At 40.2% G+C, this 143721-nt stretch overlaps 4 protein-coding genes across 8 annotated transcripts; 2 read left to right on the top strand and 2 right to left on the bottom strand.

Moving 5' to 3' along the window:
• Window positions 1-3992: 3992 nt before the first annotated feature.
• Window positions 3993-7577, bottom strand: FGF6 (fibroblast growth factor 6). Its single transcript, XM_009503236.2, has 3 exons — window positions 7238-7577; window positions 6245-6348; window positions 3993-4178 (listed from the first exon to the last, which is right to left on the bottom strand). The coding sequence occupies exons 1-3, from the start codon at window positions 7575-7577 to the stop codon at window positions 4002-4004; spliced, it is 621 nt and encodes a 206-aa protein (XP_009501531.1). The 3' UTR covers window positions 3993-4001.
• Window positions 7578-32968: 25391 nt separating this feature from the next.
• On the bottom strand, window positions 32969-55363 carry FERRY3 (FERRY endosomal RAB5 effector complex subunit 3). 5 transcript variants are annotated; one of them, XM_064462391.1, is made up of 15 exons: window positions 55137-55272; window positions 54413-54519; window positions 53622-53816; window positions 53199-53344; window positions 51640-51821; window positions 49921-50020; window positions 49705-49826; window positions 47724-47830; window positions 46793-46990; window positions 43245-43373; window positions 42069-42137; window positions 40295-40497; window positions 35359-35416; window positions 34201-34268; window positions 32969-33216 (listed from the first exon to the last, which is right to left on the bottom strand). In XM_064462391.1, the coding sequence occupies exons 3-15, from the start codon at window positions 53797-53799 to the stop codon at window positions 33124-33126; spliced, it is 1653 nt and encodes a 550-aa protein (XP_064318461.1). In that variant the 5' UTR covers window positions 53800-53816; window positions 54413-54519; window positions 55137-55272; the 3' UTR covers window positions 32969-33123. The 5 variants fall into 5 exon arrangements, 3 of the variants coding, with proteins under 3 accessions (XP_064318461.1, XP_064318478.1, XP_064318471.1); XM_064462408.1 differs by lacking the exon at window positions 54413-54519 and having other exon boundaries at window positions 55137-55363; XM_064462401.1 differs by lacking the exon at window positions 54413-54519 and having other exon boundaries at window positions 43266-43373; window positions 55137-55281.
• Window positions 55320-63992, top strand: RAD51AP1 (RAD51 associated protein 1). Its single transcript, XM_064462430.1, has 9 exons — window positions 55320-55478; window positions 56320-56369; window positions 57764-57905; window positions 58711-58820; window positions 59133-59207; window positions 59969-60121; window positions 61246-61404; window positions 62301-62447; window positions 63280-63992. Exons 1-9 carry the CDS (start codon window positions 55459-55461, stop codon window positions 63405-63407), a joined length of 984 nt encoding a protein of 327 aa, XP_064318500.1. The 5' UTR covers window positions 55320-55458; the 3' UTR covers window positions 63408-63992.
• Window positions 63993-64100: 108 nt separating this feature from the next.
• Window positions 64101-113535, top strand: DYRK4 (dual specificity tyrosine phosphorylation regulated kinase 4). The gene is made up of 15 exons (XM_064462379.1): window positions 64101-67871; window positions 69056-69139; window positions 87972-88055; window positions 89028-89177; window positions 94213-94348; window positions 95446-95609; window positions 95992-96128; window positions 97055-97195; window positions 101090-101228; window positions 103385-103466; window positions 105286-105458; window positions 106575-106635; window positions 107178-107307; window positions 110908-111062; window positions 111505-113535. Exons 1-15 carry the CDS (start codon window positions 67824-67826, stop codon window positions 111738-111740), a joined length of 1920 nt encoding a protein of 639 aa, XP_064318449.1. The 5' UTR covers window positions 64101-67823; the 3' UTR covers window positions 111741-113535.
• Window positions 113536-143721: the final 30186 nt, after the last annotated feature.

Raw genomic sequence — 143721 nt, forward strand, 5'->3', positions numbered from 1 at the left:
CTGAAGCAAGGAAAAAGACAAATGTTAAGAGGGATTTTGAGTCAAACACTACCAAAAATGTATAAAAGTTTATTTTATGAATACATTAAACTATTGTGCGCAGCACATACATATAAAAATAGAAGCAATTTCACAAACAATTGATTGGACAGTTTTGTGTTTCTTGCAAATTTACAGCCTCAACTGTGAGTCCATATTGCGTCAGAATATGAGGTATATTTTAGTGAAACAAAAATAATGTGAGAACTTTGGCACCATTTTACTGTGCAAAATAAAATCTTGGAATTCAAATAGTTAGTGAGGTATACAAAAACTTCTCTGCTTTTCCACTGTATGTGTATCTACATCTCTGCATGTTTGGGGAAAATTTGATTATTTAAGAACATGACTCACTTCCAGTCAAGACTTTTTTCTAATGGAGGTGGATTAGGTCTTAAATTATGGGATTTGCCTGTGGAAGAAGGAACCTTGAAAATAGGTATCAACTCCACATGAGAATCCCATGTACAAAATATGGGCAAGACAGGCTGGTGTGGGGCACTCACAGCAATGATTTCAAAGCTTGTAGCCCATTTTGTGACTTATGTTAATGCTCACTGAAATGAAATACGTTTTGAAAGGGACCACCACAAGAACTGTCAATAATAAGTTCCTAGTTTGGTCCTGATTTGGGAAACTCCTTTACTTTCATAAGTTTTCTTTACAAAGTCATATATCCATGGAACAATTTTGAAGAAAGTTTTGCTTGAGAGTTTGCCAGACTATGCCCATATTCTCTCCATAGGCTCTGTATCATGTACATTCATCTTACAAATGGTTTGGATTTATCCTGAGGTGTGTAAAATTAGTGGCAGTCTTCCTAAATCCTCCTTCTCCCATGCAGGCGATAAGTGCCTGCTGAGGAGTAGGTGGAATTCAGCTAATCAAGCATGAGGCAGAACAGGACCGGCCATTTTCCAGGCAAGTTGCATAACCTCTTGAACACTGCCACAATGCATTCTGCTACCATGAGCTGTCCCTAGACTGCTTGTACATCCACAGCAAAGTGTCAACATGTGCCTTAACTACTCTCTTGAAAGTAGCCATGCATTCACTTAGGAAGCACCTCTGTCCAAGTTTTCTATCCAACTAGTCTAAGACTCCATAATGCTTCAGTACTGCACTATTTGTGCTGGAGGGGTTTTCTGCCACAGGTTCTCACTCCTGACAATGGTATCTTTCATTGTCACTTCTGACAATGATGTCACTCTCATATTAGTCAGGATTCCTGGCACTGGAGGACCTTATTTGATTTCAATGTTGACTTCAGTGTTGATCTGGCTGGCATTGATAGGGGAAAAACAGTGGTGTAAAGAGTAACTCAGCAGAGTGACTGGTGGGGCTTTCTAAATGCCCACCAAAACTGCATCCACAAAGGCCTGCAGTTCTTAAGAACAGTCTCGACCCAGCAGGCTGCATCCAGAGAGACTTCTTGTGACCTGGTCTATGGTTCACTCTCACTGTTGACAAGTATGTGCAAAATGGGGTCAGTGAGTCTGATTCTCACCTTTTATGACAGCTATCCCATGATTTATCAGTACTGGCAACAATAAATTACTCAAGACTGCACTGGTTTAAGAGGGAACAGACTTCACCCTATCCTAAGGATACTGGTTTAAGCTGTAATCGGAAACAAACTTGTGTGTCATCATTTGAACTATCGTTTCTTCTATCTCCATCTACTTGTCCATCCTTCTTCAAACTTAATTTCAAAGACAATTAGGAATATAACACAAGGATACAGATTGCCAGCTAATGTATTTCAGCACAGCTGTAGTCTTCCCATCTGCACCTCAAGGTCAATGTAACTGTCTGATATCCTCCAAACTTTTATCTGACCCACTCTCCCCACTCACAACATCCTACATTTTCTTTCAAAATGCACATTTTCCCAAAGCAAACTGCTGCACACATTGTGGATGAACAACCTGTGCCAACTTGGCTTCTCTTTACATACTTCAAGACCAGAAAATGAAGAGCAACTCCTTTCCTTCGCCATATCCAAAGCTTCCCATTCATGTACTGTAAGCAGTAGTCCATTCTTTTTTCTCTTCATTTACACTGTGATCACCACTTACATTTACGCAAAATAAATTCAAGTATAAATCACACAAAAGTAGCTGGAAAACTGTATCTTGTTCACAAAGCAATTTTCTTGACAGTTTTTCAGAAAGCATGGCTGTAGATACATCCTTGTAGGTGTGCTCTTTGGGCCAAATCTTCTGCAGCTATAAACTGATAGTTTTACTAAGCTGGTTTACTCCAGCTGAGGATCTGGCCCTGACAGTGTTTTTCATGCATGTCAGAAGGCTCAAATTCATCATGAATAGACACCCCCTGCAAATAGAATGGTATGTCAAGGCTGGACATAGCCACATTTTGGCTGGACGTGGGAGATTATCTTGCACTCAGATGTTCACTTCTGCAGCAGCATGGTCCATCTATGCTGAAAATTCTCATGCTCTGACATTGCATTGAATCTAGTTTCAAATTTAGGAGCATGCCATCAATGCAGGAATCCCAAGGCTTCTGGTAACTGACATTTATAGTGACTATTGACTTAGGGCCTCTTAAAATACTCTTTCAAAGGCACAGAGAATGTAGCTTCAGTGATGATCTGAAAAAAGGTTGTCAAAATAGTAAGGCAATGTTATATGCCATTTTTATGGCTTCTAGGAGAGATTTGGAGAGTATTTCATACAGTTTGTTGTGTTGTCTTTGAAACTGATGCTTTGCAAGTGCCAGAAATTGGAATTATGGCACAAATTCCTCCATCCCAACCTAGGAAGGCATGCTTGTACAATCTTCTTCCTCTGTCCTTCATACCTCAGTGAGGTATGATAGAGAAGAAACGAATACACTTAAAGGAGTAAATAGAAGAGAATTCAAAACAGAAAAGTTTTCTAAGATAACCCTTTGCTGGAAGCTTTCATGAATTTCATACACTTTATAAAATGCATCCTGCAGACCAGTTCTAGTTCTTAGAGATTAACAAGCTTCAGCCTAAATGGAATTAAGTGCCTTTATATATTTATGTCCTTTTATATGTGTGCACATAAAAAGGCACCGGGGCATCTAGAGAGTGGAACGACTGATTCATTAAAAGTATGTAGTTACAGAGATACACACTCACACATCCCATGTCTATATATATACACATGTATTTATATTAAAGACGTACACATCTATATTTGAGGTGCATCAAAACTAAGCTCACAAATTGCCAAGGGGGCAGGATTCACAATCCTCAGCACCAAATATATTTTGCATTTGGGACCCATCTGTGATTTATCCTGTGGCCCTTCCTAAGAGAAATTGATTGAGGTCTTCATTTTGCTAACAAGTCCATGTGAGGAGACCCTGGAGCATCCCTTCAGAGACAGAGGTGCTCTGGGGGTAGACAGTTTGCTTTTGTGGAAATGGTTGTGGAATTGGCACACTAACGATCAAAATAGGTTGAGGACTTTATGAGATAGAACACAGTGTGTAGAAGGGGAGGTGCAGGCAGATATTCAGATGGAGCGAACCACTTGAAGCTCTGGTGAAGCAAAGTCATCTGATGATTTGGCCCATGATATGTAAACAGCTCACTAAGAAAGGTTAATATCTGAGGTAATTATTATTAATTAATAAATAACCTATGATTGGTTAGATTATTATCCACAGCCATTCTATATCTTCCAAACACTTTTTTTCTTTTGCACTCCAGCTTGCATTTTCCTCTGTTCAGCACCAAAGGAGGCACACAGCCATGTAAAATTTGTACAGAGTAGAAGAGAAGCAGCATCATATTACATATGCTATGTGATGATTCTAGTACAAATGTTTTTATCCAAATATACACATATATATATAGATTTCTTTTTTTCAGTGAACAGTATAAATACTTTACCTGGGAGATTATTCCCATGTGCAAAATGAATCAGTTTTTCCTGGGATTTAGTCTTCGGCTTTGCTCATGTTCATATTCTCGGTAAAAAGTGGGTCACTGTCATAGCAGGAGAAACCTTGTTTCCTCTCTTCACTCTGCCATGTTTGCTGAGTGCTATGTAAGCACCAGGGTAAGCATTTGACTCATATGCATTGTAGTTATTGGGTAGCAATGTTTCTTTGAATTTGCACTCATCTTGGAAACCAGGCTAAAGAATAGGAAGGGCGGGGGGGGAAGAACAAAGGTGGTACAATAAATATTTCACAGAGACTCAAGTCATTTTTCTTACTAGCATTTTTACAGAAGAACTTGTCGCAGTGTGCAACAGGTGGTGCCGCAGTGACTGCATCCAACAATAAATCTCCCTCCTCAGTGCTAATTTGGTGTCAGATGAACTCAGATGCCACCTGTCCAGATAATGGACTGTGTACTTCCTGTGACAGATCAAGTTAAGTCATCATAAATCATGGTTTTCTTAATTTTATTTGCAAGCAATAATTTCTGTCAGCATCATGCCCTTTTGCCCAAGTGATGTAGCTTTATCTCACACCTCCCCTCTGCAAGAGATCCTGTAATTTATAAGGGAATGATATGCTGGTTATCAAAACATTCCATTCTCTTAAAACCAGCAATGCCCAGGGAGAATTATTTGCTTGAATTGTTTATTTGAATAAGACTGTAGTTTAGTTCTAAATCTTTTCTTTTGTGAAACCATTAGTGATATTGTGTTTAACAGTTAGTGAGATATGCAGCAGGTTCAAAGCTGGGAAAAGAATTTTATTTTTCTTCATCACATAAATCCAAGGAGAAGGAGTTATCTGGGAGAGGAGGTGCAAGGAGAAGCAGGAGACAAATGCAGAGCACCAAGGAAATTAAAAAAGAAAGCAGAATAATTCTCTGACATCAGATGTCTGGCACATGAGACCCTACCAGTGCCGTTCTATTTGGACATCTTTGTAATAACACCATTCAAAGTTTGTAAGAGTTTAACTTAGGGCATTTCATTGTGCAAGGGAAAATGCACATCTCTTACAGCTTTTAAAAATGTCTGTGACAAAAAGCAAGACTAGATTGAAACCAGAAGAGAAAAAAAAAAAATCAAAGGCACCTCTGAAGCCAGACCCTGCATTTCTTTAGAAAGACCTAGTCAAGCAAAGCAATTGGAATTGTGGCACTTTCTAGGTGCTTGAAATCAGACACGAACCTTAAAACATCCCACACATTATCTGTGTGAGAAGGAATCAGTCAGATTAGTAGTGGCTATGCATCCTTCACAACGTTTGGTATTTTATTAAGCAACTGAAATGCTTTGTTGAAAATACAGCTGTTTCAAAGGACATTACTTCGTTGTGTCTTCACAAAAAAGATTAATGCAATCAGTGCCATTCATTACTTTGAGACAGACTGCTTTTGCCTATTGCCCAGAGCCAGCCTCTGAAACATGCTTCCTAGCAAGCGTTTTTTCTGCTGAATGTTGAGACTGGAGATGCCTTGCTCAGGCCTCAGGGGTTAAATTGCATTTGGATGGCATAGCTAGCACTTTCTAGATGAGGATGATGGTGATGATGTCTCAGTATGACTTGCATGCCATTGTTAATAGCTATTATTGTTTTCTCTCCCTTTGGAACTGATCTCACAAAACTGGTACTGAAAATAGCCCCAGGCACATATGTAGACTTTGCAGGGTAGACTTCCTATTTATTCTTCATGGTGTGGTTGGGTTTGGTAGGGGGAGGTGTGTGGTCATGATTTTACTAATGGTAGCTAGTACAGACAGCTCTAATTGTACCTCTCCTACACACACCTGTATGCGCACAGATACACATGCAATCAGATACACATACACTCATGGACATACACACATGCTTTACCTCCTGGGGTTTTTGCAGGGCACATCCTTTTGCTTTACATACAGTGCAACGCAACAGGGAATCAACAGGGTTCAGTCTTACTAGAATACGTTTGCGGTGTTGAGCTGTTAGAAGCAGTCATCTAATTAATCCATACTATTTGCAGAATACATTCATTTTCCTAAGGTGCCCCTGTACAATCTTATAGGAAAACTTTAAAATAACACACATCTAACAGCCATGCTGTTTGTTGCACTAAGTAACACTGGTGACACCGGGCTGGGCAGGGTCCCTGTAATTGAAAGGCTATTTTCTCTGCCTATAATCAGATTTCCAGGTTTCCCTCCTGGAAAAAACCAAAACCCAACCAAAACCTTTGCAGCCTTTGTTTAAGCCTTGAAAAACTGTTTGTGTTTGTACTCACCGTTCCATATAGCTTCCCCTTGTTGTTCATTGCAATGAAGAGAGCACTTTTCACACCAAACAGGCTAACAACACCTCTCTCTACAGTGGATATTTCAAAGAGACCTAAAAAATAAGTAGTTTGATAGAAGTGTTATCATAGGATTTATGGTAATCAAGGGCAATTCAGATATAACTGATTTATTTTAAAACCCTAAATGAACATGTAATATTTTCGTTATTAGAATTACCTCTCTAGTCCAGAACAATAGAAACACACAGAGATCTTGGGTTTTTCCTACATGCCATAGGATTTTAAAATAATTCTGGAATCATAGTCACATGCTGTGTAATCCTTTTGCTCTATCAAATTCTTTTGATGTGTCAAACTCTTGGGCTTTCTAATAAGTAAATTAATTTTATCTAATATGCTATAATTACAAAGTGTTTATTATTGAGCTTTAGAGAAGTGTGTCTCGCATTTTGAAGTCCCCCATGATATCTTAGCTGCAAAAGATTTTAGCAACTGCCCTCTACAGGAAATTCAAATCCATAGGGGTAATACTTTTCTTTTAAACTTACGGTTACAGAACAGCACCCATAAGAACAAGCAAACCAGGAACAGCAAGCACCTTCCATGACTGGTCAGCTAGGATTCAAAAATCATGCTTTGGCACTCTGAGCTCAGCAACAACCTTCTGAATTCAAAAGGTGAATGAGAAGGTGAGGAGTGAGCAAATGCAGCAGAGACAGTTTTCAACCTGGTTTGCCTTTTCTCGTCTGTGCAGTAAAGCAGAGTAAAAATAAATTGGATCTAAATTTGTCTCAGCATTTGTGACATGTTTGAGCCTGGAGGGTTCTAATGTTTATTGATCCCACAGACTTATAAAAGGCAACAGATGTAGCACAGATTAATAATATCAAGAAATAACATTTGCATTCTATGAAGGGTAATTACTAGAGTTCACAGCAATTAAGTGACATCTATTCTATTTCATTTCTGGATGCAACTCACTGTATTGGTTTTCATTGTGAACTCCGCTTATCCTTCCGTCTGGGAGGATTTGAAGGTGAAACCCGATGCCCACGTTGCAGTAAAGCCTCCGCTGCCTCTTGATTCCTAGCAAATAGTCACTCTCCCAGTTCACATCTGACTTCTCCCCTGACATCCCAGCAATGGACCTGGACAACAGAGATTGCCATCCTCTTTCCAGCAATGTGCCATTAGTTCTGCTTACAACTGGATGTGTTGAAGCAATCCCAGCCAGAAAACCCAGGAGAACGAAAGCAGGCAACGTCCGGTGAATGCTGGCTTCGCAGGACATAGTGATGAGAAGTCTTTGTGCAGTGGCCATCCGGTTCACCTCCTGGGCACGTGGTCAGAATTAATGGCCCTAAAAATACCGCCCTTCTTGTTTTTCTCCCTTCAGCATGGTGGCACAGGCTTATTTTTGGAAAGCAAATAGAGATTGCTGACATGAAACTAAAGCCTGATAGCAGTAGGGTTAGAAGCAGAGACAGGCCAGCAGGACTCAAACTGGTGGGGACCATGTTTTGTAGATCCTGCTCTCTGGTGGGCAGCCTCAGTTATATTTGATTGACCCATCTTTATAGTGCAGAGGCTGTCCCTCCCCACATCATCACTCTGACATCAACAGCTTGCCAAAGGTAAGTCTGCCATGGCTGTAACACTAACCTGCTCTCCTCCCAAGCTGGCAGCGGTCTGATGAATGCTGTCACCCAAGACTGGAGGCAGGAGTGGGGTTTCATTGGCTGTTGAAAGCAAAGGAGTCAAATTGGTCAGGCAGTCAGAGGCCTCACAGGTGGCTTCCTTATTTAGAGAAGAAGGTGTAAAAACAGTTATGGACCTCATCAGCAAGCAATGAAAACTTTGCAGTCACTTCCTTGGTGGCACGATCACTGGGTGTACGTCAGGCCAGCTCAATCTTTGGGGAGAATTGGCTTGAAGTGGCCATTGCTCTTTTTGTACATACCCAGCAAATCCAAGGCACCACTTACTATAGTGGCCCACGCTCTAACAGCTTCACCGAACCTCTAAAAGGACTGCTCCTGGCTGGTTAACAGAGAGGTAAGACATGTTAAGGGGAGGGGAAGCCCTGGGGCTTGCTCTTACTGTTTTTATACAAGCACATCTCTGCTGCTTGCAATGACAGTTCTGCTGAGTAGGGTGTGCAGGCTGGAGCATTGGTCTCGCAGTTACAGGTAGCTGGGGACATTGATACATTCTTAAGCGCTCATGGTTTTCACTGAGGTGACTTCCAAATGATCACATTTATTTGGGGAGGGTGTATTCCCCTGAAGGGGTGCAATTGTATTTGTGTTTGGAAGACAGGGGCTTAGGTAATGTGTCAAAGAAGAGGAAAAAGGGAGGTCACCGCACCTCCCTACTGTTTCACTGTCTCTTTTCCTCAAACCAAAATACTCTCTTTTTTTGTAATAGCGTATGAGCGTCTTAACTTTCCTCTCCTTCCATTTGCTCAGACTGCGTTACTTGTTTCCCTTCATTCTGCACTGATGTTGTTTCAGCTTTTTTGGAGCTGGACAGATTAGACTTTTATCTTAATTAGCTTCATAGGACTTATTAACATATTAGTGGGAGGAAAGTGGCTGAGATTTACGCAAGTATTTTTGCCAATATGTCTGTCAGCTTTTCACAGCACTGAACTTGCATCATCTATGTCATCTGAGATGCCAGAACATTAATAAGGAGAGTACCTGGAAGTGTAATTGAACTGACCACACCCAGCATGACATACAGTTTCACATTAAGAGGGGTGTAACATGAGGCCTTGGATACTGCAGCCACTCAAGAAGGAGCACTGTGAGCGAAGGGAGGCAATGGCAGCCCTAGGACAGGTGAGCAGTTAGATTCAGTGACATATGAAATAATACTGACTATTCTCTTGAGAGAGGCTCAGCTATAAAAAGATTGTGAACCACTGGACTAGACCCTGGCTTGTACCGGGTGGCCTTTCAAAGCCTCTCTGCCTTTGTCAAAGCAGCACTTGGAATACCTTCTGCCTTTTGCTCACAATGAAAATTTTCAGACTCTTTTCTCTCCTGCCTTCTAATTAATCTCATGATTTTTCAGCTATGCAAAGTGCATATATAATTTTTAGCAAACAATAATACTAGTATTTTACACCCCCTCAGCACAGCTGCAGTCTTTATGAGAGGCCAGTGTCAGTGGGAAACAAAGCCCAGGGTCACTGTTATAGGGACGGAGCATTGTTTCCTAGATTCTCTTATGCTACAGTCTGAAGACCTGCCCATTCCCAATACATGTGAATCCTAGAAACATTGCCTAATCTCAGAGCCATCACTGTCTGTAAAATATGCATTGTAATATTTTATTTCCAATTGATTTTTTTTTACCCTAGAGAAGGTTTCAAGTGTAACTTTGCAGTTGCTCATGATCAGTGTCCTACGAGGGAAATCAGAATACAGCTGCCAATCAGCAGGCAAAAGAGCATTTGCTGGTTTCACAGCTTGAGGGAGGAGGGTGCAGAGCTAGAGTTGCATTATTGGCCTTTGATCACCTTTGCATCTTTGTGTCTCCTCTGTCAGGTTTCTCATAGCAAAGCCAAGGCATGGGCTTGAACAGCTTCTTGTGCTGGCACATCTGCCACTGCAGATTCCCAACAAGCTATTGTGATGGCCCAAGTAAAAGGACACTTTGTGGGATGCACTGCAGTGGTCTCAATCCTAGAACGAATACTAGATGTTCTGCTCTGCGCTGGTGCAACCTCACCTCGAGTACTGTGTGCAGTTTTGGGTGCCACAGCACATTAAGGATATAAAGCTACAGGAGAGTGTCCAGAGGAGGGTCACTAAGTTGGTGAAGGGTTTAGAGGGGAAGCCGTATGAGAAGTGGCTAAAGTCACCTGGTTTGTTCAGCCTGGAGAAGAGGGGACTGAGGGGCAACCTCATCATTGTCTACACCTTCCTCACAAGGGGAGGAGGAGGGGCAGGCACTGATCTCTTCTCTCCGGTGACCAATGATAGGACCCAAGGGAATGGCAGGAAGACGTGGCAGGGGAGGCTTAGGTTGGATGTTAGGAAAAGGTTCTTCACTCAGAGGGTGGTGGAGCCCTGGAACAGGCTCCCCAGGGAGGCAGTCACAGCGCCAAGCCTGATGATATTCAAGAAGCACTTGGACAACGCCCTCAGACACATGGTGTGAATTTTGGGGCTGTCCTATGCAGGGACAGGAATTGGACTTTATGATCCTTGTGGGCCCCTTCCAACTCAGGACGTTCTATGATTCTGTGATGATTTTATGAGAAAACAAAAAACTGGGATAAATTCTGCCAAGTCTGTGGGATGCATGTCTTTGGCTTTTAGTCAGCCCAGCTGAGATGTAACAGCGGAGAGATGTTGTGGGCCAGGGTAGCTAGACCAGGGGACAGCCTCCCACCTGCAGTTTCTTGCTGAGCAAGTAGAGCTGACAGCATACTGTATGGAAAGGGTGGCCAGGCTGCTTGCTTGCAAAAATCAGGACTTCTCTTGCTTGATCTGGAAACCAAAGCAAATAGCTAAAATTGTGATTTCGCTGGGACATCTGGCCCTCATAAGACCAGTGGTCTTGGTATCTGGCCTAAGATACCAAGTGTATGGTGTGTGGCTGGGAGATGAATTGTGTACTGTAGTCTTGTACTGTCCAGCAACTCTGCATTGGAGCTGAAATGAGTCTTGAACCATTCTGTAGTCTGATCTGTGGCCAACAGCTTGCTGAGTTTCTGTGTATTAGCAAAGTGGTATGAAGACAAACTGCCATTTAAATGCTGGAGCTTCTGATTCAATTAGGCAAGCCTTTTCTCCTCTAAAAGATGTCTCATTCTGGTTAAACTTGTCCTTTTGGCCCATGAAGTAACTGTTCCCATACAACATACTGTAACCTTTTGATTTTCAGATAGCTTGCTCTCCTGGCTTCATAAGCCCAGTGAAATTCGGAAGGCATCAAGGGAGACACCAATAGCATTTGCAGTGAAATAAATCCATTTAATTCCAAAATGGTAAAAAATTTACTTCAGCAACTTCAACTTCTGCTTACTCAAAATCTTAAGACCCAGGATGACAGTACTTACCACCTAATTAAAGTAACAAGTTTTCATTGTCAGTATTTTAGTACAATATTAAAATAACCCCCTTTGGAACACAGCAGTACAGATCTACTTTCAGATAGGCTTGGAAAAGCCACACAGCTGAGCAGTAACATGATATGGATGCAGAGCACGTCTTTCAAAAATGCGTGATGACTTAGTGTCCTAAGTTCCATTTTCAAATCTCTTAAAAGTCTCTCCCTATTTTAAGGCCTGGAAAGACCAATCCCCCATTCAAACACAGGACAGACTAAAATTGTTCACCTTGCCAGGCTGGTGGTGGAACAGAGGAGAAGGGAGATTTCTAGAAAACAAATCTGACTGTTGTGGCAGGGCAAGTATTGCAGGCTCTGGATAATTTGCATAAAACTCTCTTAGCCCAGGTATGACCATGGAGCCCCATAAGGCTAAAGTTGTTTAGGCTAATGGAGTTTGTTGGCCAGCATGTAGAGATTTGTAACACAAATGCTAGGACTATTATGAATGAAATACAAATTACTGTATAAAAGCAGCAGAAAAAAATAATAGAGCAAGGGTTGCAGGGATGACCTGTATTAATATCCAAGGACCCAACTGGTAGCCATAAAACTGGTAAACACTGAGAAATGTGTTGTTGACATCAAGACTAGTTTGGATTAGGGCCACAGCATAGATGATTAATCAGCAGAAGATCTGAGTTCTGGTAGCAGGAGGATAACAAAAACAGTTATAGCACACTGCATTTATTATTCCCCTTCCTATTATCCAAAAGAGAGGCAGATTTGTAGCCATATAGATACCCAAAATGAATAAAGACAATGGACAGCAACCTTGCCTAAGACTCTTGGAGGCTGAAGCAAGCAAGCTTTTGAAACACAAATATCACCTCAATACAACTGCTGATTCCTAAAGCATATAAAAGACCTGTTCAAAGCCAGTTTGTTATCACCAGTCAAAATGAACCTAAGATACATAGTGGAGAGTTAACAGGAGGCCTCCCTCATCCTACATGTCCACACAGGCCACTTGGGCACATGTGTATTGGCGCATGTGCATACATGGGTAGGAGAGTGGGTAAGTTAAACAACTCAGAAAGTAATTTAAGGTCATTATCTTCCCATTCTACCACAAGGGCTGTCACTGAGTTTTCACATGCTGATATCCTGCAGACGGACACGAATGACAGAACATATTCCTGCTAATTTTTTGGAGGGAAGAGGAAAAAAATAACTAGCTTACTTGGAAAAAAATCTTGGTTTAATGCTATTCGTGCTAAATTCAAATTCCAAAGAGGCTATGTCAAGCACAGATATATCGTACATACCCATCTTTTTCTCCTGAGGAGTTACCACAGAAGCTAGTTCATAGAAACCGAGAATAACTTTGCTGTGTTTGCACACAGACAGGGTTATGAGCGAATCTTTCTTTTAATGACACAATCACAAATTCCTTCTTGCAGCAGAGCTGTTCTCAATGTATCATGATGTAACAGAACAGAACTTGCATTCTTTCTCTTTACAGTTTTCTGCACAAGACATGTCCTAGGCTTATGCTTGTTTAAAGCTTGCCATAGAAATGCAGAGGTAGGAAGCCCTCAGGGAGAGGAAATTGTGTTTCAACTTCTCTTCTATTCTAGGGTCTGGGATAAGAAGATAGCCCACATAGCCTGCAAAAGCAATTGGCATTGTGTTGGAAGGGGAACAGCCAAAGCTTCTGGTGATTGCACTGACTCCCCTTTGGCGCTCTTGCCAGTGCAGGTTGAAGGAAACTTGGAGATTTAGAGCTCTCTGGAAGTGCAGAAAAATCCTGTGGTGCAAAGCTGTCAGTAAGATGTATTGTAGTGCAGCTGACTTTCTGGCCCCTGTCCATTCATGGCACAATAAGATCTCACCAAGAACTGTTCTGAGGTGGCCATATCTGCCTCCAAATATCTTATAGAGGTTGAAATGGCTGTCATAAGACAGAGTGGTGACTCCACAGCGAACCTGTTGGTTCCCAAGCTGGCATTCTTCACACCAGCCCACACTGCCTCTCTCATCACCTCCTCAGCTGTTGCCACTCTGCAAGGACAGGCAGTCCAAGGGCAAAATGCTGAGCTTAAAAAAAAGAAGTGACACAGCGCCCACAGAGATCTCTTTGGTGTTATTTATTAGAAGAGTAGAATGACATGGAGCATGTTTAATTTGGTTTTTTAACTTGGTTTGTTACATGTATGGTTTTCTTATTGCAGCAGGAACAGAGACGCTTCAGGAACAGTGATACCCCACTTAGGTACCATTATTAATAGGAAAGCAAAAATAACTTGTTTTTGTTGTTGGTGATGATGAAGTTTTGTCCAGGAGGCCAACTGGCCGGATCTCTGTGTGATTCCTGACAGTGGAAGCCATTCAGATTATTTGCTGTAATCGGGAATAGAAGATTAAAGGCCATTTCTGCCATTTGCCAAGTAACTGTATATTCATTGTGTTGTGTACCATTAGCTCAGTTGAGGACTTTCTCTTGCATGTCAGTTCTTCATCTGTTGGTCTGGATCCCTCCTCAAATTTCAGAGAAGTCTGAAACCTGGGCCTTTTGTGCAGTCATCTGAACTCTTTCCTGGTTCTGCCAAGTTTTTTTCCTGAAGGGTGGGCAAAACTGAGTGTTTGAAGCATGTAAACCACCTTTGGTAGCCATCATTATTTGTTGTTTAATTTCCATAGAAAGGATCCTGAGTTTGACATCATCTCCTGTCCTTTTTCCCCACCCTCTTCCTATTCCCCTTGTTGTGTTGGTGGGGGAAGAGAAGGTAGGAAGATGCTGTGTGGATAGGTACTGCATCTCTGAGTCCTGACCACAGCTACCTGAGGGGTAGAAGTGAAAGTCCTCAGATCCTTGGTACTTAGGGAGTATGGTTTAGTCTTTAAATGGAATACAAGACTTGAACCAGAGCATAACAGATGTTTCTAGCACACAACTGGATTGCCCGCTGGTGCCCAGGAGATGAGGGAAAGCAACACTACTTCATGTTTTGGCTGCACTCACCACATCTGAGGTCTTCAAAATCCCGTAAGGCAGACAGGTCTGTAACCCTTGTCATGTTGCTCTTCCATAGAGTACGGCTGAATGAGTTACTGCAGAGTGAACAGAAGGGGTCAATATGCAGGGCCTGCCAGCATGACAGGAGAGTAGAGCAGAGCCTGGTTCTAGGATAAGAGTCCTTAGGCCACTTGGGGTGGGAAACTGCTTTGTATTCCAACACCAGTGTGAAGGCGCCTACATTTCAGTGAGGCCATGTGCATTGAGGGTCTAGGTTTTCAGTACAGTCAGTAGGGATGTAGTTAATACAGTCAAGGAGCCCAGTAACTGACATGGCTCACCACCCAGTAACTCACCACAGCTCACAGGTGTCTTCAGGGTGAGCTGAAACACTCTTGGGACTCTACTGCCTTCATGGACAAGGTCTGTGCTTCACAGGAGCCAAGACCCATGGAGACACCTAATTGGAAGTCTTTTACTCTGGAGATGAATCCCTTCCCCAGCACCCAGCAGCCTACCTGGCAATGGAGCACCAGACTGCAGATAAAGGTGTGTGAACTGGTGATGGATCCAGCATCACCTGCAGTGACAGTGTCTGCTTGGAAACCTCTTGCACTTCTCTCCCAAAGGCACAGACACATTTCTCAATCAAAGTCTGAAAAGCAATCTCAAGTCCATAATCTGAAGCCCTGCAGACTCTTCACACATACTTGCATCAGGATGGTGTCTCATTATCCTGACTGCAGTATCCTGGATGTTTTCAGGGATGGGTGGTGTTTCAAAGACCTTGTTCCTTTGTTTTGTGCTTGAGCATTTGCACATTCTCAGTTACATAAGGGCACGTGAAGAGTGGCTGCACAGTGTGCCTCATCTTCACCCTACTTGCATCCAGGTCTGCACTTGGGAGAACTTTTTAAAGGGCATCAGAACTCCAGACTGAGCTAAGTGACCCATGCAAGATTTTGGAAACACCTGGTTTCTGTCATCAGCTGCATGTGCTTTCCATGTAATTAAGTCCCCTAGGGCTACCTAGCTAGCAGGAATTCAGAGACACAAGTCTCACCAGTCACCTCCCAAAAGCTGGGTCATGGTCTGAATACTTTGTGGAACCAGAGCAAGAAAAACAAGGTTTTCCAAATCCTTTATGTTTCTGAAATTAAGTTGCAGGAGTAATTCAGGTTTTGTTCCTATAGCTCCTTTCCTGAATAGGATAAAGAGAATAGGGTAATTTTTAGGGCCTCAACAACAGGGTGAGTAATACAGCAAAGGGGGCTCAAGCTATGTCACAGAGTATTAGGGAGCTCTGGCTTTGTATGGACCTCACAAGGGACTGGGAATACAAGACAGGTGAACTGTTAAAGGTAATATAACTGATGAGACTTAGTTCTGCAAAAAAAGATTAAGGGAAAAGTCTGACCAGGAAATGGAGGAAAAAAGAGAAAAATAGCAAAACCACATAATTCTGAGACAGAAAGGTGATGATGTGGTATTCAAAGATACCAAAAGAGACTGGAAGGAATTTTGCAGGCATATGTGCGGGAATTTATCTTGGAAATTGTGAAAAGCATATCAGATCTGCATGGTCATACAGGAAGAAAATAAGCATGATTGAAGTACAGAGCAAACACTAAAAAATATACGGAGAATAGGCAGCTAGTAAGTATTATGGCTTACATCATCAAGGACCAAAGAAACGTTGCAGGTGGTGGGGATCAACCAGTACCTAACTTTTAGCAAGCTGAACCTTTGGAGTCTATGGTCATTGGCTCCTGTGGAACCTAGGACTGTTCACACACTCAAAATTAGGCACGTGTTGCTGCAGATTGCTGAACTGGCCTGACTTACAGCAGTAAAGATAGGCACATGCAGAAGTAGTTTTAAGATTAGAGCATTAAGGGGCAGAGGGTGTAAAATAAGCAGAGTTAGTGAACCTCTTTTTGGTATCTATTGGTATCTGTATTTTATATTTGGTATCTAATATTTTTGGTATTAGAGAAGAGGGGAAGGACTCAAGACAGCTTATATCTCTGTGCAATAACAGGATTAGTAAAGAGATTATAACAAGGAACATGGAAAAGATAAAACATGGAATTAAAAAAGAGGAAATAAACCCTAATATGAGCTCTGGCCATTCTGTAAGACTTGTTCAGTTCCTGCGAAAAGCTGTTAAAGTTGATCTCTGCTGGCATCTTCTGTGCTTGAAGAAGGGATACATTTATGACATACCTGCGGCATTCAAATGTTGTGAATTCTCCACAGAAGGATAACAGAATAATTTCCCTGATGATATCCAGGAACTTATTTGAAAGGCATCTTTTTAGGGAGAAAATAAAGTACTTTTTCTTTGCTAGGAGGCTAAAGCTCTAGAATGCTACAAACAGCTTGGCAATACCTTGATCCTTGGGAAGTTGCTGAGACCACCTTCAGCCTTTCCTTGCACATCTTCAATATCCTTCAGCCCCTTGCACATCCTAGTGACTCTCTCTGATTTGTTCACCTCTCTCTTGTTCTGGGATGCCCAAAACTGGACGTAACACACCAGATGTGGCCTCATCAGTGCTAGCTACAGGGAAATAATTTCTTCCCTTAATCTTCAACCTCCTGGCTACATTCTTGCTAATGCAGCCCAGTATGTGGTTGGCCTTCCTCACCACAACTACTGGTTTAGATTCAGCTTGCTCTCCACCAGGATCCCTCACCTCTTCCAAAAGCAAAACTGCTCCCCCACCAGTCAGTACTATTGCCAGGAAAGTCTTCCCAGGGCCAGGGCTTTGCATTTGTTAACGCCAGACTGCATGAAAGTCCTGTCAACCCATTACTCCAGCTTTTCAGGGTCCAGCTGGATGCCAGCTGGACTGTACCCTCACTGTACCAGCTTTTCCTACAATCTGTTGTTGCCAACTGCAGACTTGGTGAGTCAGTGAAAATAAACTAATCTGGTGCTAGTGATGGATTCTTCCTCAAATGCCTACTACATTTATGCAGCATGTGGTTTCCACTCTCCAATTTATTATTCATTATGATTTTGTACTATGTGGTCATCCCACATAGTACTGATAGTAAAAAATAATATAATAAAAGGGGTTGGTTTTTCACCAGAAAAGACCACGTATATTTAACACCCTCTTTTTAATCTGTGTATGATTCTAGATGTTTTGCTACTAATCCATGACTGTAGAGTATAGTTAAACTGACTGAAGCTTCCCCTCAATACACAACCCAAAGACATGGTGACATCACTAAACCCAGTTTTAATCTGTTTGATTACAGTGGTTATTGGGTAATATTTTTAAAGCCTGCAATTCCCTTTTTCAGAAGGGAACCCACCTCTCTGTGTTAAAATATCCTCTGCTCCCAGGGCATCAAGGGGTCCTCAATACTAGTGCCATTTTTCACACTGGAGTCTGGGAGCTGTTGAAGAACTGGCTGCGAGTAATTAGAACATCAGTGCCCTCTCTTCAAATATCATGCAGGTTTGCAAGTTTCACTGGTTCAAGACTGCCTCCTTCCTTGCCTTGAAATGATAATTTCTGATACTTACTCTGATATAAAAGTAGCAAATCCGAGCACAAAATAAATGCTTTGTATTTAAGGCTGCAGCCACCTCATTATTTCTTTGTCAGGAACCACAATGTAAGGTATTTGTTGTGATGGGTTTTAACATATGGAAGATCAAGACCAGATTCCTAAAATATTCTGAAAACCAGTTATAGCTTTAACAGTGACTGATGTTAAATATAAAACCTAAGTAATTTGTTCTATTAAAAAGTCAGTGTCTTATTTTTACCAAGTGATGTTATGAGGGCATGTTCTAAATCAGCCAAAAGCTCTTGTAGCAGTAAGAGCTTAATTTCTGCAATTTTTAACAGCCCAGTTAAGTTCATGTGGCTTCTTCATGCATTTTGTTAGCACAGAATTATTCCTCTGCCACTGACCAGATCAGGCGGACTCTAGAAAGATTAAATATTTGAAGAAGACACACACAAGGAAAATGCAAGACCTGAATAATAATATTATTTTTCGCCTGCAAAGATGAGCCTCATTTGGACAGGGTCAGGTTGTGATGGGCACACAGGACTAAAGTAAAACCACACATTTCATGCATTCATATAACACTTCTCCTCTTGACATCGCTCCCCATACTATCGTGCACTTCTTCATATGCATGGGCCCAGTTTAAGATTACGCTGCTAATGATGATACGCAACTATTCCAAGCATCCTTTAACCAGAATGTGTATTCCACGCAGGATTAAAGAATAGTTTGTCTGATGCACACTAGACAGGCGGTATGGAGCAGGGTCAAGGCAAGCATGTCGCAGAGCTCTGAAATTTCCTTTTTGATGAAGCAAGTAGTGAGCATATGTTCGCAGCTGGAATGTGTGCTCAACTTACTTTAGTGGAGTTTCAGCACTGACCTTTTGCTGCATTCCTCCAGCAGCAGTAAAATGGTTCTGCTTAAGTAAACTGACATATACCACATGCAAACCCAGCTGTCTTCTCCAGCCCACCATTTCTCCTACTGTTACAGAAAGCCTGAAGGCAAGGGAATGCTGTAATTTAATGTGTAATAACCTCTCATGAAAATAATGTTGTGAAAAATAATAGTGCTCAGGGCACAATAAAATCCACCTTGAGAAACTGGTTTAAGAACTGGCCACAGGAGTGCATGTTAATGGGTCCTGGATTGTTGTACTTTATTACTGTCTGGCTGACAAAAACACAGGAGGTTAAAGCCTCTTACACCATCTCCTGCTGAATCCTGTTGCCATCTCCAGCTTGACCCACCCTTACCTCTCTTTGGTTGCTTTGTGTTTACCACCTTTGTTCGTGTTCTGCTTTAAGTGTCCGGCAGGTCTGGCCTGTATATGACTCCACTGTAAAAATTAACGTGGTTTATGCAGCAAGTAGGTAATCTGGTAGGCAGTTGTTACTGTGTAGAATGCTTCTTTACAGAGCTACTCATGACAGCAAGCACTGTCATCAGTGCGAGCAGATCACAGGGAAACAGCCAGATTGTGCCCTTATAGTGTGGCATTGCACTGCGTGCAGACCAAGGCTTTCCCAGAGGGTTTGTGATTCCAGGTATCCCTATTTATGAGATGCATTAAACTTCAGATGTGTAGGCTTGACTTTCAGAAAACACTGAATATCCCTCATCTAAAAGCCAACCTGCTCAAGCTGCTTTAGTTTCAATACTCAAAAATGAAGACGTTGCTTGGTGTTTGGGGAGTCAGGAGAGAGCTTTCCATTATGTGTGTGGCCTGAGCCTCCCAAAAGTCAGAACTGAATGCATCTTTCCGCATTAAAATGCAGAAAATACACATGGATCCTGCATATATTGTATACAGCCAGCACTGGCACATTCTTGATGCCTTTTGGGTGGGGGGAAGATGAAAACCTTGGTGAATCCGAAGGGCAGTCAGGAAAGTTCCAAAGGCTATTTTTTTTTTTAATCCTCTCATAGGAATTAGGGTGCTGCCTCCACTGCTCTGCTCAAATAAATATCTTAGCCTGATCGAGTTTTCTTCCCACTGCCATGACATCAGCTGAAAGATTATCACTTACTGCTGCTCGTTGCTGCTGCCTTTCACTCATATGGAGGTCAGTTTATACAGGGCAACCCAGGAGCTCTTCTGAACCACCTCGTTTTGCCTATAGAAGCTCAGTGAGCTTTTTACCCAGTGGAGGCAGCAACCTTCAACAGAGGGAGTCACCTGGGGTGATCAGTTGCCCTCTCAGTGGGCAGAGCTGCAGACAGAGAACAAGGAGGTTCAGAGCTCCTCCAGTTTTCCAGCCTCCCTAGGTAAAGCCCTTTTCCCATGCCCAATACATTCACTCCCACGCACATGCTCAGCACTGTAGCACTTCACTTGCTGCGGGCTGAATCCAGAGCCTACTCAGGCTCCTGGGAGGCAGCAGAAGAGCATTAGTCACCCGGGTATTACAGCAGCCAGCAGACTATGGAAGCACCATCTATTGTAACCGTAAGGGAATACTACAGGGTGCCTGCAAAGCCCACCAGATTCAGGCCGTTCTCTCAGGTCTGGATTTATAACCCCAAAACCTTTTTTGAGGTTAGGCACAAAAGAGGAAGGAAGGTTAGCCTACTTTTTTCTGCCACGGCAGGGATGTCTGACATTTGTATATATTTGCCAGTACATGGACTATATCAATCTTTTTGAAGAAGGAAACTCAGATTACAGGTCCACTTTGGCCTGAGGATGTTGAAATCCAGCTCTCTCCTGAGAATGGCTTGATGGTCAAGGGAAAAGAGTGTGTTAAGAAGCCAGGCTTGGCTTGAATAAAGGATGAATGAAAAAGAAACCACCACTCTTAGTGCAGGTCCCAGAGCCAGAGAATATATGGATGGGGCATGCGTCCACTCTGCTTGGCAGGTGTGTTACCAGTGTAACTGCAAGCCTTGTGTGAAGTGCAGTCCATACAATCAAAAAGACACTTAAGGAGGGTTGGAAGCTGAGTGCTGAATGCTGAGGCTATTGTGGATAGAAGTAGAGTTAGGAGCAACACCCTTGATTGTGAACTCAGCCATGAATATGACTCCCTATTGCCATAAAATCTTATTAAAGAGGTACTTAAATATGAGCATAACTTGATTTGCCTGCAGTTAGACAAATACTTTCTGAATTAGGGCCCTACACAGTTCTGCAGTGTTGTAGTCATAAGTAAATCTGTTCTCCACCTTAATTTTACGTGTTGTATATATGGTGGGTCTGATTTATTTTAGGTGTGAGACAGATGAGCTATAAGTTCTCCATCAGCACAAAAAGGTGTCAAAGCTTTTGGGAGTTGGAGGATTCCAGAGTGCTGGGGGTTGCCGAATCCAGCCCAAATCCAGCCGAGGTTGTTGCAGCTCCATACCTGCAGGTCCAGAAAGTAGCAAGGCTGAGCATGTATTCTCAGTAGCCACGCACATACACAATACATACATATGTATCTACGTGACAGATCATACAGATCAACACTGGCAGACAACACAGCACTCACCTGGTGGGTCTCACAGCCAGACAATGGGGCTGATCATCCTCACTGATAAATACCTACTTACTGTAAAATAAATATGGGGAGAACAAAACCTAGAAAATGTTCTTTTCCACTTTCAGCAAATTATTTCCCACTGTAAGCAAAAGTAAGATATGCTGTTGTCTAAAGTGTGGTGTACACAGATGAAGAATCAACATAAATGAAATCCCTTCCTTTAAACTCCTTATATATGAAGACCCTTAATGAGCTCTGCATATCGCAAAGATTTTTTAAAAATTAATGCAGCCCCTTTAACTGCAATATAGGTGTGAGATCATGCTATCATAGAAATGTTGGTTGTAAGGGACATCACCTCTGGAAGCCATCTAGTCTAACCTCCCACGTGAAGTGGGACTCTTGCCAACTCTAGAAAAGATCAAGCCATGGCTGACCTTCATGCTGTATTTCCAGCCGTAGAGAGCTATCCATCTAACAACATATGATGATTACTATAGGGCTAAGAATAATTCTCTGACTAGGGTGATATTTTGAACATACTGAATGGTATCTGATTCAAATTATTGCAAAGACCTTTTGCAATGGATTTTCTTTTCTTTTATTTTCTTTTCTTTTTTTCTTTTCTTTTCTTTTCTTTTTTCTTTCCTGTTAAATGTTCAGAGCTTTCCCTTTTTCTACAAGGGACCAGACCTTGTGCAAACATAAGCACCTGAATAGCATTACTGATTTGAATGAAATGTGGGTCTATCAATTTGTTTCCTTTTTCATGAGATTTACACAACCTACACTGATACACTGCTAACACAGGGACTTTGGGAAGATATATCTGCATCATGCAGAGCTGTATATATTATTAATGGAAAACCATCTGCCCACTGGTGGTTTAAGTACGACACTTCTCCAGCACTCTTGTAGTGTATCTCAATTTTGCAAGGTGAGTTTCATGACGCATGGTTTTTAGATGAAGTAGTTGAAAGGGGATATCTTGGCTAAAGATGCCATAAGGCATTGGTGACACCAAGGAAGTGAATCTTATTCTTCTGATGCCCAGTCTGAATTTTGAGCCTTTAGGTCTGGCTGCTATGCAATCTTTTGTTTAGAAGAGTTGCAAAGATCTGATGTCTTGCATATTTTGCACACATTCATCTTCTTATTTAACCATTACATACTGCTAGAGATATGCTGGGAAGAGAAACTTTGGGACCACTGCAACTGATAGCAAAGCTCCCACAAAGTTCAGTAGGGCCAGTATTTAACATTACTTTGTCATAAAAACCCTTGAATTTGGCTTAGGCATGCAACTGAGTGGAGGAGACTTGACTATAAAGTCAGCCTGTATAATGGCATCCAGCAATGATTCGTCATATGAAGGTTTTATGCTTTAGCTTTTCAAACACTGAGTTTCAGTGTAAACAGCTTTGATGGTGCTCTTTACAGAGCAAAGAAGTTTAAACATATGGGCAGAGATTTTCCTAGGAAATGTCTGGAAAGATTCACCTCTGGCTTCCTCACTCGCATCACGTTAAGCAGAAGTTACTTGAAAGTACTCTCTTAACGTTGGTTTGAGTCATCCTCTTTAAGATACTATTTTATTTTTATCTGCATTATTCAGTTAATCAGCAGAGAATTTTCTTGTCTTCACTACGTTTTTCTATATTTTTGACGGGGAAAAACCCGTTAAATTCCCCTAGGTAGTATTTTATGTATGTGGGATTTAAGACAGGCTCATGAACTGAACTATAGTTAATCTGATATCTCAGAGATAAGTCATGGCAGGACAACTGAGCCATTCCAGTTCAAATTCTGCTGTTTTCAGGGGGAGAGAGCAGGGCTGCTTATGTACATTCATGTGGCTGGAAGACCCTTGTAACTCTCTTTTTTTTCTGGTATGGGACTGCAATTACAAGTAATTAGCTTCAGTTGACCTGTGGGTGCTGCTATTTTCTTCCAAGGCCTTAGCAGCATTTGGGCATATTATTTACCCCAGTGCAGATGATGATGGTCTGAAGATCCATGATTCCTGGTGCTTTTGGCTACAGAGGCAAGAGAAGTCCAAGGTTGCAAGGAAAGTCTGTCCAGACAGAAATCCATTTAATAATAAAGGGATCACATGTCCTAGGATTTCACAGAATCACAGGATGGTAGGGGTTGGAAGGGACCTCTAGAGATCATCTTGTCCAACCCCCCTGCTTGAGCAGGCACACCTAGAGCAGGGGGCACAGGACTGTGCCCAGGTGGGTTTTGAATATTTCCAGAGAAGGAGACTCCACAACCTCTTTGAGCAGCCTGTTCCACTGCTCTGTCACCCTCATAGGAAAGAGGATGCCTGGAAACGACCTCCAGAATGAGCTGTTCCATCACCTTTCTGGGATGGAGGTGAGGCTGACTGGCCTATAGTTCCCCAGGTCCTCTTTCTTGCCCTTTTTGAAGACTGGCATGAGATTTGCTCCCCTGCAGTCCTCAGGCACCTCTCCTGTCCTCCATGACCTTTCAAAGACGATGGACAGTGGCTTAGCAACAGCATCCACCAGCTCCCTCAGCACTTGTGGGTGCATCACACTGGGGCCCATGGATTTGTGAGAATCTAGTTTGCCTAATGATCTCTAACCCAATCCTCCTCAGCCAAGGGGAAGCCTTCCTTTCTCCAGATTTTCTCTCTCACCTCTGGGGCCTGGGATGCCTGAGGGCCAGCTCTAGCAGTGAAGACTGAAGCAAAGAACGCATTCAGTAACTCTGCCTTCTCTGCATACTGTGTCACCAGGGCACCCACCTGAAGCACTGGAAACCTCCAGTGTTCTCGAGTCAGTGGCTTTTCATTTTCACTAATTTCAGTAGCCTTTGAGTTAGGACTTGGGTGTCCTGGAGTATGTAATGGACTTTGTTCTCACAGAACTTAGTGTCCTCCAAATAGTGAATGAAACATTAAAAACAACAAACCAACAAATACAAAAGCAACAAGCAAGCTTCCTTTCTGCTCAGGGTGCCTGTGGTGGGGTTGACACAAACCTAAGGCTGGAGAGAAAGCTATGGGAATGCAGAGTTGGCTCTGCATTTCACAGGGACAAAGGTTAGTCCCACCTCTGTGTGTCAGAACATCGTGTCTACTGTGCAGGTGATTTTTAATGCCCAGGTGATTTTAAGTGATTTTAACTTTTCTACATGCTGATAGTGTTCTCAGTCAGTGAAGTTTTCCTGATCAACTACATTTTATCTCTCCGTAATTTATCCTGCCATTATCTAGCCCACAGCTTCAGTGTTAGCAACAAAAACTCTCTGAGTCTGCTGCCTATCTTCTGTGCAAATGTCAACCATATATCATTCAATCACTTGAGTCCTTCCATTTTTAAATCAACTTAGTAGAATAAATTGTTTGATCAAATGACAGGATTTTTAATAGGAATAGATAATTTGAAAAATAGGGAGTTTGACTTTCCTGGGTGTTGGGTACTTCAGAGTGAGGCAGCTAATTCCCATTAAGGGTATGGTACTCAGAACATAAAGCTTTGCCTTCTTTACTGCCACAGTCACTTGTGTGCCGCTTGCCATGGGCTGAACATCCACAGTTTTTATGTTACTTGTTTTGAGTGCTACACCCATCACCCAGCTTTGCCTGCACATTGTCAGCTCTGTTGGGACTCGTGATGACTGCCAGCTACTGAGTGATTCAGAAACCCAACAAATAGGAAATGTGTTATAGGGAAACTCTGTCTTCCTTGAGGACTCCAGAGTTCATCCATTATTAAAGGCAGAACTGAAAGAGGTGGTAGCACAATCCGCACAGCAAATTCCATCTACTGAAACAGCAGAAACTGGCACTAGTAAAAGCATCTGCACCAAGGAAAGCACAATAACTTTCACTGTTAGGCAGCACTCCCCTGAATTATTTTGAAGGTTTAGAAATCAAGCAAACCTCAGAAAGATGCAGCAATCACCAACAACATATTTTTATCTGCAGTTCGTATTTCTTGACAGGAAGGCTCAATAAACAGAGCTGAGCAGGACTAGCTATCAACACAAGAGCAGTGTGTACCATTTTGCATGTAGTAACATCAGCTTGCAAGACTTGCCCATAATTTACAGACTGCTTGAAAGGAAGAACCACTTCCATGGGCAGGGAGAATTGCCTGAAATGGCTAAAAACATATCCAAGATAACAACTGGTGGTCAGGCAGTGGTTTCCAAACAACTACTCAACAGAAGCACTCACATCCTCTTGTGTAGATGGTCAAGCTTGAGGCCAAGCTCCTGTCACTGACCCAACTGCAATTTCCACCTTTTATTGGTGAACGATGAAAGATTCATTTCTCAAAAAAGGAGGTTTGGCTGGTTTGTGTTGGTAGGATTTCCGCTGCGGAAATAGGCACACAGAAGACTGATAACGTGGATGCTGCACGTACGAGGCGTGGTGGAAGGAAGCAGGCCCCTGTTTGTGGGGTGATGCTATTTCTGCTGGGATTTAAAAGTGTTCTTTGGAACAAAGTTGAAAGTCACTATAAATGACTTGCATGAGTGAGTACAGAGCATTTTGGAGGATTATAATTTATGCCGGGCAGGAGCTGTTATGGTTCAGTTTAAGGCACTTAAAATAAGACTTTTGGGAGACAACCAAACCAGCTTCAACTCGGGTAACTTCCCAGTTCAAGACACTCCTAAATTTATATGTACAGGGTCTGTTCCCACATGGAGACAAGGGCCTTGAACCCCTGTTGAAACCACTAGGTCTCAAAGATGCTCTGATTATATTTGGCACCGTTACAAATGAACCAATGTCCATTAGGAAAGGGCTGACAATGTCAGGCAGCATATGACTTACTATACCTCTTATCCAAACCTGAGTTAATTTAACTAAAGAATTTCTTCCCCCAAGGTTTTGTCTTTCACAGAAACTACGTCTTGAAGGAATGGTAAGCTTTTCCTCCATGGATTGCTCCTTTGTGCAGTTTTAAAACCGATCAACGTATTAAGCGAACTGGGAAGAAACCATGTCTGTCTGGATCCAGATGGTCATGCATGCACTTCCCAAAGATGGAACAGCAGGAGGGAGAAATCAGTCTGTTTCAGCTGAGTAATCAGAAGGTCAGACATGAAGCCCTGTCATGCCATCTCCCCGGCAGCTTAAGAGTACTTTATAACGCAAAGGTGTAGCTATATCCTCCTGTCATTTTGTAAATTACACAGTCAAAATCTCTCCATTCTCAGAGAAATTTTTGTACATTATGAGATTAATTTCTATGTTTTTAGAAATATTGCTTCTGTAATTCTTCCATATTTTTATTTGCTCACTTTTATCCCTGTTAGTTAAAACCTTTCTTGGAACATGCAGTACAAACCCATCTCCTCTTTAATCTTTGCACCCTTTAAATATTTACAGATGGTTTTCATATTCCCCTTCAGTTGTCATTTAGCCAGTGTTACTCTGTATCTCTTCAAACTTAGCACCCTTGGAAGGGCACACAAGGCCAAATTCTGCTCTCAGTTAACATCTGTGTAATTTTGGAGTAAGTCAGTGAACTTTAGTAGACTTTGAATTTACACCAGTAAAATGCAGAGCAAAATAAAGGTGACTGCTAAAGAAACACTAGGAAGACAATCAAAACTAACATTCTGTCCTCCAGGCCCTGGACTGCACAAGGTTGGTGGCTTTCTGACAAAAGTATCTTTTGCTGTATTCCCAGTGACTGGAGCAAAGATTTAGGAGGCATTGTGAACTGCAACAACCATCTGACACATGCCAGCATCTACCGTGGCTCTTCTGTGAAGTGCAGATAGAGCACATCATTACTTGCTAGTCCATGCCGTGTCCTTTTATGATTTAACACTGGTAGTTTTGGGGTTTCTTCTACGTTACATAGAATATATGATACTAGATACTTCGTATTAATACATCTGTGTTACATACATGACACAAGAACCTTGTTTTGTTCTGTGCCTTTTTCTTCCCTATGGGTATTATTAATTATCCCTGCCAGAGAAAGTTTCTCTGCCTTTTCTCAGCCATGCATAGGCCTGGTTGAAAGCACCGTTCCATATCATTTCTGAAAGCAGAGAAACTGGTCAATGAGACAAGAACTATGCATCATGCACTCAAGTCCTTAGTGCATTTTCCAATGGAAAAAAAATACTTCATGTGGGAAGAAGGTGCCCAAAGGAAGCTTTGCTTGCTAAAACTCCTTCATCTTCCCCAAGCTGCACTTGCCACCCTACTTTTTATACTAACCTATACCACCTCTGCAGTCTTTTTGTGGCCTGCTCAGTCCATTCTGCTATATTCTACTAAGCACCTAGTGAATGCTTCATGGTCTGCAAAATTACATCAGTTGTTTCCCAGCCATATCCTTTGGCCTTGTCTGAATTGTCATAGTCTTGCTGTTCCAGCTGACTACCTTGTACTGTCACTGCCACAGCAGAGATTGTTAATGTGGTTAATGTTTTTCATGGTTGAAAGGCAAAATGGTTGAAAGTTAGCAAAAAAAAAAAGAGCTTACTATTCACTGACAAGAAGTCTTTCTGGGCTTTTTACACTGCATTCTTCCACTCAGTTTATTTTCCTTACACTTTGCCCCCTAATATCCTTATCAGATAGGATTAGTGGGTGGCCTCCATTTCTCATTCCCTCAGTACAGGGACAGGTCTGACACCTTGTTGCTGTATGAACTGCCATCACCTCCACAGGTCATCTACTTCCCGAGCCTTCCAACAGGCCTAACATCAGGAACCACCTCCCAGGAGACTGGTAGAGGTTCTCTCCTCCCCCACAGAATGCAGCCACCTTCCTCATGCTCAGTGGGACACAGGCAACAGACTAAACATCTTTTTCCTTACCCAGGGTACACAGATATATCTGTCTGAGCTGATGGGTGGGTTGCTCCTGCTGTATTCTTCTGCTCTTGCTGTGCACAGCATCACCTTTAGTGATACTGTTGGTAGGCCCTCCTAAGCAATGGACTTTGGACACGACACTTTGTACAAGACAGCTTATATAACGAGGCAGCGCTTGCAAGACTTAACTTCACATCTTTGACTAGTGTCAATGGCTTTTATCTTTTGGAGCCTTTATAATAAAGGATGAACACCATTTTTCTCCCTGTCCAGGTTATTCTGACAGATGTAGGAATGGAACCATGAACCACAGTTCTTTACCCAGAACCTGGCCTAATCTCCAGGAACTAATCTTAAAAAGACCTTTAGAAGCCTCTCATGGCTTCCTCTGTAGCCTGAAATTACCAGGACAGACTGTAACATGTGCAAAGAAAACAGAGAGCACTTTCCAAATGGTAATTAAGATGTAATTTATATGCCTACTTCAGAAGCTGCAAGACTGCTGCCCATGCTTAGCCATTAAACATCTATGGAAGTGCTTGGTACTGAAACATGGGAACATAAATTTTCCCAGGAACTTAAATGCTCTGCTTCTGAGCATTCATAAATTAATCTCCCTTTCAAGAATAACAAGTACATCAGCAACTGGCTATGTCTAAGCTCATTCAGATTTTCAGTTAGGTTGTCTTCACTACACATGCTCTGGCAGATGTGCTGAGTCTGTGACGTGCATCCTGGCAAACACTGCCATCTTAAAAAGGTCCCCAATTAATATAAAAGCCCACCTGTTTCAGCACTTGATCTGCATGTTCAACACCCCAGTTCAGTTTGCTTTTCTATCTGAGGGGACTCAAAGCCACATTTGCTATCAAGCTATGCACTTTGCTGATGGAGGGGCCCCATTGGGCCTGTCGGAGGCACCTGGTGCCTGTTCTGCCAGCAAGCACGAGGGGGAGCACAACTTACGACAAGTGAACTGATCCCATTTGCTGACCCTGCAATCTGTGATTGCTAGACTACTTTGCCTTCTGGGTTTAGTCCAAAGTAATTTTGCTAACAAATAGCTTAAGCCATTAGAAGAGCAGATTCTGTCCTGCTAAGGACTCCTTCACATACATCACATACATCACGTACAATCATCCTGTTGCTGGAGGTAGTACCTTCTTTCTCTCAAGTGCAGCAAGTTTTACAAGGGCACTCAGCTCGTCACTATCTTGCTTCTGACGACTGTTGTGGCTGGCCTCCAAGCGCTGCTTCCTGTGATGTGTGTTTGTTTTGTTCCACTTGCTTCTAAACATTGGGTTAAGATCACAACTTGGTGTTTAAACAATATTATAGCATAAAGTCAAGACCTTGAACTTAAGACAACCGGAAATAAGGTTGTTTGTACTTGTGCATAATAATATATTATTCTAATTTTATGGCCCCATAATCCTATGGGACCACAGTCCTGTGGCTGCTGCTGACTTCTACCACATCTGGTATATGTATGAAATAATAGATTTGTTTTTATGCAGCACTGGTGGTCTGTCCTGATACCTCAATAAGCCAAAGATACAAGATGATAGACATCTCTACATTTCTGACCTGGTATGAATACCAAGCAACAGCACTGTGTTTTTCAATATAGTACAGGCAAGAAACAAGAGTAAATGTGGCAGGCAAGACATGCTCAAAATAATACAGAAGCATAAAGTAAACTTTCCTCTAATGCAGAGAAAATGAGGTATAGCTCAAAATGATCGATCAACTTTTAAGCTCAGAAATAACAGAACTGGGTTAGAACATGTAATCTTAGTCTTAATTTCCTCCTTTAAATTTTATCGCCTCTTCATAATCACCTTCCATGCCTTCACTCATCTCTCATACAATAGGCAAAGTTATCAAATAACATCTTTCAGCTGTGCTTCATTAACTTACATTCTGATATCCAGAGTGAATATTGCAGAAGCAAAGGCCTCAGATGTGTTTCTTACTTCTCCAGGCAGTGACATCTACTAACAGTGAAAGTTCTGGAATTACAACAGAGTAAAAGCAGTTTGGTCAGGACGAGGTCTGTAAATCCATTTCTCGACTGCCTGTGTTCTCCTGCTCCTGTTTGCCATCAGTGTGAGCAAAGGGACACAGATCATAGAGCTCAAGACAACAGGCTGAAGGCCAGTTAGCCATGTCCTTGACAAAATGACACTCTCCACTTTTTTTTTTCTTGTAATAACCTCAGTTCAGATTCCATAAGAGGCACCTGCAGTTCGTACTGGTCACCATGAACAGGTTAAAAAAAACCAAAAAAAGCTAAACAATGGCATTCATTCCTCATTTCTCTTAGTGAGAAGACCCACTTATTCAATACAACCTACATGTACAATTTTACTCAGCATTTCCAAGGTATTAAATACTGTCATCCCTCCAAGGAATGCTGCACTGCATATACAAATAGAAAACCTCAAGCCTATTGAATCATTTTCCTCTTAATCTCAAATAGCTGCTCATGGCCCAAACAGGATTACTCACGTGGCTTTACTCCATAAATCACAGTCTGATTGCTACCATGCGGTATGGTTGCCAGGTACAGATCAAACAAAGTCCAGTTTAAGTCATTCCACCTCTGTATTCTGTTTTTCTACAAAGACAGCTAAAAACCTGCTCTTAGCACTACTTCCTTGGGAACAGATATAAAAAATGGGAATAATAGATTATTATTATTAATAATACATTATTATTATCAAGAGTCCTTTTAGACAAAGATTCAGTTTGGCAGGCTGATTTAGCATTTACAAAGGCCAGGCTTCAGTATGATCTTAAGCAGAACTAATAGTTCTCCCGTGCCATTCCTACCACTCTGATTTTCCAAAACCTCACCACTAGAGCTTGTTTGTTCTTTTTAGAATCAAAGACCAATGCTGAAAAGTTCATATGTAATCTGCTGAGGACTGAAAACACACAGATTCAAAAAACGAAAGGCAAAAAGCTGAATTATTTTCTTGGAAATTACTGGCAGTTTTACACAGGTGGTACTAAATTAAATGGTGTCTTCATGTTTTGGCAAAATAATAAAATTCTGCCTGAATTCTGCTGTTAACAGAAAGTCTAAAAGCATAAGCAAGATGATTTGCTCAAGAATTTTTGGTGTTTCACTGGTTACGTGTTGGTAGATGTACTGAATAAACAACAACAAAAAGTATCAAGTATGTAACACAGACCTTTTTCACAACACAGAGAAGTCTCACAACTTACAAAAAGGAATACTTCTGCTACCACGCCCCTCTCAAACAGAATAGTGGTTAGAGCACTTGCTTTTCTGGGACCAGAGTTTGATTTCAGTTTAAAGCCAGCAATGTAAAATGAGCTCTAACAGGATTAAACCAGCTCCTTCTAGATGAATTTACATCCTTCTTTTCTAGAACACCAAATTAGGTCACATTACTTGCATGATTCTTCTTTAGAAGTTGCTGGCAGAGGAAAAGACAGCATTTGACAATTCAGCAATACATGTTTGCTGGGTCACTTCCATGGCTTCTGTACAGCATGCAGGATTCGATAAAAATACTAAGCTAAGACTTTGTTAATTACATGGTGACTTTATAAACATCATGAACTGGTTAATATTCCTTTGATTCTCTGTGAGAATTTTAAATTATGCAGTTTTCCAGAACAGAGCTTTGCAATCTTCACATTTATCAAACTAAATGATAATAATTAAAAAAAACACCACAGAATAATTTGATTTTTAATTGGTTTCCAGAACCTCCAGTTTTCAAATGCAGAATTTCAGCAACACATAGATATTTCAGATTCAAAGCCAGCTCACTCTCCCAGGATCCCTGTGCTTCCTACATAACAGAACTGTGGCCTTCAGAAAGCTACCTGGGACCCTCACCACCCCAGCTGCTTCACTGTGAGCCAGACTCTTCTGGCAACCCCGAGAATCCCAGTTTCAGACAGGACTTTCCCTGTGGCCAGTCTCTGCATTGAAGGATTGCTTCCAGCCGCCTGGGTCCACAGCTGAGTTTAAAAAACTTGACTGTCCAAGATGGGGAAAAAGCAGTTCCCAGCCTCCCCTCTGCCCCCCGTCATGGGGACCACAGGACTGGATTCAAGGTTGTCCCAAGAAATTTCACAGCTGCATCCTGAGCCGTCTCCCCAGCATTTCTCATTAGATTGTTTAGTCATAAAACATTAATAATTAATAAGCAGCAAAATATACCTGTACAACAGAGTCCAGACCACTATAGTGTTGCTATCAAGTTTTTCACGTGACAGACTTGTCAATGTGAAATCCTGAAGTAAAGCAAAAAGTTAACGTACTAAAAAAAAAAAAGGAAGAAATAATAATTAAAAATTCTAATTATTGTCACAGGTATATTTTAATTTTTTTAAACACTTCTGTGATTTACAAAATGCAGCAGGTTAAATGCTTGTTTCATGCCTTTCATTTTGTAACAGCAAAAGGGTAGAATGAGGCAGTAATACATTTTATTTTGTGGTCACTGTGACCCTGAAATGACAACTGTGACTGATTATGTCGAAGTTATTCTAAGGAGACACCTGACATTGTTCATATTTTTTTAAATACCACTGAGCAAATTCAGAAAACGTTTTTAAAACTCAACAACCTGAAGCCCACCCAGAAGATCCTAATCTTACCATAAGCTATTATGCCTTCTACTTAAATATGAGACTCACTTATATTTCTGTAGATTACATACAATAAGTTACATTGATCGTCTTTCAGATAAAGGTGGGGAATTCAACATTCATAGTCTCCCGAAACAGAAAGCAAGAGGCAAAAATCAACTGCTAACACCCAAGTACAGGCAGCATTTATCTTTTATTATAACATGATTCTTGAAATTGCAACAAATACCACTTTAGGGTCATTATCCCTCAGAAAACAGTCATTCCATTCCAGAATCTCTGTAATCCCATTCTTTGTCAACAGGATATACCTTACTCCTGCACAAAATTCAGTGCTTAGATGTCAGAGTCAATGTAGAGGATACTCTAAAGATTTGTGGAAGCATATTACTCAGTTGGTAAAACATTTCCTCAGAAATTGTCTGGAAGAAAATAATAAAAAAATACACCGGTAAACTTTGGCTTTTTGCTGTAGTTTGGAAGAATTAAGTCTCTCTCAACTTTGTTTCTTGGCATTTAAGAGAATTGCTGTTTTTCAGAAGACCATGAAGATAATTTTCAAACTATGTGTTATAAACTCCACTTAATTAATCAAAAGGAAAATATTGACCTAAAAATACTGTTTGTATATTTATGTGGCATACCTGTTTCCAGCAGGTAAAAAGTTCCAGTAGTTGATTGTTTCTGCCTAGCATAAGCAGGACAGTGCTGTTTGTTAACTATAGGACTCCAGCTCTCTGAATTCCGGAATTAGATTCAACTTCACTACTTAGTTTATTCCGGGCCTCCTCCTTGCCCAGCTGTTTACCCCTTTGTCAAGAAATACACATTATTTCTTTCCTAATATAAGTCTTATTTTTATGTTACTCCCAGGACCGCTTTTTAGAACAAATAAAACTTAGTGCTGGTCACTTTTGGAAAACTTTCTGAAGATCAGCTAGAACTCCAAATTAAATCATTCCAGAATCTTAATTACAATTGACTTCAAATACCTAGAGTCATTAATGACTTTGCAGAAACATGACTGAATTCAGTGCATATTATTAAACAGTGCATATTATTAAACAATATGACTAACAAATACCTAAACTTATGTAATGCAAGGTTAGTTCATGTCTTCAGAGTAAATAATATCAAATACCTTCTTCAAAGGTGATATATTAACTGTTTGTAAAGATGGACTTCCTAGTTTGAAATTTTAGCATCCTCAGAAGATACTACAGGATATCAAAAAATATACCCCCCTCTTATACCTGTTTTATAGGCAAGGGACCAAAAGCACAGTGATAAATTTAAGCTCACACAAAAAGAGCAGGGCATAGCAAAGAAATCAAAACTAGATCTGTTGACATTTAACAACTTGTTCAACAGTCTACTACATTACATATACACTTGGTTTAACCTACCTGTGGTACCAAGAATTGAACAGTCCGAGAAATTCCTCCATCCCACGAGGCCATTTCCATCATGAAACCTAAAAACCAGCATTCACACTACATACGGTACCTATGCAATTTTCACTGTCAATTACACCATTATCAAGCAGTGAGGGAGTTTCCACATACAGTTAGGGTTTTAACTGCCTTAACTAGGGATGTCATTAATCACATTTAAATCAGACGTGGCCATCTCCGGACTGAAATTTGCTTTAACTGGAAAATCTAAAGAGGAGTTATGGAGAAACCCAATATACCCTTGAAGAGCAGAATAAACAGTCCTACTGTACAGCAGAGTGCTAGCCAACAGAAGTGAGAGGTTTCTCCAAATGTGTGTGTTATAAGTTCTTTCAATGGCTTGCTTTCATTGAGAAATAGCTCTTTCCTTCAGCTCCGACGTGATCCCATGCATGTGAATGAGTACAAGCCTGTTGCCAAAAGTACACTGACAATCTGGCAGCAAGAGAAACTACCTGAACTTACTTATGTGGAAAAAGCTCAGCACTCCGTTACTGCTCAAGTTACGATACAGCATTTTTATGCTAGCATTTCCTTACAAATGAACTACAAGGTCCACAGGAACACACTAGTAGCAAATAAAGATACTCAGAAAAATACTTGTTTAATGGAAGTAGCTATGTGGATCGTATTCCACTGTGAATTACTAAAGGTAACAGTAAGTAGGAAGAGGTTCCTCAAGCAGGTGGTAGAAAGAACATTAACACTACTAACATTTTAAATACTCTAAATGACTGGTTCAAGTATTTAAGTATAACACACAAGAATGCAGCAAATAATACCACTTGGAAAGACAGAAACACAAGTTGAGTCATGAGGACTTTCCAGCAATGAGATGAATTAGTGTATAAACTAGCCTCATTGTTTGAGGCAATCAAAATAAAAAAAGACACTGGAAATTATACTGTAGAGAACCACCAGCTCTTGTCCTCTTTCAGAGATTGCTCAAAGCAGCAAGAGGAGCTTTTTCTTTCCCTGTTTGATGTTTTAACAAATGATAAGTTATTGAAAAACACCTTTTTTGGGGGGTAAAACATACAGCCTGAGCTAAGGCTGAATGTCACCAAATGCAATGCAAAAAACAACTAGCTTAAGCATTCACTAACATACCTTTGACGCACTTGAACACAAGCTCTGCCCTCTTCAAGCACCATGGAATGGTCATTTCCTAAAAATTAATAAATGGAAAGTCTCAATGCCCAATTGATCTAACCAACAAGAGTAGCAGGGATGTTATTAAAAGTAATATGTTTTTGCCACAGAACCACATTTTCCCATCAGGTATTCAAGCAGCATTACAGGCCACAAAGAGGGATTCCATTTTCCAGAGTATTCTAGGCAGGTGGTATATAATATAATATGCAATATATAATAATAATGCAATATATAATAATATATAATTATATATATAATATATATATAATATGCAATGCATAACTGCCATATTTGTGGTTCAGCTAGCCAAAGACAGGCTCCTGACCACATCTTAACAGCAATAACTGATGATTCCTAGTTATTCTTGATGATTCTGTTTAAGGTTTATTGGCATACCCAACGTCTTCAGTAAAACCTTCTCTCTAATACTGGAACCAGAAAAAGCCCTTCTCCCCTAAAGGTGTATTTATGTTGAGTTAAAACAAACAAAATTCATCTTCATCTGATGGTGGAGTTTCAAGATATAAACAGATAGCAAATTCTTATCTAAAGTTAAATACCAAGATGGGATATGAAAACCACACTGCTTTAAGATATCTTAAGATGACACGGCTACAAGCACTGGGCTAAATAATTTAAGTAACAGTGTAAATGCTTTAGTACTTTAAAGATTCTTTGGCTGTACGCTACGAAGTGAAATACATCAAGATGTAGTCAGAGATCTTCCTAGTCAAAGACAGAATTACTGTCAGAAAGAAAACAGTACCTATTTGTTCTGATGTACTCTTCAACATCACAATGAGCACTTTCTAGTTTGATTACAGGTATGTAGACAGGGAAACAAACGTGTCACTCTATATACCTTTTCAAATTTACACTTTACATAATTTTCTATTCAGTAAAGCCAGCCTTTCTTTTGCAATGCCAAACACTACAATCTGTCGTTTTCCAAGACCTTAATTTCAGGATTTAAAAACGTTATTTGAGAAGCAAGGTTATCTGATAATGCCAACTGATAACACTGAAACAGTGTACTGAACGTGGCTGCATTAAATAACTACTGAAAGCCAAAGTTCATACTTAGATGGGAGTATCTCCCACCAACCCCAAAATACATAGTACATTAAAACCAGCATAAGCTAGAAATTACTCTTCTGAAAACTTTCTTTCATTATGTAAATCACTGCATCAATAGATGCTGCTTTTAGCGTATACAACACATTAGTCATCTAGGACAATGCTGGACAACATTTTTTTTTTCATTTCTAAGCTTTCTGGAAGAAATATTTGATGTTTGTTATAATTTCTCTGCCTATGTGTGCTTTCTGTCACAAGTAATGTAGGCGTTTATTGTTAGTTTTGATCACTGTTTTGGTTTGGGTAAAAAACAAGTGTGTAAAAGGAAAGGTCCTGTTGCTCTGAAGGTAACTCAAGAGTACCTTGTGTAATCAATAAAGGGAACTAAGCCATAAAAGGACTGATCAAAACAGCAGGATGTGACACTATTCCTTGGACTATTTCAGAAGCAAATAGATGTTAAATCTCGTGGGCACCCAGGGAAATAACAGGTTGAATCCAGAATGTCACTGCATGCAAAGCCACAAGAACTGAAATGTGACACAGTCATGATTCAATTCTAACCCATCTTTAAAAATTTAAGTTCTCATGATTTTGCCACGTTATCAGGATTTTTCTCTATATGTAAACTAAGTAACAGTTGTGGAAATTATGAAGGATTTGCTAAGTACCAATGCAAAACACAGTGCAGGGGACAGGAAGAAAGGCAAACAGCCCATCTCCTATAGTGAATTTTGGTTAATAACATTCAAGCAGGTAAAAAACTACCTGGGACTTTTGGTTTTGTTCACTAGCAGAGACCATACCTCACTCCTTTTTAGGATGCAATGATTTGTTGTAAAATTAAGATTTAATCTGTTTAATAAAAAAACAAAAGGCCAAATTCACTAATTAGAAAGACACGCTGCAAACCTTTTTACTGAAACAAATTTGTGACAGACTCACCACATAGGGCTGCAGCTTGTACAAAGCTAAGGGCTTGTGCTCTCACAGAACAATGTCATAATCAGGTAATGAAAACACTCAAGTCCATAAATATCTTGTGGGACAAAGGTTCAAAACAAATTTCAATGGTTAATTTTAGTAAATTAAGAATTAGCAAGATGTTTACTCAAAGTATATCTATGCAAATCCTAAATGCTGTATCAGCAGCTATACATTTAAAGGCAAAAAACTCAGATGAGAAATATTTGAGGTTAACACACCCACCAATAACCTATCTCATCACACAGTTTATACTCCCTTTATTTCTACTTTTTCCCTCAAAACATTTCTATCTTAACTTATGGTAATGGCGGCAGCTGCCTGAGATCCCTGAAGGGTCAAGTTTTTCTTAGTGTTGCTGTGAGGACAGCACCAACAGCTCCTATGTTTGAGCCACCGAGGAATTGTGCCAGTTCCAGAATTTTTATCAGTGCCATGCTATTAGAACCATTTCATTCCCCAGTTTATGCATCAGTTAATATCACATTCAGAAAAGCGATCAGACAATAATGCCTCAGTTGTCCTGAATTTGAACTTGTCTGCTTTTGCCTTTCTCAAGTATCAAACCCGATTTCTTCATTTAAATTAATGATCAGAATAAAGAAATCTGGTTTTGTTTTTCTCGACATAAGAAAAACTAAGGAAAACAGGACTCCTAAATTTTTCATAGAGATCTTTTCATAGAAATTTTTTTTTTCATTTCACTTTTTCATAGAATTTTTTTCATGTAAAAAATTAGCTTCATATGAAGGTCCAATAATAATGAAATTTAATGGCTTCATTTTGATTGATACCCTTATTACTTCTGTGAGGTTATAAACATCACTCTTCCACCCATAAAAGAAGAAAACCTTTGGGAAAAGCACAGAGAACTCCTGATGACTGCCTGTCACAGTGAAGCATGCAAACGTCTCTGCAGCTGTGCTCCTGGTTAACCACTTTACAAAAATGTTTTTATGTAGGTGGTAAACACAGATTCAAAACAGGGGCTGCTGAAGGCACCAAGTTCAGCTTAACTTTCAGAAATCTGTTATTATTCACTTTTCCCTCAAAACAAGTTACATCTGTGTGTGTTTCAAATTAGGTCAGCCAGCTGCAAAGCACTGTAATAAACAATGCTGCTAATGCAATTCACACAATGCAGTTTTGGCTAAACATACACTTATCATACAGGTCACTTTCTGCTTACTCCACAAAGACTGAAAACTTAATATAAAAAGTAAATTGTTTTACCAGGACCTTTTAAGAATCCAGCACTAGAGAAGAAGATAGTTCTTCAGTTTCAACGTGCAAGTAACAACACAGTCTCAAAGCACATCGAACACCTGGTCTTCTGTTTATTTGTATTTTAAAATACAAATGCACAAATGAAAGCTATAACTAACAAGGTTTAAAAGAATATAGTCAGATGGCAACATGTTTAGGAAACAAGGTCAATAAATTTATGAAATACAGCAACTGGATCTCATGAGTAACCCAGGCTGCTGTCCTGCAAGTTGATCACTGCATTTGTGCCCCAGAACAGTCCTGATACTAGATATGAAAAATTTCTGAAATAGTATCACCTGTTTCTAAAAGTCTACTTTTATGTATGGAAGTATATCCTTCAGAAACTTCATTATTGGACATTTTTAACCTTTGCATTGCTTGCACTTTCACAAGAATAGACCCTGATCTTGCAAAAGCAGATTGGAACACTGTGTTCCAATCAAATTCTGTTTAAAAAACCTGTCACTGTTAAAGGTAATCCACTGGTGAGCCTTTATCTTGCTATGAGTCTGTTACTTTCAAAGAAAGAAAGGCAGTGTTGATATTTCCACGTGAAAAATCAAAGGGTTATTTAAAAAAAAAACCACAACAGACTATAATTATCCATGCAAGTAATGGCAGCATTATCTTTCTCTTCTCATTTCTTCAAGTTTACAGACTTTTCACCTCCTAAGCAAGTGAGGCGTATGGCTGTACTGCCTGTCCACTGGTTCTCTCCCTGCCCCCCCCCCCAACTTTTCTTCTCTGCTAGTATCTTGTGAGCCAGATGTGACAGAGGAAAGTAGTTGTCAGTGGTATTAAACTACTATGCACTGTGAAAAATTACAGCTGAGTAAGAGACAAGCTCTATCCATTAGCGTCCTACTGAAGAAGAGAATACAAAAGCTCAGCACATTAAGTACGTCAATCCAAGTGTGCTAAGAGCTTCAGCAATATGCTACTTCTTGCCCAGCTGGTATTTGGGGGACTTAGAGAAGAAACAGGAACAGAAAATAAGGATGCAAGTCATTAGGCAGCGAAGGAGACAGTTCAGAACAAATGTGAAATTTGGTTGCTGCTACATAGGGCTGAGGTAGTGTTTATGGTATACAGAACTCTAAGCCAGACTTTGATAGTTCTGCTGCTCATAAAACTTAGTTTTAAGGTTTTCTAACTAGCAACAATTAAAACTTGGGATCTGGTATCACTATTGCATCGGTGACTCCGAAGGCATAGCTTCTAAGCAAGAGCTGTTGCCAGAAGACTTCCAGGCATGAGGTCCCACCTTTCATTAGTACTTGTGCAACTGTGCAGTGAGTTGCGTCAAGGAAGTGAAGTGTCCAAAATGTGGGCTGGGAATAAAAAAGCCAAAGTGATTCAGCTGGATGAAGTGTTTTTAACCTTAATCCTTAATCTGGGTCACCACATAGATATGAGAGCCAGCACAATGACATGGCAGGGGCCTGTGACTAGAATAAACTCTCCCATTGGCCTTAAACCAGCATGTAACATACCCTTTGCAAATATCACTTTTGTTGCATCCTAGAAGATGAAAACAAAACAAATCTTTACGTTTACTTACTTCTGACATATCATGCACCAACAGGAGCGGAATACTAATGGTAGTAATGTCGTGTGTGCAGCAAACTTTGAGAATGTTTCTGAGTCCCATGATTGCAGGATCCCGAGCAGTTATGTTACCGGACCTTACATTATCATCCACACAGAGGTGAAAAGCAACATGAATTTCGGAGAGATTTGAATGGCGCGTAATGTAGAATTCTCCTACAGAATAATATAAAGCAAGAAGACAAGATATCATCGTAGTGATCTGTACTGAAATACAATTGTTAGGCAATATAAGGATAGGGTCAGTTAAGACAAAAGGCAAATACAAATATACAACAGAGATGAGAACACATATATAGGGATGTTAAAAAAAAAGTCAGAAACCAACTGATCTAAAATCTCTTGGAATATCTTTTTTTTTTTTTTTTTTTTTTAAATTCATCCTACACTCACTTCCCTGCTTTGATTGGTGACACCTGGTGTCATAAGACATAACAGTGCCAGTACTGGCGGATATGATCTATATATAACATGAAGCAGAAAAACAAAAACAGAGCAGCTGTAATACTCAAAATATATAATGTAAGCACGGAACTGCAGACAGATGTGGGAGGCGGAAATACCAAAAATGGATGGGTTAAAATAAAGGATGCAAAAAGTCTGTGGAAAAAGATAGGGGGTTACATAACAACTGAGATATGTACTGGAAGGCAAAGGTATCAGTGATAACTAGAATTTAAAATAATTAATAATAATGGGAAGATTAGTTACAGAGTTGTTCTCAAAAAGTTACCAAGACACCTTGTTGGGGGTATTTTTAGACTTGGTATTCATTTATCAAAGGTAGAGAAAGAGTAATGGGCAGTGAAAGGCAGGTCTCTCCACCTCACCTTTCTGCTGGAGGTCAAAAGTCTATAGGACAGTCAACATAAAGCAGGTATGCAATACCCTCTACTATTTCAGTCAACAGATAAAACATGTTTCTTCAAACCTATTTTCGCTGGTCATTGGAGTTAAGATACTACCTTTGTACTGGGACAGCTGAAGAATGGGTATGTACTCTTTTCTGATGACTGCTAAGGAGGCAGCGATCCCCAGCAATGACCATCTAAGAGTAACAATACATAAACCACTGCAGCAAGATTCATCAGAATTTAACCATTAAGGACCCAAGATGATTTATAATCCACTTATACTAACGAGATCTAAAGACAATCATGAAAGCAATTTTAAGCAGCCCCCTTAGTCATCCATGGGTTGTATGGATTTAACTCCTTCCCCTTCCAACTGCCATCTTCAAATTCCACAGTAGCTTTCCTTACTAAAAATCACAATACATACAGAAGATACTTCCTCTTTGAGAGGAATGGATTTGTACATTCTCAAAGCTAAAAAATACATTCTAAAATGCTTTCCTGTATCACAACAGTGACATATATATATATAATTATTTTAAAAAATAAAATTAGTTGCTAGTATTTAAGTTTCACCTTTTCCCAAGATGCTCAAGAGATCTTTTTTTCACCCTCAAATTCTGAAAAGAAATTTTAGGCATAGAGAAGTTCAGTGATTTGCCCCAAGTCACATGATGCAGTGCCAAAGCTGGGGATAGAAACCAGATGTCCTGACACCCAGTTCTCTGCCTTAGCCACAAGAACATCCTTCTCCTCTGATTGAGGTCAACTCGGGTTTAGTTTATGATTTATGTTCTGACTTTAGAGCTAAAACTGTGCATCTATAAAACACAATTTGCTTTAAGAAGAGGTGGGAGATGCAACAGAACTTACCCGGCAAAATATTTGACTGGTTTCGTTCAATATTCTTTAACTTATCTTCATTTCCACTACTTTTGTTTTCTGTACATAAATACATAGCATAAATATTAACCATATTATCTTTAATTAATGCTTTGGCATGGAAGTTTAATGTACTGAGATAATAACGGGCTTGAATTTTTACCATAAAGTTATCACAGAGTCCCCAAAAAGCATGGGGATGGCCAGGAATTGTTTTTAAAGAGAGCAACAGACATGGAACTGAATCCTATCTCAAATCATTCTTATTTAATCATCCTATGATACCTCTTCATCTGGACAAAAGAAAACACAATATTCTCAAGCATAACACTAGACTTTCCAAATTGTCCCCACAACTACAGAGTACCTTGCTATTCCTTTTTAAATAATGTAACTATTTAAAACAAATTTGTTCCCAGTGTTACAAGACAAATTTTAGAGTTTTACATAAATCAGCAGTATAAACCAGCTTTCAGTATTTTCCTCAAGACTACAGCAATATACGGGTTCCTATGAAAACTTGTTTCTCTATGCACTCTTATGAATCTATTCATGTTACTGACATATTTAAACCACATAAGTAGCTCTCTGCAAGAAAAACAGAGTTTCATGATGTACAAGTACTGCCTTAACACCATGTGGTTAGAAAATTTCACAGCCATTTGTAAATATAACTGCAAAGTAAACCATTCACAAGGATTTGGTCAGCACTAAAGAGTATACACTTCTAGTCAATTTATTATTCACTTATAAGGAAGGAAAAAGTCATAACTCCTTCTGCAATTTTTAAAGCTTTACATTTAAATAGAAATAAAAAGTCATTTCAGATAAAGTCTGTGTTGCTACAACACAGTTTAAACTGCAGAGGAAAGCACAGTGGCCCCATACACTTCCCATGCTGTTAAAGCGTGATCACAACCTAATGCATCACACTTTTTTTTAATTTTTTTTGGTAAGGTATGTCTGTTATGGCAGCAAATGCATCATGTGAACATACTGCCTATGAAGAGAGAATTTCATGCAGACTTCTCAGTTTATCAATAAGCAAGAACATTCCATTTTATAGATCAGGTAACTGAAGAAGCGTGAAATTAACTCGCCCGTAACCATAAACATTCAGCTGACCACTATTCTATTTCAAGGAAAGTAATTTTGGTTGTCACTGACCATGATGTCTTTTTGACTTACTGCTACGCTGTGCTCTGGCCTTAAGTACAACCTTCTGGACAATTTCAAGCTGTTCTTGAATTCCAGGAAAATGGAAATCTGTGCATTCTTGGCAAACAGTTGCAAAATCTAGAATTAAAAAAAAAAAAAATTAAAATCCATGTCATAAGGCTGTGCTTAGTAACATTACATAATTTTGCTCTACTGTTCAAGCAAGGCCAGTTACAAAGGCAAACCCCCCAAAACCAGCCAAAGCCCAGCTGTACTCCTATACGTTCTAAAAAAATTATGGCAGAGACAAAACAGTTTTTTTGAAAGAGATTAATTGCTTGGGGGGGGGGGGGGGGGAGAGCAGGGGAAGCATTGAGCGCTGTTGCTCTTCAAAGACACCCAGACCAAAACCCCCCAAAATAACAGCAACAATATATGTGCATTACATGTAATTGTGCTTTAAAAATGACGTCTTATTTCTAGCAGTCCTTTAATCTGTGATACTTTACTAAAACATACCTAATAGATACTTCCAACAGCCACACAGCACTCCAGTTTGTTTTGAAAAATGAGAGCTATTAACAAAATTAATCAACAGTGTATCTGGAATGCAGGAATTACAGATCCTTCCTTTTAGTTCTCAAAACACTGATCTGAAAACTAAAGAAAAGTGGCATCAGCTAGAAAGAGCTGCAAGTTCCTTTTCCTGATATGCAAGTATTGTGTCAGACTTGGAAATATTATACTGGTAATTAGGATCATAACACACTGCCTCTGTGACTGGTATTCTAAGCTACTTATCCTAGTGTCCAGCCACCTCTCGAAGCAAGTCAACAGGAGCCAAAACAAGCAATTAGCAAGGAGCAATTGCGGCTTACTTCTTGTTTTGAGGTACCTGCTCTAATCCTCCTTAAAGTTATTAGTGTGCTCTGATTGGTGCCTATTTGGAGACTACCACCTACTCCTGTGAAGAGGCTGAGACAGGAACAGGCAGGGTAGAGAGAAAAATCTTAATGTATTTTATTGTTCTACATAAAGTCTCCACCATAAATTCTATTTCCAAAAGGCTTTATTAAATTCTGGTGTCCAAAACCAAGGGAAGAAGCAGCTCCAAAAGATTGTGTCTTCTGTGTGTATCAACATAAAAAAAGATCACATGACACTATTTGAGACATACAACTGAAACATCTTTTGTATTTAAATTAAAATTTTACTTAAATTTTAGTTTATCATTTGCCTGAGTATGCTACCCCTACTCAAAGCCTGAATCACAGTAGCCCTACAAAGTCCTAATATAAGACACCTGAGCTAGGCAATGCATAAAGTATACAAAAAAACTATTCATCTAGCACAGAAAAAACATTCTGAATGAAATGAGCATGTTGAAATTTCCTGCGTAAGTTCAACTTTCTGTTCAAGGCTGTTTTCTAGAGATAAGTCCAAATCTGATTTCAAAGGTATATTTTTCTAGTTGCCATTTACACATTGTAAGAAATACAGAAAACACTGCAGTCATGGTTTTCCGTCTTGCAAATACCTCATACATCCTGGATTTTGAGACAAATGGAACCATTTTTGGGTCACAGATTTACCAAAGATCCAACATCAAAACATTGCAACAGAACAAACAAAATACGCTAAATTAAGCACATTCTTAAGCTTCCTCAGGATAGAGCTAAACAAACAAGGTCAACCAAGAACATTGCAGGACTTCGTATGACTGGAGCCGCTCTCCTCTAGTGCTTGCTGAGTGATCGTTGTTGCTCAAAACAATGTAAAATGCTTGGACGAACAGCGTGCTCACATGAAGCTCATTTACTCCAACTACCTTTGAAAGTCTCATAGAGGTTTGAGGGAGCTTCTAACCCATCACAAAATAAAGACAATGAGGTTTGTATTTTTTCCCCAGCTTTAAAATGGAAGCAGAAAATTCTTTCTGCAGTTCTGCAACCCAGAAGTTTAGACTGCACAATCTTCTACCTCAGTATTTAAACAATCGCATCAATGTATTATTTAAAGGTCTTCTACATAGCAGTTTTATGAACCTTTGAACTCTGCAGCGTATTTGTTTCTTAAACAGCCTTTCCAGAAGGAGAATTATTTCTGGTTAATGCTTTTACAACAAACAGCTTTAACAATTTAAGAGCAAAGTCTCCTCTCAAAGGTGTTTATTACTATTTTTCTGCCAGAAGCTACCACTCTCACCACAGAGTGGATTTAAAAGAAATGTGCCCAAACCTCAGTTGCTGCCTATAGTGGTTTGGGTCTCAGTACAACCGGATATTCACTGATTGTTTAAAGTAATATATCCAACTAGGTCAGATAAGCACTGAACTACCACTTGAGCTGAATGGGGTTTCCTCCTACTTTGCCTTTATTTACACATTCACTTCTGCAACATTTTTAAAAAGAATAGCGGTGCAGACAGCTGTGGAATGTGTCCACAGTTAAGTTCACCAAAGTCCCTTTGGAACGCAAAGAAATAAAAATTGAGGATTATATTTTACAGATTGTGATACAGTCCCTTATTTTCCCCTCTACTGTGGCTAGAAGACCTAACTGGTGGCTAGAAGATGCAATTTTGTATTTAACGGTATTACTTAAATGTCCACCTTCCCTTAGATTTAGTATTAAAAAAAACTTCTCTATTTGTTATTAATTTAAAGTATTTAAGCAGTGGAAAAAATAGTATCCGAAAATGAGTACAAGTACAAAATAATATTGTCAGAATTAAGCAACTTGGAAACCATAAACAAATGCAACTGCAGTTTTTACTGGTACACTTCTCTTTCCTTCGTGCTACAAGCCTGATTCCACACTGTTTTCAGATAAAATCAACGACCATAGTCTATTTATTCACAGCACGCTAGAATAATGACAAGTTTCAAGTGTAAATATTTTGGTATTAAACTTCAAAAGGAAGGTGGGAAAGTCAATAATGTGGTTCAGAGAAAGCCTTGGTTACCAAAATTGGAACAGGAACAAACATGTTTCTTTGGTTAACCTTGATACAAAATACCTTCATCATAGTGTCCAGTTATTCAAAAGACATACATGCAAAACAGCTACTAATCAAGCTTTCCAGGAGCAGGCAAGTAACATTCCTATTGTTCATTTTTAATGGAATTCATAGTGCTGCAGATATCTAAATACATGGTATTTTCACACATTTACTTATGAATTTAAAATCTTAGCATATTTCATTTTTGCTTTTACAAATAGGTTTCAGTATGCTAAGCTGACATTGGAGAAGTCCCTGCTTGATAGTAAGTCAATCTAAGGCAGGGAAACCAACATTGAAATATTCACTCTAACACTTTCCTTACTCAAACACGAAACCTAAAAAAGAGATGAGAGAGATAACATATTAGAGCACAACTCTGCCCCCTATCCTTATCTATCTCTCTTTTTGCATTTGTTACCTTTTTGCAATATCACGTCCAAAACATCAGGATCTCCAATAAATTTTACAGGGAATATTTTTTGTGAGAGAGGACAGCAAGTTTTTAAGTGACATTTGTTTTCACTGACATTACATGCCCCATTAGAGAACTCACCTCTTTTGATGCCGCTGTATGAACTGATACGGTTATCTACCAATAAAACCAGGCCACAGAGAGAAGCTGAATAGAGAGACATTGCAGTTTGAAGTCTGTGAAGTTTTACTCCACTTCGATGATTACGCTTGTGTTTACAGAAATCCAGCATATCAGCTCTCAGTAATCGCAAGTTATGCATGGTCTTCAACTGAGCTCCTGTAAGGAATATAAATTATTTTAATACATACAGCAAAAGAGGAAACTCAGGCTTGTTATTAAAATGCAAGGGATGAAAGTGCTCCCCTAAGTTTTGTGAAAAAGATCTATAAGGGAAATATAATCAACAATACTCAAATAAAGTTCTTAAGCATCGATTTGGTTTTACATACAAATCAGCAATTTACAAAATAATATTGCATTTTAACTCTTTTCACATACTGTCAGAAAGCAAGGCTTATCTATACCCGAAATGAGCCTTGTTCCCTATTATAAGGCTATGGATGAAATACTAATGCAGTCAAAACAGACAGTGTAAGAAGTCTCTACTGCATGAACAAAAAGTAAAAACTTTAAGCATCTATTTTTCTGTTATCATGGGAATTGAATTCAACACCTACATTTTCTTATCAAATGTAAGAAAAGTTAAAATATTATTTTTAACTGCTATGTGTTTTGATGTTAGTGTGCTTTTTTACACTTGTCGCCTTGCTAGAGTGGACAAAAACTTGCTTCTAGAATGTTTTCTATTAATTATATTTCAGGTAGCTAGATATTGTTACCGTTTATATCGTACTGTACTTTTCTTACATATGTAAGGAACAAATACAAAACAATAACAAACTATATATTATACACATTTATGGTTAAATACAGTAAACAATACCTGGCTTAGATACATTATTTATTAGCATCTGTTACTATGTTTGGTTTTGGTATCAAGTTTACTTACCCAGGTGAATAGTAAAACTTTCTTCTAACAGTCTTTGCTCTTCATAGATTCTTCCATTTCCTTCTACAGATTCTCTCAGTTGACTGGGCTGAACCTTAATTTCATCACTAAAATAATGAGAAATGTACTGAACAGTTTATCCTGTTTTTTGTTCAAGACCAACAATATTTTGTGAAAACTATCCAAAGTTTCCTCAGCCCATCTGTGGATACCGTAAGACTTAAATCTACATGAAAGACCATGAACATCACTCCAATTTGTTTCTGCATTGATGAAAAGTTTCTCTTTGTTTTCAAAGTGCCTTATCCTCAAAGGTGTTTCAAAGATGTTTTATAAAATTGCAAGCAATTCCACTAATTGCAAATGCCTAGTGATGAGGTAGAACTGAGATATACTGCTAATATATATACATACGCACACATATAAGCAAGTAGATGCGTGAAGAGATATAGATACACATACACACACATCTTTTACGTCTATGTATGAGTATAATATGCACACATTTTTATCTAAGTTTCTAGTTGTCCAGCTATAGGCTTCCTGTGCACTTTTTAAAAATGCATTAGAGACCTATAGTTTTCAGGACTCAACACAAGCAGAGGGATCACACTTTCTGCTAGCGTATGTGAGAGCAGTGATTATTTGAATACTATCACTTCACATCTGCTATAAGCATCCAAGATTATGAAGCCAAAACATCCTCACTCTCTCTCAGAGGTCCTTGCCTCGGGACCTCTAGCAGTCCATTCCTTAGCTGCTTTCGGCTCTAAGCAACTTCACCTTGGTCTTATTTTACAGCAGTAGAATGCCAGAATATGGGAAGTGGTTCACAGCGGTAAGTATGAATACCTTTTGTAATTTCACTGTCCTTAAAGCTTCATGGAAATAATCAAAGCTAACATGAAAATTCTGTGGAAAAGTATTTTAGGCTTAGATCTTGAGCAGATTGTCACTACTGCAGTGATGTACTACCTGGTCACTAGGTTAGAAAGAGGCCAGCTTTGCTTGTGGGCTATGCAGTCCTAGGACATTCTGGGACTAACCTGAGAACTGCAAGAGACTTCCAAAACATAAATTCAGAGACGACAAAATCCTGAGGAAAGCAGTGAGAAATATTGGAAGATGATGCTGTATGCCTAGATATTTCCCTTCCTCTCTTCCCTCATGTTCCATACACTTGGCTTCCTTATCCCAAACAGAAACACTTAAGAGAAAGCGATGAGCTATTTCACACATTAGGATCCATGCCTGTCTCCTCTTATTACTGGCATCCACTTCGTTCAAAGGTGTTGTGTGTCCCATAAATTCTTTACTGCATCCACCTCAATCTACTCAGACAGGCTCTTCCACTAGTGTGAGGCATGAGAAAGCATCAGGTTTTACTCCTTCTGTTTTCCTATTAGTAGCAAAGGTGGTGTTACTAGTAATAAAGAACAAGGATCTCCAAGTTGCAAGTTCTGATTTCCCTGCTATGTCTTCAACCAGAAAGCTTTTCATACAACTCTCACCACAAGTGTTCACACTAAAAAGTTCCATTTTTTCAGCTGTTCAGTGATGTACACATAAAAACAAACAAAAACACCCCACCCAAAACAAAAAAGAAAGAAAAAATAGGCTTATTAATTCAAAATGTGTGATAGTATTACCACGTATTAAGCTATGATTATGCTGCACAACATCCTTAAGTGGTAACAGAAATCCTTGTGAAATAGTGTTAAAGATAGACATTGTAAATAAAGGCAAAATAGGAGGAAACCCCATTCAGCTCAAGTGGTAGTTCAGTGCATTACAACACTTCCCGTTACAGAAAGGTTATAACATCACACAATGAAGAAACTCCTAAAAATATAAATATTTAATTATGATGGTTTATTTGCCTATGATTATCCTATTTAAATGGCTAATCTGAAATAAAGATTATATAAAAGCAAGTCCTTTGAATGATTACAGATGGAAGCATCACAGAGGAACTAAATACCTGATTGAGCTGTTGTTGGGATTCTTTAGGTCCTGGTGAAGCTTTATCACCCATTCCTGATATTCCTGCTTCTGGATAGCAGTAGACTGTTTTAATTCATTGGTCCATTTGTTCTCCAAATCCTAACAAGATGACAGAGATAATTTGAGTGTTTTGGGTTTTCGTTTTAAGACAATTATTTGCATGACATATTCTAGTTCACTGAACTTAGTTTACCTGCTGAGATTCAAAATGCTGAGCTGCTAATGAATTTACATCTTGGTCTGTTAATGATTTCCCTAGCTCCTGCATCACTTTATCCATTTCAGCTCCGTGTCTGAAAAAGAAGCAAATATAGATTTACAACAAGCAACACAAAAACTGGCAGAACCCCTGTTGTTGATACAGTTACTGATACAATGATCAGCTACATCAGTCAGCTGGTCAATGCTCATTGCAAGCAGAGTTACAACCAACCATACAGCTGAAAGATACGTCATGCAGTGCTTTGTCCATCTGCTCGTTCTGGAGCTGGAATTCATACATTTAAAGCCTGCCCTCACAGATATTCAATAGAAGGTACGACAGATTAACACTTCACTACCCTTATCGTTGGAAGAGTTTTCAAAATGGACCTACTCAGTCCCTTGCTTTGCTCCTGCCCCAACCACAGACGATGCAAACACCAGGAAGTAGGCTAAACACACTTTAATAGTCAGATGAGCTTCCAGCTCAAACTACATTCAACAAGGGGACCTGGAGTTAGAGGGCTGCCCTGCTATCATCAGTTCATCCAGCACCTCGTCCCTTCTTAGTCTTCATAACCCCTGGCTTCACTTAGTCTTTCATATTCAGCCCTTTCTTCAGTAAGGAATCGATTTACCCTAGCACAGATTTAGCAATGAACATCCACAAAACAAATTTGAGTTGAGGGTCAGGGATTCCAAGTCAGCTCCTGTGTAAACAGAACAGCACCTACGCTCATCTGGGATAGTCTCAGCTGCCACCAACATACAGAGTTTCTCGATTATGACAAATAGAAATGATAAATTCTACCAGAGTCAATACACAGCTATATCACACCAGAGCTCTACAACATCACTGCTTTTAGGATTAAGTGCTTTCTTCTAGATGCGTACTTGAGAAGAGTCAATAAGCAGCAAAAAGTTTTGCTAACGAATTATTGGCAACATTTATCCCCAGATTAGAAATACATAAGATTCAGTCAAGAAGAAACTATATAAATAGGTGGGAATTGTATAATGTGAGCTTAGACAAACACAACAAGAGGAATATTGCCACTTAGAATGCTGAAACATACCTACTTAGAATATTCTGGCATCTCACGAGCTTCCTAGTATTTAGTGTCTATACTATATCTATATTTGTGTGCATTCATTTTTCTTAACCTCAAGAAGAAAAAGAAAACTCTGCATTGTACGTGTTCCCTCTTGCGGACAAAGCAGCCACCTGCAGCTCTTCAAGCTTATTTGGAAACTCAGGATCCCAGACTTTCCTAAATTTCAGATTCAACAGTTTCTGATTTAACGTTAGTTCAAGTCTTTTGCTCGTCTTTTCACCCCATGGAACTTCCCATTTTTCATTTAAATTTCTTCATAAGAAAGGCATAACATGGTATGTACCTATACTTTATTTCCTAGATATCCTAAGTACTTTACATTGCTAAACCACTTCTAATGTGCATAGAACAATGTAAATCAAACCCCGTAATACTTTGATGGCCTTAGCTTTTATTGTTTTCAGTGACTGAGGGGAATATAAGATAGCTGACCCTAAAAATATAGGTTAAGTATTACATGACTTTAAATGGGGAAACATAAAATGAAAGTAGAGCTTACATAGACAAATACAAGTTGACACATTCTCTTACGAGTTGTCTACACCCAATGGCACGCACCCCTATTTCATAAGACAGGAAAAGGAAAGAAGGAATACCTTTCCCGTAGTTTTTTCAGTTCCACATCTCTTTCACTTATTAATTCTGAGATACTAACAAAATAATTGTGTTCCAGGTTTAACAGCATTTCAGAAGCTGGAGAATGTATCAGATCATGATAGACATCTGCAAAATCTTCATCCCAGCTGGTTTCTTCAGGTTTTGCATATTCTAACGTAGCCTAAAAATTATAAGAGATTATAAAGCATATAGTACATTTTAGGACATACAAGGATCCCTCACAATGGTGGGGCAAAACCAACTGGGCATACACACTGTTGCACAACCTTCAACATACATGAATTATCTTTCCTAATTTAAGCCTTCTGTATTCTGCTTTAGTATTTTCTCCTTTCCCATGTTCCTTCTTTTTCAAAACAAGTAACAGCAGAAACATTCAGGTTTTGACTACAGTGAAGCATTACCAATTTTGAGCCATCACCAACTTGGAAAGAACAATAATATCTACAACAGTATTTGCAATTCATGAATTTTAAATAGGGCCCAAAACACCAGCTGTGCAAACAAAAACATTTTGCTAGAAAGGATGATTAACCTCTGATGTCACTAGAATTTGATCAACAACACTGATTTAAGAAAAGCCATTTTTATTGAACAAAGAATGGCCCAAAACGCCCGTTTTGCAAGCTCCTTTATACTGAAACGCTCCTTACATTTGAAATCATTCCCACCAGATTCAGCCCATGAATTGAGATTGTATCACTGAAGTGTAGGTTAGAAATGTCAAGAAACGATCTAATCCTAACCCTTGTGCTCAGGCTAACCCATTCATAGGGTCTGCTAGCACAGAAGACTGTAAACTCCTGCGATGTTTTATCACCCCCACATATCACATCACATCACCCAGTACAGATTTTTCCTTCTTAAAGGTTAAGCTAATTTCATTTTGTTGACATTCATTAAGGCAGATGATTCGCTTCCAGTTCTCTTTATAACAGACATATGTTTTGGAACTTTTCACAACACTCTTCTATATTCCATGAGAAGCAAATTCAGTTCCTATAGACTTCTGTCATTCTTTTCTTCTCTTCACTAGGACGTCTCCCATTCTTATGCATTCCTCTATTTTTAAGATCACATGCAAAACTCGGCACATTACTCCAGCTAAAGCCTCATCATTGCTAAATAATGTAAAATAGTCACATTAACTCAGAAAATAAGCTGAACACTCTCTCCCAACTATACACTTTCTCTTTCGAGTCTTCATTGCTATTACAGAGATTTAGGATAGGAGTACCACTTCACTATCTCTTGCTTTGATTCTAATGCACTATAACCTTTATGTCTATTCTTGTTTGAGTATCACTATTTATTTACCTCCCAGTTTTGTGTCTTTTGACTCTACCAAATTCAGGAAAAACCTGAGAACTTATAGGATGAAGGCTTAATGATCACTTTCAGATAAAATGAAATACTGTAAGAACTGATCAGCAATAGTGAATTTCAGTGTAATTTTGCATCTTCACAGATGTGATTCTGTCTGAGCCTGCACACACAAAGCAAGTCCCGAATATTAACTTTTAAGCCTTAATCTTACCTCTTTATAAGCTTTAGCCCAAGTATCTGCCAGCTGGTTTATGTCTACTTTTCCTGATTTCACTGCTTCCAGGGCCATTTCAGCTTCTCTATCATAATCTTTTATAGTTTCCTCTTCTATGAACTTACTAAGAGATTGCTTCAGGTCTATTATCACAAGAAGAGAATGGTCCATTAGCAAAACATGTCAGTGGAAGTATCAGTAATCATCTAAGAAACATACAAATCAAGTTTTCCTGAAAACCTTTTACTTGGGCACCTTACTTGCTAGTACTGACAGTAATTTTCTCTAATGTTTTGCTATTTTAAAAACAATTTTTTAAAGACTGTTGCAGTAAATATCCCTCTTTTGGTTTCTTAAAACATGTTCTAAGACATATGTGAACATGGATATATGACAGTAATTTAAGAAATCAATTTTTACCATCTTCTATAAAGCATGGCAGATTGTGCAGAAGCATTAGACGTCCATGCAAGTGACTAATATTTTCTTGCACAGGGAACTTGAGAGGCACGGTGAGCACTAAATGTTGATTTCCAGCATTGAATTTGTACACATAGTCTCTCTCCCTAGTGCAGGTCTTTCCTTTATTAGGCTTCATCTTCTTGGGTGGATTTCCTGCACTGGAAATTAAAATAACACAAGTTACGCTCTTGTAAAATCATAAGTAAAAAATGTTAACTAAAAACATGGCTTTGTTAATTATTAACAGCTTCTGGCAAGAAAACTTAACCCCCAGATTTTTCATAGATACTCATCTCAGACTTGATTTCCAAATACATAGGTTGGAACTGAAACATAAATACCAGTTTCCAAAACACTGAATGCTCCTAAACTGTAATTGGGTGTATCAATATATAAATTTGGGTAATTACTCTTACAAGTTACAGTATAAGCCTCCTGACTTAATGCAAAACCAGGACAGAAGGAATCCTCATAAATAGCAAACCTTAACTGAGACACTGTAACTGCTGCCATGTAGGCCTCAAAATCTGAAATCCTTCACAGTGCATTAGGACTTTATTTCCTCCTTTCTGTGGGTGGCAGACTTGGGGCAGGGGGCCAGAGCAGAAGTTTGCCATCATTTTTAGGAAAAGCTTATTTTGTCATTTTTTAACCTGCTTTAGGAAGGCTGTCATTATTTTTAAAATAATACCATTAAAAACAAGCCAAAAGAAAAGGAAGAAAACTGTCTACAGGATCTGAGTACATACCTATGCCAGCATTTTCTCCCTTCCCTAGGGCTCCTTCACTCGTTTACATTCCCCTTTCTTGAACATTAACTGCAAAGCTGGACACATTGATCCAGCTGAAATCTGTGCTAAAAACCACAGTCCAAGGAGAAGATAAGCAGGAAACGAAACAAACAAACAAAAAAAGTGTATTCTCCACAGCTGAATTCTTGGGACCAGTTTACAGGTTTTTGGTTGGTTGGGTTTTTTTTGTTTGGTTGGTTTTTTTGAGGGAAACAAACCTACATGTTGGAAACGGATTAAACAAATCAGTTACAAATCGCTTCACGATAACAACACAACTCGGGGCACCCAAAGCTAAACCGAGGCGGTCTCCTGGCCCGTCACGGGGAGGGACTTAAACGGCACCACTTAGAGACACCAGACTGACGAGCGCCTTTCTGCTCCCCCCGGCACCGAGGGCCGGACCCCCCTTCCGAAGGCGGCGCTGGTGCCCTCGGCCCCGCCACAGGCTGCGGGAGCCTGCCCGCGGCCCCGCCCGCCCCACGGGAGGCGGCATTACCTCCCGTTACTGGAAAAAACAAAGCTGGCGGTGGGAGGGAAAAGCCTGCGGCGCCCCGTCCCCCTTCGCCCCTCCGCGGGAAGGCTCCAAAGTCCCACGGCAAACACCGCCCCTCCGCTCCGGTAGGGCAGCGCCCACAGGGGCCGGGGCCGGGGCCGCTGCCCCTTTTTCCTCCCCGCTCACCTGGGTCCCCGGCGGGCAGGTGAGGGGCCGCGGCGACCGGCGCCGGCACGGCAGGGCGGGCGGGGCGGAGGGGGCTCGGCCGCTGGGAAAGGTACCGCCGGCGGCGGCTCCGGCGCCGAGTAGTTCCCTCCTCCCCGTTGGAATCTTCGCGTCCGGAGCCGCAGATTCGGCACCCGCCCACTTTGTGGCGAATGTGCTGGGCCGGTGCTCGCCCTGCTGAGGGTGCTGCCGGCGCCCGAGGAGGGAGGGGGCGGGGTTAGCAGCACCGTCAGCCGCGCGTGTGCCCCGCCCCCGCGGCCGCCGCGCGCTGCTCGCAGCGGGGATGGCGCGGCCGGTGAGGAGGTGCGTGCGGCTTCTCCCGCGCCCGGCGGGGAGAGGTTGCGAGGGACGCAGGGCTCGAGGCTCGAGACGCTGCCGGCCCCTGGCCGGTTCCGAGGCACGCGGGCGGCGGGAGCTCGCGCTCGCTCGGCGGCGCTGGGCGGCGGTTCCTAGAAAGCACCGGGCGCGCGCGCCGCTTGCGGCCGTTGCCCGCTGAGGGAGGGAGGGAGCGGACGGACGGGAGGGCCTCCACCGCCCTCGGGCGGGCCCCGTCGGAGCCCTGCGCCTCCAGGCCGGGCTTCTCCGAGCGCTGTTGCCGCGCGGGGATCGAGGGCGGGCCCGGTCTGTTCCCCGTCCAGCTGGAAGGAAGCGCGGGGCTTCACCCTGGGGTGGGCGGCGGGGGCGGCCGTGTCCTGCCCCGGCCTGTGGCGCCCCTCGGGTGGATGCTTGGCTGAGGGGGGTGCTCGGAAGTGCGGCGTGTGCTCCCGCTGGGTGGGATAACACCGGTGGCACCGTCACGTAGGGAACAGCCGAGGAGGTGCACGGAAAACACTTTTCAAGGGCGTGAAGGTGACCCAGGAGAGAGAGAGTTTCAGTTGCCCAGTAGCAGTTTTGGGTTGGTGTGTACACAAGGAGAATACAATGCTCCCACAATGAGAACAGCAGAAAGCACTGTTATTTTAAGGTTCAAAAAAAATCTAGAAGCTATTCCTGATAACCATATTGTATACTGTAGCACTGGTTATACTCACATTTGAACGTGTGTTGCGTTTTTCCTGTCAAACATGACTTGCCCAAAAATCAAGTGTTAGCAAGTCAAGACACTTGATCTGAAAGGATTCATAGTGTATGTTTTTTGCCACAGGAACAAGAAAGTTGTTGATTATTCTCAATTTGGGGATGTGGAAGATGATGGTAAGTGGCATATTCCTGTACGTAAGAAAAATGCGAAACGCTAATGTCACCACCCAAAACACCATCAGAGCGTCTTTACTGAATTAGTTCCTTGAGAAGGCCATTAACTGTTTTCATTGGAAGTAATCTGGGCACGCTGGTAAATATCCTAATTCAACAAGAATATGATGGCTGTAAGCCAGAGTATAACAACAGCGTGTCAGCAAACTGGTGAACACATGGAGTCTTCTTGCAGGAAAATCTGTTTCTCTCCCTGCCTCAGTTTTCAGTGGTAATTGGTTGCTCCGTGTCCTCCTGATTATCAGTTCAGAGGATTGTAAATCAGAATATAAAGGTGTGAGTTGTCTGACCTAGATCTAATGTCTCTCCTACAGCTCTGTGATGGGTTTCAGGTAAGGTCATAGCAGTCAAATTCTGAGTTCCACTGACCTCAAGAAAAATAGGTTGCAGACTATTTGCTTTCACAACAGTCCTTCTAAGCCCTAATGGGTATTATGTATTTTTCTTACAGAATTTGTTGGCTTTCGTGGTTTGTTGTTTTTTTTTCCTCCATGCTGTTTGCAGGGTACAGGGAACAGTTTGAATTGGTGGGAGGGGGAGGACAAGAGTAAATAATGTTGAAGGTCTCATGTGAATCATATGGATTAACGCAGATACTTAGTTTAAATGTGTTGTGTGACTTTTCTTGGTTTATAAGTGACCATTTGTAATATTAAAGAAAAGGGTAAATTCTCAGAAACATTAGTGATCTTATCTGAGGTTGTCCATCTTTTAGGGAATACTGAAGGTTATTATTTTTTTCCTTATTTTGCACTGTGATCTGCAGTGTCTTCAGTTGGAAGAAAGGCAGTTTTCATGCCTTCTAATTCTCTTTGAAAATTGGAGAAACGCATTGTATTTGGTAAGAGACAATATGAAAATTGTAGAAAAAGGGCAGTGGCCTACTTTTTTTAAGAATGGGAGTCATTAAGGGGATCCGTTTCCAAGACACCAAGAACTCAAAACTTGGTGACAACTTGGTGACAACTCAAACTTAATGACAGTGGTTACTGTTATAATTGACTGCTGTTCAGCATATCGAAAGGTGAACTTCTTGTTATTGAAAATCTGGTAGCGCATTGAAAATTGAAGCTTTATTGCCTTATTGGTAATAAAAACTGAAATCATTACCTCTTGAATAAAAGCATATGCAAAGGGCTCTTGTTAAATTTTAATTTAAAATGCATTTAAGAATAGTATAATTATAGTCGTGTTCTTTAAAAATAGAATTCATTTAAAAAAGGTTATCTTTGGTATATTTTCATTGTGTGATGAAATTAAGTTGAATGACTTCTTTTGGCCTTATGGAAGAATATAGGAAAACTCATTAAAGCTTGTTGCTGTTTCCCAAACAGATGAAGACTTTGCATGTGTAGCTGCACCTTCAAGCAAAAAGTCCAGAACACAGCTCAAGGAACCAAAGAAGGAGAAAAGAGAGAAGCAAAACCAGCCACCCAAAGAATTGACTCCATCACAAAAGCAGACACCTAGTAAAAGGTAAGAAATGTTGCAATGTGGTCGGCTCTGCATACAGCTGGATTTCAGTAACAATATTTGTTTCTTCTTCTTTTTTTTTTCCCTAGAGTGTTAAGCAGCTGAGAATAGACAACTAACCAATGAGTGTGATAAAGATTTTCAGCTTTATTGGTGTAGTTGCAAATCAGGGGTAATGTGATTATGCACAGAGTCAGGAAAACTTGCCTGAGTTCAGTAGTGAGCTGCATCTATTTTGTTATAGGCCTAAAAACCTCCAGCAAGCGGCCTGCATAGGTGCAGAAACAAGTTCGCATGTCTGATCTTGTCTTGATATCCCTACAGTGCAAAATCACAGTAACAGTTCTGAGTTACTGAGGACTTCTAAAACTGAGAAATACAAAGACAAGTTTGACTCCTTAAAGAAGAACATATTTAAAGCTTGACAGAAAATACAAAGGCAATGTCAATGAAAAAAGAAATCTGATTATTTTGGTGGTAAAGTTGTGTATGAATATTACATTTCAGTGAGGTATTTCAAGGAAATGTAAACACCTTTCTCTGTGATAATACCAGTTGTTAGTTCATACATGTTTTGCAATCATAATACTTCTAAGTGTGGTGTACTTTACATATTAGTGTGTACTTTGTCTAAATCTTTTCAGAAAGTTATATTCGTAATATGATATACTATATGTATGTATGTATTGAAATATTAATGTATTTTAATTTTTAAAAGTTCAGTGAGTCATAAGTAAATCTGTAATAGTCAGTCATGTCATTGTTTTATTATTTAGCATATTTGGTTTTCCTTTTTTTTTTCCCCCAGGGTATCATTGGATGACAAACTCTATCAGAGAGATTTGGAAGTTGCCTTAGCCTTATCCGTCAAAGAAAAATCTGCAAATATTCTTGAGGTGCAAAATTCAGAAGAACAAGGTTATTTTAAAGTTCAATGCAACACTCTTTATTTATGTGTAGTGAACTCAAATATGACAATATATTTCACAGTGATATAGGGCAAAAGTCATGTTTTATTACAAAATGTCATGATAAGGAAATGAGAACTTCTTGGTAGTGCCTGTCGTCTTAAGTTCTGTGAGGAAAACAAGATCTTCCAGTGGTATGGTCTGATTCGAGACAGATAAAAATGTTAGCTATTTTCATTTCTTAATATCTTGACTTTTTATAATGTGTTTTTTGTATACTAATATTTTATATTGTTTCTTTGTTTTCTGGATCCTAAAACAGGTAAGAATATTGAATCAGAAAATGTGCCCAGGAAACCCCTATTTTCCAACTGCAGTGTAGACAGTGAACTTCTAGGTAAGTTGTTCTCATACTCTTGTCTTTTCAGAAATAGCTTTTCAAGATACATTTAAGTAGCTTATCTCTTCTTTGTTTCCATTGGTTTCTGTTTTTTATTTACATGAGGAAAGGGTCTTTCTCTTAAATAAAAGCTGAAGGATGAACAACACATTAATTTTTTCATTAAAAATTTAGTCCCAGCCTTAAAATGGGAAAACCTGTGCAATGCTGAATGAGATTGTTACAGACAGCTAAGAGTCAGTTGGAAAAAGCAACAGACGTGATGTTTTTAGATGTTGAGTTTATGTACTTTTTCAGGAAGCTACGCTTATCCTCAGCTCCTCAATGGGTCCATAATGCCTAATCATCAGGTAGATGTGACCAAAACATTTACTGTGCTACTGGAAACTTGTTCATTTTTCCAGTTTTATTTTTGGTCTTCTGTCCTTTCATTAGTTTGATAAATATAGATACAGATACATAGATGTATAGATATAGATATATAGATGTATAGATACAGACACAATATCAATATCAATGGATATATAAATCAGTATAAAGATAAATGTTGATAACTTTCACAGCCAGTAAGTACAGTTTGGTCACTTCAAAATGTAAAATAAGAATCACATGAAAACAAGTTCCAATAATATGCTTCTCTGTAGTTTACTTCAAAATCACAAAAATGGACTCTGGGGACTCAAATACCTGCTCCTTTTTGAAAAGGAGAACAGATTTACTGTGAATTTGAATTAATTAGCCTACCTTCTGTTTTCTAGGTCTCAATCGGGTTATGGATGATGATGATCCTAGGGGAGACTGTAGGCAAAGGGCAGCAGCATCTAAAGTTCCAGCACATCAGAAGAAGTTACTGACTGTTGACAGTGATGACACAGACCATCCTACTGACTCTGAGCCAGAATCTGTACCCAGTGAGTTCTTGTCTATAAAAACCCTCTCCTTAGATGTGCTTTGAATGTGATGCCTTACATTTAGTTTATATTTTCGGTGAAATGCATACTGCTTCTACTGTACCTTCCCTCCCCCCTGTACTGAAGCAGCATCTTTTAATACTTGTGGCATCTCAACTGCACTTTGACACTAAATCTAAACACTGGAGCCTATTCATGCACATTTCCCAAACTGGCAAAAATGGTACTACTTCTCTGCATTTGCTACAGTATGTCAGAACAAATTTATTGCACCCTCCTTGTCCAGGAAAGTTTTGTCACTTTGAAAAGCCTCTGTTCTTTTCTCCATTTGTTGTCTAGGGTTTGCATCAAAACAGCAACTCTAGAGTAGTATCAGGTGTTAGGGCTTTCAGTATTGGCTTTGTTTAAGCTTGTTTAAAAAAATAAGGAGCTTCCCTTCTTTACGTCCTCCAGTTCTCAACTCTTAGAAAACCATGTTGCATCTGACTGGAGGTCAGCCTAGCCTCATACTCTGGTTCTGGTAGCAGCCTAGTACTAAATGCCCGCAGAGTATGATAGACGTCTCTCATTCCCCAATGGTTAATGAGTCTGTATTCATTCTTTTATTCCTTACTGGAAGGTTTATTGGAAAATATTTCTACTATTGTCAGTGAAATAAAATATCAGAGGAATAATAATCCAGATATTCCTGTTGATAGAGAACTGTTTATAGTATTTGCTAATGTCTGGAGTTTTTTAATAATAAATCTATAAAATCTTTCTTACAGCTGAAATTAGACATAGAGTCTTCCCACTTTAAATAGTCATGACTTAGAATACATAAAAATCAGAAGTCTTGCCAAATAATTTTAACTTTTTCATCTTGCACATGTGGAATATTGGTAATTCTGCTGTTAAAATCATTATTGTGTGCAGTTTACACCAGGGCATTCCATTATTAAAGTACAGAGCAAGAATTCTGTAAATACAGAATGTTTTAAGGACGGTATTTCTTTCTCAGTTCAGCTTGAAAATACATGCAAATTTGTTTTGCTATATGCTTAAGGTATCCTGGTTAGAAGGCCCTGGAGTAATAGTAAATTGTATTTCCTGTAAAGAGATGCCATCCTTTTTCTCTGCTGTAGGTGATGAGGAGTCAGAAGAAGATTCAGATTATAGTGAAGGTGATGATGAAGACTTTGATATGGAAAAGAAGAAAGCCAAAGGAAATAAAAAGAAAGCCAAACAAAAGATGCCAGCTGGAAGAGTGAAGAAAACTCCCAAATCCAAGATCAATAGTACAGGTAAGTTTGTAGTATGAATTTGAAATACACATCTTTATAAGTTCCTTTTATTTTCACTGGAGGAATAGATAAATTTGGCTGACAGACTGACTGTAGGGTTATAGTGAAAATGACTATATGCAAAGTAAAGGGAGGAGAGTAGAAAAAAAAAAAACCCTGAAAGAAAAGGCACTGTATAATAAACTAAGACTCCTTACAATAAAAGCAGACATAAGTGAATTGACAAAGTTCATTTCTTTTTATATAACTACACCTAGCTTTTAAGAAAAAGTTAAATAACAATGAGTGATATGAGAATTTTAATTTTTTTAAAAATTATAATGTCAGAGCCTCCTCTTGCAGTTGCATTTATGAAGTTTTAATTCAAGGATAGCTAACTAATGCTAGTGTTGCTAACCACTTGGTGAAAAACATTAAATAGGCATGCCTTTCAGAGATAATTGTTCGCTGTGTTGCTAACACAATTTACATTATCAGTTTAAGATTTACACCATGATAAGAAGATTCTTATGTCTGACTCGGTAATGTGTTTTGATTTCAAGCCTGAGTTTACAGCATGTAATTTAGTTTAGTTTAAAATTAGTTTTAGTTACGACAAGGAATGGTTTCCTTTGCGTAGCTGGCAGAAGAATCTTCCCTCTTAAAACTTTTATATCTGGCAGGTCTTCAACAAGAAATTGTTACACTGCTTATTTTCAAACCAGGATTGAAATTCTAGAGTAATAGAGGACTGACTGTGTAAATATATGCTGTTAAAGTTGTGACAATCTAGTAATATCCTCTATTTCACTCAATGGGGAGAGCTCGTGCTGTAAAATCATCTATTGTCTTAGGTACTGTGATGATTTCTCTGGTAAAGAGTGCCTTTCTAAGGTCGCTTTTATTTTCCAACTAAGTATCACCTGTAGTTTCTCCTTCACGGATAACGGGACAAAAATCTGAGCCAACACAAAAGATGATGTCCAATTCTTCAGAACCAGCTGGGAGGCCTTTACATACATCGAGTCCTGTAACAGACAAGAAGCCTAAATGGATACCACCAGGTACCTGTAAGATTAGAACCATAAACAGATACATTAGTTGACTTAAGTTTTAGCAATCTCTCCTAAAAGAAACAAATAGACAGTATTTCAGAAAAAAATACTGCCCTCTTCTAATGAAAGGTATTCTTTTGACCTTAGATTAAAAAAAGAAAAAAAAAAACTATCTCCATGCTGCTTTTTCTATTACAGCATTATCCTTAACTCCTTTCTGTGGGGAGGATAATAAAATATTTTCCAGAGTGTGCATCAAATCTTAACCAAGAGATTGTCTTGTTGCCATTTCTCTCTTACTATGAGCTTTCTTTATCTATGGTATGTGCTGCTTTATAATCTATTCTGGACAAAAAAGCTTAGAAGCTTTATTTTCTTAAGATATTTGAGCATGCTGGTGCTGACTCCTGCCTCTTTCCTAGGTTTTTCTTCATATTTACTGTTCTTTTCTGTATGCATTTCTTTCTGTTTGGCTCCTTTCTCTCAAGACTCCTATTCCCACTTGGAATTATGTTCAATTGTGTGATTCTCTTTGGAGCACCTGAAAATGCACAGTACACTGGGGACAGTTTTTATGTGCTTGTCCAGCGTTGCTCCAGTGTGTTGCTGGTTAATTAAAACTGAGCACCATACCTGCTGCACTGGCTCCCAAATAGATTGATTGCTGGTGAGTATGCTGATTTTCATGTGCTTCAGTTGTATGGTGTTCAGACCTTTTTGCAGTATCTTTAGAACACTTTTTTGTTCTCCTAAGAAAACTATAAAAAGACAGCAGTTGTATGATTCCCCCCCCCCCCCCCCCCCTTAAACTTCTTACACTTTCTTTTCAAATTATTTTCAGCTGCATCAGGAAGCAGTAATAACTCTATGAAGTATGTTTCGGTTAAGTCACCTACTCAGTGTCTTAGACTTGGCCTCTCCAGACTAGCAAGAGTCAAACCACTGCATCCCACTGCTACCAGCAGTTAAGTGGTCAGTGACAAGGTGCCACGCGAAGGAAAAGTCTTTGGAAAATGTTTTGCTTATAAATAGTGGGTGGGCAGCAAAAGCTTCATGGTGTCATCTGTTTTGGAGGACTGTTGTTTATGTATGTGTCTAATACTATAATGAGTTTTTATTCTGCAAAATGCTAGGCATCCTTAAGTGCTACTGAATAATAATACTATTTAATCAAGGTGACATGTGGGCCACCAGCTCTGTGGTATATTATAGTCAGAGATGTGGATTTGTGATAATTTTAATTCTCTGATATCTAAACTCTTGGCATTAAAATAGCCTAGATGGCACTATGTCGGTTATAGAATTTGATATCTCAAATGGGTTCTTAACACAAGTGGAAGTGACAGTTTAAGAAATATTTCTTGGAAGAGTGAAGTTATCACTTTCCACGCCCTTCTTGGAAAGTTTGTCACCGCTCTCAAAATCTGTTAATGTTTGCATATCTTATACGTGGGTTTTAATGAATTTTTGTTTATTATAGATAGAAATGTTTTTAGAATGTTGTATTTTTTAAAAAACTAAAATAAAATACTTTATATAGTCTAATTAATCATATTAGTTGACTCTATTAATTTTGAAAATGACTTCTAAATTCTGGCTACAGTCCAGAATAAGTGTGTGGCATGTGCATACTCTTGTTGGAAGTCAGCAGTGTTGACCAGTCTCACACAGTTTGGATTTTGCTTTGAGCAGCTTGGTCTTTGTTGAAGACCGTGGTACCATGCATAGTTAGTGGATTTGTAAAGTGTTGAAGTGATAGTTACTGAGTAATGAGACTGAGCTTTCAAACTTACTAGTCCACAATGTAAATCATTTCCTAGCTGAGCATGTCGACTGTGTCAGGTGACACAGCAGATGCATTTCTCCCTGTGCTGCTTAAGGGATCTGGTCATGACTGAGTGAACTGCATTAACAAAGGAATATATGGCCATATTGAGAGTAACGATGCAGGCAAAAGCATGGTGCTGCCTAAAGTAAAACAACGGTGTGACATACTACTTTTTAACTGTATAGTACTTACATTATGAAAACAAGATACTAATTAATGCATATTTATTAAAAACAATTTGCACATTGCCTTATGGAAGGAATGAGAAGGAATCTGTGGATGAAAATTTGTTTCTCGGAAACACGGCAACCTGAGCATTGTGACATATAATCTCGCATCATCCACATTTTGCATGCCTGGCTCCTTGCATGGAGTCACATAACCCTGAGTGAAGTGTGATCCAGTGAGCTGGGCTACATGAGTTCAGGAGGGGAGGCATGTGCCTGCTGCCTCTAGCGCTCATCTGACTTATTCACGAGTTGTCTCAGCTTGCTAAAATGGCACACCAAAAACCAGAAGTTTGCAGTAGGATGCCATCGATGAGCTTGAAACTGCTTCTAAGCAAGGGTGAAGGAGAAGCACCCACAGGAGGAAAGGCAGGTATCCAAGGGTAATGCTTGTAACAACTAGTATGTAGTATGTGCGTTATGTTATTCCTCTCCTTGATTCCCTTCCTGCGCGCTTACTCAGGGAGCCCCTCTCTGAGGTGTATGGTGGATAAGCAGCTGCAGCAAAGCAGGAGGCACAGGGAGCCTTGGGCCCCAGGGGAGTTCGTTGCAGCATCCCAATCCATTGCCCCCCGTTCATGCTTCAGTCCTTTTATTTTCACTAGGAGTGGTCACACAAAAGATCAGCGGCACAGTTCCTCACTGCATCGCAGCCACCAGCTCTCTTTCTATGGAAGTTAAACTGTCATGAATTGTTTTCCTTTTATGGTTTTTTTTTTTCAGGAATAAGTATGGATTTCATGTAGTTCTGCATTTTCTTGCTACAGAGAATTTTATGTAACAATGCAAAGTATTTTCTCAACGTGGTTCTTCAGGAAAATCTACAGCTGTTAGATTTAGTAACCCACTTTTTCCCTCCACTCGCGCCTTTCATCCGGTTTTTTTCTTCTCCACAGAGTATACATTTGAGGTTTATGTTCCTCTGGTTTCAATCTTGGCATCTTTCAAAATTTGCAGTCTGCCACCTGTTCCTGAGCCCCTCCTTACATTTGTATGAGTTTCCCATTCAAGAGGATTTTCCAGTATTTCTCTACCTTTTTTCCCCCCTAAGTGAAAATTCAGTGTAGGCAATTAAAAAAAAAAGAAGTCTTTGAAAGGGAAGTAGTAAATGTTCTTGAGTGTAATGTTTCAAAGGTACTCTGTACCTAACTGAAGAAAATGGGTCTTGCTGGTAGGTGGAGATTATTTTTATAAAAGTTGACTTACTTTATGTCCTAGGTTATTGAAGGACATGGTTGCAAGCAGCCAGGCTGATTTAGGGCTGTTAATTGTTACAGTACTTAGTTTTTGTGTTAGTAACAGAGAGGTTGTGTTATTCCAACTGCTTTCAAATTTGGGAAATTAATGTTTTGCTGAAAATAACATTTACAGTTTCCTTATTGCTCTAAATTTTAAGCAACACTACATAGAACTGTCCATGCATCAGTTATCCAGTAGTTGCACAATGGTACGATGTGAAGTGTGTTTTGATTTCAATTTGCAAAGCAATCAGACAGTGTGTTGGTTTGCGCGTCAGTTTACAGTTTTCACATACTTGCTGTTCTAGAACTGCATCTGTATTAGTAAAAAAGTAAGAACAGGATTGTTAAAGAAGAGATAGCTATTTGTAGATGTAAGCTTCACTGCTAATGCCCTTAAAGTCATGACTTGTGAGTGGATACCCTGTCTGATCTAGAGATCCGCTCTTGCTCAGAACAGCAGAGGGTTTTTCCAGCATTGATTGTGACTCCGGATGCTCGGGGAGATGGAATCAGCTGCACAGTCATTGAAAGCTGCCTTTGCACGCCTGTGTGAGCAGTTCATTCACTGTGCCCATGGGGACACATGCTGGTCATACAGAACAGGGCTGCATCACAAAAACACTCTGCAGAATTCCACCAGCCTGAAGACGGGGTGCTCCAAGGCTGATACATAGGCTTGTTCTGAGACAAGCTAAAAAAACTCAGTTGAAAATGGCTAAAATTTAGTGACACAGCAGTGTGAAGTTGGTTTGAATATTCATAAAGCAGATTTATGTACCTCCAGATGTTCAGTATCATCAGTGCATGTCTCACTTCCTACTCCCTTCGAGAGTACTGATAATGCCACAAAAATTGACAGACAAACAAGGCCAGCAGAAACCTACAAAACAAAAGGTAAGTATGTCGAATTTGTGGGATAAATCTGTGTGTTTGGGGACATCTACGGCACCTCGTCACTCTCTGTGCCGCAGGGACTCTGTTTTAGATGGTGGTGATTGGGCATTTCGTGGAAGGCGTGTCTCTGCACTAAGGTCTGTGGATGGCAGCTTGGCAATTAACATCAATGCTTTGCCACAGCAACTCTTACAAACTGCTAGTTTAGCAGTACCTTTTAATGCATTACGGTTTAGACTTCACATTTGATATTTCTAATGATAAATGCAGGTCATTATTTAAAGGAGTATATTCAAATAGGATATAAAGCAAGAGCGGGGCTTGGCCTTCCTGTTTTGGTTGGACACAGGGTTTCAGAAGATGCTGAACAGACTTGCAGCAGATGTGTATTTGGAACCTCCAGCATTACCCAACAGACTAGTAACGTATCAGTGCAAACCACAAAGACGAAAAACCAGTGTTACCACTTCCTGTCATCCTCTGTGCAGAAACCTGCTCTTTGTGTTTTAAAATTGTTTGTCCTGTTACTTCAAAGAATTATTGGTCTGTCTCCAGTCATGTGTGACATTGTTCTCCTTGAGAGGAAGCCAAAAAGCTGTGAAAAGAACCCGATCTTGTTTGAATTAAGACTGTTTCTGCTGTGCTGAACCTTTCAGTCCTCACACACCCAATATTCAGAATGCTTGTGGACATTTTAAACGAAGACTTTGAGCATGCATTGTTCCCATACATTTGGGATATTGAAAATCTGAAATTTCATTTTCTTATCTTTTGGGATTTTTGTGGGTTTTTTTTCCATGGTTTGTTTTTTATTTTAACTGCTTTGGAATATAATATCTAAAAAGGTAAAGATTAGTTTTCGATAGCTTTGACTGAATAAGAGCTTGAAAGGACTTAATGCTTGGCTTTAAGTTAATTGGTATTTTGAGTAAAAGACAGAATCTACATGTTCCTTAGTGTATTTAAGCTTCTCTTTGTCTAATGCTCAGGCATCTCAATTCTTCTCACCAAATTATTTTTCCTATTTACCGGCCTTGGGCCCAAGGCAATCATATTTACAGTGTCATTGAAAATTATAAGACTCTGACGATCAAAGAAATCATCTGACATATGAGACAATAGAACTGATCAAGCATGAAAGACAGACAATAAGTATCTGCTTGGAGATAGACCATCTTGTGAAGTAGAGCCAAAGATGACAGATTATGTTTCCCTCCTTGAACAGATGAGAGACCTTACTTTGGTATTTCACTTTTTTTTTACTTCCACTAAATCTGTGTAAATCTTGCTTTCAGTCTGTTAATTTTGCAGAATTCATTAAACTGAAAGATTCTGAAGAGTTATAATTGGGTTCTTTTAGACATACCTTGTGAATCCCATCTCAGCAGAAACGACCACAGGTGCACATTCAGAACGCAAACAGAAGCTTCTAGCTGTGTAGGAAATCAACGTTAGAGGGCAGTACACGATTATTCCAGTAGAGTAGAGCTATGTGGTTAACATTTGTATTTGCAAAGTGTACACATGTCAAAGATTTGGATGACATATGTGAGCACCAGAGGACGTAAACAGAAGTAATGCACCACAATGAAATTAGGAAAAAAGATAAAAACAGACAATGAGGTGGTAGTTGCCATTGTAGTTAGCTGTTCTTCAGGTTTGCCATAGATTTTTCAAATACATGTAGTATTTTAGCAGAAGGCAAAAAAAGAATGAAGACATTTAGATACCTATACTGTACTTGCAGCAGCAGCAACTGGCTCTTCTCAGCTATCGCTGAGAAGCTAGCCTAGCATTTGGCTATCCAGGGACAGTGAGTCTCAGAATTCTAAGTGAGATTCAACTTTAATTCCTATAGAAAAAAAATAGACACTCATTTAAGGACAAATCTTGAGGATAAATCTTTAGTTAATGTCTATGATTCTTTGAACACACGAGTTTTATAAAAATGCAATTATATCTTAATAAATAAAATATCATGTTACATTACTGTACTAGTGCCCTAACGTATCTTGCAGCTTTAAACACCTAGTATATTTTGCTGAACGGGAAAAAAAATAAAAAGCCCAGAAGGTATTCTAACTGTCAAATTATTTTCCAACTATCTCTTTTGAATCTAAACTATCTAGTACAGAAAAATGAATGGAAATCTAATAACCATTAATCATCTTTTTGTCAAAGTTTAACAACCACACAGTTTTACTCTAATACATAGATTTTACTCTAATTCATAGATGAAGTGAGTAATAATGTTAGCAGGTATTTCCTGCATTATTTCATTCAGTTTTAATGTATAGTTCTTTTCCAGATGTTTGCTATGATTTTTTTCTCAAGCATTTTTACCTACCCCTACCTGGGGAAAAATCATATTGATGCAATTTGTGAGTGTGGTCCAGCTGGTTCAGTTTCTCTGTCACCATTTCATAGGAAAAAGCTACCTACAAGTCAGAAAACGTAACAGCAGCCAGATTTGTTGTCTTCCCCAGCAAGGCTACGTCAGGACAACCAAAGGTAAGAGAACTGCATAGGCCTCAGAAGTTGGAGGTACAAATTTAACTTACCAATAATTCAAAATGCCATAGTGCTTCCCCGATTGAAATTAGGTAGCAATTGCCAGCTATTGTCCAAAGCCAGATGGTATGTAATCACTCAAATCCTCCTTTATTCTCCGTGCTCCTCTCACAAAGGCCAGTTGCAGTGATGCACTTCTACTTGAAGCAGTGCAGGGAAATCCATCTTCCCGTGCCTTAAGACAAACCTCCCTCTGAGGAGTCAGAGAGGACCAAGGCCGCTGTGGTGGCAGGGTAGACCATGTCTTAGCTTGGCTTGCTCCTTTCCCCTAACACATTTGACTGCTCTCTCAAGAAGGTCCCTCTCCTTATTTTAGCTGCGTAGCATGTTCAGAAGAGCGTAGCAGGTGGCTCCCACCCTGCTTCGCAGCCTGGAACACTGGGTCCTTTAGTGCATTGCACCTCCAGCCTCTGTGACACAGCCAACATATTCTTGACCACTTTCTATTGTTGTGGCCCAAAGATTGTCCAAAGTGTTCAAAGATGTGTTGATCTGTCCCCTTGAAAACTGAAGGAGACCCAGAGGTCTGTTGACTGGGGAACTTCTAACTGTGGGTTCCCTGTTTGAAAACAAGAAGTGATAGTAATAATGCAAGATTCTCAAATAATCATCTCTTCTTCTCCAGAATTGGTAATTTTTTCTAACTCAGGGTTGCGCAAATAATAGAAAAATAAAGTAGTTGCTCTACACAATCATTTATGTATTTTAACCTGTGCTAGGAAGCCAGCCACACTGTGCCACATGTGTTACACATCTTGGATTATTGTAAAGGGGATTGGAAGGATTGTGTTTTGCTGGAGGGCTACAAGCACAACGATGATCCATATGCAACATGGGGAAAGTAGTCTTTTTTTTTTTTTTTTCCTTCTAAATGTTAAAGGGAGTCAGTCACTGAGAGACTTGTGGAGGTAGCAATAGAATAGGAGTGGCAGAAGAATTCAAAATTACTTCTTTTTTTGTATTAAATGTCTGTTCCAATCAAATTTGACATAAGGGACAACTTCCATACAACAGTAGTTTCACAGGTGTCTTAAAATCCTCACACTGCAGAATAGCTGCCTTGCTCTTACATGAACTCAAGTAACCACAGTACTGATGTTGTCAAGTCGTTCTCAAAGTCATTAAATGTGGAATTCATAGCTGATTTCATGATACTGTGATTTCTTTTGAGTGTTACTTGTGATTTTTCACTTTTACTGGATTAGTCAAGTCTTGATTGATTCAAATTCTGACTATGTTGACTCTCAACAATAAAAATAATCTCAACTTGAGTGCTGACAATTACTGTTTTAATTATTGTTAGCATTTTGGCATAGATTTTGATCTGTTATTTTGGTGCTACCAGGGATCATCAGTGATCCAGTGAACTGTCTGCTGGAAATATTAATGCTTGTGGGGACCTTCTTCTTGAATAGCTAAGCTTTATGGAATATAAAAGGAATGAAACATAAGTAACTAGAAGCTAAACAAGTTTCTGCCTATATATAATATGCTGTACAATAATTTCAAAATTAAGTAAGAATGAAGATTGTTAACATTGCCTCAGGTAATATGTGCTGGGCTTCACAGCTCTACAGAGCAGGGACACAAGCTTTTACTTTCTTCAAATAGAATCACTAGAGGATAGCATTTCAGTGTTTAATAAAAATCTGTTTTAAAATAATAAAGTAATAAAGTTTTTAAGTTGACACAGAATTCATGGCTAAGAACTATTGACAAGCTATAAGACAGTATCTCTCTCTTTTTCCTTCTGACATCTCTCTCTCTCACCTGGTATGGCTGTCCTTGAGACAGTGAGCAGTTAGGAGTTGATAATATTAATTATTCTACTTCTAAAATCCCATCAAAGGAGGCTACAGCTTGCTGAGATATTTCCACGCTCCCAGTTTAAATGTCAGACAATAACGGCAGTGTCAAAGCACAACAGAGTCCTATCAACAGGGTACTTCCGTCAGTGTGGCAAAGCAGCATAAACTGATAGCCGCTGCTGAAGAGGCACTCAAATACCTCCCCAAACCTGATTGCTTGTCCTTAACCACAGGGAATGTTTCTGCCACTGTATTGTGGATTGGAAGAGAACTGATGCACATTAAAACTAAGCTGAGTTTGCTTTGCTGGTTTAATTTTAACCTGAGTTATTTTTTCATCCAATTTACTGTAGGACTTCATGAATATTTGTGCTGGCATGAAGAAGTGGACAGCTGAGTATTAAGAATAAATAGCAAAGGGAGATGCAGACTTCTCCCCCCTCTCCCCAGCCCCTTTTTAGCAACAGTGCTAATTTAAAATGCTCATGAAACTAATGGTGCTCTTCTCGGTCCTGCTGTAGTCTGTCTCAGTAAGCGTGAAGAGACATCTTGAGCATCTCCTTGTTTTTCTCAATTGTTCTCAGTCTGGACCCATCCAGACTGCTGTTATTAACTCTAAATATTAGTTTGGTGTATGAAAGAGTTATGTTTTTTGAAATGTGTGTTAATTAAACCTATGGTTGGGGAGAGCAGACAATAGCAATGTTGGATATATGCAGTTTCTTTTGTATTTGGCATTTTATCTGTGGTAACACATCCCAGCAGGAAAAGATGTGGGGATATCTGCCAATTACCTACATATTATCCTCTCAGAATATGACCCTGTATTTCAACCAAATCAATTTGGGAAATTCACTCTTAACGACATCAACATGAGTTAAGTCATCAGGTCCAGAACTTTGAAGTTTGCTTCAGAGCCAACTGAAGTTGTGAACAGTCTTGATTTCAGGAGGCTTTAGGTCAGATCTTTTGAAGATAATACCCAGTAATAACTAGGATTGTAAAATTTTTAATTATTTTTTTTTTAAATAATTTCCCGGTGACCTTGGAAAAGCCCAGCAGAATTCTCTGAATGTACCAATGGTGGATACCCGAGGAAGAACTTAAAGCAAGGCATGATTGTGCTCTTACTGCTTGACATGTAGAGATTTAACTTTTCCTGTGATCTTTTGTACTTGGTTGCTTTACTTTAACAAGGTGGGTGATTTCTCTTGGCATGGGGGAGTATCTCTGTTTAAGAAGAAGCCAAGATAATGAAAGAGTTGCCTTTTAGGGTAGCTGAGCATTCAATATGTCTTTGTTTAATCAGGTTACGGCAAGAGAACACAAGAGTTTTTGACACTGAAGACTGCCTTAGTCTCAAAGGCAGCGAGACAATAGAACTATAGTATTTTAAACTGCAATGTTTCTCACTTTCTGCTCTGGTGTCCAAACATTATTGTCAAAATGCATTTAAGGACCATTAGCTGAAGACACAGAGGCATTTTTCTTTCCCCATTTTCCATCTATAGTGACAGTTCAGACTTGGTTATGCTTGGTCATAACATTCCAAGCTTAAAGAATTAACAATTCCGGTAATCATCTTTCGTCTCCCAAACCCCTATTTCAGTCCAATAAGCTGGAGGGCTCCAAAGGAAGTGCTTATATTCTGAAGTCTTTTAAGCTGTTTTTGAAATATAGTAAAATACTAGAACTTCATCTGTAGAAATTCTACTAAAATTCATCACATTCGCTGCCTCCAGTGTACAGTTTACTTAATTATGGGTTACTCTGGCTTTAACAAATCTTGGAATATTGCGTGTTAAAAGTTACAACTTTTGCAGGAATTTGAAGGTAAGATGGAAATCATAATGAAAGGTTTATAAAATCTGTAAACATTAGAGCTTTAAAATTCTAGTTGTCCTTGACCACTTCAGCATTCGTTGAATTTAATAATATCTTACATCAAAGGCATTCATTTTCTGCAGGACATGATATATGCTAAAGCTCTGTGTCTGCATGTGTGAAGACCTAGCAGGTTCATCGCAATAATTTTAATAATAGGTAGTTCTTTTGTAGTGGTTATTGGTAGAACTTAAATCCCTTGTAAAAGATGTTTTCTTTGGCTGTGTTCACATACTGTGCAGAAGTAACCATGAAGCCACTGCCAGCCTGCAAGCTTTGGAGGAGGCCAGCTGGTATGCTTGAGAGAAAGATCCTTAAGTGAACATTTCTGAGCTCATATTCTTGCCACGTGGATGGGTCTTAGCACTCTTGTGCCCTACCTGCCTGCCACCCACCAATTCCATCTGCCCTGCAGCCAGCACTGAGCAGACATGATGGCCCAAAGCCTTTTCTAGGAAGGTTGAAGTATGCCTGTAAAGCAAAGGCAGATGAGATAGATATATATACAAAGAGCTGGGTGAATTTAGGCTACCTGCAAAGGAACTGTAAGTGTGGAGAGCTGCCAAAGTTCCTGGGAACATTTAAATCAGCAAGATATAGATGTAGCACTGAATAGTTTTGAAACCATCATTTAAAGAAAAATCATGATCTGTATGCGATATGTTTTCCGCTTCTAATTTATGCAGTTGTGTATAGAAAGTCTTTGTGCACTGTACCTTCATTGGCCCCAGTGAGGTTGTAATAAACAGGAAGTGGTATGTATACTCTCTGCTGAACTATATATACTTCAGAGCATAAGTTAGCTTGCCTCTGCTGCGATCAGGTCCCACTTCCTCTTTTTTCTTTTGCTTTGATTCATCTTTCTTGCCAAAGAAATTTGGAGGCAGATTTTTCCAGCTGCTCCTGAAAGGGTTGGGAAGTATGATATTAAAGGATGTGAAGCATTCTGTCCTCCGCGCATCACAGCCAGCCTGTCCCTAGGCAGGAACTGTGCCGAACTCCCAAATTTTGATCCATGTAATCCTGAGATATATTACACAGCGCATACTGCAGTAGCTCCTCTGTACACTCTTGATGCTTTCTGTGCATGTCCCTCTAAGGGAAAAAGGATTTATGAGCAAATTTTGGTTTTGTTAACATGTGACATGATATACTACTCTTCTGATTATGACATTATTTTATACTCTGTAGTTGAACATGCAGAGGGTGTCTTTGACACAGAGTAAGAAAATGAGTGTTATTGTCCAAAGTGACAATACTGTGGTAACACCAGTAAAAAGACAGGTCAGCACAACATTTATGTGTATGGTAAGCAGTGATATTACAATATTACAGTCACAGAACTGTTTATGTTTGAAGGCACCTCTTGAGATCATCTACTTCAACCCAAATTATTATTTGTACAGTAATATGTAAAGGTTAAGGAAATGGTTCTCTTTTGAAATCTCCCTAATATGTGTATTTGTAATTGTAGCTGTACGCTTCTACGGGAGAACTTATCTTGGGCCGCATATCTCCGGGACACAGGGCTCTACCCACCCTGGGGACAGTGATGCACAGACATCAATATGATGGATACAAAATGTCCGTTTATTTAGCTGCGTCACACGCTTATATAGCTCTTGCGCTTCCTGTTCCTGCCACTCCTATGGGAAGGAGTCTATCTTTCCGTCACATCCCGTAATCTTCCGGTCGCCGATCCCTGTCTATTCCCCTACAGTAATGTACGTGAAGAGAGTAATATTAATATATTTTTCCCAAATAATAGGAAAGTTCTTTCTTAAATACATATTTCTCCTGAAGTGCCACTGGGGCTTGATTTCTAACACATTCCTCCTCTCCAAAGAGAAAGTGAGGCAAAATATTTTATTTTATTTAAAATCTTTTATCTAACAGTAGCAATGCATCTATGCCAGGTATGGACTTTTTGGCATGTCTATCCTTTAATACAGCGATATTAATGTATTCAAATTTAGCAGGTGTACTGAGATTGTGTCAGTACCTGGATCTAGCAAAGACTGTAAGCATTCACCTTTGGAGTACATAGAACCGCTTCCATACTTCAAATTAACTGTGTGCTGAAATATCTTACTGAATTTGTGCCTCAGACTGCTAATTAACTCATGTCTTCCCACAGAGGTGTTGCCTTAACCACATATTATTCAAGTCATAGTTGACTGCTCAGTTAAATAACAGCCTGTGAAAGGTAGACTGCAGTCTGAATCCCAGGGGTTTCCCATGGTATCCAGGCACTGAGAAATATCTCTCTAGGCCAGTGGTTGCCAGCTGATGATGCACATCAAAAACAGAGGTGAATCAAGGAGGTCTGCTAGGCTTGCTCAGTCAGCCCCTTTGCCAAACACGGCGCTGCCAGGACCTGTTAGCAACCCAAGGAGGCTGCAGCAGGGATGGCAGTGCTGCTAGCATGGGAGGAAGTTCAGACCCTTCTCATGTCTTCTGCCCCTTCCTCCTCATACTACAGCAGCTCTGTAACTCTGGCTGCAGCCGTAGCACCGTGTCTCTACAGAGGCTCAGTGCTGCTGCAGATCTGGGGAAGAAGGTGGACATGGACTCCTAAATGAGGCACTGGATGAGAGCGGGAGGAAGTGACAGCAGTGAACCATTGCACTCAACATACACTTGCGATGCTGATATGCCTAAGTACCTACAGTGTTTTGAAAATTGGTTTTTGGCCACTAGAACCTGTGCAGTTAAATGTAGATGTCTTGCAATAGCTAAAAGTAGATACCAGCAGTAGCCAGTCCAGCCTCCCTAAATAAGGTCCCTGGGATTCACGTACAGCCCTTGCAGAAAGGCAGAACCATTCAAAACTCCCAGAGGGAATCACCCAGAGCTAGTCAAAAGAAAAATGTAGGCAGAGGGATGCACCTGGAAGTTGCAACCTGCCTTTACATACTTCCACCTAATCATTAGATCTGTTTTTATTCCTAATAAAAAATACATGGATAGGGCTGTCTTTATTTTTTAGTAGGAGCCACGTAATTGCAATTGTGATGACTAAGGATATAAATGAAGTAAGGTTTGGAGAGAGAATTGGAGAGAATTTGTTTCATCAGCCTAATTTAAAATGTTGGAAAGACATAGACTTACTTCTTTTTTCTTTCTTGTTGTTACTGTTGTTTTTTTCTTCTTTTTAATCTGGGTTCTGTTTTCTGATAATAATTAGACAGTTCATCTGCAGAGCCAAAGATTGTTCCTATACTCATTCAGGTTGTATTTGCCATGTACTACTTCTATTAAATGGTTCACTGGCAGCCATGATGCAGTTGCCATCTATATTGTTGACTGGAACTTGATTTCTCTCAACTTAAGAGCCATAAAAAGTTATGAAGTTTCATATTTTCAGGTGATTGCCTATACAGCTACTCATTTTTTTATTCAGTTATCTGCTTTACTTGAGTTTTGCATTCTGAATTGAACTGTCCAGTTTTGAAAATGTTTTTTTCTTAAATCATCTTTTCTTCCAAGATTATTCCCAGGTTACCTACTATCAGACTCTGCAATTCAGCTGCAAAAGCCTGTAGTTTCTTCTTGATGTGTAACACTTCACTGTTCTGCAGTGCTCTTTTCTTCCTCCTCCTCTTCTACCTTCCTGTTGGCTATGACCACTGGTATCAACTTTACGTAAGACCACATTTTGTGGGTCAGTCCCTGCCTAGCAGTGTTAAGTATCATTAACAGCACAAAGTTGTCCTGAAACCTGACTGATAATGCCAGTCAAATAATGTATAAAAACATTAACCAAAAAAGACTCATCAAATAAAAACTCCTAAAGGAACCCCAAACCTGGGCAGCAAACAAATGTAATTCATTACATGCATTAATTTGCTTTGTAGTTGTTGTATTTAAGCTTGCTGTGTATAGCAAAGAGCTTTGCTCCATAAAGGTAGCTGCAAGAATCAGAGGTGTAGTGAAGCACTGTGCAAGCATAGAGGAGGGTGTGGAACTGTTATATGTATCATTTTAATAAACAGTTATTTTATCTTACTTCAGCACTCTGTATGAAGAAATGAAATGATTCTCTCTGATGACAGCCGGAAGAGACGTGGCCTATGATTAGCAGCAGGTATCTAGGAACTTCTAGGGAAACACAGCAGTAAATTATTTGCAAGACCAACATGAAAATATTAGTGTAATGTAAATGGGAAAGGTATGGGAAGACACAATGTCAGGGGTTTTCTTGCTTGATTAGGCCTGGTGTCTGTTCAGCAGAGACACAGGAGATGTCTGCTGTAAGGTGGGTAAATATTTAACCACTGAAGTAGATGCTGCAATGGCAGAGAGCACTGTGAGTTTTAATTTCCAGGAGGTGGTTCAGCTGTCAAGGGTCTGGGATATGCCTGGTTGGGAGATCCACGCTGGGAAATGGGGGGATCTGGACTGTGGCCTGCTCAGACTCCCACTTGTGGTACATACCAAACATTCAGTTTTCCACAGGTGCAGATCAAATATGCTCTTGCAGGAGGTACAAGTTAGATTTACACACAGACTCAGCACCTCTTAATCTCTGTTATTTTCCAAATGTCAATAATAATTGCCCTAGCAGTATACTGATGTCAAACCACTGCCATACACTAGCTCTTGTTGAGCTCTAAAAGGAGCTGGTGCAGATTCATTTATTTGTCCCTCCTCTTCTCCCAGATCAGTTTAACTTTTTCAAGTATCTGAAAACACAGTCAATTTGTCCCCTCCCGACACCTCCAAATTAATTTGTTGTATATTGTAGCCTACACTAAAATGATCAGAGTTATTTGGCATCTTTTGGTTGTCAGGTTCATAAGTATTATGTATGTGAAAACGAGTGGAGTTATGACAGGTTTCTTAATGCTTGAATGAAAGCTCACATTTCCCTTGTTGACTTGCTCTGTTCATAGTCACTGTGGGTCAGGATCTGGGGAATGATCCACTGGTCTTCACAAAAAACTTATTTGATTTCATACAGTTTCTCCATTTTCCATCACTTTCCTTCTTTCCAGCTCTAAATTTGACTCCTTAAAATAGAATAACACTTCCTGATGTGAATTGGTGCAGGATATGAAGGCAAAGCCAGAATTTGTTCAATATAGACTTTATAGTGCAAGCTCTTCCATTTATTATTTTCATTGCTGTGTCTCCTGCCATGTGGAGCAAACTCTGCTGATTGTCTACAATCTTTCTGAAGCTTTGAGATTCTATTTGTTTTGTAAGAAAAGTGAAGGTCTTCAGATTTTATTGTTTGTTTGTTTGGGGTTTTTTTTGTTGTTTGTTTTTTTTTTAATTAAAAAGTTTTGAGTTTCGGCTTCTTGGCATTTATATTTTGTCATCCAGTTGTCTTTTTTTCTCATCCTTCTTTTTCCTTCCCCACCATAGTTTTTTCAAGTTTCCAAAGGAAATAAAAATTTAATAAGGAGAGAATATCATTTCAATGACTCTGTGGTCCTGAATCTTTCTTTGCATGAAAACATTTTGAAATAAGGATCAAATAATATTAGTGTTTGTAAAATGTTTGTTAAAATTTTTTAACATTAAAAGAAAAGAAATTTAACTGGTATTAATTACAGTCATCTAAAAAGCAGATTTGGAGATTTCTCTTTTTTATTTCAAACACACTATGGCTTTATTATCATAAGGCTTGTGTTGCTCTTCTGCTTTTTTAGATCTTTCACTTTGACAAAGATTTTGTCTGCATTTTTCTGCTTTTTATGAAACATGAATTGCTTTATCGTTCTCAGAAGAAAAGTAAAGAAAATAATGAATTGAGACTAAGTGTTAGCTATTCCCCCACAGAGCCTGACAGGAGTACAAAAATAGATAATAGCATGCTGAATAAAAGATCACTGAAGTCTTAATATTCCAAGCTTAAGCTGCTCCGTCTGTAAGCATTTGTTTTGCTGATGGAATATCTAAAAGGCTGTCAGGGTGCATAGAGGATTAAAATTTAAACAGAGACAGAACTACCTAGAAACAGCTATTCCAAGACTGCAGGTAGTTTTGAGGGCTAAGAGGAAGCTGTGAGTGAAATGCTTGGGGGCAGTCTTTGTATTCTTACTAAAACTCTGAATTACTTTTGAATTACCTTCATTAGACAGTTTATGTTTATAGCAGAAGACCTAAAGCTATGGCTGTGTCTTTGAAGAAGAAAAAAAAAAAGAAGAAACAAAAGGAAAGCAAATGATGCACCTTGTGGAGCCTCAGGGGATGGTTTTGCAATCCTGCTGAGCCTAATTGACGAACATGTTGTGCTTGCGCTAAGTCCTCAAAGATTTCACAGCACGTCAGCAAATGTGCTACTATTCGCAGTTCAGTCTGATATGATTTGGTTTGTGCCAGTGCTGTGGAACTGTGGTAAAACAACATGTGATTTGATTTCAGCCAGCTCACCCATAAAAATCATCAATCAGCCCATGCTATTATTCATAGAGAGGCACCTGTGGGGCAGGGTTGGATTAGATGAGCGCTAGCATCAGGTTTAAATCACAAGGAGAAAAATTTAATGGAGGCAGATTTAAAACATGGAGCTTTGTCATTATGGGGAAAGAAAGAAGCAGCGAGAGCTGCTGTGGTTTCAGCTTCTTCAATAACTCTTGTTTACGAATGAGGAGAAATAGAAGAATCCAGCCTAAGGTAATAGTGGTTGGGATTTGTTTTTATTGTTTGATGTACAAATGTTTGTATTAGGTTATGACATACCTGTTGTGAGGAATAGAAAATAACTATTAGAAAACAGAAAGAAGACAGTTTGATCAGTTGTACCATCTACCATTAATTCTATATGATACATATGATATATGAGTGTCTTATAGGTTTCTGTATAAATGGTGGGCAAGTGATTAATTTGTAGAACCCCAGAGTACCTAGCGTTCTGCAAAAGATTTCAGACTGACCTTTTGGTTTATGTGAGAGGCTTTGTGGTTTATTAAAAATATATGTAAATTGTAAATAGCAGTCTAATTTTATTTTAGGGAAAAAAAGATGCTCTGTAGAAATCCCAGTGAGTTGTATTAATCTGAAACCAAAAGTTCTGCCTTTGTAAAAATCTGTGTTTCTAAGTTTAAGCCTAACATTTGATCATTTTGTTTAAACTGACCTTCTGCAGGAAAATCAATGTGTGAGAGGTCATTCATTGATGTGCTAATTTTATACTAGTATAACCCCTCTGAAGTAATGGACTTGTGAAATGATGCCCCTAGTTTTCCTCTGCAGATGGCACTATTTAGGAAGTCATCTGGATGTATACATGAATGTCTGATGTCAGTAGTATTTGGGAAGGCGTTTAGTAAGTTCAGTTGCGAACTACACAAGGACCGAGAGGCTTTGATTCTTCTGGACTAGCCTCTCCATTTCCATTCCATTTCCATTCATCACATGGGTAACACAGATGTTTCCAAAGTTTGACCTGCAGATTGGTAGAAACAGCTGGAGATCTTTCTTGAAAGGAGGATCTTTCAGGGCTTTCAGGTCTTGATAGGAAAGGTAAAATGTTTTTCCATCATACAATGATCTTACTTGCCTATCATCTTCTTTTTGACTATGACTTTTCAACATATCTAGAGCTACATTTCTTCTGTGCACCCTACTCTATTTAAATTAGCTTATCTGGGCCATGTCCAATTGCTGCTTCTCATGTGATTCCTCTTCAGTTTGTGAGTCCAGGAATAACCATATTTTCTGCTCTTGGAATAGTCCTAAGAACAGATTGATGCTTTAGAAAAACCTGTTCGAGCACTGATTTCTAGGCGATGTCCTTTGTTTGCCCAGTCTGTTTCCTAGAAATGATGATATTGCTAGGGTCCTGGTGGCTTTGTACAGTCAAACAGCTGTTTGGAAAATCCCCATGTACCCAAATTCTATTTGAATTCAGTCATTGACCATTCTTCAGATGTTAGGGATATCTCCCAAGGTTATAATAATTATGTCCTTAGCTATACAATGCCTTAATTTCCTCCTATATAAAATTATGTACATTACTCTTATCTAGCTTTTAAGTCCTTTTAGAATTGGACAGCATTGTTATTTTTGTTTTCTTGTTTGCTAGGAAAAAGAGCAGATCCTAACCATGATAGGAATCGTTAATAAACTTAAAAGAGCCAACCTTGTAGCAAATAATTGAAATGCTAGAAACTTGACTTTACCATATCTGGAGCTTTTGCACTCTTCTGTGGAAGACATATTCTAAAGAAGTCAGAAACTGTACGACTGGCTTTTCCATTTCCGGCAGATTTGGACTAATTGGTCCACCTGGTGGGGTCTTTGCTGGAGTAAAAGTATGCAAAACTTTAAATCACCCATTCCCTTTGCACTGATTTTGCAACATTGTTCATATGCTTTATTACTACAGGAATGATTTAAGAATGATCTTCTGGCAACTCCACTCACATCATTCTTTAGGGACTTATGTTATTCACCTTCACTGATTCAGCCTGCAGTGGCAGCTTTCTCCATGGCACTGGTCAAGCCTGTATGTATGCCACAGCACAGGGCTGGACAAAAAGGGTTCCGTTCATTGTTCCTCTGTATCTTTTGTCCTCACTTAAATCAGGAGGACGGAAGTGCAGGAGGAGCACAGTAAAGAGGATAAAGAGTCGAATTAATCTAATCTAATTTTAGCACTATAAAAATTCAGAATAGCTAGTCTACAGTATTTGCATGTGTTCCTTCTCTAGTCAAGCCAATAAAAAGACGTGCACTTCCAAAGGGAAATTTGTTTACCTTGAACGTTTACGCTAAGATGAAATGAATCCTCTTCCCACTCCAGAATGCCTGTTCCTTTGTAGAGGAAGTTCTTTAATTTCCCTTACATCTAATACTATTCTACTTCACAGAGATGTTGACAGACTTAATATAATTGTAGTTAAGGTTTTGTCTATGTGGTGATCACAGCCAGTGATCATATCCACAAGGAATTTATCTACCATTGCACTTAGCTCCTTTAATGAAATATCTTGCAGAAATGGGTATTTTTAAAATAATGACAAATATTTTTAAATAAAGACCACAAATATTTCCTTCAAACTTAACTAAATTGCTTTGTAACTTATGGCTGAACAATTTTATGCACTGCTTTTTACTTCAGTGTATCGTGACTGAAACTTAGTAGTAATCCTGGCATATTTCTCTTGCTTTGAGAATATTGTTGAGAAATCTTTATACAGTCTCTTGTGTTATCAAACATTAGGCGGTCCTCTTCAGAGAAGAATTATCGTAAAGATTGTTTTTATTCCTGCATGACTTAGCACAGCAAATGTGAATATGCTTACAAGAATGTAATAAAATAAAATTAGGAGAATAGAAAGCATTACAAAGAACAGAAATAAATCAAAGAAAATAGAGGACATTCTTCTTAAGGGGGGGGGGCAGTTGAATGCATGTCCAGATATGTCCTTCACTCCTTTCTATGTAGGCTATCCTGGGAATGTCAATAGTTTCTCAACAAAAGTTAAAACCTGAGATGGAAAGGTATGGCCCAGAAGGCTGTGGAGCTATGTAAAACTGTATTATAAATCTTCTCATTAAAAGAATGGCTGTGCTACAACAAACCAGAGGGAATGCAGTGTGCAGCTTTCTGCCACGTACCCCACCTCACATACCTAGCACAGCTGGTCGAAAGAAGAACACTGAGTGCTATTAGCAAGTGCCAGTAGCGATTGTGGTAATTCCTCATCTATGTAGTGCATAAAAATGAGATCATCAGTGGACTGCACTGATAATTTCTGGTATCACAAATCTGTATTTTCACAGTTAGAATAAATGCCCCACACTATATTAGTTAAATCCCATCTTATGAACCTTGGTGAAAATTGCTCAGAAATGCTTGATATACCTGTGGGATACAAGATTTGGAGCGTAACTAGCTGTATGTGCTCACACTTGCCTGTTTGTCTGTATATGTTTGTAGGGGAGTGGTTTAAATACACTTGATGTGTGTTTGTGCTGTTTAATTTGTATTCCAGCACATGGCATCTCCGTGCATTCCCAGGACTCAACCTGCCCCGCTGGCATGACATTCTGCGTGGTTATTTGGCTAGAGAATGAGAAGTTTCTCTTGTATATGAGGTGTAATACTCATTTGTTGACTAGAGAGTTGCCAAGCCTGGGAAAATGGAAAGGTGGGAGTGATGTGCCTTTTAGGATGGTGCACCTCAGCAATTATATTAGGCAAGGGCATTGCTTGGACTGCCATGAATGCAAAAGAATTGCTGTTTGTCCTTTGACCACACTGTGAAAAGTGGTGCTTATTCTAGGAGCATCAGTGAAAGTGGTGCACTTCTAGAATAGCTTCTGTGGGTGAGCATATATTTCTTCTTTGAAAACCCTGCTTTGTGAGTGAAAGTAGAACTATTCTGGGTTGACAACAGATTTAAGACCAGCAGGGAACATGCCATTCCTTGGCTGTATGAAGGAGGAGAGTACACTGTATTTTTGGTTTTAGATACTCCCCTGAGATGGCAGGGGGATAGGGATGCCTCCGTCAGTGCTCCAGCACACACACAACACCCAGAAGAGGAAAAGGAAAGACAGGATGGCAGCTAAGCTCTGTCTCATGATCCACATCAAAATGAAAGCCTCATTACCTCACAGGACAGAGCAGCTCTGCACTGATGCCAACAAGAACCACAGACAAAGGTGCCACAGTTTGGTCCTCAGTAAATGAAACAATAATGTCCAATGAGAAATCGACCCTTGAGGTATTAATTTATTTTCATTTTACAGGCTGGCAGTCTTGTTCTTGGTGAATAGATTTTGCTCCCTGTATAGCAAGGTTGCTGTGACAAATTTTGAAAAAATACAAGTTCAAGTGTTTTTTGGTTTCACAGGCACATGAGCTCAGTGAGAAAGAACAGACTGAGACGGCAATGAGAACAGCCAATCCTGTTATATTTGTCTTTCTTATTACTGACTTGCCATGATAAATATGGAAAATTATATTTGGCTAGAAGGAGGCTGAGAAAGGGAACAGATGGCCACCAAAAGAATACTAGAGCAGCTAATAGTCACTGGCATATTTCCGGGATAAAAATTTAGATCTGAAGCCAAGCAGAAGGGTTATCCACTTTTTTCTGATCAGGGTACTCTGTATGAAAGTGCTCCTGCTACGCTCTGACTAGATGAAGGTGGGCTTCCTGAAATGCATTCACCGAATGGAATAAACAGCCTCTGTCCTGCGGTTAACAGCTCTTGCAGTTATGCTGACAGAAATAGTTGACAAGGTGGGGAAAATGTTAATGTTCCTATTGTATTTTGAGTGAGTGAGATGGGATTTGCAATGGCTTTTTAATATATTGCATGATTTAACACCTACATTGCATTCTCTCTGTTTATTCAACAGGCTTTATTCAGTCTTGATAGAGGACAGAGAGAAGAAAGTGCCCATTTAAATGAGGAGACAATGGAGTGTATATTTGATATAGGCTTTATATTTTATAGAGTCTATATTTTATATAGACTCTAATAATCTAATATTTTCTAACATTTTAATGCATTTCTGATTTTATGGTCAACTGGATCCTGAAAAAAAAAAGAAGCTGATGTTTTGGGAATGATGAAAATGTGTCACTATTTCTGATTTTGCAAAATGTTGTATGGTCAGTACCTAAAACTCCTTATGACTGCAGACTAGGTAGTGAATGAAGACATCGTTCTATTTTTGGAGTGATAACTGGAATTAGCAAGGTGAAGGGCTGGAGTAGCAGGAGATGATAGTTTTGGACTGAAGGGCAGTATTGGAGCTGTAGGACAGTCCGAGTGCTATAGGAGTAGGACAGCAAGGAGTGAAATGGAGTGGATTAGTAACAGTTGCTGCAGTTTTTCTTTCTGTCAAAATTAAACCAGTCACAACAGCTCAGCTGTAGATCCCATACTAGACGTACAGGATTTTGCTAGAGCAGCAGCTGATGGGTCATCTGAATCAAGACTATCAAATAAGCTACTGTGTGGACTAACAGATCAATCCACCTGCTCCCCATTAGTCCACCAGCAGGACTGTTGTAAGCACAGATGAGTTTTTCCATGGATAAAAGATTATGCTATTTACCTATTTGGGGGGATGTTGATCAGTTATTGATTTTAAGGTGTTTTTAATAAATTGCCCAAAGAGCACTGAAGTACTATAAACCCTTAATAAGTAATTTCAAGAAAGAGAGACAAAGAATCACAAATTTCAGTGGCTGAAAAAAGGCACGGCCATGGGCTGATAGACTGATTTTGCTTTTGCAGTGTAAAAAGAGAAATGTGCATCTCAAAATCTTGTTAATCTTTCCCCAGTGAACGGAAATTAAATGGATTCCAAATTTTGGCAGCATATCTTGGACCTTACTTACCTGCTTCCTTAGCTCTTGCTGGGTTTTAAAGACATTCTGTGAATTGTTCATGCTCTAATAGTAAACAAAATATATTTTGAAATTTATATTTAGTAATATAGACATCACTGCATAGCCTTTTAAAAGTATTGCTAAGAAAAAAAAGTGCTGTTTTGGAGTGAAGACTCTGCAGCCTTTACAGGTATGTGAAGTCCACTGTTTCATTGGTTTTCAGTGATAGCTGTTTCTCTCTAAAATCCTAGCTTTATAGTGACTTGTAGCTAGAAAAGCACTAAGTGGTTAAGAAACTCTCTCTAAATGGAATTTTTGTCAGCTCCAGAAACTGAAAGATAAAGCTAGCTGGGAGTAAAGTATGGATGAGTTGTGGGAAAAAGTATAACATGCACTAAAATTAATAGTCTTATTAAGACCTGGGTTGATATATCTAGTAGAGTTATGAATCTGGATCCAGACTTATCTTCAGAATAAATGTGATTCTTCCTTGAGAGTAATTTGCATGTGAAGTGTTTGTCTATGAAAATACTCTGGCACTGGGTTTTCCATAGATCATCTGTGTAAATTCACTTTGGAGCATAGTGACAACAAGGACATTGAGTGCACCGGGCAGAGTATATCATGCTCTAGGACATTCATATGTAGGATGCAATAATCCAGTGGTTCTCATCTGGGGGCATTTGTTGTGGTGGCTCTGGGGATGTTTTGGATTTACAGCGTGTAATCCCTTACTCCTGGCCAGCTGATCTCTACTTCCAAAGATGGGAATCACTGACTCTGTCCTGCAAAGACCTTTCCCTTTCCTAATATTCTCCTCTGTTCCACAGATATCCATTAGCTTTCCTCTCAAACTGTACCTAATTAGCATAATAAGGCTAAACCCAGAGCTGTTGTTCTCAGCTTGTTCTGAATCTGGCACTTACTTTTTAAGCTTACAGAAGGACTTATTTGTTTATGGTTTTTTTCTCCCCTGACTTTTCAAATAAAAATAAAGAGAAAATACCTGCCATGGACACTAACAGTTGTCCAAAGGGCAGTTTCTAGCTGGTCTGCCAAGCTTTAGTGGTGTCTTCATGGTTGACGGTGAGACAGTTGAACCTGCATGTCAGAAGGCAGCATCTCCTTGATGTGACCAGGTAGATTTGCACATAGAGTTTTCTCTCCATATTTAGTTTGTCAGTGTCTTCTAGGGGTCTCTAATCTAGCCTCATCTGCAATGATGGAGATCCATCAGCATCTCTGGGCACCTATTCCATGCTTCCCAAGCAGGATGTGTCAGAGCCATCGTATATGTATCTTCAGCTTGATCTGCACCTTTGTAGCAACGCCAGTGTGCCCTGGGTGTATCAGGGTCACTGTATGTGCATGGATCAATTTGTAGACAAGCATCCCTCACCCACCACAGATCCTATATATATGGAGTGTATTGGCACAGATGCAGCAGTCTCATCTGAGTTGTCCCTTCTTCCAGGCTCAGAGAGGCCCTTTCAGCATGGCAAGGCTATACCATGGCAGGTGTTTTATGGCACTAGCCAGTACTAAGCACATTAACTATACTACTCTGGTATGCAGGCATATTTTCATATGGACTAACTGAAGTCCATGAAAAAGGCCTTTAAAAAGTGATCCTCTGATACTGACACTGGCACTGGATAGGCTAAAAGTAATTTTAAAGAGCAATGACTTTATCACCAGCAGGTGCTCTACCTGTTGAGGAATGTGTGACAGGTACAGGTCATGGAAGCCCTGGCTGCAAAGCAGATAAAGAGTATTGCCATACTTCTTTATTTAAGTATTTTCAATCTGCAGCTCACATCCGTAAGAAAATTTTGGCTGCAAATTTGTTATTTTGAAACCCTAAAGTTCCCCACTCATGCCTCCAGGTTCGTCTGCTTCTAGAGAAAATACTGCTGTCCTATCACTTCAGAATTCCTACAGTGGCATTGCTGTGTCTAGTTGCTTAAAGATAATTTTTTTGACTATGAGTAGAATGACACTGTGTCTCAGAGCCCAAGTACAAGGGAGCACACTTGACGAAACCCAGTGGGGTTCACTCCAGCCTATAGAGCAGAGCTCCAAGCTGCTGTAACCACAGAGTTTTCAGTATCTAAATTATTGTAAATATTTCTGGAATTCACTACAGTCTATTATTGGACAGAAATGTACAGTGCTGCTTATCATGTTCATCTTTATAAAAAACTGCTGAAAGCACTGGTAGAATCTTAAAACATGATGAGCTGCTTAGCACTTCCACCAAGTTTCTTTTTTTTGTATTTGTTGCTAATATTATCGATCCATTGGAACCAATGGATTTTCTTCTGTTTTTTTCTATTTAAACAGTAATTTGTGTTTTTATAAAATCTGTACCATGAGTTGAATCAGTTTAATGCTGTATTCACAATGGATGGGCTCACAGTCTACCCTGAGACGCAATTTAAAGCTGTCCTTCCAAGCAGACTCACTATCTGCTTTCAGGCACATATTTAGGGATGACAAAGGCCCCCCCCTTCCCCTCCACTGACCACATGGGCAGATCAAGCATGCTGAGAGACATAATAGGAAAAGCAAGCTGTTTCTGCACCTGCCCACAAAACAGCTGCTCAACTGGGAGAGGAATTGCTAGAGCGTTTTCAGCAGCTTTTGTGGTCCTCTCATACATTGTGTTGGCACAGGCAACACAAAGCAAAGAAACACAGAAACCATACAGAGATTTCAGGAGGTTTTTTTTTCTAGAATATTTTTTATTAAAGTATCATTTCATGTTTGCAGTCTTCCCATGTGGATACATTTTCTCAGTCTCAACTTACTGTTCAAGAGAGGGATCATCTGGGATCTAGCAGAGTCTTCAAGCAGGTATGTGGCTCTTCAGCTGACTTTAATCCTATAACAAAAATTTCATAAACTTAAATGTGTTGTAGCCTTAACTTTCTGGACCTTGTTCTGCATTTGATAAGGCATAGTTGATCTATTTCAAATAATTTTGTTATTATTTGCCAAAGAAATAGTCTACCTCAAAAATTTTCTTTGCTGTGTGAGTATTTCTTATTTCAGATATCTAAGAATATTAAGGGTCTTAACATTCATAAAACTGCATCCTTGAATGACTGACTTTAAAGAATAAGCAGTACAGAAATGTTTTGCAAATAACAAATGGGAGAAGTCTGAAGGAAGGACTAATAATGCCAGAGTTTTCAAATTAGTATAAGCATTTATTTTCCAGTAAATTTTGCACAGTGCTTGCCTTTTCCTCACTAACAAGGAGTGCAACAAAGGGGCCTAGTCAAAGTGAACTCCATGGGAAATGAGGGGGAAGGAAATATTAAGAAACACAGGCAGAGAAGACCCTCCCACTGTGTCCGCCCTGGTGCCTGGCAGCAGTGCAGTCCCAGTTTCTCTTCTACCACTGGGAACAGTTAATGGTGTTGCCTGCCATTTACTCTTGATGTCTGCTTATTACCCTACATATGCTTTATTTTCCCCACTCAAAGGAGTCCTGCTGCCTGAAACAGCTGTTCAGTTTCCAAGCCCAACCACCTTTTCTAGCTGAAGCAGTCAGTGCTCTGATGCTGGATGGAGATGCTTTTGTGGGGAACCTTTCATGCCCTAAAATGTGCCACGCTGCCCAATTGCCTGGGCTACCTCCTCCTGTGCATTAGTACAACTGGGAGCTGCTGGAGAGTGTCTGATTTTTTCCCCATTGCCGTTAGGTGTCAGAAGAGAACCATACACATTTTCCTAGGTTTTAAATTCCTCTGTTTTTCGAAGGTTTTACACAGCATTGCTTGCTAGGTCATTATGTAATATGTACTTGTGCTTTCTATTTAGAAAGTCAGTCACGGTGCCCTTTCCCTCCCACATCTGGAAGGTCAAGCAAAGCATGGTTTGGTTGCAGACACTGCAAACCCTCCCCCCCTTGAAAGCAGCCTGCCTCAGATAACAAATAAGAGCTTGCAGAATGTCCTCCCCTCTCTTCAGGTGAGTTATAAAGCTCTTAGACATCTTGTGTTTGACTGGTTAATCAGCTTCTCTCTAAATACTGCTAAGAGACTGTCAGTGACAAAGTGTCACAAGTGTGTGTGTGTGGGATGAGAAAAAAACAAACAACACAAAAACCCACCAAAACCAGAAGAACTATAAACAGTCAAACAGATACATTGCTTACAAGCATGACTGTGTGTATCTCCAGATATTTTAATGGACACCAAACATTACAGGAAGATTTTTAAATTCATCTTCACTTTTAGCGTTCCTTCTTTCTAATTTTTTTCACAAATCCCATGTCAATCCCATCTGAACTCTTCTTCTTTTGCTGCTTCTCTCCCCAACAAATCAGGGACCTGCACTACTCACCACCACTATGATCACTCTTTTTTTCACCTTGCCTCTGCTTCAATGGAGTCTCGTTATTGAGAGACTTAATAGATCCTGTAGGGCTCCAATATGAAGCCTTTCCAGATCTCTTCCACTGGAAGACCCCACATAGTGCATTTTGTTTGGAAGGTCAAGAGTCACCAAATACTTTGAAATTGACAGCTTGCTACTACTACAAATTATTTAATTTAGTTGTGCTGGTTGTATCACTAAGTGAAGCTACAATATGCAAAAGAGCATGAATAATGAGGTGGGATGGGTTAGTCTACATAATAATTCAAATTTTCTTTAAAGCTTTTCTGTGACCTTCATAAGTCAAACCTGCACTGAATTCCTACAAAAGCCAATAATTAAGGTTTGCATCTGAAAATGAACCATGCCTCTATTTTATTTTCTTTGAAAAGATTGGAGTCAAATGTTTTCCAGAGGGGATTTTTTATTCCTTAAATGGAATTTATAGACCTCTAAGAAGCTGTGTAAACACCAATAAGAAAGCCTTTTCCTTAGCTTAGAAATGCCAGGGGACAGTAAACATTTCAGTCTAGAAAGCATGGTTACGTGTCCTTAGAAACAACACAGTATTGCTGAATTATGACAGTATGGATTGGAATGGGCAGAGTGCTACGCTCAAGCTGGGGCTCAGCAGTTATAGAGGTAGGACTGACCTGTGTCAGCACAGACCTGTACCTGAGCTGTTCAAGTGGTGCCGCTCATACCTGGTTGCCCTGCTTTTGTAGCAGTTAATATTGAAAAAAAAAAAAAACAAAAAAAAACCCAAAAACCAAACCACAAAAACCAACAACAAAAGTAGCAAGGTTAGATGCAAGTATGGGAAGATGATTTTATTTTAAAACAAACCTATTTTCACTTGCACTTACATATTCTTAACCCAAAACTCACAAGCACCAAGATGCATGTATCCAAGCGGCACCAGCCAGGATTTACAAGGACATGGTGGACTACTATTGCCCATGGGTTAGTCCATATTGAAACACCTGGGTTCTTCTTATCTTGCAACCATGTGCTAGTTTTGAATATAGCTTTTGTACCCTTCTGACACTGAGAGAGACTGATCTTTTGTGTCCCCATCTTGCCCCATTTCTGAGAGTCATCAGGACTTTCTCAAAGGATGAGGGATTTTAAATAAATTAAGGAATAGTTTAGGTTGGAAGGGACCTCTGGAAGACACCTAGCCCAACCTCCCACTACAAGCAGTGAAAACTTGGAGCAGGTTGCTCAGGGTCTTGTCCAGCTGGGTTCCAAGTGTTCCAAAGGATGGAGAGTCCACAGCTTCTCAGGGGGCCTGTTGCAGCAGCCGACCACTCTCACGGCAAAAATGGTTCTCCTAATGTCTAATCAGCATTTCCTGTGTTGCAACTTGTATCCATTAGCCACAAATCTATCTTGTCCTAGGACCATGCACCTCTGGGAAGAGTCTGGCTTTGCTTTCTCTGTACCATCCTGTCAAGTAACTAGTCAGCAGTAAGACAGCTCCTGAAGCTTCCTCTTCTGCAGGCTCAACAAATGTACTTCCTTCAGCCTCTTCTTGTACATCATGTGCTTCTCCTTGTACATCATGTGCTTCAGGCTCCTGACCATACCCTGACCTCTCCCCTGAATTTGCTCCAGTTGGTCACTGTCATTCTTGTACTGCGAAACCCCAGACTAGACACAGTACTCCCAGCACGGCCTCACAAATGCTGAATGGAGAGAGAGGGAGAACACTTCTCCCACGCTGCTGGCTATTCTCTTGCTAACACAGCCCGGGATGTGTTTAGCCTTCTTTGCTAAAAGGGCATACTGCTACCTCATGCTCAGGTTGTTGTCAGGCCCTTCCCTGCAAAGCTACATCCTTTCCGTTGTCTCCCAACCTGTCCTGTTGCACAGGTGTATTCTCCTCCAGGTGCAGGACTTAGCATTTTTCTTTGTTCAACTTTAGAAGATACCCATAGCCCATTTTTCCAGCCTGCTGAAGTCCCTTTGGATAGCAGCCCTGCTATGGTCTGCAGATTAGAGAGGGTGAACTCACATATTGTTCACAAATTGTCCAGGTCATTAATAAAGACACTGAACTGTATTGGCCTTAGTTATTGATCCCTGTGGGATGCCACCAGTAACCAACTGCAGTCCTTGGAACCTGACTATCAAGCTGTTTCCCACTCACATCATGATCCATTTATCCAGTTCATATCTCACTCTTTGGGCTTCAAACATACTGTGGGAGGCAGTGTCACAGGTCTTGCTGAAGTCAAAGCATACAACATCTACTCTTTTTCTCTCATTGGCCAAGCCAAATACGTAATCAGAAAAGACAATGAAGTTGTTCAGACACCATTTGGTCACAACTTACATAGGCAAATCCATACCAGCTGTTCCAAATCAATATCTTGTCGTTCATTTTGTAGGAAATGGCTTCCAAGAAGAATTGTTCTGTAGCCTTCCAGGGACTGAGGTAAGGCTGACCAGCCTGTAGCTCCCTGAAGATTTCTTCTTGCCCTTTTTGAAGACAGGTGTGATGTTTGCCTTTTCCAAATGGTCAGGTACTGCTTCTGATTGCCATCGACTTTCAATGATTACAGTGAGCTGCCTTGCAATGACATTGGCCAGCTCCTTCCACACCCTCAGGTGCATCCATCTGGTCCTGCAGATTTAGGTATGGCCAGCTACTTAAGTGGTCTCTATCTGTCTTGCTGTACTGCAGATAATGCTTCTTTACACAAATGCTACTTCTAGACTCGGGGACTTGGGAGGCCCGAGGGCAAAACTTACCAATGAAAAGCATTGACTACCTTAGTCTTTTCCAAATCCTTGGTCACTAGGCCCCAAATTCCATGGGCCAGTGGGTTCACATTTCCCATACCCTTCTATTTTGCTCGTTATGTATGTACAGAAACTGTTCTTGTTGACTTTCACATCCCTTGCTAGCTGCAATTCCAGCTGAGCTTTGGCTTTCCTAAACATGCCTGCCTGTTCAGGTACTCTCTCTTGCATGTATCCCAGACAACCCATCCCCACTTCCACCTTGTTTGTGCTCTTTGCTCTGTTTACACCTGGTCAGAAGTTCCCTTTTCATCCATGCTGGCCTTCAACAATGTCTGATCAACTTTCTGCATGTTGGAATGGGCTATTCTTATGCTTTAAGGAGACTGACTTTGAAGATCAGTGAACTGCGTTGATTTCCTTTGCTCTCCAGGGCAGTCTTCCATTGGTTTATGATGAGAAGATCCCTGAACAAGCCAGAATTTGCTTTCCTGAAGATCAGGGTTTGTAGTTCTACTGCTTGCCTCACTCACTTCTCTGAGGATTTTAAAATCCACAATCACATGGCCACTGCAACCAAAGCAGCCCTTCCCCTGACCTTCACATCCTCAACCAATTGTTCCTTGAGTGTGAGTAACAGGTGCAGCAGCTCGTCCCAGGTCACCTGCATTAAGAACACTGTCCGGAAGTCTCCCATAATGCTTTTGCCACTTCATCAGATATTGAGGTGACCAAACTACCCTGTGAGTACCAGGGCCTTTAGGTTATTGATGACTTTTCCCTGATGTACCTAATTAAAAGCTGTTCCCACTAGATTAGCAAAGCTGTTGGCACATGCTCTTGCCCTGCTTCATCAGACGGAACTTGTTTCTGCTCAGCAGTTCTTGTTCTTCATCCTATGTTCGTAGAAGCCGAAGCCCTCTCTGTAGCTTCAGCCAGGTATTGATCCATTGGATGCATTGTCTCTAGCTGAGTCTTTTCCCTTCAAAGAAGAGACTGAGGAAAACATGGCCTGGGCCCCCACACCCTGCATCCTTATCCCAGAGCACACTGTCTTCTGTCTCCCTACCTGCCTCTCTTTTATCTCCAACCCTTCATCATCTCTTCGTGGCGTGATTCTGTAGTCAGTACTTTCTTTTCCGACTCTGGGAGCCCTAAGAGTCTGCATGTGCTGGGATCTTGATGACCTGCTGATATAGGTGACATCTGTATACCCTTTCTTCTGCAATTTGTCCTTCAAGTGCTTCCACACCCACACAGGCCCTTTTATTCCCCGTTCATACCAATATTTCTGTTTCTGTTGGAAATATGTGCAGACCCAAGCTAATGTCTCTGCAGCTCTGTGGGTTGCACAAGCAATCTCAAGGATTCTAGGACAACTCTCCAGTGGATGTGCCCACATAGAAATCTGAGGTAGATAATGCCTATTATACCGTCTTTTCTGCCCCCTGTACTAGGAAGACCAGCCTCAGACCCTACCCTAGCTCATGTGAGTTACTGAAACTTAATCAAACCATGGCAGTTTGGAGCATTTATAGAAAGTGGGTGCCCATGTATTAAATGAACCTAGAAGATGAACTTCCTTCTCTTATTTAGAGACTTATCTTTGTATGGTCCAATAATCTCTAGTGCTATTGGCAGAATTTGCTCTCTGGGTAAGTAGGGCATTCTAGTCCCCAAGCATGATTGTTCTGTCTCAGCACAAAGCTGACACTCAACAAATCCAAAATAAATATCTTGCAGATTTGTCTTTGGGGCTGTAGCATTTTTTACTATATTTTTGTATATATTTATATTTATAAATTGCAGATCAGTTGAATGGTCATGAAAATATCTGAAAGCAAAATTTAGCTTGCTTTTTTTTTTTTTTTCTTGGCAGGAAAACAGAAGTCAAGGCAATTTTTCCCAATTTAACCTTCTGGACAGTCTTCCTGAAAGTGATACCAGAGCCCAGACAAAACCTTCAGAACTAGAAAGCACCAGCATCAGTGTCAAACTGCCTATGACAGCTTCAGGTAGAGCATAACAGACTGTGCTAAGAAGACTGGAGTGACAGGCTTCCTGCACAGATAGGAAGTGTATGTAGTCAGGATACTCAATAACCAGAGGTGCCCTGCTAAATGGTCACTGAAATATTTAACAAACAATTCAGAGGAAAGGAATGTGGATGGGCTTAGTGATTTCTAGAAGTCCTACTTGGGGATGTATGCAATAGGAGAATGAATAGACTAACACAAATATATAAATGAGAGAAGTAAGCATTATACAAAAGAATGTATATTTGTCTAAGTCTTAGGACAGGTAATTTAGGTGACAGCAATATTCTATTACCATGATAAAACCTTTTTCCCACTTGCTTGTAGCTGTGTCACATTTTATCTGTGTGGGCTAAATTACATTTTGGGAATTCTCAGATCTAGAAAGTTTCTGGCAGAGTTAATGTATTTTTAGAAGGAGACTAGGAGAAAAAAATAGTGACCTTTTGCTTTGAAATTATTTAGCATCCATGCATTAGTGGATCAAGATATGCCACTGTTTAACAAAACACCCACATGCATGCCTAGAGAACACGTTGATTTGTAATGTTACCGTCTGATTATTTATATAGATTTAAATGATGTAAGTGGAGGTGTTAGGGTAGCTGAAATGTTTCTATGCAGAAAGAATCTGAACGAGGAGAACAGCAGATCTGGGCCCCATTTAATTCCTCACTTCATGCATCCGAAGTTGACATTTTCTATCAGAAAAACAAGTACTTGAAAGTTTTGGTTAACTAAAGCTTACTGCCATTTTATAAATATAACAATCAGATCAATAAAACCATACTTTTTTTTTAATGTAAGCTATGAAGCTTACTGAAGTGAATAGACAACAGATGGGATTTTCAAAAACATCTAGGTACATAACTTTGCTCAGAATCAAATAATTTTTACCTAAGCTCTCTTAAAAGTCTTCCTGACAGATGACAAATGCTTCGTTGAAAATAATACTGCAAGTCAGAAAAGGAAACATAAATTTTTGCAAAATATCATCACTGTAGAATCATAGAAATGTTGGTTGGAAGGGATTGGATATTGATTGTTTTGTTTTATATTCTTTTTTTCTGATTTAGAAGCCTTGAAAAATTTTAGAAACCAGTTAACAGTCTATGAGCAAAAAGAAATTTTCAATTATACAGAGCTATGGTTTCTTGGGCTGGAAGCTAAAAAGATTGAAGGTTTGCCTGAAACCCAGAATAATAATTGTTACGATGATGAGCATGGTTCCTACTTAAAGGTAAGCGTAAAAATTATGGTATTAATTTTCAGCTCAGAAAGTTTGTAGTTACTGTCTGCCAACTCTTAAGTGATCTATGTGAGATAAATGTTGTTTCTAGAAGATTAATATTCACATAGTGAAAACATCAGTACCAATCACTTTAAGGCTCAGAAGAGAATCCTAAAGAGAGACCCACTTTGCATCTCATTCAGGACTGATGCAAGGTAAGTGGATTAATGAAGCATGCGCTTGTTAACTCTGTCACACTTGTTTGATGTAGACTTCACTTGCTAGCAGTCCAGCATCTTTCATAGACAGTAAGCTCACACACACATGAACTATTCCAAAGCCTGATCTATGTTGTACTATCTGAATCTGACCTATTTGTTTTCTTTTGAAGGTTTTGCATGACCATATTGCATACCGATATGAAGTGTTGGAGGTGATTGGGAAAGGGTCATTTGGGCAGGTGGCTAAATGCTTGGATCATAAAACCAATGAATTAGTGGCATTGAAAATAATAAGGAATAAGAAAAGGTGAGACATCTGTTGACCTTAAGTCAGTACAATCAACGTTTTATTATATAGGCAGTGACAATCTGGGATTAATGTGAACAAAGCAAAATCAAACACCCTGCACATCAGGTTTTCATTAAACACAGTGAGAAAAGAGTGAAGAAAGGTGATGTCAGGGACTCAGAACTGGCCTGGACCCAGTGGAGACACAGTTTCTGAAATCGGGCAGTTTTTCCAAACTTAGAAGGAGGTCTCTGTATCACAATTAATACACAGCACAGGTAACCAGCCCTGCATGACTGATTGCTGAGGGCCTACCTTCCCCCCAAAGACTCCAAGACCACAGGAATATGCTGGGAGGCTCCAGTCACTCATTTTAACATGAAAAATTTTACACTATGGTACTAAGCAACCTCTTCTTGTTATGTGACGGATTATAAATTTGAAATTGAATTTAGCTTGAACCAGAGTCAATGAAGTAGATGAGAATGATGCTGTTGACTCCAGTAACAGAGTTTTAGTTGTTTATTTTTCCCCCCTTAGAGAACACTAAATGTAAAGATGCTTCTCAAAACTGTCTGTCTTACTGTGGTAGGTGTGAAGTATGGCCCTGTTCAAGTCAATGGAAGCATTCCTGTGGATTTCGAAAGCACTAGGATTTTACTCTGGATGCTCTTTTGAGGCTTTTTAATTTAAATATTTTTTTAGACAAGTCGGACTACTCTTAAATGCTATATAATGCCAGTATACGTAGACTAGGCAACAACCTAGTGAATCAAAGTTACAGTAGTTAACAGGGGTTAATAGTGAATTTTTAATCATTGTCCCACATGTTGAGTTTACAGTAAGATTGTGGCATTTGTAACATTTGTATTGCTACAAATGTTGGCATTTGTTGACATAACATTGAGTTAATGTTACCGTTCCCATGTCCTGTGATATTTCAGATTTCACAGCCAGGCTTTGGTAGAAGTGAAGATTCTTGATGCTCTCCTGAAGAAGGACAAAGATGATACTCACAATATCATCCATATGAAGGAATACTTCTACTTTCGCAATCACTTCTGTATTTCCTTTGAACTTCTGGGGTAAAGTATACTTTCTTTCACACAAATCTTAAGGAATATTTGTAGATCTTGTGCCTGACAAGCTTTAATTCTTATGCCTTTGGAAGAATTTTCTTCTATTGATGTTACAGGAAAAGAATACTGTTTAAATACAGACTCCATAACTGAGTCTTTCGTCACTGAAGGTCAACTGAAAAAGACACTGTTCAGACTTCACATAGACAATGACATGATCCATCCCTTATTTTCTGTGCTGTGTATTGAAGTCTTCTTCCCAGAAAGACCTATGGGGAAAAAAGTAAAAGAATGAATTAATGACTGGTAAACTTCAGGGTACATAAATATGGATAATATTCAGTAATTTGAAAGTATAGCTGTTTCTTGCTTTCTATGAATGTATGCTGCAGGACACATCCTAGGAGGAATTTTGGAGAAATTTTAGGGAAGTCAGACCATTTTATTTGCCAGCATCCTTGTAATCAGGGCACCAAACTGGAATTACAGAGGTTATCCATGGTTTGTCGTCCTTAAAGTAAAACTCCATTGCTACACATAGAATCATAGAACAGTTTGGGTTGGAAGGGATGTTTAGAGGTCATCTAGTCCAACCCACCTGCCATGGGCAGGGACATCTTTAACCAGATCAGGTTGCTCAGAGCCCCATCCAATCTGACCTTGGATGTCTCTAAGGATGGGGCCTCCACAACCTCTCTGGGCAATCTGTGCCAGCACTTCATCACCCTCATTGTAAAAAATTTTTTCCTTATATCCAGTCTAAATCTTCCCTCCTTTAGTTTAAAACCATTACCCTTGTCCTGTCACAATAGGTCTTGCTAAAGGGATTGTCCCCATCTTTCCTATAGCCCCCTTTAAGTACTGAAAGTCCACAATAAGGTGTCCCCACAGCCTTCTCTTCTCCAGGCTGAACAACCCCAGCTCTCTCAGCCTGTCCTTGTAGGAGAGGTGCTCCAGCCCTCAGATCATTTTTGTGGCCTCCTCTGGACCCACTCCAACAGGTCCATGTCCTTCCTGTGATGAGGACTCCAGAGCTGGACGCAGTACTCCAGGTACTCTCACCAGAGCAGAGTAGAGGGGCAGAACGACCTCCCTCCATCTGCTCGCCACGCTTCTTTTGATGCAGCCCAGGCTGTTGTTGGCATTCTGGGCTGCAAGCGCACATTGTTGACTCATGTCGAGCTTTTTGTCCACGAGTACCCCCAAGCCCTTCTCTGCATGGCTGCTCTCAATCCCTTCATCCCCCAGCCCATATTGGTATCAGGGGTTGCCCCAACACAGGTGCAGGACCTTGCCTTGTTGAACCTCATGACGTCCTCACAGGCCCACCTCTCCAGCTTGTCCAGGTGTCTTCAGATGACATCCCATCCTTCTGGCATTTCAGCTGCACTACTCGGCTTTGTATCATCTGCAAACTTGCTGAGGGTAGACATGATCCCGTTGTCTAAGTCACTGATGAAAACATTAAACAGCACTGGTCAGTACAGACTCCTAAGGGACACCACTTGTCACCAGTCTCCGTCTGGATATCAAGCCATTGACCACGACCCTCTGGATGTGATCATCCAACCAATTCCTTATCCACCGAACAGTCCACCCATCAAATCTGTGTCTCCCCAATTTAGAGAGAAGGATGCTGTGGAGGACCATGTCAAAGGCCTTACAGAAACCCAGATAGATGGCATCCATTGCTCTTCCCTTGTCTGCTGATGCAGTCACATATTATAACCCTTGCTAAAGATTCATCATCATACAGAAGGAAGACTTCATCTCGAGCAGACCTGAATTCATTGTGATGCTTCATGCAAGTCTTTCACTCAGGCACACAGGGATAAGAGTCGACTCCTTCTGTCCAGGGAAGACACAGACCATTTTTTTCAGAAAGCTGGTATGGAAACTTGTAGGAAAACATTCATGGGATAGCCACTATGTTTAGCTCTTTACAGAAGAGTTGAAGACTGGTTGCCATGTAAAAATATTTGTCTGGTGAAATTTTTATTGCTTCTAAAATATAGCGAAATCCCCTTAATTCGTGAACTTTCTTCTCCTTCAGGTCCTGGTAACTTCATTTACTTCCAAAGGAATGGGCCTTGCCTAACACCAGTGGGCACACAAGTGGGGAATGCAGAAAGCTACAGATGTTTATGTCATTGCAAATGCATGGCATCCTGCTGAGTAGCCCTCATATTGCTGAGGACACGCTTGTGTGTCCCCTCAATATTCACCATCCCTGTGGCCATTTCCTCCTCTAAAGAATGACCACACATTAAGCACTCCGTACTTGCCATGGAGCAGCCCAGGCTGGGGGCTCCCTGTGGCTCTGGCACCAGGAGCTATGGGCGCTCCCTCTAGTCTGTCAGGGCAGGGCTTGGCAGCTGGGGAAGCACGGGGACAGCTCCAGCCCTGGGCATCAGGTACCTCCCTGGGGACAGGGACAGGCTGAGGTTGGGCCAGGACATAGACCCATGGGTGGGCCCAGCTTGTCAGGGCCCATGGCAGGGCTGAGGGAAGCTGGAGCCCAGCCCTGCTGTGGTGTACTGGGGCTGGGGCTGATGGCCCCGGGGGGATGACATGGGGTCCTGGGCTGTAGGCAGGTGGGGGGAACCTCAGGCTACCCCAGTTGGGGCTGGTGGTGCCCTCGGGGTCTCAGGGCAGTGTTCACATGTTGCCAGCCATGCTTGGCAGAGGTTAGCAAGATCATTTAATGCTTTACTGGAAGGAGGTAAGATGTAAGGGTGACAGGACGGTTATAAAAACCTAATGAGACCTGAATTTATGGGGGTGTTTACCTAGAAAGATTTACTGCTGATTAAAGACTCTTTAGATGAAAAGGATTTACACAAGGTGCCAAAGCAAAGACAAATGAAAGCAAAAGGAGACTGAAGCAAATTTATTTCTCTCAGTTCCTGAATGGTAGTTGTTCTCAGTGGAAATCAGCACAGCTGCATAACATAGCACTGAGTTTAGTAGACAAGCAAGCCCACTGACATTATGTCGTCTTTAGATCTGGAGGCTCAGGGAGATGTTTGTGTGTATGTTGTGGTTTAGCCCCAGTCAGCAACTAAGCACCACACAGCCACTCATTCACTCCCCTGCAGCGGGATGAGGGAGAGAATCAGAAGGGTAAAAGTAAGAAAACTCATGGGTTGAGATAAAGACAGTTTAATAGGTAAAGTAGAACAGTAATAGCAATAGCAATAGTATTAGCAATAGTAATAATATAATGAAAAAGAAAAGCAAAAGCTGCACACCCAAGAAAAGCAAACCAAGGAATTCATTCACTACTTCCCATCAGCAGGCAGGTGTTCAGCCATCTCCAGGAAAACAGGGCTCCATCACGTGTAGCGATTAGCTGGGAAGACAAATGCCATCACTCCAAATGTCCCTTCCTTCTTTCTTCTTCCCCCAGCTTTATATACTGACCATGACATCATATGGTATGGAATATCCCTTTGGGCAGTCTGGATCAGCTGTCTTGGTTGTGTCCCCTCCCAGCTTCTTGTGCACCTGGCAGAGCATGGGAAGCTGGAAATATCCTTGACTAGTATAAGCAATTCTTAGCGACACTTAACACCTACTTAAGAACAACCAAAACATCAGTGTGCCATGAACACTATTCTCATACCAAATCCAAAACACACTATATCTGCTACAGTGAAGAATATTAACTCTATCCCAGCCAAAACCAGCACAGTGTATTACATGCAGAACAGCATTCTCAAGGAGGAAAATTATTCTCAAGTAGGAAAAGTTACTTTCTTCCGCCTGAGTCCTCCCTCATACAGGAAGACAGGCTATATACTCTCTTAATGCACTGTAAACTAATCATGCCTTTAAAAATAAGTCCTTAATCTTTTTTCTGCTTTATGTCTTCTTCTTCCACCCCCACAACTTCTACAGAATAAATTTGTATGAGTTGATCAAAAAGAACAATTTCCAAGGTTTCAGTTTGTCTTTAATTCGACACTTCACTCAGTGTGTGCTGAGATGTTTACAAGTGCTCTACCAGGAAAGAATCATTCACTGTGATCTGAAGCCTGTAAGTACAGCCATTTCATAACCTGTTATACTGTACAGAATACATTAGCTTCATTCTATTTTTTATTGATCAAGAGAAACACTCAAAAGAATTCCTAAAAGCCAACAGGGTATTTGTACAGAAGCTATAGTTTGTTTCAGACTGCATTAGTACTAGAGTTGAGTGACTACATTGATTCACTTAATTCACTGCAGTATTATACATTATTTTTCTGGTTGCCAAAATGTATGCAAGAATGAATCAAATTCAGGTAATGATTTTTTGCTTAGGGAAAGGAAAAAGGTCTTGTGAGATTGAGTAGGTAAATGTGAGGGTCATTATAATGTAAGGAGATATTCACAAGGCAGCCTGTTTCAGGTTATCCTGGTAAGTCTATTTAATTTCATATGAATAAAAATAAAATTAAGTAGCTTAGTAAATGACAAAGCAATTCTATACCACAGTGTTTAGAGTGCTCATCTGTTTCTGGAGGAACACCTGTGATTCAATATCTGCTAAGCATTCATGCTAGGTGAAACATTTCCATTCTCCTTAAACCCTGATCTTAAATTTTTGCAGTTTTCTGAGACTTCTGAAGTATTCTAATTCTGTTTTCATTTCAGGTGAACGTTTCTCTTGATACCTTTTTCTAAACTGCAAATGAATCAATAAATAATAAATAAGCTCTTACGTAAAAATGCTAAGGATGAAATTCTGCTCTTATTTTGCTTAATGTATCTTGACTCAGAAGCCTGAAGAGTCACGTACTGTGTGTACCCATTGTCTTGCCAACGTCTTTGCCAGTCCAACTTGCAGTGAGAAGTGAGGCTTGCTAGGTAACCAAAAATATCTTAATCAGAAACAATTAGCCCAATGGGGAATCTGTTTCCAGGAAGCCACTGACAAGGAATGAGGTTGGCAAGATCAATGAGTGTAGTCTGTATTTAAATAGAGTAACATACTAGTTAACATTTAGTGAGTTAACTAAAAGAGAATTTTGTTCTCATTCTACAATTGTACAGTTTCATGATTTTAATTTATGTTGCCTGAAACTCACACCTGTTATTCCACCTGCCTCCTACGATATTTCTCAACATAAGGTAGAGTATGGAGTTTCTCTGGACTTCATGCTAGGTAATCACTGCCCCCAGAACCTGGTTTTGCAATTAATCAGCTCCCTTGCATTGTGAGAGATTCAGTAGTAGAGACAGAATCCTATCATGAGCATGAAGGGATATCTAGCTGCAGAGAGAGGATGCTTCTTCCCATAACAGAACCAAGAGCACCTAGGGAGTGGAAGTTAGTCCTTGCCTTGACTTTCATCAGTAGCAGTGTCTCCCTTCTGTCACACACAGTATTTCCTTATGAGTCCTCTAATTACCCAAGAAACTAATTTTTCATTATTTGGCATCAACCTGGGAATTGCTCAGCCCTTCAAACCTTTAGCGTATAATCACTTTAAAGCTGGTTGATAAAGGAGAAGACTTTATGATCAGAAAGGAAATCAAAGGTAATCCTTGATTTAGATAGACCTTTAATGAGGCACACAGAACTGTACCCATCTGCATCCAGCTAATAATCCATAGGGCCCTACCATTTCCATTCATCACTACCTTGGCATCTCTGCATCACACTGTTGTGGAGAGAGGTATGCTTAAGAGAGTCTGGAGAAGCATGAAAGCAATTGAGGGAAGAATTGTAAAGTACAACTTGTTCATGGGGCAGAGGCTTTCTATCGTTACAAAAGGGATGGTTCTGGTTAATTTAGTACAGGATGCAACCAGATGCAGTTTGCCTTTTACTAGATTAACAGCAATGCATTTTGGGAAGCTCGCTCTGCTCACGCAGCAAGTGTTCTCACTGGCTGGTGCCTTAATAACACCACACACTGCACAGCACAGTAGCTTGAATTGTATTTGAAGGACTAGTGTCCCTGTCTACCTAACCTTCAAACTGGGTACCTTTACAAATCTCCCGTCTGCTTTGGCTGATTGCACATTATTGGAGTGCTACTCATGTTAGCAAATGCATTCCCAAGAAAGTTGTAGTTTGAAGATTTTATTATGCAGACAAGTGCAAACCCAATGTGTAAAACCATTGTTTATTTTCCAAAGTGTTCACTAATATAATGTGGCGTTAAAACCCTTTTTTCCCCTGTGGTTTTTTTTTTTCTTTAGGAGAACATTTTATTATACCACAAAGGCCAAGGTTCGGTTAAAGTTATTGATTTTGGATCAAGCTGCTACGAACACCAAAGAGGTTTGCAGAAAAGTCAAGTTGATGTAATTTTCTTAATAAGCTTTCTTAATTTTAAATAATGTGGAAAATCTATTTCTTTGATTGAGCTAATATAGTCACCTATGCCCCTAATTAGAATCTGATTAATTGCTCAGTCATTGGTGGTGGAACAAATACTGGTAGGAGACAAGTAAGCTGTTATCATGCTTTTTCTTGGTCCCAAGCCTGATCAGCCCCTCTACTCCTGTTGAAACCAGAACTTCATTTTCAAGAGTGGTTGTCTGAAATAGGTTTATGAGGATAATCCCAATACTTCACTTAACAAGGAGTTTATCAGGTCCAGAGAGCCTTTGTTAGTGGGATGCTTAAATTATAACTGGTACTTTTTGGATTAATACAATGGGGGAAATAGGAACTAGGCTTTTAATTTAGAAAGCCTAATTTCAGGTTTGTTTTTTGTTTGGTTTTTTTTTTTTTTTTTTTGCTATCAAAGTTCTAAGTAGAATTTCCAGGAGATAACAAGAACAAAAATTGTAAAGGAGAAATGAGTGTATAAAAACTCAACTAATAATAAATCTTAACATTGATAGACCTATTGTAAAGCAATAATGATATCACCATCAGGAATGCAAATATCATCTGTTAAAAAAAACCCAAGCACAACAACAAAAAACTAAACCCAGGAAAGAAATCTGCACTGCCTTTTATTAACTTAGGAAAGCAAAACTAGTCTTAAATGGCTTGTATTTTTTTCCTATGGAAGATTGATATTTAAGCTGAGCCAAACCTGTTCATCTATACTTTGGGATCCAGTCCATTAGATTTACATGCCAGTTTTGTAGGAGTGGGTACTCACTTTAGATTTGCCCATGTTTGAGTAGAATGTAATCTGAGATGCAGCCTGAAATAATGCAGCGAGTAACAAATTGAAACACCAAACAAGTGAAAGGAAAGATGGAGCATGACTGAGGAGACTGTCAGCTGAAACAATAATTGTTTCAACCCTCAAAGTGGTATAGGATTAGAGAGTAGAAAATAAAAAGTCAGCTATTTATTTGTGACAAGAATGATGAAAAACAGACAACAATTATACAGTTGGTCAAATGCACAAGGGCACAGATTGCCACCATGGTACTCAGTTGTACTCAACTGTACAGATTTGGTGAAATCGCATATTGTGCAGCACTTACTTTTCAGGGCGCTTTCCTTCCAGAAAGGTGTTGAATATGTAGGGATGGAAAGAAGTGCAGAAATATAAACAAAGTGACCATCAGAGAGATAGGAATAAGAAAATAAGAGAGCTTGCATGCTGTAATTGTGTTCAGTTGTCTGAATGACAAGAGGTAAAAGAATTAGTCTACTCACTATGATGAGGCCAACTCTTGGAATGAGATCTTTTGACATCTACTGTGGGGCTATAATGTATTCATGGGGAAGTCTGAAGGCAGTGGGAGATGTTCCCTAGATGTCAGTAAAACCAGTATTTCCTACAGTGCAAGTCTGTGATAATGAAGAACTGTTTGTTGATGCAAGGGGAAGACCTCCAAATAGGAAAATGAACATGGAGTCAGCTGAATCACAGCATTAGTAGAATAATTTATTTCAGTAAAACTTGCTGAAGAACAATTTCCAAACAAAATTGTGGAAAGTGTATCACCCACTGATTTTAGAATGTAATTAGAAAAGGTTTTCAGAGCTTATGTGAATAATCCTGTAATGGCAGCTAATGGATAGACCAGATCCCTGAACATGCATTTCGTTTTTCTGTGAAAACTGGAATCCACATTTCTGTCCCATTTATGATATTTTGCTTCTTGTCTAATTTTCTGTTTTGATATAGTGTACACCTATGTTCAGAGCCGGTTTTATCGCTCGCCTGAAGTGATCCTTGGTCATCCTTATGCTATGGCTGTTGATATGTGGAGCTTAGGCTGTATCATGGCTGAGCTTTACACAGGCTACCCACTGTTTCCAGGGGAAAATGAAGTTGACCAACTTGCCTGCATCATGGAGGTAACTTTTGGGATTGTCTTTGGAATTACATGCACATTTTATAAACTACACTACCAGCAACAAAGAGAAATGTCAAGAAGAGATGATATATTTGTCTGTTGGCTGGCCTTTCAGAGAGAGGTTTATAACAGCCAAAGGGCTCTTTGAAAGGATGGGCTCTAATGAAAAACTGTTATTTCTATTTCATGTGCCAAACACTGCTTTGAACACTCACTGTCTTGCTTTTGAAGGAAATGTTATAATTTGTATGGGGAAGTTAGTTCAGAAGAAGAATATCTAATGGGAAGGAAAAGCAATATAATTATAACAGACTTATCTTCTCTTAGAAATCAAATATGTGTTGGTTGAATTGGATCTTTTTAGTCCAAACTTCTGCTGAGAGAGGTATTTTTGCTACCATTGGATTAGTCAGCTGTGTCTTTGTCTAGCAAATCTTGAAAACCTCTCTGGGTGACCTGCTCAACCGCTGCTCTACTCTACTGTTGAAAAAGTTTTTCTGAATAGTCACCCTGAACTTCTGAAGCCACAATTTGTGGATGTTGCCCCTTCTTATACTGTCTGCCCCTACCAAGGAGTTCGGCTCTGTCATCTTTGTAACTGTTTTTCAGTGTTTTAGGAATGTACTGTGACATCTCCTACCTCAGATCACCTACCCAGTGCAAACGTTAGAATAGGTGCAAAACTGACCCATGAAAGCAAGTTACTTAGTTACTCCATACCAGTCACTAAACTGCAACCTGATGTTGAACTCAGCCCCAAGTTCTGATCCTTCTAGTGCCATGTTAGTTTGTACAAGATTTTTCAGAGGAAGCATCTCTCCATGTGGCCTCCTGTATGTGCCATTAACAGAGATGCTTGTTCTTAGTGTCTTCTGCAGCAATGAAGATCCAAGTGCCATCCCTTATAAGATCACATTTTCTATGTAAGAATTCTCTAAGGAATCCCTTAATTCCTTCCACAATAAATGGCACAAGAGGAAATGGTTTGTAGGCATTTCATAGTAAACTGCTACATTCAGCTTCTTTTCATATGGAGGAGGGTGAAATGCCTCATCTCTCCTGACAGTTGTTGTGTATGTTTGTGAAATGAAGAGTAATTCCACTTTCTATGTTGAAGGTATTGGGTCTTCCACCAGCTGATTTCATCCAGGCTGCATCAAGAAAGCGAACGTTCTTTGGTAACTGCTTCTGACCGATTGCCCTTGTGGGATTCCTCCCTACTAGTTAATCGCTGGTTAATATCACTGGTAGAGGGTAGGGTCAGAGAACCATAGCTGCTTCTTAGCTGATAAAACTTTTTTCAGGAAGAGGAGAAGCAAAAGAGTTACATGAGGCCTACAAATGAGCCTGGTACTGTGCTCTTCATGTCTTATGGGCCTCTCGCGGCAAAGGTGACAGGGAAGAGATTGGGAACTCCATTGCACTGTTACTCCTTAAAAATATTATTGCTAAAAGGAATGCAGTGGGTTTGGGATTAAGTTCATTCCTCTGGGTACAATTTGGTTTGGGAAATTATACAGGATGAACAAAAACCCACAGTGTAGGATGCAGTCTCTAGGATGTGACCAATATTTTTTGCCCTAATGCTGGCAGACTATCAATCCAACAGGGCAAAACCAGAGTTAGTGGGATGGATATGGGCATTGTTTTTGCAACTCTCTTAAAGATTTGGTGAGGATTTTAAATGTAATTTTTTGAGCTTGTCTTTATTTTTTTTAAGATTCCAAAGGTTTTCCTAAATCCATAACAAACAGCAAGGGAAAAAAGAGATGCCCAGATTCCAAGGATCTAAGCACAGTGCTGAAAACCCATGATGCTGGTTTCTTGGACTTTCTGAAAGGATGTCTAATGTGAGTTCATAGTTTTGACTTATATGCAGCACATTAGTTTTGACTTCACTTTCATTCTCTTGTGACTTTAGAATCTTTGTATCTGCTGGGCAGTTTTGGTGGGTGCTTTGGGGTTTTTTGTTTGTTTTTGGTTTTGGTTTCTTTTTTCCCTCACAGTAGCATTTGGATATTATATTATTCAGAGGTTATTGCAGGGAGAAATCATTGCATTAAATTACTATATGGGATTAGTCCAAGGTACAAAAGAAAGCTGACATCATCATATCTAAAAGCAGTTCTTCATATTCTGATGCTGGAGACTAAACTCTAAAAGCAATGTTTTTTACCCTTTGAGGACTTTGTATTAAATGCTTTCTATTTTATCTGAGATAAAGGTTCATTCAGATAATACAGATAATGATAATGCACTGTCCCAAGGCAGTGCATATATGGAGAGGAAAGCTGCATTTTTGTACTGAAATCTAACTCCTGCTCTGGTTTCCTCCAGGAGGAGCAGGCTTGAATGGATTGACTATATTTTCTGTGCTCAGCCTTGGAAAGGGCAATCAGGTGATACACTGTGGTATATGTATGAAGACCATTCTGCTTCTTTTAATATCTGCTCACAAAGATCTTGCTCTCTGTGTGCATGTTCTCTTGGGTGAGATTAGACTCTTTAGTTCCAATACCCCATATCTATCCTCCTTAGCAAAGGATAAAAAGGCAAAATACATTCAGCCATGTCTCCACCCCAGAATCAACGGTATTTTTTGCTTGCTTCTTCTTGACTGTGAGAGTTCACATGGAGGATTACGTAGCACACTTACCAGAGTGTTACCTCATAGTTTGCAGGCTGATTTAAGCCCTTTTTCTCCTTATCATAGTTATACCTATTTTTCATTGATAGCAGTCACATTGCATATTTCAAGGTTATTTGATAGACTGTATTTTTCCACTCTCTTGACTTGAATAGATTTTTAGAAATCACTGGAGCTCAGAATGCAAGAAGAGTCTAATATGTCTCAGATCCTGTCATTTCTAGGATAAACTGTTGACTTTACTCCAGTCAAGGATTTTTCTACTGAAGACCTAGTATGCCAAGTGGTCCACAGCTGTTTTCTTAAAGGAAATTGATGATTAGCACATTTTTGTAAACCGCTAAATGCAAATAATATGTAATTGTTAACAGTTGTCACACAAGGTAGAATCCCACAGATTCTCTACACCAGAATAGTACAGAATTATCACAGATTAATTTAGGTTGGAAGGCATCTCTGGAAGTCATCTAGCCCACCCTCCTACTTAAAGCAGAGCAAACTTGGAGCAGGCTGCTCAGGACCTTGTTCAGTTGGGCTCCAAGCATCTTCAAAGAGGGAGATCCACAGCCTCTTGGGGCAACCTATTCCAATAGTGAATGACACTGACAGTAGCAAAAGCATCTGTGTGTTTTTGTGGGGGAAGAGAGGTGTGATCTAGTGTCACCAGCATATCATCTGTCATTACAAAGTAAATGGGACTTTTTAATAAGTGAATAATAATATAATAGAATAATGTGGGAGAAGCAAAACTATTTTGCAGCTCAAACACGATCATGTGTCTTTTCCAAGGTGGTCAGGCTACTAAGCATTTTACAGGGTGGGACTCAATGGACCCTGCTGATATGAGGTGTCATTTTACTAATAGGTCTTTTTGCTTGGGGGACGGTTACTAATGAGGTTTTACTCAGCCATCAGAATAAAAGACTGAGCATGCAGGAACTATTTTTTGTCTGGTTGCCTTAAATATTGACCTCTTGCATAGGGGCAGTAAGGCTTTTGGGGTGAGCTTGGATCCTAATTTGTACTGTGTAAGGGCAGCAGAAGCTGGTCCCATACCTTTTTCTGTGTTACCTGTATCTTATGCAAGGCTAATAATTTCTGTCTCCTTTAGCACTGACTGTAAGTTTCTTTGTAGCTGTTCAGTAGTACTTTCCTAAAGAAGTCCATGCTAATTTGTGGTTACATAAAAAAATTAAAATCCCTCTTTGTTTCTTAAGAAGGTTGCTTTTCATGTTCTCTGCTTGCTAAAGCTGTATGAATCATCGATCCATTTTGGTTTGCTGGCTGAATCAGAACATTTAGGAAATAATTTCAGTGAATCAAAAAAACCTGCAAACAAGTCATGTCAGGTCACACAGAAAAAATGTTGTATGTTGGGCCTGTTTAAATTTTCAAAGGAATGAAGGTAGGTTTGAAATGAAAACTTTTTGAGACAAAAAAGAATTGAACTATTTTGTCTTTTTCAGCTGCCAATCTGTGTCTGTCCAGAGCAGTCTGACTTCACAAATAGTTTTGTTCCACTTGTATACACCTGTTTAGCAGACGAAAACACCAGACCAAAAAAATTCACTCAGCTGTTGTGGTGACAAGAATATCTTTTTTCCTGCATTATTTCTGTACAGTTCTGGACAGCACTGAGGTCAGGCAGAACAGAATGAAATAGTATGCAACTCATGTAGAGATTAGCAACAGAAACATTAGGATTGATATGAATGCAGAATGAATGAAAATGTATGTGTGTTTAAGCACTGGAAGAAACAAGGGAACAGGGGTTGAAAGAATGGTGCGCGTTGGTAACAAAGGTCAGCACTTCCCAGATCATGCTCCTACCTGTAACACTGGGGATCATGTTGTCTGTGTCACAGCCAGGCAGCCTGCACTCTGATGAGACCACAGCACAGGTGACCACCAGTGAAAAATCTCAAAGCTCACAGGAACTGCATGGCAACAAGGTTGCAGAGTATCACTTATGCTGATCACTTTCCTATTAGCATGAAAGGAAAACAAACATATATTCCAAAACACAAGGAAAACCAGACCATAAGTAGCTACCTTGCCTAGCATTTATGGAGACTGAAGTCAGCAAGGTTCTAATGTGAAGCACCATGCCCAAACAGCAGGTGACTCCTAAATAAAAGATCTGTCTAAAGACTAGTACATCATCATCAATCAAGAAGAATCCCAGAGATGTAATGAGGACTCAGTAGCAGATAATCCTTGTCCTCTGTGTGACACACAAGTGGTCTTGGCCAGAACACTTGTGAGTATGTAAGTGTGAGAAATGAGTGAATGAAACCTGCGAGAGGAAAAAGTCAATGTAGAGATTTTGCAAAAAAGATCACCTTTGATTTCTGTATGTTTCATATGGTCTCACGTGAGTTTTGTTACACTAAGTCTCTACAGTAGTTTCAGGTGCAGTTAAATTAGGGAAGACATCTTTTAATGAATTACCCTATGTCTTATTTAGGTTCCCTTTCTTGGAGCTTGCACTGACACAATGTGAAAAACTTGAAACAAATATTCAGTAGGGTCCCTACCTTAATAACACCGTGAACTCCATATTAAAAATGGTTTCATGCTGCAGAGGGTTTGATCAGCAAAGCACACAGTGCTGAAGTAAATAAAAAAGTTTCAAGGGTGGAGGAAATCACATCAGATTTTTCCTTGTTATCAGTTAAAATTCTTTTGTTTCAAAAAATATCCTCATGACCTGACTTTCAGAAGATAACACTGAATCTTTTGGTTTAAACTTACTTCAGTTAGAGCTACTGTTAAATAACAATTTGTCTACCATGGATTTAAGGTGGGATCCTGCCCTGCGCATGACTCCTGATGAAGCAATGAAGCACACATGGATCCAGGAACCAAAAATATACAGAGCAAAACAGAAAACACAGGCTTCAGGGAAGATGAGTGACGGCTCTTTCTATGCTCCAGAAAAGAAAAAAGAGAATATTCGTAAGCTACCTAGAGAACTAAGTGCATTTATATCTGTGTTTGGTATTTCTTTATATTTAATATAATCTGTCTGAAGTAAGGTGAGGTGATAGTACACAGTGTGCAGGTAACGGATGGTCACTGGAATGTGGTGGATATTTATTTATTTATTGCTTCTGTAGAAACCATTACTTACATTTTATAGCAGCTGCCAGCAAGAAGACTGGCAGTACTAAAGATTCACATCAAAAGATCTTCTCCCTACTGACAGCAAAATAGTTACGCTATCTGACGCCACACCATAGTGCACTTCACTTTCAGAGCAAAAGAATGCATCAATGGTGGTAGTAATATCCCAGCAAAAATTTTCAACTGATTTTTGTGAATTTGTGGCGATCACGTGGTTATCTGCTGCTAAGAGTCTGCAGTCTTACCCTATCATTTTATTTATTTATTATTACAGAAAATATCTGGAAAGATACGGCTGACAAAGTGAAAAGTAAACTGGCTGAAAGACTGACTCCCACTGTGCCCTCCACAGGCACAAAAGAAAATGATGTGCAGAACACAAGGAAACTTGTTATTCCAGAGAAACATTTGGAGACCCAAATGGAAAAGCCTATAAAAAATGATCAAGCAGAACACAATGGTGACACAGCTCTTCCAAAAAATTCTCTTTTCTTCCCACCAATTAAGTAATACACAGCACAAGCAATGATTGGTTCAGTTGCATACCTGATATATTTTGTAGGCATTATTTGTACTCAGGAATATAAGCTGCATCTGTCTGTACACGGGCTGTGCACACTGTAAGTATATTTAATGTTCATTTTATCCTGAAATAGTCCAGGCAACCAAAACAGAATTTGAAAACCATTCCTTTTGCTCATCTACATCTTTGTTGTGATCAGAGATCCTTCACAACCAGCAGCAATAAAATGGAGACTGTAGAGGTAGAGTGGCTTATGTTTGATGTTACAACAGACTTGATTTTCAGATTTTTCGTGGAGCTGAAAGAACAAATCCATTGATTGAAGAATCTGAATCCTTCCACTTACATCAGCGTAAATCAGGAATAATTAAGGGATAGGATTACTGGATTTACTTCTGTGTTAAAAAAAAAAAGAAAAATTAAACCCAGCACCTTCACTTCCCTCCTTCTCTATCTCCCACTTTTTTTATAGTGAAGCACTAGATGGAAGTCATTGTCACACCTTCTTAGCAGATTTAGAAATGTAAATTATGTTCTTTAGCTCTTTAGCAGCAACAGAGTGGTATTCTGGGCCCGCTTCTGCAGAGACTCCACTTAGTATTCATATTAACAGGAAGGATGGATTAAAGCAAGCTGTTTTGATTCAGGGAAATTGTCCTCACAGGAATTTTAACTTAATACTCTGAAAAAAACAGATTTCTATTATCCCTATGATTTCTATGTTTAATTAATTTAAACATTTAGCTCTTGGACTATCTTTTCATTGCATTGGTAAAGCACCCACCTCATTATGACTCTTACACTTTACTGCGGCTTATAGGTAGTACTGCAATTTAAAAGAAAACAATGAGGAAAATTGTCCTACAAAATCCAGCTGCTACTGTAGCAGTGATATTGGAGTAGTCTCAAGACAAATAGGTGTTGGTAGGTGTTAAGAGCCACCATAACAGCAAACTCCTGCAGGCTCTTTGTGCAAAAGGAAAACCCAAATGATATGAAAATGGTCCTAACATGGTTCTAATATAACAGTGAGTAAACAAGGCATCTGACAGGGCACAGAGTGACTGCACAACAAAAGGCCTATAGCAGGTGTGCTTTCCTGCTGAGTAGAAAGTTAACGGTAGTGGTCATCTAGGAGAAAATGGACTGCACAATGCAGCATGACCGTTCTGTTGGCTTCAGGCAAACCCTGGGACTCGTGAAGAAACACCTGGAAAATGAGTAACTCATGCAGGGCAATAGCCCATTATTAAGTGTAATTGAGCAGTGAATTACAAGGAGTTTTTGGCAGACAAATATCATCCTGCTGAGATGCAGACATTACTGACAAGCAGCCCAGCTGGCAGTACCAGAAGTGTCTGTATCTCTGGCTTCAGAGATACTCCTTTGCAGCTAAACTCTCCTGGAGACTAGAAAATGCTCCCATTCATTACCAGAGTGATGTACTGGGAAAAGTGAGTTCTGTTATGCACCACGTTTTGGTGATTGCACAGAATACCCAGGGAGGGTAAGCATCTTGTAGAATGCAGGCAGGGCCCTTACCACATTTCAGCTCCCTGGTGGGAGTTGAATGAAGCAGTTAGGCTCGTCATCAGTTTTAGGGAATATTCAGATGGGTTTTTGCAGATACTTGGAAAATATTTTGGCTGTTTGTTTGCAAGTAACACAGAAGGTAAGAAGCAAAGGGTTTATGTTTAAGTGCAAGGATTCAGTGTAGACCAAGAGCCCCAAGAGTACTTATCCTGATAACACTTAATGTAAAAGGTCAGATCCTTATAACCTTGGAACTATGATTTGTACTGTTTTGATTCAGTTCATTTTCCATCTCAGCTGTGGTATGTTCACTTGACTGCTTAGGCTACTACAAGTTAAAATATCCATCTTGTCATAATTGTGCACTTTACCTCAGAGGTGAAGTTTGGGATCAAGTATACCAAGCTGCTCTTGATAGTATTGCTTAGTCCTAATGAAGCTGTAAACCTCCTTTGATGTATGGGCTCGTGTGCTGGAGCTGCATTTTCTTAAAAATTAATACATTTCAATAGGCTTTTGTAGTAAGCATCACCATATTACTTCTCGTGGCCTATGCTGATGGGTTTCTCAATGCACTCGTGGAGCCGAGGGAGAAGTTACAAAGCCACCTGAGACTGCAATGCAGTTTGATTATCATTCTATTTGCAGGAGGACGGATGGTGTTTCACTGTAGCTAGCTTGCCGCGGTGTATTTCCTGTCTCCCCTTCCTTGCTGACCTGCTGTTCTTTTCTTATTTCCTTCAGCCTCCACAGTGCTTTCCATCTTAAAAATCTTTCATAATAAGGGCTCTTTAGATAACTCTTGGATTTTTTTCAGAGATGACAGAAATAAATAGAAATGACTTGGCAGAAAGATCTTGCCCTCAGATATCATCAGTGATTTCATATTCCTCTGCAGAAACAAGCAGACCCAGCAGATACAGGTAGCATCCTCTCTCTCTGCTGTAAAGGGACAGCCTTCAAAACGTTGAGAAGATTCTTCTGACTCCCACTCTGCTTGACCCACCTGCAGACTGGTATTGGAGCAGACTTATAAAGAAAACACTAAGTGTTCAATTTACTTAATTGAAAAGCCCAAACCATGCATCACATTTTGTTTCTTTATGATATTGTGCCATTTTTAGTTACATTTGCCAAAAAATGAGGTGGCTGCTTTCTTGTCTGTCTCTGCACATCGATCTGCCTATCTTCCAGTTAGTGTCCTCTTCCCCTGAACTCTTCAATTTATTAACAGGTATTAGCTGAGGTGGGCAGAGGAACAGTGTTCTCAAAAGTATTTTGCTTCTCTATGCTACAGCTGACAGAGGAGTAAGACCCTATTAGTGTTACCAGTGAGGAAAAGGCAGGAGAATGTGGTTATGGTCTGTTCTGCTGGTCCACTGAGCAGCATGAGAGGGCTGGCTGCCCAGGGAGCACATACATGATTCTGCATCACTGTAAGGATATGCTGCCCCTTGACCAGGAGCTGGGCCAAACAAAAGCCACTAGGCAATGTGGGACATAGAAAAAGCTGGGCATTTTTCAGCAGAGATAACTAATCTGGGGTGTAAGATCTTCATGAGGGTCTATGGAGGGTCTTCATGATATGGGGAAGTACTGGGAAGTTGTGTCATTGTGATGAAGAGAAGTTGCATAAACCAGGACTGTTGTAGCAGTGGGTATTTACGGAATGTAGGACACAAACCTTTGAGAAATCAAGCTGTGACAACACAAAGGCTCAGTGAACAAGCTGTTATACCTCTTCTGTCTTTGAAATCTCATTAAGAAAATGTTGCCTCTACAAAAGTAATTATAATGCATGCTCCTAACCCTGCTGCCTTTCTGGAAGTGAATGCATTTTGCAGTAATTGCACTTCACCACCCCTCCTAGAAGTCTGCCTAAGTATAATTGTTATAAGTAAAAAGCACAGTCACTGCCAGAGCCCAGACCAGACCATGGGGATCCTAACAGTCATACCATGCTCTTCCTTGTGCTGGATCCTGAAGTTAGTTCTTCTATTCAGGATCGATAAAGATATCACCTGCAACCATCTTGAAACATCACAATCCCAAATTGTGTAATATGGAGTTGCAGCTGGTCATGAGGTGTTCCCTGTACGCTGGTTTTGGATCCTTTGCCAGTGTTCCAGTGTCGTCTAGTGCCACTGCAGGTTGCCTGTATTTAACTTTGAATGCATTGCTAATGGCTCTTCTTTAACACCCCCCACCCCCTTATAGAAGAGTAATTAGTCCACCCAAATACATGTCATAGAACCATGTATGACAGTGGTGAAGTCTCTGTTTAAATCTAGAACATTGTTATCTTAACCAGGGAGCAGAGTTAAGATACAAATGCAAATAACAAGAAAAAAAAAAAAAAAAAAGCACCCTACATTATGTAACCGCAGAGCTAAGCCATGAGAGTACAGCAGTATATCTGTATGTTGAAAAAAAGACTGAGTTTAGTAATTGCTTCACTGAATCAATGCACCTAGGAAACTCTCAGAACAATGTCCAAGAAACGTAAAGCAGAGACATTGCAGCTTTCTCCCCACTGCCCTTGTTTTGCACTGTTTTGATTTCACAATGCACACGTAACACTTTATGACTCCTTAACATCTATGTGAATAAGCAGGGATCGTCTACCCTGGGGCAAAGTGCTAACCAGGAGTATGAATTATTTGCAATGCTAGCTTTTATCTATGCATCAAACTTTTACTACCTATTTATGAGAAAAAAAGTTAATATTTTTCTGGTCCCCTCTATACAAAAAAGATGTGGACAGGATGGAAGGGGTCCAGAGAATGGCCACCGGGATGATCAAAGGACTGGGAAGCCTGCCATACGAGGATAGGCTGGGAGAGCTGGATTTGTTCAGCCTTGAGAAAAGGAGGCTTAGAGGGGATCTCATCCCCATGTACCAGTACTTAAGGGGCAGCTACAAAGAAGATGGAGACTCCCTTTTTGCAAGGCGTCACATGGAGAGGACAAGGGGGGATGGACACAAGCTGCTGTTGGGGAGATTCCGATTGGGCACCAAAGGAAAATTTTTCACAGTGAAAACAGTCGACCATTGGAATAATCTCCCCAGGGAAGTGGTTGACTTGGCCACGTTGGACACCTTCAAGAGTCGTCTGGACAGGGTGCTGGGCCATCTTGTCTAGACTGTGCTCTTCCTAGAAAGGTTGGACTAGATGATCCCTGAGGTCCCTTCCAAGCTGTGATTCTGTGATTTGTCAGACTGGACGGATTAAAGCCATTTGTATTTTTTATTTTGCAGAGGGACTTAACAGATAAACAGAGAGATTGACCACATTATTTCCAGATTCTTTTTTTAAAGCAGAATTGTCATAGTAAAATCATTGGTAGGCACAATGCATTGAAGAATTATGCTAATTTGTGATAGGGAAAATTTAGTAAGATTGAAGCTCTTAGAATTAGAGCTTTCCCAACTGTCAGCTCTGTGACCTTGTGCTCCAAGCATATTACCTGCATGCTGTGAGAACCAAACACTGGTTTAACAGGAGTAATGAATAGACAAAGCACTGAGAATTTTTTTCAATTAAATACCCAGTCTTGTCTTTTACTTGATTGGAGCTTCTTAGTATCAGCATTCACATGGCACTGCACTGTGTGGGTTGGACAAAATGCCGATTATACACAGGGAACTAGATTGTATAATAATAATAATAATTTTTATGGTCACTCTTTATCATTTAAGCACATTAAAACTGCCAGTTCTTCACATCCAAAAGGTTGACCATTGACTGAATTGTTGTTTCTGCAGAGAAGAAACAAGAGATAATAATAAAGTTTCTTTAGTGGGACCTGTGTGTTTGTGTGGGAGGTAGACAGGTTCCTGCTTCCTGGGGCATAGTGGGACTCCTGTGGAAGGGGACACTTTCCACTCTCGCCATTCCATGCCCATTTCCAGACAACACACTGCTCAAATAACCTAGAATCATAGAATCATTAAGGTTGGAAAAGAACTCTAGGATCATCAAGTCCAACTGTCAACCCAACACCACCATGCCTCCTAAACCGTGCCCTGACGTGCTGAATCTTGCATCTTTTGAACACCTCCAAAGATGGTGACTCCACCACCTCTCTGGGCAGCCTGTTCCAATGCCTGACCATTCTCTCAGTAAAGACATTTTTCCTAATAGCCAATCTAAACCTCCCCTGACACAGCTTGATGCCATTTCCTCTCGTTCTATTGCTACTACCTTGGGAGACCAACACCCCCCTCGCTACAACCTCCTCTCAGGTAGTTGTAGAGAGCCATAAGGTCTCCCCTCAGCCTCCTCTTCTCCAGACTAAACAACCCAAGTTCCCTCAACCTTTTCTCATAATACTTGCTCTCCGGACCCTTCACCAGCTTCCTCTTCGCTTCCTCTCGTGATCCTCCTGCTAGAAATGAATCTCTGGTTTTGCTGCCTGCCCAGCTCTGTGACCTCCACAAATAGACACCCTCCTGATTACTCCTGGTCTACAGTGCAAAGGTTTATCAGCAGGCATAAATTTCTGTAGCTAGAGGTATGCATGTGCCCTCCTATTTGTTATGTGGAACAGCAAAAGCCAATTTGTCAGCATGGGAACTGGTTGTCTTTGACCCTCTATCCTCCCCATTGCTCTTAGCTTTCCAATGACGAATCTGTCAGCAAAATGACTATGAAAACACTGTATTGTTCCAAAGGACCTTTATCCATAACCTGTGATGTTCCTGCCTTCAACAGTATGTATGTCACCCCTTTGAAGCTTGGGAAAGGAAAGGGGGCAAAATGACTACAGTCCTACAAGTCCCCTTTCCCTAAATATCCCTGCATGCTTTTGTATTCTCTTTCCCTCCTAGCTCATTTTGCAAATTGCTTAATATAAATATCCCCTCTATCCTCAGAGTTTTGTTCTGAGCATCCAAGATTTTCAGCCCATGAAAAGAGGGAGGGCTTTTCTCAGCTGCAGTGGGATGACTTCAGGAACAGCAGTGTATGTGCAACACTGCAATGGGAAAACAAGCTAATAATGGTGAAAGAGCTGAGAAAGGATGTTAAGAAAAGGTGAAGTCCTTTCACAAGGCAGCTCATGAGAAAACCTCTGCCAGCACCTTTTCTGCAGGACTGCATGCTTTACTCAATGCAGAGTCTGTACCTCCTCTGCTTCTTGCTATGGCCTCCCCATGTGATTTGGTAGAAGCAGTCCTGCAGATGTGCAGCAAAAGGTAAGTCAACTTCACACCATCTTTCTCAAAGTCTACAGTTTTTTGACACCTAGAGGATCTGGGATGGATCCAAACATGGAAAAGGAAGGCTGTCAAAGAAGTGCAGCAACGTGTGGTGCTGAATGCAAGGAACTTTTTAGTCTGGCTACCAAAGGTTCAAGTTGTCACTCTGTTAGAGTACCTGTCTGGGTATCAGTCGCCAGCTATTTTTAAACCTGCTGGTTAATTTTGCTTCAAATAGTGAGCATAATATAACAACATATCATACAATATTTTATAAGGGAGTATGACCCATCTCAGTATGATACAGTATGGTGTACCACATTGCACAGCATAGCAATCTTAACTGCAGCAGCTCATAGGGCAATGTATTGTAACATAATGCATTTCCCAGATGAAAGTAGTCCCGCATTGTCTTAAGGCCTTCTAGAGGACACAGTTGTTGAGAAGGATGGAGATGGGCCGGGATAAGAAGTGTTTGTCATACCTGAAGCCTGAACTGCTGTGTCGGGAAACGAAGTTAGTAAATTCTCTAATGCAGCCTTGCTTCTGCCCTTTTCAGCAGATAAACTAATACATCCCTAATCTACACACTTGCACCATACCAATGTGCCTTGTCCAGAAAACAGGGAATGCTATAATTATTGCAAGTCCGGTAACAAGTTCTATCAAGAAAATATTGTTTTGTGCATGAGGCAGAGTTGAGCTGCCTGCACTTATTCTAGTCTTGAAAACCTTGATTACCCCACTGTCACTTCCCACTTCTTCCCAATGCTTACAACCCATTCATTTTCACCCAGGGTATTCCCTTTGCCACCGTCCTTTCACTTGCCTTTCACTAACAGCCTCCTTTTATGCTCCTTTCGGTAATGCAGTTAGACATTTTAAAGGAATGTCAAAATAGCAGATATTCTGTTGATTGTGTATTGACTTGAGAGACATGATTCAGCTTCAAGTCTTGCTCCAAATACCACAATGCATGGTGCAGAGGCTGGATATCAACCTACCAAATGTCCTTTCTTATTAGCTCATTTGGGCAGTTGTTTCTTTTTCTCTCTTCTTCAGTCCCTAATTCAACTTGGAACTGAAAGCCTTCTCTGACAAACTGTTGGCAGTGTGGTATGTCTACATGAAAAGCTGTGGTTTCAGTAAGTCCATATTTTTTGAGAAAAATGTTTAATTTTAAGAATAAGTGACTGACTCTACTGCCTTTACTATTGTCCCCTTTCTGTCTAACAGGCAGTATTCTTCCCACCATTTTGCTCTAACCAAAATATAGCATATTCCATAATCTCCTTATTTTCCTCAAAAAAACCCCCAAAAAACAGTAAAGAAAAAAATATATTTTAATCTTAGTCTGAGCACCGCTGCAGAGCAGTGGTGCTTAACACCTTGATATGATGAAGGATAATGTAAAAAAAAAAGGTAATTTAAGCCATTTTAAACAGCAATATTTAGTTTTGTCCCTATCACCCTTCATAGCAGAAGTGTCAACTTTATTAGAGGTGGGCTCCTTTAACTGTCCTTACATATGAACACTGGCAGAAGTAGATGTTTTTAAAATGCTGCTTTTCTCCCTCATTAATCCTTCATTTTGAGGAGATCTAAATCATTTGTCCAGGCTTTTCATAGTCACTGCAGGCATGAATCCCTTGTCTTAACATATGCATAAATAGCTATTTTAGATGGCCTAGTGACTGAAAATACCCACACAGAGCTAACAGAGATGAGACAGGTACAGCAGGAAACCCATGCCCTCCTTCAGCACCAAGTGAGGCTGGGTGAAATCCAAGTGGGCATCTCAAACAGCACTAGACGCCTATGTGTGGGCAACCGAGTTAGGTCTCCTAATTCAGGACTCCACTGACAGCTTATGAACAGGGATGCACCTGTATTTGTTTAGACCTCTATAAATCTAGGCATGTTACTCTCCAATTAAATCTTTCCATAGAAGTCTCATAGCTAATCTTTACCAGGATTTTGAGGTTTTTCACACTAAGTTTAAGTTTGGGGGGATTAGAACGTAATGTATTTAAATGAGTGATTTGCTTTATACTAAAACAAATGAGAAGAAATTTAAAGGGTATAGAAATGCTGCATTTTGTATTCATTCCATGTCACTTAAGTAATTTAAAAAATAGTTGTTTGCTCTAAGTTAGTCTAGGCTCCCTCTGCCACTGATCATGAAGGCAACTTAAATAAATCCCTTTGACTGGATATCCAACTTTGACAGCTTGCAGTCTTTGAGGTGAATGTTGCATTTCGTTCCACATTTCCAAAACGAGGGTCTGTGACCTTTTTTTGTTGTTGTTTGTAAAATGAACTATTTTGTTGAAAATTGGCCTACAAAGGTGTTAAACAAGCTCAACAGAAGGTCAATTACTGTGAAATTAAGTACTGACATTGCTTCCACTAGTTGTAACAGGAATCCTGTGCTTCCTAGCCTGCACTGCAACAGGGAATTGTTGATCTGGGGAGGCACAGGGGTTGAAGCTGGCTGGGCACCAGGGACACGTGTGCTGCCAGCAAAAGCAGTGGAGCCTTCAGGGTCATTTCAAAAGAGTACTGGGCATAACACTTTCATTCTTCTTAATCTCCTGAGTTTGTTGTGCATCATTGTAGTCCCCAAAGAGAAAACACAGTGAAACATCACTGCTTTCTTCTCTGCTCTGGATGTCTCTGTCTGCCACACAAGGCAGATCCTCAAAAATGCCGTTGTACCCCATAGTTCTGACCTTCCTCTTCCTTTTCACACTTGACTCCTGTATGAGCGCTCAGTTTTCTAAAGGAAAGGGTTTTATCTTCATTCCGCTACTCAGTTCATCTAAAATTTTATAGTCTTCTTTGACATGTTGCTTACTACCAATCTGTGGTATCTTTCTGTTCCTGGATATCTCTCCCAAACACCTCAGCAGTGACATGCAAACACCACATCCTGCTCCATCAAAAAAACCATGCAATTCTAATCTTTGTCACACAGCTAAGCCATCCTTCCTTGTAATTCAAGGGCAGTCATGTCTTCCAGCAGTGCCTCAGTTGCATTCCCTAATCTTATGCTCCTCTCTGTGTGAGGAAAGGATTTTCTGCCTAAAAGAGTGGAGAACTAGAAATGGTGAAAATTTCTTATACCAGCAGCTCTGCAAAGCACCCTAATGCAGCTGTGCAGATTCCCTTCCCTTTTTCCCTCCTGCCTTCATCAACAACTCTGTCTTTGGTTCTCCCCACAGAGGGGCTGAAGCCTCTCAGTTTTGATATCCCTGTGCTATCCTAGCCTTGAAATACTCACTTTGCATTACCATATCCCTCAGCACTGCCTAGTGCCCCTGAAACAGTGTCTTGGACCTCTATGAAGCAGAGAAAATGTAAAATGATGGCACTACTGTATTACATAATTCACAGAAGAAACCACAAATATATTTGCTGTCTATAGCAGGACTGTCAACAAAGTAACCTGGGATTCAAGAAATCTGTATGCAATTTGATCTGTTTATGCCCTGTCCCTGAAGATCAGATTAGGTATCTCTCGTTCTCTGTTCTTCATCTGTTCTGTGAGCACTTGTTTAGTACAAATAGGCTTTTCTAGGCTTTCCTAGCAAGTAAATAGGAATGAGCTACCACATCCTTCAAAATCCACAGACCTGGGCTATGTTTTGTAGTGGATTATGCAGCTGGGCAAATTGGAGGTGAGATGCACAATGCACTTCCTCGCAGAACCAGTTGGAAACCTCCTGAGGCTCTTTGCTTTTCCTATTATTACACTGAAAGGTCTTAGGGCAACAGATGATGCCTTTTTCTCCTTCCACTCGGTCCCACCAAGGTATAAATCACGGAGCAAAGGCATTGTTCTTATTCTACTGTTCCACTACAGGGCAGGAACCCCTTTTATGTGCCACAGTAGCTTCCTCTGATAAGCCATGGCACTAAGACTCTCCGGCCCATTACCAGCAAACTTGCCAATAATCATTGCACCAGCCAATCGGGTGGCATAGTCAGGGTTCATTTCAGCATTTGCAACAGAGAGGGAAGTTAGGCAGGCGAGCCCCTTTTCCTTGGTGAGGAGAGCCAGCATTCACCCACCCTGAGGAGTATTGGGTAGGAGGTACACACTTTGTTGCTTTTTTTTTGCTTGTGTAGGAAAAAAAAAGCTCTTAAAAATGTTTTAAGATGTATATGGGGTGGCCTAGCATGGTTTCACTGAGGCAGGGTGCCAGACATATTATGTAAAGTTTTGATCTTTCCTACATGTTAAATTGGATATAGAACAGTCGGTTTCCACTCCTCCTTTCTGACAATATCCCCAGCCTCATGTCCTTCTATATAAACTGGGTCCCTCATAGCAGAATAGCTGCCCAGGGTATCAGGAAGTCTCAGAAACTACAGTGGTCCTGTTGATGATGACATTTCTCAAGAATCAAGGGTATGCTTTTCCTCTTGTTCCTCCCATGTTTTTGTTCTGGTCAGCCTACACATCCACTGCTGCATTTCTCATCTTCCTGGATCCTTCAGGCATTGTCTACCTCCACTGAAACCATGAAGAACAGGAGCTGATGACATTTGAGCTGCAGGTCCATACAACTAGTTGGGAGGAATTTGGATTTGGCCCTCATGGAGAGTTACCTGGATCTGACATTGTGGTAAGAGGTGTCTTCCCAAATGGCAACATCTACTTCCCTGTAAGTTGAAGAGACTTGCTCTGCATCCCCCTTTGCCAAGGGTCATGCTCCAAGTATATTGGCTTGAAAGCATATGGGCTCAGCTGGCTAAAGATGGGTGTCTGAGGGCACTTGAGACCCTTAGCTAGCGTGGCCTCTGACTGATAGTCCAGAAGATCCCAGGTCTTCTGCAGGTCCTGTATCATGCCTGCTAGTCCCATAACAGTTCTCTGAGATACCCTAGGGTATCCCAGGTGGCACTAAATTATGTTGTTTAGGCAAATAAACTGATCCCACCTGCAAGTCAAAACCACAGCCAGAACCAATTAGATATAGTGGAAGCAATCACCTACCATGAAGCTAAAAGAGGCTGCTGAGAGTATAACTTGTGATTCATCCAAACCAGGAGTCAGTTCAGGCAGGAGTCAAATGTGAAACCCTCATGTTTTTTCTCACTGAGGCTCTTCAAAGGTTAATTTACTTGGTTTCTTCTTCTTGGTTCTTGGTAGTAAGTGGAGACATCTTCATCTCCAAAAGCTGCTTCTTCCTGATTGTCTTAAATGTCTCTCTTAGGAATAGGAGAGGATATCCTTGGGACTTGCTGTTTTTCCCATAGTCTGTAAAGGTAACCACTAAGGATAGGTGCCTGATGCCAACTTCAAAAGAACATATGGTCCCCTCTAACTGGAGCGACAAAACTAACTTCTGAAATACTTGGAATATGTTAAGAATAAGATAGTCTTAGAACTTGCTATATGTGCTTAGATAGAAGAGTCAGGAGACACTGTATCCTTGACTAGAATAAATAAGGGAAATGTACTAAGCTAGTTTAGTATCAGTAAGAATTGTGTAACCAAGCCAAAAAGGAACTGCTCAAAGACTGAGTTCAACCAGTGGACATGTTGAGGAAGACCAGAGAACCCTGACAAACCACCAATGAACATGAATGTGCATGCATTAAGTACATTTGCATGTGTTAATGAATTCAATGAATGGTATGAATATGGTAATTATTTCCTAGAAATTTAATGAATATGTATATTTTGATTGCATATAGCCCCTGTAGTAGAGCAACTTGGTGCACACGCTAGGTGGAGCGATCCCCTGTACACCTGGCACTGCAATAAAGAATGCCTGCTTTCTAAAGCTACAGATTGAGTTTTAGAGGGTTCTTATATTTGTCAACTTACAGTATCATTTAGAGGAACAAAATGCCACTGAGGGTGCTAAATTAAAAAAAAACCCAGGCAGTTGTTTCGTTTTGTTTTATTCGTGAAAGAGAAACAGGCAGTTTAATGTTATCCAGATACAGAAAGAGTGTTTGCCAATCTCAGTTGTCTTGTATTGTTCAGCTGTTTTCAGTTCCCTTTTCACATAACAGTAAAATGTGTTTTTCATTAAATATGTCTTGGTGCTTGCCTAAAATAGATGAACTTTGGATGGCGTGAGGTAGCTACCCTTACTTATGGTTGTTAGTTGGTTGTGAAACCACTCTTGTAATACCAAGTTTTGAAATCTTTTTGAGGCTGCAACACAGGCAGGAAATTTTTAGCTGTGAACGACTACAGGAAAAAAAAGATATGAACAATTTAGAAGAAACACTTGTTCTCTATTTTTTATTAATGATTTTTTTTAAAAGTGATTTGGGGTAAGACAAAAGCATTTATTTTCTCCTAAAAGAACATCCTGAAAGGAAAAATTGATTTGTTTCAAAAATATTAAATATTCAATTATTTTCAGAAGAGATATTTAACATTTTCAATGTTTTTCTGCATTGGTAGCTGAAACTCTTTGTTTGTGTTAGAAAATAATTTTCATCCTACAAAACTTTTAGTTTTTTTCAACTCTTTTTCATATCAGAAAATATCACCCAATTACTTAGGTCTGGAGCAAACACATTAATGACCCCAGAAATCCACATTTACTCAGCTGTATATCACATCCATTGAACCCATGGAACAGACAGTTTGAAGGAAAAGTATGCTAGTTACTGTAAGTAGAGTTTAAATGGGGTTTTCCATTTCTGATTCTTCCTTCTAACCCTCTCTCTCTTGCATTCTTGGGTTTTGTTCTAATTTTCCTCCTTACCACAACCATAATAAAGTTACTACCTGAGTAAAACTAGTCAAAAAGCTTTGTTTTCACATGGGTGCAGATTTTTTTTTCAGCTGTTCACTGCCTTACTCTTTCATAAGCTATATTTAATTTTGAGTATTTTATTTATTTCAAAGTAGCTCATTTGCAGACTACTTATCTTCAAATTTTGATCTTTTAATGAAAAGTGTAACAAGTATTTAAAAACAGTAGGAAAATAAAAGCTGTATTCTCAAACTATGATGTGTACCTCTGTAAATTGAACATTTGGGTTAGAGAAAAATTGCTAGGAGTACTTTGGAAGTCCAAATCCATGGATAAATTCAAGAAGAAGAAAGAATATTAGAGGATATACTGGGAGATTTAGCAAAAGCTATAAGCAAGTTTTGAAATAATCACTTAAATGAAGAGAGATGGGAGGAAAAAATACCAGGAATGTTTTAACATAAAGATATTCTTCCTTGGCCAGACTGTTGTCTGGTAAAAATTTCTCTTTTATCCCTCCAAAGTTGAGTATTGCAGCAAAACTTTTCAATGTAATATGTAAAAGCTCTACTTTAGGGAGGCGTTTGCTTTATTATGTTTCAGGTTTCTCTCTGAGATATTTTAATTCTACCTGCAGCCACTGACTTCTCATTTCTGGTCATTTGAACTCCTTTGCTGCAAAAATATGGTGTGATCTCCGTCAGCCAACTTGGAGTTTTATTCCTTTTTATCCTTCTTCCCTTTCCCCAGCTTGTGTGTACAGTTCTACCTTTTCACCTTGTATTTTCATAGCAGCAGTCATTGTGGCCCATTCTGTTCCCAATGAGGTTTCTACAGGAAGTAGAAATTTAGATGCTTTTCAAACCCTGCCTCATGCTTCTGTGCCTTTTTACTGAGTAACAATGGCATTTGATGACCCCAGTCATGCATTATCTTTTTCACTATGCCTATACTGCTAAAGCCATTGGTTAGCTTGTGGTTTCCAGAAGAGCTTAGCATCCACAACCAGGATCAGGTTGCAAGTGGTATGGAAAAACTAAGAGTTGAAGTAGAAGCTTTGGTATGCCCAAAATATTTTACTTTTTAACTACCTCTGTTTTTCAACTGGGCTTATTTTACTTCTCACCCTGTGTGGTTGAGCCAGATGTGCTAAAATGCCCCAGAGTGCAGCAGGTCACTCAGGAAGCAGGTAAGATCATCTAGGATCCATCCTATCCAGGCCATCCTCTGGTTGATGGGACCCAGGAGCTGCTCTTTCCTCAAGCAGCTGGATAAAGCAGGGACTGGATGTGAGTTCTCTGACTGGTTTGTGGAAATCACCAGTGAAAGCAGAGGACCTTTTTGGAGAATTAAATGCTTTGATAATTACTCAGGTCCCACCCGTGGTAGTTGGAAACATGACTTTTCAGAGTGTAGGAAGCTCTTGTCTCCATGGCTTTGACCACTGTTCCTTTTTCAGGATTGTCATGTGATAGATGAGGCAACCCTGAGGAAGATGAGAGCCAGGACTACAAGCTGCTGTCAGTGACAGAGAATGAGACCTCTACCACCATGCTGTTCAAATGTCACCTCCGAACATGTGACCCAAATGACCCAGATATCACAGTAGGATAGGGGACTGCTCAAGCAACATCCCAAACAAACCTGCTGTCATGTCCCACTGTATTCCCAGATCCCCAGGATCAGAGAATGACAGGTTTTTCTCACAACAGTACAATAACAGGAATATACAGAAAAACTTGGGACCATACAGTCACATTAATAATACCCTTTTCAAGGGCCCTATCTTGATGGGTTTTTACAATGTTTCCCACCAAAGAATAGGGAAGATATAAATCTTAATATTTTCTTAAGCTTGAACACAGGTCTTCAAAATTTTGCTCATTTCTCTCTTTCTCTCTTGTTTGCCACCCAGAAGAAATTAATCTAGTATTGGAGATATAGTTTTTGTGTGCCTAATATAAGGCAGTATTTTGTTAAAAATTATCTTTAGAAAATTCAGAACACTCTAATCTCAGTCCTTCTACCTTGGAAGACTTTCATACTGGTGTTGACTAATGTTAAAAACTTGGCCAACCCAAATCTATATTTTAAGTCAGAGATTTTTCAAAAATATGCTTTGCCAAAGTTCACAAGCACGCTAATGCACACAGTTTCAGAACTCTACATATATAGACACTGTTTACACCATTTCATCCTTACTTGAGGGACCTCAAAAAAACACTTGTCCAGAATTAAGTGTGCATTCACCATTTTTCCAGAGTTCAAATACATCTGCAAATTACTAGACAGATGCCTTTGTACTTGCAAATCTTCTTAATGACCTTTACTTAATGACTTTACTAATCCCATTCTGAGCAGGAAGAACCTAGAGAGTTTCATGGCTACTGCTGTCCTTACATGATGGGGCGGGTCCAGGCAGATTATTGAGTGCATTCATGCTCTACAGTAGCTGCTAATGGGGAATCGGGAGACTACAGATTTGTTAGCTTTTTGTAAGTCCCTTAGTAATCCTTCGTAAAAATTGCCCAAAGCGCATTAGGAGTATATACAGATAAACGAACTGCATCTGCTTGCTCTAGGATATGCAAAGGTCTGAAAATCTGATCTGTAGCACCATCGTACAGCTCCCATAGTTAGAACAGTACCCAGACACTCAACATCTAATCATTTAAGCACAAAATGGTGCAGGTTCTGAAATCTTATCAAATCCATTACAGCTTTTTTCCAGCTTTCTTTTATTTCACATGCCAGCACTTTAAATCCATATACGGTTCAATGATGTGAGTGAAGTTACTGTGGGTACATCTTTCCTAGGGTCTTTTCTAGCCAGCCCCTCGTCTTTGGGGGAAAAAGCCATCATGTCTCTGTCTGGACAAGACAAACCTTGTGTATAAAACTGCTTACTTGCCATTGTGTGTTCTGTATTGTCTGAGTGTCTGGGTATGTACCAAATACACAGTTATATTGTTTTTGATTAATTGCACATGGTTAGTGTGTGGATCACATTGTAACACATGTGTAGTGGTATAAGGCATGTGATCGGGTGGATACCTGCATGTGTTGATGGGAAGGAATGAATGAAAGTTTCCAGTGAAACACTCCCATTACAGACGGGCACAGCATGCCTCTTTACTGCCTTTGGTACTGATGGCACAGTCCAATTCTTTAAAGGCCAAAGATTTCCCAAGTCTCTCTTCTTGAAAAGGTACATGGGCCCATCTGACTCAACTGACCCCAAAATATTCTTCACCTATGACCTGAGGCTGGACAATGTAAGTATTGGACCAGCGTTTCACTTCTCATGTTAAAAAATTTCCCCTTCTTCTGCCTTGCTTTGCAAAGTTGATCATGCCTATGCTGGAAGTTTGGGTTGCACAGGTCAAAAAATGGACATGACTGATCTTGGAAACATGCAAATAAAGTTGGCAAGAGTAGGAATGAAGTGGGAAGGTAAGGCTTGCTGTGTGGAGGGTAAAGGGCTTTTTTGTTAGGAAAATGCTTTAAGGTGTATCCTGTTCCCTTGACTAGAGCTTAAGGAGCCAAACACAGGCTGTGGCATTATTGAATTACAATATAATAATTAATTCAGGCATGTATGTATACAGGTCTATTGTCCCATCCACGTAGACCCATAGAAAAATATCTATAATATACTGAAGATACTTACAGATTCCCATCTTAGTTTTGTGGGAACTACACAATATCACAGAAAAGAGATATAATGAGAATACATTTAAATGTTTTCTGACAAGTCTGGCTAAGAGCTCAGAAAATGCATTGCACACTACTGTGTACACTGCCTCCAGTGTCAACTTATGCAGCATCTAATTGTCAGATATAAGGATTTACCAGGAGAGCTGGAACCCTCCATTAACATCATCTCATGGTACATGCGCCACCCTTGTCAAATGGAGTTCAAAAGTACCAGCTCAGTGTGGTATTGCATTAACACCTTCCTTCTTTAAACAGCATCAGCCCACACCGTCAGCACTCACTCAAGACACTTCAGCATCTGCTGATCAGTGTGGGCAATATTCCATAGTAAAGACGAGCACTTTTTTATGTAAAGATTTGTGGGATTAGTGTTATCGCGTGTTGTGCTACAGAGAAAGGGCAATTAAAAATGCTGATTGAACCAAATGGATGTTCCCCATGCTCAGTTCATGTTACAATAGGAAAATTAGTCATGCAGTTTCCTTTTGGAAAAATAAAGAAAAAAAAAACTGAAAAAAAAAAAGTAAGACCTGGTAGAGCTGACAAATGTGTTTGCCTTTCACCAGAATACAGTTTCATCTTCTTGGCCCTTTAATCCTCTCACTCGTAACCAAAATCCAATCAGATGCTTGCAAAATGCATCATCCTTCCTGCCCCCTCCACTTCTGGGAGTCATTCTCCTTGCACTTCCTCCCTTTGGCTTCTCCAATTCCCTGTGCACATTACTGATTTGCCAGGGGACCTTCAGGTGCCTTGTGTGTGTCTTTTTTCCAGTTGAAGAAACCAAGTGTGCCTGTACCTTTATTCCACTGCCAAGCAGAGACACCACGTCTACAAGGTAAACTTGCAGGCTGTAGGACTGGGGAAAAAACAGGACAGGACAGACTTGCTCCTTCAATCCTGTGTACAAGTCTGTCTTCTACATCATTTTAGTATAAATTTGGGAGCATTCCATCTGTCCTTCACTACCATTGGGATGAACCAGCTAATTTGTCTGGCTTGTGTGGAGATAAGCTCTGTCTTGTTTCTAGCTTTGGAATTACCTTTGGCTTCATGTACATCACACCTGAAGAAACCTTGCTACAAGCCTGATGTCTCAGTGTAGTGAGCTCAGGACATGTTACCTATTGGTATCTTTGAGAGCAAAGGGAGCCTCCAGAATTTTCTACATTTGAAAGGACTTCTGCTTTTGTTCTTGGAAATTGCTAAGAATATCGATATAAATAGCAAAACTAACATTTTTGCAGTCTTATTTTCAAGTTTCAATGAGCAAAAAAGAACAAAGAAAATAAACAGGAACCTTCCAAAGCAAGTCTAGCTTGCTTCTCAAATTAAGATAACTTTGCTTCAAGGTCAAACAATCATCCTTAGTTTTGTGGGTTTTGAAAGCCTGAAAACAGATGTTCAACTGCAATGGCGTAAGGCAAAATTTCATAAGGAAGAATTTCCATGGACTGGAAAAAAGAAGAATTTGACAGGTAATCTTACAGAACAAACTCAGGAGCTTTAGTCAGTTCTTGTGATAACGTTAGGATTTTGAGGCCTGATCTCATCAGCGCTGGTAAAAATTTCAGTAATCAATGAATGGATCTATGTTACTTGTGGGGTTCAGATTAAACTACCTTGATTATAGTATGTCTGGCACAACTGAGGGAGCAGTGAATTAGCGTGAACCTGAGATCAAGGTCCCTTATCTCGCTTTAGAGAAAATAAAATGGTGTATGAGGTAAACTGTTTACATTTCTAGTCTGGAACCACAGTGTCCAGCATAACAGGTCAAATAGACACCCTGTGATTCTGATTAAGGGGAGGCGCATTAGGGGAAGATGCAAATCTTTTCTGGAAAAATGGACTCTTAGGTGCTTACAGAAATGAGTAGGTAAATCATCATCCAGTTTACCATCCATTTTGTGAATCAGATAATATCTGTTTGCCTAAGCTATGGTTAACTGCTCTTTCTGGTTGCCTGAAAAATAAATATTTTAGAGTTGACAATAACTTTTTTTCATTCTTTCTCTTGGTTACAGTTTGAACCTCTAATAGCACCCTACAGCATAACCTTGGTTCATCATATTCTTGTTTATGCCTGTGACAATGCCAGGGTATTACCCAGTGGCACAGATGATTGCTACAGAGCCAGTCCAGATTTTGCCCTGTGCTCTCAAGTGCTTGTGGGCTGAGCTGTTGGAGGAGAGGTAAGTCTGCAGGGCTGATTCCCTTCCCCACTTCTTGTTATGAACAGTAGTACCCTTGTTGTCAACTTGTCCAGTAAGACCCACAATCCTGCAGACTCAACCAGCTAAGGAAGTTTCCTCATACTGTCCCCACTCAACTCTACTTCTGCTGCATCAGGTGATGTTGGCAATTTCTATGTAGTTGTCAATACTCTGCGTATGTGTGTATGTTGTTATCATACCAGCACTAAATACATTTTATGTGTCACATAGGAAGGCTTTCATTCTGACCTTTTGATAATGTTGTCATTACTTTCACAAAATTCTTCTTGTGCTAGTCTTGCGTAACAAAAAGAAGTGCAATTACTTTCTGCTTTTTCTTCTGCTGGGTCTGCCTTTTTTTCAGCAGAGTAAAAGTAAAAATTCAGTGAAACTGGTGCTTCTGGCCGAGTGGCCTAGTTAATAGTCATTGCTGCACAAATTTTAGCATCTATCTTGTGATGTCACTTTGCCTTTCAGAGCAAAATATATTTTGTATTTCTATAGTGTGCATGTACATGGGGACAGAGAAAGGAAGGAGATAAGTTTTAGACAAAATCTTTATACTAATTGTAGTCTGATTTTGTATTATGCAGTGCCAATAATGATATGGAATTTCCTGCAAGGGTGCATACATACTATAACCATTTCCCATTAAATATAGTATAAAAATGAAACCAATCAAAAGGTTAAATGAAAAATAAATTTTGACAATTCTTCTTTGTTCCAATTCAGAAGGAAAAGAAATGGAACTGGCAGAATTTCCCACTACATTTTGACTTCTAACAATGTCTAAATAAATATTCAGAGGTGCAGAAAAGAAAAACTCTCTTTTTGTAAGTTTTCAATCAAGAAACAACAGAGAAGAGTTGAAAACTAACTGCGTCATATAACTTTATTCCTCCTCGTCCTCTTTCCAAAAGTCTTATCAATTTCCTGGTGAAGCCGCAGTTTCCGTAGGGACATCTTGGGATCCTCAGTATGTCTGACTAGAAACCCATTACAGCAATTTTGACTTGTTAGTAGGTGGGTAATGCAGGGCAGTTGTCTGACAAAGAACAGCATCAGGATGGAAGCCTCAGACCTCACCTACATGGCTATTAGAAACCAACTTCTGCATGAAACACTTCCATATATTGCTTAATGCAACCTTCAGGACAATAAGAAGAAACTGGACTGGGCTCCCATTCAGGAAAAACTTAAACTAACTTTAGAAACAGAGGTAGTTATATCTGCTTAGATTAGACAGGTCTCACCATTGAAAAAGCTGAGCACATCTTCCTGCTATGATACTAGCAGAAGTGTTAGGGAAAATGTCAGGGAAACGTGGGCATCATGGGAAAAAGGAACAGAGTGGGAAGGGACAGAGTGGCTGTGGGAGAAATAGGTGTACCAAGGGTCAGGATGAAGTTCTGAGAGTCTAATAATACCACTTCAGTCTTCTACCATGACCTCCAGCACTCATTCTCTATGACAAGTGATGAAGAATGCCACCACAGTATTTGCCGTCATTTTACAGAAGAGGAAACAAGTGTGGAGTAATTTTATGGGAATCATCTGAGACTATAAGCAGGGCTGGATCCAGACACACTATGAGTGAAGATCTGTGCGGCTGTGTACCTTACAGGACTTTAAGGCTGTGTATTACAGTGGACCATACATAGGGTGGAGGTCTTAGGCCTTCGTGTTAATTTGTGCTTGCTCCCCACATGTGATACAGAAAGAGACACTATATGTGTGGTTGCTTCAGGCCCTGCTTCTGCTGTTTCTGCAGTTATTGCTGAAGGAGTGGTCATTTTTCTTTTATAGGTTTGATTGACAGGCCAGGGGTATGAATCTACTATACTCCAGAGCTATGGAAATATGATGTGGGGGTTCTGCAAACAGGCATCTTCTCTTTCCCTGTACATTTCACTCCTCCTGGAGCAAAATCCTACAGATCTTACGGCTTTTGCAAGTCCAGCCAGTTTGATAAAGTGAGTGTGGGGAAAGCCATAAGAAATCCTTCTTGATCTTTCCCACTTTGGGTTTTCATCTTGCTCTAGACATGTCTAAAATCTGTTTGGTGCAGCATGCATCTTAGCCTCCATTTCTGCATGTTACAAAACTAATATCTATTCCAATAAAACTACTCAGCAGAGACCCGAGATTTGACCCAAGAGCATTAGCAGAGCTGTGTAAGCGTGTCAGAACCATGGCTCGAATACCCATTCACTCCATCTAAGTGAAAGGGAAACAAAACCCAAAGAACGTTGTGACTTCCCAAGACACCCAAGGGAGTCTGCTCCACCACACGCAAGAGGCTTTTTTCCTGCCATAGGTGTGTGGTACTGGTGTAGGAAGATAGGTAGTAGGCTGGGAGGATGTAGTGCTCTCTCTCAGGTCAAGAAGATATCTCTAGAGCAAACAGCTAACATCCCTCAAATCGCATCCAAGAGGCTGCTAACAATAACCAGCTCTGGCAGACTGTGGGGTCCAGGGGATTCACAGGTCCCTCCAGGACTGCTAGACATGAGGTTGCCACTTTTCCCTTTCCCAGGCCCAGCAGGTGCTAAGGCTGGGGCCAAACTCCAAAGATAAAGACACTCCCCATCCAAATACAGACTCAGAGAGCAGACTCAGCTGGCCACAAACAGATGAACACAGACAGGAGTACGGTATCTTTACAGGCACCAAACAGGCATGAGCAATGCCCACATGAGCATGGACAGCACGAACGACCCAATTTTCTTCCTTCTTTCTGACTAATCAGTCTTAAAGTTCACTAGAGGAACATAAGCATAAGCATGCTCATTCAACTCCCATATATAATCACAATTTTTAATATCTCCAATTTCTGGTCCAGACCATAAGTCCTTTCAGCATCTGTGCCCAGATCGAGGGCCCTTTTACACAGTCTCCAAGCCTGAACCTTGGGTCCTTCTAGATTGAAGTTCCCTAGTGGATCATCCCACCCCAAAACCACAGGCACACACATATACACAGTATAGAGAGCACACACAGAAAATAGTTAGGAACAGAGTACAATAAGATAGTCTAGATTGCAGCGATCGGGTACCAGGTCAGAAAAATATAGTGACCAGTCTGCTTAAGTACAACTGGACTCTCCCTTTTTCCATGTTTGTTTCTCTTTTTCCCTACCTTTGACCTCTTCTCTCAGCATTCCACAATAAATTTTGCACATTGCCACAATCCACTTAGAACACCCTGTGAGTTTTACACAGTCCTGCAATCCCCCTTGAACAACCCACAAATTTGCTCCCTCTTATGATGCCTGGGGTAATCTTGTCTGGGTTTTTTTTTTCATCAATTTTCAAAGATTTTCTTTGAGCATTTTAAACTTTACATTTGATGGTTCTTTTAATGGCCCATTGATCAGTGTCTTAAAATTTCTGCTTTTACTATTTCTATTATCTGCTCATTCTTAGAGCTCATGTATCTGCGTGTTTAACTTATTACCTCTCCTGTATCTTGCTTTAGTTTTTTACATAGCTGATAGCAAGATACGCTTACAGTATCCAGCATGAGATATCACAAACTCAGGCAACTATGTCACAGTACCTAAAGCCAGAAAGGCAATTTTCAGAAAGGCTCACCAGAGCAACCTTTCAATCAATAGCGACCTACAAGAGGAAATGGGCTTAAACCTCCCTTAAAAAAAAAAAAAAAGTTAAGCTGACAATTACACAAGTTCCGTCAAGCTTTTGACTTGATGCACAGGCCTGAATGCAGTGCTAACCTGATACTGCCAGACTCTGACCTACTTCATTTTGAACTGCAGATGAATGAGATGCTGGTTCCAGATCTACATGTCTTTGCCTACTTGCTTCATGTCAACCTGTGTGGCAGAGGAGTGAAAGCTGCTCAATACCAGTAAGAGAAGCAAACTCACAGTATTGCTATCTGTGCCACAGGATCAGTTCATGCCTCTTGGACTAGAGTCAAAGAGAATTATGTTCCCAGGTTAGTCTCCATCTGTCTGTCAGTTCAAGAGCCTCTGCAGTGTCTGAATTGAATTGTAGTACAAAGACTAGCTCCCTGGGAAAGAAAGGTCAGCTGAGCAGAGCGTATGAGACCAGAACTGTGCCTCCTGATAACTAAAACAGGTCCAGGCAGTGAGCCCAAGCACTGGACTGCTGCTCATCCACACTAGTCAGCTGCTAGGCAGTGCCCTTGCATAGCTTGGCCCTGCTAAGCGGACTCATGTTGAGGCTACACAGGCACAGTACTGGGAACTGTGTGTACTAGTTCTCATGGGCTGCATGGGCAAAACTACACTGGGTTTGGTTTCCTCCACCACCCTTCCACATTAAAAACTTCAGCAAGGGGTGCACTCTCTGAACACACCCCAGCCCATGAAGTGTGAATCCTCAGTTTCGAGCTACAAAAATAGCAAATTGTGGTCTGAGGCATAGCATTTGAACACTACCTCAGATGCTTAGAATTTGAAAAAAAACCACCTCAAAACCCAGAACTAAAAAACAATTGTGCTTTAGGCCAAAGAGGCATCACAGAGGTCCAAGTACTTTGTAGTATAGGTATAAGGCCTACCTCCTCCTTAGGCTTCTACTTTCAGAATAACCCAACACGAACCAAGCACCACACTGCAGACAGTTACAAGGAGGCAGACACTTAGTCTATGCCAGTGAGGAAAACAATGTTCAGTCCTATGATATTTAGCAATATGGATGTATCCTGAGATGTCGCAGTAACACTCTAATCTTAGAGTGTGCATTGTGACACCATCAAGATCAAATTTCCTGCCTGTCTGCATGGCATTGCTAGTGCATGCTCTGCAGTATGATGTGAATCCCATCTGGAATGGCAGGGGGAAACTCTGGCAATGCCTCAGAGGGTTGTGCTCTAATGCCAAATCCCCAGACCCTGCATTGTCTCGCATCCTGCCTCACAGGCTGATCCACTCTGCAGAAACTCCACGCATAATTAATTGATCATGTGGGTGTGTGGGAAACCTGAACTGCACTGTAGGCAAGCTGTGGAAGACAGGAGAGTGCCTGGCCCCCCACAATCCATGTAAAGCTGAGTTATGAACAGGGCAGATGTTGTCTAGTTTGGCTTCTAAACACATTTATGAAATATCATTCAGAAGAACCTAGGTTGTTCCAAAGTGGCACATCTGCCCTTGAAGATGTCTTTCCTCAGTTATCCTCAAACACCAATGGCACTCTACAGTCAGACATGGTTTAAATACTCTGGCCCTGTGCCTCTCTACCCACTCCCCAGCATGCCAAGGAATGGGGCCAGGTGACTAAACAATCCTTCAAAGGCAACCTCGGAAAAAGTGGGACTAACACAATTGGTGGGTATCTTCCACTCTCTGGCCAGTGGTATCTGCAAAGAACTCACCTAGCAGCCTTTGTAGCCTGTGACATGGCAAAAGCAGGGGAAAACTTTTTAAGAATGTTAGGAAACAAATCGGTCTGTTATATCTAAACTAAATAAATGGAGATTTTTTAACTTGAAAGGTGCAGTGTGAATATGTCTGCTCCCACTCCGCAATTATGCCTGTGTCTCTCAGGAGTAGCACATTATATCTGGCAAACGTGGCTGTCTCTTGGAAAAGGAGCAAAGTAGGTATCAATAAAATCTATTGGCTTCAAAGCCATCCCTTAGTTTCAGTGCTAGTGATCTCCAGCCCAAACTGGTGTGACACTTTGATTGCTATGCTAGACAGCAAGAGAAGAGGAGTGAGCCTCCCTGCTTCTCACTAGCTAGCACCTTCCAAGTGCATGCTCCAAGTAGCAGGGATTGATATAGTCAGGTGAGTTTTCCTTAGGCTTCAGAAGAAAATGGAAGGTTCTGTCTCTTTGCTAGGAATCACTTGAGGTCAGCCTAAACAGGACTAAGGCAACAGTTCAATTTACTTAGGATAAGCATGTGTCTGAGAAAGGACCTTTACAGACTTCACCATGCTAGGACCATGTCCTGAAACCATCTCAAGCACACAATCCAGAGCAGAAGGTCAAGTGTTTGAAAAGCCTTCTGAACAGAGATAGTTCAGGCACAGTAGGCAGTTGGAGTGAATTTTTTTCTGGGATTTCCCCCACAACACATAGCATAACTATGTTGTTCTTAGTCATTTGTCCAATTAGTGGAGACCCTAGACACTTTGGAGCTTGACCTTGGCAGAATATAACAGATTGTGATCTCAAATAGCAATTTAGGGGCAGGCCTGTCTCCTTTTCAGGCAATAATTCCAGAATACCCCAGCATAGGCCAAAAGACACATATGAGTGGCTTAGCCAGAGCTATTTTATTCCAGACAACAGCAATAGGTTTTGGTCCCGCTCTTTATGCAAGTTGCATGGTATACATAAACAGTGTGTCATGTGACAGAGCATCTTCTTCCTTGACTAGAACTTTTGTGAAGCCTGGCCTCCAAGCCAGGTTCCTGCCTCCTGAGCCAATTTTGCTATAAGGTATAGCTGGACAGTGGCATGAGCCTACAAGTTCACCTGCTCAGAGCTGCCAGTAGTCACAAAGCAGGCCTACAACAAGCAAGTAGGGTGTGCAACAGCTGCTGGGATGGCCTGGCCATAAGTGCCACAAGAATTTGTGGGCCAGATGCCTTGATCCACCTTGCAGTGTGCACTGTGTATGTATTTAGTGGATGTATTTTAACATGGATGGAGAAGCAGCACTCAAGCAGAGCAGAGACCACCTAAGAAGCAATATCACAAAGCACTGTAGAAATAGCAAGAAAGAATTCATATATGATACTTCTGCACCTGCAAGGGAGACCCTAAACAGCCTGCCAATTCTACTCTGCTAGAGTCAGAGAATCTTTTTATTTAGGACAGTGTTTTGTAATGCAAGTATTAGAGTTCTTGCTTCTGAGATCCCAGACTGTCATCTAAAAGGCAAAAGTCTCAAGACACAACAATTACTACGAAGTAAAAAGTCTATATTTGGACTCCAGACCAAAGAGGGTTGGGTTAGAAATTTCAAGTGTATGTTGGGACTGGCTGTTGCTGAAAATCCGTTCTGTGAGTTACAGTACAAAAGAGATCAGGCATGATTTCTGGAGGGGATTTTTTTCAGGTCTGTTTAGTTCATCCAGGAATCAGTTATTCCACACCCATTCCATGAAACATTATAACTTTCTCCCCTTGTATGTCTTCCCCAGGAATGGTAAGCAGCTGGGGATCATCTGTGGTGACATTAAGTATGACTTCAGACTGCAGGAGGTTCAGGACATGAAGGAAGTCCTTATAATCATAGAATCATAGAATCATTAAGGTTGGAAAAGAACTCTAGGATCATCAAGTCCAACTGTCAACCCAACACCACCATGCCTCCTAAACCGTGCCCTGACGTGCTGAATCTTGCGTCTTTTGAACACCTCCAAAGATGGTGACTCCACCACCTCTCTGGGCAGCCTGTTCCAATGCCTGACCATTCTCTCAGTAAAGACATTTTTCCTAATATCTTATCTAAACCTCCCCTGATGCAGCTTGATGCCATTTCCTCTCGTTCTATCACTAGTAACATGGGAGAAGGGACCAACACCCACCTTGCTACAACCTCCTCTCAGGTAGTTGTAGAGAGCCATAAGGTCTCCCCTCAGCCTCCTCTTCTCCAGACTAAACAACCCCAGTTCCCTCAACCCCTCCTCATAAGACCTCCTCTCCACACCCTTCATTAGCTTTGTTGCCCTTCCCTGGACATGCTCCAGCAACTCAATGTCCTTCCTGTAGTGAGGGGCCCAAAGCTGAACACAGTATTTAAGGTGTGGTATCACCAGTGCCAAGTACAGGGGCACAATCACTTCCCTACTCCTGCTGGCCACACTATTCCTGATACAAGCCAGGATGCTGTTGGCCTTCTTGGCCACGAGGGCACACTGCTGGCTCATACGGAGCCAGCTGTCAGCCAGCACCCCCAGGTCCTTCTCTGCCAGGCATCTTTCCAGCCACTTTTCCCCAAGCTTGTAGCATTGCATGGTGTTGTTGTGACCAAAGTGCAGGACTTGGCACTTGTTAAACTCCATCCAGGTGGTCTCCGCCCATCGAACTAACCTGTTGAGGTCCCTCTACAGAGCCTTCCTACCCTCCAGCAGATGGACACTGCTGCCCATTTGGTGTCGTCTGCAAGTGTACTGAGGGTGCACTCGATCCCCTCATCCAGATCATTGATAAAGATATTAAACATGACTGGCCACAACACTGAGCCCTGGGGAACCCTGCTCGTGAACAGCCGCCAACTGGATTTACCTCGGTTCACCACAACTCTCTGTGCTCAGCCATTCAGCCAGTTTTTTACCCAGCAAAGAGTGCACCTGTCCTAGCCATGAGCCGCCAGCTTCTCTAGGAGGATTCTCTGGGAGACCGTGTCAAAGGCTTTACTGAAGTCAAGGCAGACAACATCCACAACTTTTCCCTCATCCACTAGGCGGGTCACCTGGTCATAGAAGGAGATCAGTTTGGTCAGGCAGGACCTGCCTTTCATGAAACCATGCTGGCAACCAAACCATGCTGTGAAGTAAACCAGTACGTTCCTCCCCTGTGATGAATTGGTGGGCGGACAGACTGGGGAAGTGGCGAGCACCAGAGTTGTCAGAGTAAGTTGACGTATTCTGTCCTTCCTTCCACCTCAGGCTGTGGCCCGTTGTTTTCACAGTTTCCTGGTTCCCCATTTTGCAAGCGGTTGTTTTGTATGCTTTGCCTGTACAGATATGATGGTGAGGCTGTGTTCCCTAGGGGGATGAGATCCTGATCTAATGCAACTTTCAGATGCTAGATTGGTCAGGGATTACTTTTCTAAGTTCGTTCTTTGACCTATAAATCTTCTGTTGCTTTTAAAATTAGTTTATCACCACTAAAATCTTTAGGGCAGATGTATCTCTCTTCCCCAGGCAAATACGTCCTTGGCAAAAGTTTCTTGTGTCAGACACACTATCATAGACATACTGAGGCATGCCTTGCACAGTTACTTCATGGCTGTAGAGTAGCTCTCCATCAAGATCTTCCTACTAGAGGCTTATGAATCATTCCCAAAGCTATCTTGCATCTAATACCCTACAAGCTAACCCTTGTCCAAAATGTCAAGTGCAAGTAGTGAAACTTGCAGCTGAGTTGATTTTCAATCATTGAACACTTGGATCTAGTGGACAGGCAGAAGTCAAATACAGAAACTGATGTAATCTGGTAGCTGGACCTGATTCGGACTTCTCAAAATATGAAGACATTCTTTTTAGTTCTTGTTATTCAGACCAGGTGCCAGTTTTGCAGAACTTAGCACATAAACAATTATTGTCATACTTCATAACTTATTTTAGAGCATACACCACACAGAGGAGTTAATGATGTGATTGCACTTAATAATGTGCAAAAGAAACTGAGATTCAACCTAAAGAGGATTACAGAGATTATATTCTCAGAGAGCAACATTGTTTGATTCGGCTGGGCCCATTCCAAACGTAGGGATCAACTGAAAAATTCTGATCTGGATGTCACACTCAGTTAATTCCCTGAATATTTTAGTTGAACTTTCAAAGTTTCAGATTTTGGAATCTTGTAGACTGAAATACAAATATAGTCATCTTCCTGAAGGAGACAATAAGCAGATTTATGTTATAAAGCCACAGAGCAGCCTATTTATCAGACTTCTATGAGGACACTTTGATTCTCTGTTTCTAACTCAGATTAAAAAAATCCTTTTTTTTTTTCACTAGACAGGATCTGCACGAGCTGTGAACAAGAGTGCTTTCCTGAGGAGAAATAGTCTCCTCATTGTGTCTCAGCAGACCTCTGAGTCATCCTTGTGCCTTTGCAGCGGGGGCTAAGCACCATGAATGAGATGTGTCTCACATTTCTCTTCTACTACCTTCATAACAACATCTCCAGTTGTATGGGCTACCCTGACACTTTGTACATTGCACATGTACTCAAGCAGGAGGCCTCAGAGTGAGTCATGAGTCAAGATATTTCTGGAGGTAGCACAGCAAAATGTAGCTATGAAGAATGGCAAAATTAAAAGATAACGAAAATGAAATGTTGCTGATAGGGAAGAAAGAGCCATGTATCCAGAACTGTCAAGCTGAGATCCCTTGTTGCAGGAATCTATCAACTGTGATACTTTAACAATCTCTTCGCCTTTGTCTTCTTTCCCCCTTCCTTTTTTCCTCCTTCTTCATCTTCTCATCGTTTGTCTTCTCCACCTCCCCATTGCCCCTTATTCTCTTCCCAGTGCAGTGGAAGGAATGATGGCCATGGACTTTGTTGACTAGGACAATGAGACTGTCAAAATTGCAGAGGAAACAGCCACAGAGACAGATCAAGTAGTCATTATTAAAACGATTAAGTCCCCCTTCTGGGCAATTTGTGGTTCTGGAAATGGACTCAGCTCTGACGTTCCAAGAGTAAAGCACAGCTGAGAGAGAGCCAACACACAACACCTTGGGTAATATCAGCTGTTCACAGCTTATCCATGGCATAGGAACTGAAAGGGATTACCTGAATTATGAAGTCCTATCTCTTGCGCTGCAGTTGCAAGTAACTGTCCAGGACATATTTAGTCACCACTTCACTTTGAACTTAAAAAGTTAAAAATTCTTCTCCAAAGAGAAAAAAGACTCTTGCATTTTGGTCATATAACAGTGCCTAGGGGTGATGTCATGGCAGCGCATTTTTGACAGAATGAACAATAAAACAGTGCTGAAGGTCCCTCAGACAATGTGCATACAAAGGGAGTTAACATGATTCAGAAAATCCACATACATGGGACATAGCTTCCTGACACTTACTCATCTCCCTGCATTTCAGTGCATCTACGAGTAGATGGTATCTACTCATCTTAGAGGTAAATTAGGGGAAAAAATATCTTTAATTGAGAAAGGATCAAAATTCCATCTTATTCTCCTCTTTCAGAGAGCTCCTCTGCTGTCAGAGGGGAGACCCATGTCATGAATTTCTCTGAGATGGCTGGCTACGCATCCAGACAGCAAGAAAACTGACTAAACCGCATCTAAAACTTGCAGTGTAATGCCTGTGTCTTGTGGTTTCCAACTTAAAAACAGACGATGTAATTTTATTTTTCCCTCTTCCCTTCCATCCCAAGGAACTCCAGAGAAATGAAGGTGGTCTAATCAGAGACATTAGTATTCCAGAGTGGGCTGCCTGTCACAATGTTTTTGGACACCTCTTACTCTCAGGTCTGACAGGGAACTGCAAACTTTTGTTTGACCGCAGTATGCACTTCTGAGTCATCAACCACCAAAGAAACTGCTTCACTTCCTCTTCTTTCTCTCACACAGCTGATGTTTGCTTGCCTCTGAGCGTGGGAAGTGAGGGGCAGAATACCAGAACGAATCAGTGGCCCATTGAAGAAGTCTCTGTGACTGCCACCTGGTAGCAGGGTATTCCTGATCTGATGGCCCTGAACATGAGAGGATACTTACATAACAGAAAACTGTCTCCATTTGGAGAAAAAATAGCTTCAATGGACATTTGAATTTATTTTATTTTCATAAAAAATACTTTCTAGCATAGTTTGTTCTAAATCAGTAAAGCAATGTACTATAATGCTGTAATCACAAGAATACAGTAATCCCTTCAATAGCTGCTGCTTAATTGTTACATCCAGAGCTTTCATAGATGGCTACTATATATATTTGCTCGCTGGCATTTCAGTAATCATTATCCAGCCTCAAGCTATCTACATACTCCTTGTACTTAGGTTAGTTTAGAAAACGAGGCTCATTAGTTATTAAATAATGCATTTGATTCTGAAACTAGTCCTGCCACATCCAGCAAGAAAGCATACATTCCAGTGACTGCATGGCAGGGAATTTACTTGCTTATTGCCCGGTAATAATGAGGCAATGACTTCATGTTTACTGAAAAATAGACCTGGTACACTGTCATAGAGCAAACCTATGAATGCAAATTTGACAAAAGCTAAACCATTTGCTGTTCTCTTTTCTTCTATTCTTCCCCAATGTATACACGAGAATTAGAAGATTAAATATGGTGATAGTTATGTTCTTTGTCACCATACTAACTCTTCCAAATTTCAAATTTCATACTGGTACTTTTTAACAAATCCTCTCCCCACTTTCCCCAAGGCAGAGTCTCTGCTTATTTTGACAATAATTAGTACACCAGGTAAAAACATCCTCAGATTTTGAAAGCAACTATCTCAAAACAGAGTAATTAGGAGGGTAACTAACCACACAGAGTGGAATCATTCCTCATTGGGCTGATGACATTTATTAGCTAGTAATTATCTTGGCTAAAACTGAAAAATGGACACAAAAAACCCCAACATTTGCCTTTTAGGCAAGCTTGTGAAGAGAATTAATGAGATTCCAAGAGAATCATGCAGACACACAGACCTATGCCCCAAATAAAACATACATTACTGAGATCACTATGCTGTGCTTAGTAAACATTTTCCTCTTCAAATTCCTGTGGGAATATATCACATTCCTTCACATGCACAGTGAAGCAAAGTCACAGCAAAGCCAGTAGTACTGAGTGACACATTCATCCTCCCTTGTACTTAATGGGGGCTTGAGAAGAGAAGAGAAGAGAAGAGGAGAGGAGAGGAGAGGAGA

The sequence above is a fragment of the Phalacrocorax carbo genome, chromosome 1 (genome assembly GCF_963921805.1).
Source record: "Phalacrocorax carbo chromosome 1, bPhaCar2.1, whole genome shotgun sequence".
In the NCBI taxonomy this organism is placed as follows: Eukaryota; Metazoa; Chordata; class Aves; order Suliformes; family Phalacrocoracidae; genus Phalacrocorax; species Phalacrocorax carbo.

What these genes read in the sequence shown, in the direction of transcription:
- FGF6 (XM_009503236.2), bottom strand. Translation starts at nt 7,577, where the DNA reads ATGGCCACTGCACAAAGACTTCTCATCACTATGTCCTGCGAAGCCAGC. An exon ending in TCACAATGAAAACCAATACA is followed by an intron (nt 6,349 to 7,237) that starts GTGAGTTGCATC and finishes CTTATTTTTTAG; the next exon opens with GTCTCTTTGAAATATCCACT. An exon ending in AGGGGAAGCTATATGGAACG is followed by an intron (nt 4,179 to 6,244) that starts GTGAGTACAAAC and finishes CCTATTCTTTAG; the next exon opens with CCTGGTTTCCAAGATGAGTG.
- FERRY3 (XM_064462408.1), bottom strand. Translation starts at nt 53,799, where the DNA reads ATGAAGCCTAATAAAGGAAAGACCTGCACTAGGGAGAGAGACTATGTG. An exon ending in CCCAACAACAGCTCAATCAG is followed by an intron (nt 47,831 to 49,704) that starts GTATTTAGTTCC and finishes TCATTATTTTAG; the next exon opens with TGATGAAATTAAGGTTCAGC. An exon ending in AAGTTTTACTATTCACCTGG is followed by an intron (nt 46,991 to 47,723) that starts GTAAGTAAACTT and finishes TATTCCTTACAG; the next exon opens with GAGCTCAGTTGAAGACCATG.
- RAD51AP1 (XM_064462430.1), top strand. Translation starts at nt 55,459, where the DNA reads ATGGCGCGGCCGGTGAGGAG. An exon ending in GCAAAATTCAGAAGAACAAG is followed by an intron (nt 58,821 to 59,132) that starts GTTATTTTAAAG and finishes ATCCTAAAACAG; the next exon opens with GTAAGAATATTGAATCAGAA. An exon ending in GCCTAAATGGATACCACCAG is followed by an intron (nt 62,448 to 63,279) that starts GTACCTGTAAGA and finishes AATTATTTTCAG; the next exon opens with CTGCATCAGGAAGCAGTAAT.
- DYRK4 (XM_064462379.1), top strand. Translation starts at nt 67,824, where the DNA reads ATGACAGATTATGTTTCCCTCCTTGAACAGATGAGAGACCTTACTTTG. An exon ending in ACTGCCTATGACAGCTTCAG is followed by an intron (nt 94,349 to 95,445) that starts GTAGAGCATAAC and finishes TTTCTGATTTAG; the next exon opens with AAGCCTTGAAAAATTTTAGA. An exon ending in TTCACTGTGATCTGAAGCCT is followed by an intron (nt 101,229 to 103,384) that starts GTAAGTACAGCC and finishes TTTTTTCTTTAG; the next exon opens with GAGAACATTTTATTATACCA.